The following is a 144,179-nucleotide window of genomic DNA, read 5'->3' as shown; positions in this document are numbered from 1 at the left end:
TTCTGCTCCTACCTACGAGGAGCGGAGCGGGTGCTGTTCGTGTGATCGGACGGACATTAGAATGCCACGTGTAGCATAGATGGTACGGGAGCTGATACGCTCCGGCTGCAGCGCACGACAGCGCAGGCCTGCCTGAATCGCGTGGAGAGAGAGAGAGAGAGAGAGAGAGGTGTCACGCGCTGAGCACGAGGCTGCCTAAAGGCTACAGAGCGGTGTTGATGTGGCGGCTGCACAGAGGGGGAGAGAGAGAGAGAGAGAGAGAGAGAGAGACTACGGATGAGAAGCCGGGTGTAGCAGATATAATGCCAAATTGCCAGGTGGGAGGGATATCCTGCTTCCCATGAATCATGCTGCGCTGATAGACAATATCGCATGCTAATGGACTCTCTTGATAACTTTGTTTTTTTTTTTTTTTCTCTTCAAAGAAAAAATCAAAAATCACAATTTTATTTATTTCTTGGTGACAACTATTAAATAACATAAAAACCATATCATCTTGGGCTCACATATAAATACACAGATGAGACCCACATGAGCATTCAACTATTGAGACGTAACATAAGAAAAGCTCATCTCACATAATAAACCCTTGAAATACTATCATTACATAACAATAAATTAAATGGATGATTTTTAACAAAATCATTATAATATTGTTTAGCACATTGGACCACATGGTGTGCCAATCCATTAAACTCTCTCGAGCAAGATAAAAAAATATATATTTTAGAAAAATTATTTTTCAAAGCAGCAATATTTTTAAAGAGGAGATATTTCCCAATCAAAACACAGATCAGGACAAATATCCATGACAATTTTTTCAACATTAGAAATCAGAAAAAATCTTTCCAACCATCTTGAAAAGCTTGGGCAAGGCTTTCTCTAATAGACAAGCCTCTACCTACAATGGGGGTGAGCAAAACGTCTTTCTACCCCAAGTCTTAATCGGAGAGAGGTTGATAGCCCTCATCATTGTGCTAGTTGACGCCATTCTTATATCTTTGCATTAGACTGTATCACACTATATCAAGTTTATTTGGCTAATTGACTGGACGACAAGTTGATCACCTTACTCTACAAATTCCTATTGACATCCAAATCTTGCGTCAAAGATGAAGGTGAGTCCAAAAAAAAAAAAATAAGGCATATAATTACTTAAAAATGTTCCATGGATTCCACCTTTTTATTAGCCTCAAGGTTTCACAGTCTAAGTCTGATGATAAGAAACTACTTATGATCTAATTACTTTGAGCAAGTTTGATGAACATGTTGTAAATGAATTCAAGTTTGGAGGATATGCTTAATGAATTAGAAATAGGCATAACTTGAAGAACATTCAAGACTATTTCATCTTGTATTGATTGTAATTTCTAAGGATATGTATGTAATCTCTAAATATCTCAAATGATCAGGACACAAAAGTAACTAAAATGCAAAAATGAGATGAAAGGATGTTGTTCTGGGCTTATTGCATTGGGTGGTCAATAGCCCCTAGGGCCTAGTCGATCGGCCTTGGCAGCATAAGCTAGGCGATCTACCACTCTTCTTGGGGTAGCAGACTGACCTAGATAGTAGCATGGGGGTGGTTAACTAGCCCAAGTGGGTGGCAAACATCATATCCTACCATGGTTTCAACGATTTACTCTAACGACTAGTGTTAGGTTGACTGACCTTTATAAGTAGTTAACCAACTTGATCTGTAATAGACCCCAACAGACATAAAATGACTTATTTTTCATGTATATTATATATATACTTACAAAAACTAAATGAACATTGACCAAACATTACATATTGATAGTTGAAAGTCTCAAAAGTGCTCGAAACTTAATTGTAACCTAAATTGCTCACTTCTAAAATCTCTCATACTTTGGTGTCACAAGTTCATTCATTCATTTAAAACTTTTCATTGGTGCTCACATTTGTAAATCTTTCCTATTGAGGAATTCTCTTCTTTCTCATTCAATTACGTGTATTTGGTGTCCTTGTCATCAAGCGGAGCAGGGGGATCATAAAAGATTTGATTTTAGTGGAAAGAAAGTGGACGTGGGCTTAAGCAAGTCAAAGCACTATAAAGAGTTTACATTTTCTTCTCCCTATCTCATTTACTATTTTATAATTGCATTAATTGTTTGTGTGCATTTATTTCTTGCAATTAAATATACTTTTTTAAGCTACTTAACTTACCACATCCCTTGGGCTGCCTTTAGGACAACAATTGATATCGGAACAAGGACTTTATTTTTGTGGACTTAACCATCTTAGAGTTCATCCATGACAACCATTAATGTTGGTGTTGAGGGGTTCTCCGCCATTAGACCACTATTTTACGATGGAATTGATTTTGGCTATTAGAAAAATAGAATAACCATTTCTCTAAACTCCCTTGATTTTGAAGTTTGGGATGTTATCCAGAAAGGATACATTCCAACAACCATTGTGGAGAATGGAGAAGCCAAACTGAAACCTATTAATATATAGGACGAAGATGAGAAGCACATACATCAAATAAATGTCAAAGTCATGAACATACATCATTGTGCACTTGACCGCGGTGAATTTAATCACACTATAGGATGCACCTCCACACACACAAAAATTTGGTACACACTCCATATGACACATGAGGGAACATCTAGAGTAAAATTATCTAAATTTAATACGCTTGTAACTAAATATGAAATGATTGAAATGAAATATGATGAGGATATCAATGATATGTTTACTTGGTTAATAGATATCATAAATGCCTCGAAATATCTTCGTAAGAATTACACTAGCTTTAAACTTGTGCAAATGATTCTTAGGTTGTTGCCAAAGGAATGGGTCACTAAGAAGATTGCCATCCAAAAATCAACAGATTTAGAAACACTTCCATTGGAAGAGTTGCTCAGGCCTCTCTTGGCATATGAGATGGAGACCAAGAGGGCAATGGAAGTAAAAGATCTGAGGAAGACACTTGCACTTTCCTCTACACAAAACAAGGAGGAGATGATATGATAATGATGAAGACCTTATCACTAGGAAGTTCAAGCGGTTCATCAAGAAGAAGAAGGATAAAAGGAATGGAGAAGTTAGCAAGAAGAATCAAATCATATGCTATAAGTGCAAGAAACCAAGACACATTCAACATGATTGTCATCTCTCACAAAGAAGAGGCTAAGGTTCAAGAAAAATGCCTTCAACACAATACGAGAGGATAGTTACTCCAATTCAAACTCCAACTCTAAAATACTGAACCTTTGAATTATGGCCATTGAGTGCAAAAAGGAGGTATTTTATCTTTCTATTGATTAACCTTCATATTATGAATTATTTGATGTTATAAAAAAAAAATGCATGATGATTTAGAAGCCCTCAACACCAAATATAAAGAGCTTAAGAGAAAACTCTTTCTTTTGTCCAATTTGAAGGAAATCCTTAGAAAATAAAATGAAGATTTGAAGGTTAAAATTTCATCTAGCTCTTCTACAAATGATTTGAAAAAAAAAATTAAAGTTTGAAAAAGAAGGTTGAAGACCTTACCCTAATCCTTGCAAAATTCACTTAAGGAAAGAAGAGCATAGATAAGGTTTTAGGTATTCAAAGATGTGTTTAATTTTGACAAAGCTAGGATTGGGTACAAAAATTTTACAAAAATTATTTTGCTTACTCAACCCAATAACAAGCCCTTTTATTTAATGTAGTTTCAAGAAAAACCCCAACTCAAATACAGGGCTGAGCCACAACCATACAACCTCTCCTTACGGAGTAAGGAATACCCCAACTCAATTACCAGACTTAGCCCAATTGGTCTCCCTTATAAGGCAGAGACACCCTAGTTCAATTTATCGGGTTGAACCAAACTAGTCTCCCTTATAGGGCAGAGACTCCCCAACTCAATTCACGGGATGAGTTGAACCGGTACATAAAAAAAATTTTGTACATATAAAATGCTTTTAAATACAAGCAGAAATGTACACAATGAAACTCAAATATGCACTCTAGTATGATATGAAATATGAGTTCAGTAGAGTAAGAGTGTTTTTCTCAAAAATAGTTTTTACAATCTTTGAATATGATAAAAACTCCAAAAAATTTAAACCCTATAAAATATTTCTCTAAAAATATTTCTCAATAAAAATTAGGAGAACTTAGGGTTTTACTTTCAAAGCCAATTTGCAAAGAATGATAATCTTTGAGTGAAAGATATATATATATATATATATATAAACAAGTGCTCAAAGATTCAAATAAGATTGATGATTTCTCCAAAAATATTTATCAAGAAAAATATGTGAAGAAACACTAAGTAACTCTCACAAAATGATTTCAAGAATAAAAGAAATAGTGAGAGTATGTAATTAATGAAAATAAATGCCCAAATATAAATGTTCTCTTAAAGAAAAAATTTTCAAGGAATGATTATAAGAGAGTAGGAGAGTATAAAATTTTACCCCAAAAAGATTTTTGAAATAAAGGTGTATATGGGGGAACTTTGATTAAAAAAAAATTTGAGAGAAAATTTTGGCTAATCAAAGTTGCTAATTTAAGTTTATGAAGGGGTACATATAGAGTTTCTGAAAATATGACTGTTTGGGGACACGGTTAGTATTTTAAAATTTTTTTAATTAAAATTTAACTATGTTTAAGCGTTGGAAATTACCGAGACCCGAGAGGTTCGGTTGACTAGTGCTAGCCATTTGGCTGACCTTACACAAAAAAAATTGAATTTCTTTAGGGGTTCGATCAGTCGTGGAAAGTACTGGTCGGTCGAGCCAAAGGTGATTTTCAAACCTTTGTAGGTTTGGTCAGCCAGGGCCAAAGTCGATCTGCTAGGCATCAAAGGCCGGTCGGTTGAGCCTGTTTTGAACCATAGCGACCGATTGGCTGAGCCTTTGACTTTGGTCAATTTTCGTAGGTTAGTTGGTTGGGAATTTTAGTTATAAAATAGGTTGGTCAGCCGTTCTTAAAAAAAATACAGTTTTGCCCTTAAGGTAAGGTCGGTCGACTGATCCATTTAAAATAGGAATGGGTTGGTCAACTGAAGTTAGTTAAAAATCAAAATTTTTGCCCTATTTTGAATTTAAAACATTTTAAAACCTTTTGTATGATTTTGGCATTTAAGAAAAAAAATTTTCTTTGAAAGGTTTGGTCCCTTAAGGTCAATCTATGGTTCGTCCTGAACATTAGGTCATGTCATATAGAGATATGCATTATTACCCACCAAGTAATAAAAACTAAAATGCATTACAAATGAAATAGTAAATGTCTTCTTCTTTGCTCATTTGACTTCATGGAATGAGCCTGATTGTGATCTTTACGTCCTTTATGGCTTCCATTTTTAGTCCCCTTATGTGTGTGTTGAATTATATACCTGTTCATAAGTTAAGTATACACATAAGATGTTTGTGCTTTGTCAGCATCAAAACAGGGATTAGACTCAAAAAGTCAACAATCTCCCCTTTTTTTGATGATGACAAACGCACCAAAGTAAAATGGGTTAAGCCTGAAAAGACTCCCCCTAACAATTTACATAATGTAAAAATAAATAGTACAATAGCATATTCACGGAAGAAGACATTAACAATTTAACATGGATTTAGTTTTAGCATTAAGGCACATTAAAGCTCAGATTTTTACCCCATTTAAAATCATTTGCCCTAAAAAAAAATTTCTCTATTTTTGGTCATAAAGTCATTTATCATTTTGCTCATAAAATTCTCTCCCTTTTGGCATCAGCAAAAATGCTAAGCTAAGTAAAAAAATAAAAATAAAAAAACCTTAGAATTGAGTGCATTTTTTTAGCTTAAAATAGAAACTCCCTTTTTTTGAAATAAATTTTATTTTACTCAAAAGATTCTCTCCCTTTTTGGCATTTATTCACACAAAACGATATAACTGGTTATTAAAAAAAATTGACATGAAAAAACAAGGTTAGACTAGAGATATCCTCAAACCATTGCAATTTACACATTTTATAAGACCTGCAAAAGATTGTAATTTAAAGCATGCGACATATGAAAAAGTAAGTTTGAGCATAAAATTTGTCTAACTAGTTCGCATGCATTTCATGTATAATCAATGAACTAGTTATGCAACACCCTTAAAAATTTTGAAATTTGACGATATAAAATTCTAACACAAATATAGCACAAGTCATGACAGCATTTAAGTTCTATATATTATATATAAGTTCATTTCTTGCTTTTAAAAATATATGTATATTTATCCACTTATGATTTTGATAAATACTGGGGGGCTAAGCTTGTTGAAAAAGAAACTTTAATTTGAAAATCAAGCAAGCAATATTTTTCTAGTTTAACATTCAAGCACAGAGCATTTCAATAAATACCCAGAAAAACCAACCATATAGATCCTAAAAATATGGCAATTTAAATCAAGATCATATGGCAAAACCTAAGACACTTGTGGCAAGCAACATATTTTCATTTATAATATTCAATAAAACATTACAATTAAGCACATGCCACAATGAATTCAAAAATCAAATCTAAGCTAGAAATATTGGTGAGCACAACAAGATAGAAAATTAATTTTAGATGCTCCCCCTATCAATTTGAATATGTGCTTAGATTCTATTAACTACTTATATCGATACTAATTGCGAAAATTTATTGAGCGTTTAACCAGTATAAGTACTATTTTTTTTCATTCTTTACAGATTTTACTAGATATATGCTAAGCAATTTTTGTTTCACTAGTAAAATCATTCCTAGAACACATGTACCATAGATATAATATTAAGTCATGTGTGATGTGTTCATGCGTACCAGGAACAATCCATATCAATGAAGATTCAATAAAGATAGGATATGATGTTTACGGTACTTGAAAAATTTAGGACTCAAAAAGTAGAAATAATGAAAATGTGAATCCATGGGTCGGGTGCTTTTAATCCATTTCCCAAGGATGGGGCTTAAGTTCCCCTGTATATTTGCATGCACACATACTTGAAATTTTTCTCAAGGATGATGTATATTTACACTTGCTCATCATATATTCATCCTTTCAAAGGATTTCAGCATGGAACAAATATTAGTCATTCATCACATAGCATGACATATTGCATTTCAATTTAAAAGCACGATAGCCAATCAAAGCTATACTCAAGAATTATGCAACAGGAGTTCAATTATAAGGATAACACAACTCAAAATACATAATGAGTGTGTGCATGACGAACACTCCCTCTAAGTCATGCAATTTCCCTAGTGTATGGATCATCATCAAGACATAGGATGTTTAATTAAATGGATGATGCTTTACCATTTGGGTCCGGAATGAAAGTACATAATCCAAAGATTTGGACCAAATGGTGTCCATGAACTAGTCCTTCCTAAGACAATAAAATGTGTACAAGTTTTCAATTTATATAGCATTTTGTATTTAACATGTACTAGCTTATTGAGTTGAATTTTGCATGCGTTTTCTATAAAGATATTCCTAAGGTTTAGATAGCATGCATTTTCAATCTAAGGATGAAGTTCATTTGTTAAAACATTTACCATTTACTCATCCTTTATTATGAATCTCAGCATACAGTAATTTGCTTATTGCATTTTGTTCAACACTCGATAGCCAGCAGGGCTATACTCAAATGATTATGCAATAGTTACACAGGACATACAAGCATGCATCATATCATAACCATTTAGGCACATGGTTTATTGATTTTGAAAATTTTGGGAAAAGTCTAACGAAATTTCGGCAGCATGTCGTCTATAAATTGAGCATTTCCCAAAAATTCATGCATCCAAAGCCTGATAGATTCAAGCAAACAATTCATAATAATCTGCATTACGCAGATACCATTCAGTTCAAGCATGCGAGAACTTATATCCACTACCAGTATGCAATTCACATCACTGCATCAGCCATGCATGTGACATTCAATTCAAGCATGCATTCCAGTAGATTCATCAATAATTCATGTAAAATATAAACTATCCATAAGAAGATATAATCATTAAGTAAGTAATGGATAGTGACATTCAACTCAATTAAATTATCCATAAAATAATTTAGCATTTTTCAATCAATGGATAGTAGCTATCAACTCAAATGCAGATTATTTCAAAGATGTAGTCCATCCATCTATATGATCAAACTTTAAACAAAGAATGGACGGCGGCATTTAGAGCAGATAACATAAAGGCATAAAATATAACCATAATAAAATGGTGTTTTGAAAATAAGCACATTTCCATAAAAGGTTTATCAGATGAATTTTAATTTTTGCCGCTCCCCCTTAATTTTGTAGCCTATGCATCATTGTCTTCTTCATCTTTTTATGCCATACAATTTAGCCAAATACTTTAGTTTTTTAATTTATTCAATCTTGGCTTTGAAATAAGCCTAATAAGCCTATTTTGCATATGAATGGCATGACTCAGATCTTCAAGCCTCTAGAATTTTAGTTTTCAATAAGACATATTTGGCTTTCTTAGATTGGATCTAAAAATTTATTCTGGGAGTAAAAAAAATGATTTAAAATTTTAAGCTCTGTTATGAGTTTAGGGTTATATGAGTCATAGTACTAAGATAAATTCCCTAAAGCTTAAACTAGTATAATGGACAAAATATGCTATGATGTAATTGGTGTATTCCCAAGAGGGGGGTGAATTGGAGATTTTTAAAATTATTCCTAGGTCAAGTGATCTATTACAACAGTATCTCACAGCCTAGGATCTGTCTAAACAGGTATTACTATATAAGATATATGAACAACAAAATGATTTGTACAGGTAATACAATTCTAGTATTTTCCAATCAAGCACAAATAAATATCTCAATCACAAATGCAGTAATCTCAACAAATAGATGTAAGCATACAAGAGCAGGAAAGAAAATAGAATAAAGTAAAAGTGACATGAGATATGTTATCGAGGTTCGGCAACAGTGCTTATGTCCCCGCCTCAAGCTCATTAGTGTTAGAATTGGTGTATTCCCAAGAGAGGGGTGAATTTGAATTTTAAAAATTTATCTCCTAGGTTAAATGAAATACCTGTATAATACAATCTAGGGTTTTTCTATGCAATTCCAATGCGCCAATAATGTAATGTGCGGAAATTTAAATCAAGCGCATCATTCACGCCATAACATACATGTGTGGTAAATATAAAATGCAGAAATATAAACAAGGCACACGATATATTATCGGGGTTTGGCCAACTGTGCCTACGTCCCCGTCTCTAGCTCGCAAGCTCGAGGATTCCACTAAAGGCTCACTTAACGGGTGGAGCGGCACCGATTACAATCAGGTCAATTAGCACAGGGCTGACCTCAACCTTTACAACCAGGTCAATTAGCGGGCCTGACCTCAACCTACACCTTAACAGGATGGTGCACCTAGCTTTCCTAACCGGGTCTAAGCCAATCCAGGACTATTTCAAAGGGCTAGTCTCCCTCTTCAGGCCCGTGCCTGGAAATACAACAGTATGTTCATAATCAATGAAATTGGTACAGTGATTATGCTTTCTTGTAAAACAGATGTGTACCCAGTTACGTGTAGTCACATACACCACCAAATGATATAATAAAGTAAACTCAATGTGGTTTAATATATTAACTCTCAAATATATTTGCAGTCGATGTAATCAGTACGTGAGAGTGCAATCACTATAATCTTTGTATCACAAGATGTATTCAATCCAAGTGCTCAAACAAAGATATTAGCCAAACAATATATATATATATATATATATATATATATATATATATATATATATATATATATTTCAATCAGAAGATTTTCTCAATCGTATGATGCTCAATTAATGTATATGTTTGGTTTGCAAAAAGAGTTTAATCTTTGTATTCATAAAATGATATATAAATCAATGAATATTGCAACAAAGATTTTACCACAGTGCATACACGCACACACAAACATGATCAGCAATCCCGGTGTTGTCACACCCATCGGCCCAAAGCCAGCCCGTGACATATGGCGTTGGCCCATAGCTAACCCGCAAACACGGCGCCATCGGCACATGGCTAGTCCTCGACTCCCATGGCATCATACGGGTGCTAAACTGGTGGATCCACACCCTTCAGGCTGATCTGTCGGAATAGGCTCATGCCCTCGGATATAGAGCTAGACACTCTGCCAATCTATGGCCAATGATTTCATATTCCCTCGGATAAAGAGTCGAACACTCTCAATACCTGGAACAATTCGGAACCGCGTTCCTACTAGCATTTCAACCAATCACACACACATGCATGCTCATATAACCAAACAAATGACACCCATTTGGTAATCTAAAATCATGGTTTTTCAAACACATACAGTTTAAAACAAGTCAAGGCCATCCCTATAACACATTATAAATCAACATATACATTCAGTTTTCAACAAAACCAGGGATGCAGCCCGTCGCCCCCTTTTTCCCAAAACTGTAATCATGAAAAACCCATAGTTTCCCTCATTAGATTCCCCCAAATGAGTAGTCAAAACACACACAGGATTGTGAACCAAAATTCTACGGAGTCTGATTTCAAAAATAACTGATATAAACACAATTCCCTTTACCTTTCCCCCAAATAGAAAATCCCGAGCTCTAAGGCCCTTAAACAGTGAACCGAGTTCCAAAACCTACAACCAACAGTACAAAATATACTCACAAGACTGTTCCCTACAAAACTACCATATTAGAATTGAAAACCGAGCCTTACTTCAATTTTACGCCAAAACTCAAAACCGGCCGAACCAAAAATCTGATCCGTATAACTTATAGAGAATCCTTAAACGATCTTCGTGCTAACTTCAGATTTACGATTCTCGTGACGAGCGACAAAGAAATCTAGAGAGAGGAAGTGCAGGGAGAATTTTAGAGAGATAGAGAGGTAGGATTTAGTTTTTTTAGTTGAGAAGTAAAGAGAATTGATATTTATAGCCCTTTAACTCGGGCGTCTTCATTGATGAGATGGTGTACTCGTCGATGAGGTCGTATAGACAACTCGTCAACGAGATGGTGGATTCGTCAACAAATCCTGATATCACTAGTTTCCCAAAGTCTCTTAGCTTCTCCTCGTCAACAAGCCTCTGAACTTCGTCGACAAATCCTAGCTTTGTTGACGAAATATGCTAAATTCTCACTTTGCCCCTCTCTTATTTATTTAAACCCATATATCACGATTCGGGTTCTTACAGTCTTCCCTCCTTACAAAAATTTTGTCCTCGAAATTTGCAATCTCTCATTCATGAACTCATTCATACAACTGAATACATACACGCAACTCTAAAAAGAAACTGGCGACTACTATAGCGAAGCCTTATCATACACATACACATACACATACATACCCTCACTTATGGTAGAGGAATACCGTGGTTACATATACACCCATCTCAGGAGTTCACAATATACACACTCCCGATGACTAACCACTTATCCCAACCCAAAGTAGGATAATGTACAAGTACTCAAAACAACTGTGGATACTTATAGCGTATTTCCGTTTCCAGTTCCCAAGAAGCGTCCTCAATCTCGTGGTTTCGCCACAATACCTTTACTAACGGTATTTCTTTAGTATGAAGCTTCTAAACTTTACCGTCTAGAACCTAAACAAGTATCTCCTCATACACTAAAGTATCCCTAATTTCCAACTCATCATAGCTGGTAACATGTGAAGGATCCAACACGTAGCTCCTCAACATGGATACGTGAAACACATCATGGACCCTCGAGAGTGCTGGGGGTAGTGCAATCCTGTAGGCTACTGAACCCACTCGCTCAAGAATATCGAATGGTCTAATATACCTCGGTCTCAGCTTGCCATTCTTTCCAAATCTCATCACCCCTTTCATCGGAGCGACACACAGAAATACCTTACCCCCCACCTTGAACTCTTACTCACGGCGGTGAACATTTTTGTAACTCTTCTGTCGACTCTGAGCTGATTTAATCCTCTCCTGAATCAAACCCACCTTCTCAGATGCCTGCTGCATAAGTTCAGGTCCTAACACCTGTCGTTCACCAACCTCAACCCAACACAAGGGAGATCGACACCTCCGACCATACAAAGCCTTGAACGGTGTCATCTTGATACTAGCTTAGAAACTGTTATTACAAGCGAACTCTACTAGTGGTATAAACTGTATCCAGCTACCACCAAAGTCCAACACACAAGCTCGCAACATATCTTCCAAGATCTGTATCGTCCTCTCTGATTATCCATCAGTCTGGGGGTGGAATGCTGTACTGAAAGTAAGCTTCGTCCTCAATGCCCCTTGCAAGCTCATCCAGAATTAAGAAGTAAACCTCAGATCTCGATCTGACATAATGAACACCAGTACTCTGTGCATTTTCACAATCTCATGCACGTACATTTCTACTAGCTTACTCAAAGGATAGTCAACCTTCATCGGTATGAAATGAGCAGATTTCGTCAATCTATCCATGATCACCCAAATAGCATTCTACCTGTGAAGTGCTAGTGGCAATCCTGTAACAAAGTCTATAGAAATGTTCTCCCATTTCCACACCGGAATAGGCAAAGGCTGCAACGTCCCTGCCGACCTCTAATGTTTAACTTTCACTTGTTGACACTTCAGACACTGCTCCACGAACTGAGCAATCTGTCTCTTTATACTAGACCACCAGAAGGTCTCGTGCAAGTCTCGATACATCGTTGTACTACCTGTATGTACCGTAAACAAAGAATGATGCGCCTCATCCAGAATCGTCCTTCTGATCTCATCATCGTTCGAAACACATAACCTGGTCCCAAACCTCAGTACACCTCCCTTAGAGATGTTAAACTTTGTAGCCAGTCCCTGTTGTACCTTTTCCATAACCTCCGCCAACTCTACATCACTAGCCTGCGCGATCTTAATACGCTCAAACAAAGTCGGTTGGACCACCAAACTAGCAAAGAAAGTCTGATGATCACCAGACACCAACTCTATACATGAGCTTTCCAAATCCCATCTCATGTGACATTGAGTTACAACCATAGATATAGCCGTAAGTCCTGACTTCCGACTCAATGCGTCAGCCACCGCATTAGCTTTCCCCGGGTGATAACTAATTGTGCAATTGTAGTCCTTAATCAACTCAAGCCACCATCTTTGCCTCATATTCAACTCCTTCTGTGTGAAAAAATACCTGAGGCTCATATGATCAGTGAAGATCTCACATTGCACACCATACAAATAGTGTCGCCAAACCTTCAGTGCATATACAACAACAGCCAACTCTAGATGATGCGTAGGGTAAGTCTTCTCATACTCTTTCAATAGCCAAGAAGCATAAACTACTACCTTACCCTGTTGCATAAGCACACATCCCAAACCTGTTAGAGGCGCGTCGCTATAAATCACAAATCCACCATCCCATGAAGGAATGGTCAAAATCGGACCAGTAACCAGCCGGTGCTTCAACTCTTGAAAGCACTGCTCGCAATCACTGGTTCACTCAAACTAGACTCCCTTCCTAGTCAATCAAGTTAGAGGTCCATACAGTTTAGAGAAACCTTCCACGAACCAACAATAGTAACCCGCCAGTCCTAGAAAACTCCGAATCTCCTATACATTCTTCAGCCTCACCCAGTCAACCATAGTTTCACATGGCCTAAGATCGCTACCTGACCTAACCAGAATTCACTCTTCTTCAGTTTAGCATACAACTTCTTCTCTCGAAAAATTTGTAATGCTAACCTCAGATGATTCTCATGCTCTTCCGAACTCCTCAAGTATACCACAATGTTGTCAATGACCACCACCACTAACCGGTCCAGGTACTCATGGAAAACCCTATTCATCAGATCCATGAACACTGTCGGAGCATTCATCAATTGAAATGGCATGACTAAGAACTCGTAGTGGTCATATCTGGTTCAGAAAGCCATCTTCGCAACATCCTTTGATCTAATCCTCACCTGATGATATCCTGACCGCAAGTCAATCTTCAAAAAGACCCACGTCCCTTACAACTGCTCAAAGAGATCATCGATACGAGGTAAAGGATAGTGATTCTTCACAGTTACCTTGTTAAACTCACGGTAATCAATGCACATCCGCATCGACCCATCCTTCTTCTTCAAAAACAATACTGGAGCTCCCCAGGGCAAAACACTAGGTTGAATAAATCCCCTGTCCAATAATTCCTGCAACTACTCCTTCAATTCTCGAAGTTCAGCTGGAGCCATCCGGTACGGAGCTTTAGAGATTGGTGCCTTACCAGGCAATAACTTTATCAAAAATTCTACCTCACGATCTGGAGGTAAACTTGGTAAATCATCTGGAAATACATCTGGGAACTTGCTGACTACTCGAATGTCCTTGAGCCTCAAATCATACCTCGATGGTTCCTGCACACAAGCTAGGTACCCCTCACACCCGTCCAAGAGTAAACTCCTCGCTTGTAGTGCCGATAGTATCTGTGGCGCTGGACGCACATATGATCCCACGAATTCATACTCCTACTCCCCAAGAGGTCTGAAAACTACTACCTTCCTACGACAATTGATCACAGCATAACTGGAAAACAACCAATCCATCCCCAATATAACATCAAACCCTGACATGTCATATACCACAAGATTCACCGGTAGCAGCTTCCCTTGAATTACCACTGGGCAGTCTACCAACATCTTCCTACAGAGAGATATACTCCCAAATGGCGTACTAACAGATAACACCTCGTTCACAACTTGGGTCTTAACCCCAAACCGTCCAACAAAATTCACAGATACAAAAGAATGGATTGGACTCGAATCAAATAAAACAGAAGTCTTTTTTGAAAGCAATAATAAGGTAGCTATCACTACGTTCCCTGCATGCTTAGCGTCCACTGGAGTAAGGGAATATACTCTGGTCGGAGCTATATTCATCTGAATGGTTCCCTAAGGTATCTGGTTGCTCCCTAGGTTCCCACCAAATGCAAGCACATCTCACTTCGGTGCACGACAATCATGAAACATGTGACCTGACTGGCCACATTTATAATAGTTACCCCCAAATGACCGGCACTCACCCTCTTGCCATCTGTGGCATTTGGTACAACAACCACTAGTCCGGCTCATTTGAGAATCCTGGCGCTCGGTATTTTGATGGTAGCCCGAGCCCTTGTTCCACTTTTTCCACGATCTCTGACAAGATCCTGTCTGAGAACTAGAAGGTACTTTCCTCTTCCTTCATTCCTGGTCCACCTCATCCTCTCGAATACTGGTATCGATCACCGTGGCTTTATCCACCAATACCGAGAACTCGTGGATCTGAAGCAAACCCACTAGCCTGTGGACATCCTTCCGTAGGCCCTTCTCAAACCTCCGAGTCTTCTCGTACTTGCTCGAGATAAAAAATGGCACAAATCGGGACAACTCTACGTATCGAGCTGCATACCCCTGCACCGTCAAACTCCCCTAAGTCAGAGTAAAAAACTTATCCGCCTTTGCATCACGTACAGAAGCCGAGAAGTATCTGTCAAAGAACACCTCCATAAAATGGCTCCATGACATCTCCTTAGGACCGGCTCTTTGCTTCTCCAGCAGACTCACTGTAGTCCACCATCGACCCACCTCCCCAAATAGCTAGAAGGTAGCATAGAAGACTCATTGCCTACCCGTGCAGTGCAGGACCTCCAAGATCTTCTCAGTCTTCTCCACCCAGTCCTCTACGATCGTTGGGTTAGGTCCTCCAGAGAACATCGAAGGATGCATGTGTGTGAACCTCTTAATAGTGCACCTCGCAGTAGCAGGAGAGTGCTCACGTCTCCTCACACTCCGCCCAATCTCCCATAACACCTGCCTTGTCAAACCTCGAGGCACAGAAGGGGACTCATCACTCGCAGTCTCCTTGGAGCCACTTCCCAGATCATTAGCCTTGGGCTCCATTCTACAGCACAATAGAAATCTCTCAATACTCCTTCAACGCATATAGTTAACACAATGATCTACTACTAATCATGTTAACTACTCCCTGCTAGGTCTAAGTTTGTCCTATCACACTGACACGAAAGTCATCAATGATCTGCCCTGCTTTTACTGGAATCGTCATCCTAGGAAAAACACAGAATACCATCGACAAATCTCGGTCTAGCAACCGAACAAGCGTTAACCAACTCTACCTATATCCAACATCCTATACTCTGGTATGTACTCATGGCTAAGCCTAACCAAGTCTACAAGACCTAACAACCTGGTTAGCTTTAATACCAAGCTGTCACGCCCTGAACCCGGAAATGGGACCCAGGGGTGAAAATGTAAACCAACCAATCCTTGTACCATACAAAACATCCAAGATACAGGACAAAGGATGAGGGTTCGACGCCATGGGGTTCCCAGGCACATCCAAACATAACATAACATACGCAGCGGAATAAGGTCTTACTATATACATACAGTACCATACCAAAGTCTATATAAGGACAGAATCAAGGTTCCATCAAATAATGTACAAAAAGGTGCCCAACATATCTCAAAATGGCAACCCACAAAATACAAGTCCTAGCACTTACCCAAATGCTACCCGCAGTACACCGGCTACTACGCTCCCTATAGCTAGACGCTAGTTCCAGTTACTCGAAGGACCTGTAAAAATGTACGTACTGTAGGTGTGAGACACCACTTAGTAAGGAACAACGTAAGTTATATCAGTGTGTGGCATTTGAGTGTTATCATGATGCAACATAGACGCAGTTAAATGCAATTCTAGTACTAATTTCACCACAGTGCATACACGCACACACAAACATGATCAGCAATCCCAGTGTCGTCACACCTATTGGCCCAAAGCCGGCCTGGGACATATGGCATTGGCCCATAGCCAATCCGCGAACACGGCGCCACCGGCACATGGCTAGTCCTCACCTCCCATGGCATCGTACCGGAGCTAAATTGGTGGATCCACACCCTTCGGCCTAATCTGCCGAAATAGGCTCACACCCTCGGATATAGAGCCGGACACTCTGCCAATCTATGGCCAATGATTTTATACGACCTCGGATATAAAGCCGGACACTCTCAGTACCTGGAATAATTTGGAACTGCGTTCCTACTAGCATTTCAATGAATCACACACACATGCATGCTCATATAACAAACAAACGAAACCCATTTGGTAATTTAAAATCAGGGTTTTTCAAACACATACAGTTTAAAACAAGTCAAGGCACGCCCATCCCTATAACACAGTATAAATCAACATATACATTCGGTTTTCAACAAAACTAGGGATGCAGCCCATCGCCCCTTTTCTACCGAGTACGATTTCAAAAATAATCGATATAAACACAATTCCCCTTACCTTTCCCCCAAATAGCAAATCTCGAACTCTAAGGCTCCTAAACAGCAAATCGAGTTCCAAAACCTACAACCAACAGTACAAAATATACTCACAAGACTGTTCCCTACAAACCTACAGGATTAGAATTGAAAACCGAGCCTTATCTCGATTTTACGCCAATACTCAAAACTGGCCGAACCAAAAATCTGATCCGTAGAACTTGTAGAGAATCCTTCCATAATCCTCGTGGTAACTTCAGATTTACGATTCTCGTGACAAGCGGCAAAGAAATCTAAAGAGAGGAAGTGTAGGGAGAGTTTTAGAGAGATAGAGAGATAGGATTTAGTTTTCTTAGTTGAGAAGTAAAGAGAATTGATATTTATAGCCCTTTGACTCGGGCGTCTTCGTCAACGAGATGGTGTACTCGATCATAAGGTCGTATAGACAACTCGTCGATGAGATGGTGGATTTGTCGACGAATCCTGATATCACTGGTTTCCCTAAATCTCTCAGCTTCTCCTCGTCGACGAGCCTCTAAACTTCATCGATAAATCCTGGCTTCATTGATGAAATATGCCAAATTCCCACTTTGCCCCTCTTTTATTTATTTAAGCCCATAGATTACAGCTCGGGTTTTTACCCAGATAGTCAAATCTGCCCCCTTAACCCTTATATGAAGGAGAGGCTGTCCACAACATAGGCATGATCAACTTCTGAATACCACATACTATCTGAGTAATGTGGTTGTACTCTGAACTAAATATGGCTACGGTACCGTGCTCTGCTGATTGAATCTGGTCCATCAAGGTTTGATACTATATAAGTAACTGATATTTTTATACTACTATTTTATCATAATTTTGAAATAACCATAATCCCATAAAACTTATCTAAAAATTTGAATATCTGACTGAATATTTAGTTTCTTTATAAGTGGATAGCTGTCTAAATATCTGAGTACCTGGGTGTTATGGTTCTGAAACCATGATGTTCTAAAATTGCTGAAAATATATGTTTTTGAGCATACTGTATACTGAAAATTCATCATGCTATAAACATGTAATTATCATGATATTTCTGCTATTATGTTGTATACACGGTATTTGTAAATTGCATAAATACTGCACTGTTCTGTTCCTAACTCATGCCACACAAACAAATAAATATTAAGATTTTTAGGTTCTGAAAACTATATTTATGGTCTATGTAATAATCTAGTAAAAACATATAAGTTATACTGAAATCATACTAAGATTTTCTAGCATAACATATTCCCCTTACTTGATTCTTGCTAAAGTCCCTTACTGTGACTGGTCCTACACTTGCAGGATTCCCCACTCAATACCCTGAAAACAACATCTCCCAGAATAAAATATCATCATTTCTTCGACTACTACATTTTCTACAACTTCTGTAAAGCCAAATATTAAATAAAAGACTTTACCCTGAATTTGGGTTGGAATCCAAGTTGACCCTGCCAACGATCCACTCCAGCAGATTTGGAGAGAATCTTCCTAAGAGTGAAGTGGCAGCTTCAGATCGTCTATTCGACGAAGAACGAAGCCGAATTTCTATAGACAAGGGGAGAGGGATGAAAACCTAGGGAGAGAAAAGGGTTTTGTGTGATTTTTCTAATGAAAATCAGTTTTAAAGAGTACTTATAGCCCCCGGTTCATCGATGAGACATGTCACCTCGTCGACGAGTCCTTGAAGAATTTCGTCGATGAACCTGAACTCCTTGTCAATGATTTTTAGACTGCCAAAAACCCCCTCTCGGTATCTTTTCATCGACGAGACGTGACCTCGTTGACGAGATCCTCATGTACCCTCATCAATGAATCCCCTGTATTCGTTGATGAGGCCCTGATTAATTTCTTGGGTTATTACATCATAAGCCCAAGTAAATAATGAATAGTTTATAATTCCGAAGATGGAAAAAAATGAAGAATATTCAGGGCATTTAGTTGATTGACAGGATATATATATATATATAAAAAATATTTTCAGGGTTATGGAATTTAAAATTCTAGAGGTGTAATTTAGAGCGTTAGTAGGCGAGCTTAATTACTAGATAAGAGAAATATGCTATGTTAGAAATTTTAGTATGGTTATCAATAGAAATTACATGTTTCATCAGATAATTATTATCCAGATCATAAAATATTTGTATAGCAGAAAACACAGATTTCAGAGCATGTGAATTTAATTATTTAAATTGTGTGGCATTAGCTTATAACAATTTAGCATAGTTTTTATGTAGCTACAAATACTATGTTTTACAGTATATTAGCAGAAAATATCTTGGAATATACATGTTCTATAGAATGATAAATTTTCAGTATACATACAGATAGAAATTTTATAGAATATTCAAAATACCATGATTTATATAATCACCAAGATACCATGATTTACAGTATATGTATAGAAACATATATTTTCAGCATTTTCAAAATACCATGATTTCAAAACCATAACACCCAGATACTCAGATATTTCAGCTAGATATTCAGATATACAGTTATTAAGTATTCAGTCAGGTATTCAGATTTTAGAACAGTTTTACAGTGTTATGATTTTTTCAAAATCATGGTAAAACAGTAATATAGAAATATCAGTTAAATATATATATATATATAGTATCAGATCTTGATTGACCAGATTCAGTCAGCAGAGTACGGTACCGTAACTATTTTCAATTCAGAGTGCAACCACATAACTCAGATAGTATGTAGATTTTCAACAGTCGATGATACCTATGTTGTGGACAAGCTCCCCATCAGCTAGGATTGAGGAGGCCTATCTAACTTTCAGAGTTCAGTTGACTTATTCTGGTCGGCCAGCCAATGATAGGTCCCGCATGCGGGCACAACCCTATCATGAGGGGTTAAATCATGACTTTCAGTTATTCATCCAGGGAATTTTCTCAGTTATTATATATATATATATATATATATATATCTAGATTTATAGAAACCGTAGACATGCCTATGAATACTAGAAGTATAATCAATAGAAAATTCAGAAAAATAGTTTATGTCAAGAAACATAGGTATGAGCTATACCGTACATTATTTATACATTTTTTATCAGATTCAGTTATTTATAGTATTTCTAAATCATATTTTACAAATATGTAAACTCACCTGGCACACACTAGCAATAGCATATTTCGTTTTATTGAGCATTGTCTTATCCTAATGATTCAACATTTTCAGGTGATCTAACTAGGCGAGCAGATCAGGCTCACAGATAGAGGAGCCTAGAGTACTGCCCTGTCTGTGGGGTGAGTGTATTTGGGAATCATTCTTTTTGAGTAGTCCCTAGGTTTAGGTGAGGGAATTTTGGGGAATGACTATGTATGTATATTTTGAGAAAAACTCTTGACACTTTAGTATTGTATATATTGATGTGGTTATATGTATTATGCTTTCCACTACATAGGTAGTTTATCGTGTCTCAGACTCCACAGTTCCTATGTCACGATCTGCTTTATTTCCACATTTTTTTATATAATATAATAAATTCAATATCACCAATCTCAGTAGATCATAATCCACCTAGGCCCATGGGTACTAGAGATACATTAGAAATACATCACGGAAGCCTATGCAACAAGAAACATAAATCACAAACATCTCATTATACCATACATCACAAAACCAGCGTTACTACAATCATTGTATAAATATGTACACAATACACAATCCAAAAGATATCAAGGCCATCCCACTAAATACATCCGATCCTATCAAAACACTTACCCTTTTGGAAGGGTGGACCAATCGTACTAGATCAGCGGGGCTTTACCCGCTCTCCTATCTGGGGCTCTTGAAAAGTTTATAAAATTTTGGGGTGAGACACCTCTCAGTAAGGGAAATAAACTAATACTAGTGTGTGGAAACATGAGTATTCCGTGTTATACATATATCGTATAGAAACTTATTTAACAATTGTTATGTCAAATCTAGAAAAACATATGTATCATCAAAACATGACAGAATATACTGCATTTTCATAAACATATATCATCTCATATAATAATAATACAAAAACATTCCTCGTAGGTTAGATGGCTGTTGTCATGTATTACCCCCACATGACTGGGTTGTGTGGCTTGAAGGCGGGACCTGACAATGGTTGGCCGACCACTGCCAAGTCAAAAGTACTGTCTGTAAGTCTGATGGGTCTGCTAGACCTGGTCCGTACACCAGGGGCGCTCACACACTTCTTAAAAACCACATCGACCATCCAATCTCACACCACTCCGTACAGTGGCGTTAACACAGATATCATGATCATGAAGACCATGGACACATAGCAACGATACCGTGCAAGTGCTAGCCTAGACTAAGCTAACCAGGTTTGGATATCATATAACATATATTGAAACTGTGATACATGGATATTTCATATCATTAATTATAAAATCAATCATATCATTTTGTATATGTACGTATATCATGAAAATCATCAACCCGTACGCCAGTATAACACATTTTACCATCGCTCGACCCGTACGCCGGCAAATCATAACACAACCCGTATGTTTGCAAATCACATCCATTGCTCGGCCCGTACACCGGCAAATCATATCATAGCACAACCGGTACGCTGGCAAATCACATCCATAGCTTGGCTTGTAAACCAAAAAAATATATCCATAGCTCAGCCCATACGCTAGCAAATCATACACATAGCACAGCCTGTACGCCAGCAAAACATATAAAAATTTTGGCCCGTATGCCGGTTTTCCATTATAAAAATCCGTATTATAATCAAATTTCCAGAAAATAGTATTTCATAACAATTCCTACTCATGCCACACTAAATAGGTTTTTCATATATTCAATTTATCATCATTTTCAACAGTGTTTTCTCAAATATAAATCATATATATGAATATATTTACTTTCCTAAAATCAAATGTTACATATGCATACATTTCTCAAAAAGAACTAACTTAGTTTATCCCCTTACCTGATTCTTGAAAAGCCCCTGAGAAAATATGTCTCGCACCCGCAGGGTTCCCAACTCAACACCCTGAAAACGAAGTCCCCAGAACTAAAGTTTAGTATTTCTACGCGTATAACACTTTCTACAATAGTATGATTCCTCCAAAAAACTTTCACCTGAGGAATATTTTTGTTACGTAGCTCCTGTACTTTCCTATCTAGAATCTGTATTGGTACCTCCTCATGCCCCAGTGAATCACTGAGCTCTAATTCATCCTAACTGATGATATGAGAAGGATCTGGGACGTATTTCCTCAACATAGCAACATGGAATATGTCGTGGATTCTCGATAACACAGGTGGTAAAGCTAGTCTGTAAGCTACCGGTCCCACTTTATCTAGAATCTCAAATGGACCGATAAACCTAGGACTAAGTTTACCCTTCTTTCCGAATCGCACAACCCCTTTCATAAGAGCTATCTTCAAAAACACATGATTACCCACTTCAAATTCCAGATTCCTATGGCAATTATCAGCATAACTTTTCTGTCAGCTCTGAGCTGCACTGATCCTATCTCTGATAAGCCAAACCTTATCAAGCGCTTGCTACACAAGCTCTGGCCCCACTACTCGCCGCTCACCCACTTTATCCCAAATTAAAGGAGAACGAAATCTCCTACCGTATAAAGCCTCAAACGGTGCCATGCCAATGCTGGAATGGTAATTGTTATTATACGCAAACTCTACTAGTGGCATGAACTGAGTCCAACTACCCCAAATATCCAACACACATGCACAGAGCATATCCTCTAATGTCTGTATCGTCCTCTCAGTCTGCCCATCTGACTGGGGATGGAATGCCATGCTAAATGACAATTGAGACCCTAGTGCTTCTTGTAGACTTTTCCAAAAACGTGACGTAAAACACGGGTCTAGATTTGACACAATCAATACTTGCACGCCATGAGCACGAACTATCTCTTGAATGTAGATCTACGCTAAACGGTTAAGGGAGTAGCTGATCTTGATAGGTAAAAAGTGAGCGGTCTTAGTCAAATGATCAACAATCACCCAGATGGCATGTTGGACATGTAATGCCGTCGGCAGTCCTGACACGAAGTCCATAGATATATGATCCCACTTCCATTTTGGGATAAATAACGGCTGCAATTGCCCTGCTAGCCTCTAGTGCTCAGCCTTTACCTGCTGGCACGTCAAACACTGGGCTATATACTCGGTGATCTCTCTCTTCATACCACTCTACCAGTACGAATCTCGCAGCTCTCGGTACATCTTCGTACTACCAGGATGAACTGTATACAAAGATCTATGAGCCTCCTCTAAAATAGTCTTTCTGATCTCTGCATCGACAGGAACACATAATCTGGTACGGAACCATAAAGCTCCATCATCTACAATACTGAATTCCTTCCCCTAACCACTCTGTACTCGGTCTATCACCTCTGCTAATTTTGGATCTTCCTTTTGAGTGACTTTAATTCTTTCTTGCAGAGTAGGCTGTACTACTAGGCTGACAATACACACTGGGGGATCACTCTCTACCAATTCTATGCCGAGTCTCTCCAGATCCATCATGATCGGATACTAGATCTCCATAGATGTCAACACTGGTTCCCTGGATTTCCAGCTCAATGCATCAGCTACCACGTTTGCTTTCCCTGGGTGATAACTGATGGTACAATCAAAATCCTTAATTAGCTCCAACCACCTTCTCTGCCTCATATTCAGTTCCTTCTGCGTGAAGAAATACTTTAAACTCTTGTGGTCGGAGAAAATATCACACTGCTCACCGTACAGGTTATGCCTCCAAATTTTCAATGCGTGTACCACTACAAAATTCAAGATCATGTGTAGGATAGTTCTTTTCATATTGTTTCAACTGCCTGGACGTATACGCCACTACCCTGCCATGCTGCATCAATACACAGCCAAGTCCCTTCAAGGACGCATCACTGTAAATGACATACCCCTCACCCCCTGATGGGATAACCAATACTAGTGTTGTGACTAATATTTGCTTTAGTTCTTGAAAACTCCGCTCACAGCTATCGTCCCACTCAAATCTGACATTCTTCCTTGTCACTCGTGTCAAAGTTCTTGACAAAGCTGAGAATCCCTCAACGAAACGGCGATAATAGCCAACTAGCCCTAAGAAACTCCTAATCTCCTGGACATTTCTCGGTCTAGCCCAATTCACTACCGCCTCAATCTTGCTAGGATCCACATAAATACCGCCTCCAGATACAACATGCCCTAAGAACACGACCTTCTCAAGCCAGAATTCACATTTACTGAACTTGGCGTACAACTTCTTTTCCCGAAAACCTGCCTTAAGTGCATCTCATCCTCCTCATAGCTCCTCGAATAAACCAGTACATCATCAATAAAAACAACAAAAAATTGGTCTAGGTATTGGTGGAAGACTCTGTTCATCAAGTCCATAAATACCGCAGGAGCATTCGTCAAACCAAACGGCATAACAAGAAACTCATAATGCCTATACCTGATCCTGAAGGCCGTCTTCGAGACGTCTTTTGCTTTCACTTTTACCTGATGGTAGCCAGATCTGAGGTCAATCTTCGAATACACTCGTGTACCCTAGAGCTGGTCAAACAAATCGTCGATACGAGGTAGAGGATACTTGTTCTTGATTGTCACTTTATTAATCTCCCTATAGTCTATACACATACTCATAGTCCCATTTTTCTTCTTCACAAATAAAATTGGAGCTCCCCACCGAGAAACACTGGGTCGTATAAAGCCCTTATCAAGCAGATGTTGCAACTGATTTTTCAATTATGCCAATTCTATTGGCGCCATCCAATAAGGTACTTTAGAAATCGGCGTTGTACCGGAAGGTAGATCAATAGGGAAATCTACCTCACGATCGGGTGGCAAGCCTGGTAACTCATCTGGGAAAACATCTGTAAACTCATTTACTATAGGCGTGTTAGCAAGTTTCAATTCATTCTCCGACATCCCCTTCACAATAGCCACAAACCCCTGACAACCACTCAGCAGTAGTCTTCTGGCCTGAATAGCTGAAACTAGATGAGGCGAGGATTGCACTCGCGACCCTACGAACTTGAATTCTGCTTCCCCCAGGGATCTGAATATCACTTCTTGTGCTCGGCAATCTATGCTAGCAAAATTAGCTGCTAGCCAATCCATGCCAAATATAACATCAAACCCGTGCATGTCTAGCACTATCAGATCAGTAGACAAAATCTTTCCTTGAATATCAACTGGACAACCCTAGAGTATTTTACTACATTTTACTATAGATCCAGTCGATGTAGACACTAACACTTCAGTATTCAACAATTGTGTTTCTGCCCCACAAAATTTAACGCACCCTAAAGACACGAACGAGTGTGTAGCTCCTAAATTAAACAATGCAATAACTTTAAAAGAAAGCATAATAACCATACTTGTCACCACGTCACATGCTATCTCAGCCTCACTCGGCGTCAAAGTAAACACCTTGGCTGGAGCCGTATTCCTCTATTGTCCCCTACGTAGCACTTAATAACCTCCCTGGTATGGTCTGGGAGCTGGAACTACATCTGGTGGGGTATAGCAGTCTCGCACCATATGCCCTGATCTACCGCAGCGACAGCACACCACACCACCAGCTCAACACTCTCCCCAGTTCTTCCTACCACAAGTCTGGCAGACTAGAGGACCCTACCCTTTCTACACCTCACGTCCTTCCGTATCCTGCCTCTGCCCTCTGCCATGTTTTTCTCTCCTCCACTGACCCAGTCTATGACCCTGCTGGTAACCAGTAGATGCAGATCTCTTCCTCTGTCCCTGCTCCTTTGTATCAAGATGCTAACCAATCTTTGCCAATGCCGCCCTATCGACCAACACAGCAAAGTCCTAGATTCGCAGCACCACCACCTGCTTGAATATACTCCACCTTAAGTCTCTCTCAAACTGCCTCGCCTTCTTCACTTTATCAAGAACAATATACGGGGCGAAACGAGAGAGCTCGATGAAACGTGCTACATACTGTTGACGGATAACTATCCCTGATTTAGACTCAGGAACTCTTCTACCTTAGCCTCCCTGATAGTAGCTAGAAAATACCTATAAAAGAACAATTATTTAAATCGGTCCTATGTTATGACTATCGGAGTCACCCTCTGCTGCTCCAATAGTCTCACCGCAGTCCACTACCTCTCGGCCTCTCCCATCAATCTATAGGTGGCAAAGAGGACTCTCTGTTCCTCAGTACACTGTAACACGGCCAAGACCTTCTCAGCGGCTGTAGGATCAACTCCACCTGAGAATGCTGGAGGATTCATCTTCGTAAACTTCTCTATGGTGCACTCATGGCCTGCAGTTGGACCACCCTACTCCCTTGAGCTCCTAGCGATCTCAGCCATAACTTGCTGAGCCACACTATGTCATATCACGTCAGAATCTGTCCCAGCTGCATCTGATGGTCTTGCTCCATCACTGCCACTCGCATGGGCACTATTTCCTCCCAGATCTATCCTGAAAACAAAAAACGCAACTCAAAAATCCTATCCTCACAATTTACCCACCTATCCTCACCACTTATCTCGACATTTCCAACTCAGTTTTAATCCCCAGTCCTACATTTTAGGAACACAACCTGACAATAGCTTACTATGGTTTTCCTAAAATCGTCACCCCAGGAAAAACATAGAAACTACCATGAGAGTTTTTATATATAATATAATAAAGTCAATATCACCAATGTCAGTAGATCATAATCCACCTGGACCCATGGGTACCGGGGATACATCAGAAATACATCACGGAAGCCTATGCAGCAGGAAACATAAATCACAAACACCTCATTATACCATACATCACAAAACCAGAGTTACTACAATCACTGTATAAATATGTACACAATACACAACCCCAAAGATATCTAGGCCATCCCACTAAATACATCCGACCCTATCAAAACACTTACCCTTCTAGAAGGGCGGACCAACCGTGCTAGATCAGCAGGGCTTTACCCGCTCTCTTATCTGGGGCTCCTGAAAAGTTGATAAAATTTTGGAGTGAGACACCTCTCAGTAAGGAAAATAAACTAATACTAGTGTGTGGCAACATGAGTATTCCATGTTATACATATATTGTATAGAAACATATTTAACAACTGTTATCAGGGGTGAGCATAATTCGGGGAAACCCAAATTAACCAAATTAACCGACCAATTTCGGTTGGTTCTGTTCGGTCAAGAAATAGGGTTGGTTCGGTTCGGTTATGATTTTACCAATTTTCGGTTAATCGGTTATCGGTTCGATTAATATGAATTATCAATTCGGTTAACCGAATTAACCGAATTGATAATTAATGATTCTAGTGATTCTACTCTTATAGTTTAATACCAAAATATCTTTTTTGTTAATAAAATTAATAGATGAGATGCTTAATTAAGCTCGAATTAGTAAAAAAGTTATAATTATATTGTGTTTTTAATAATTAATTTCAAATTATTTCGGTTAAATTCGATTAACCGAATTACTCGAAAAGGTAATTCGGTCAGGTTTGGTTTGGTGAGCTTCCTTTGTTTGGTCAGTTCGGTTAATAGAAATCATTAACCGAAAATTTTGGTTAATTTGGTTAATTAACCAAATTTGGCCGAACCGACCGTTTGCTCACCCCTAACTGTTATGTCAAATCTGGGAAAACATATGTATCATCAAAACATGGCAGAACATACTGCATTTTCATAAGCATATATCATCTCATATAATAATAATACAAAAAAATTCCTAGTAGGTTAGTTGGCTATCGTCATGTATTACTCTCACATGACTGGGTTGTGTGGCCCGAAGGCGGGACTTGACAATGGTTGGCCGACCACTGCCAAGTCAAAAGTACAATCTGTAATTCTAATGGGTCTGCCAGACCTGGTCCGTACACCAGGGGCGCTCACACACTTCTTAAAAACTACGTCGACCATCCAATCTCACACCACTCCGTACAGTAGCATTAACACATATATCATGATCATGAAGACCATGGACATATAGCAACGGTACCGTGCAAATACTAGCCTAGACCAAGCCAACCAAGTTCTGATATCATATAACATATATTGAAACTGTGATACATGGATATTTCATATCATTAATTATGAAATCAATTATATCATTTTGCATATGTATATCATGAAAATCATCGGCCCGTACGCCAGTATTACACATTTTACCATAGCTTGGCCCGTACGCCGGCAAATCATAGCACAACCCGTACGCTTGCAAATCACATCCATAGCTTGACCCGTACACCGGCAAATCATATCATGGCACAGCCCGTATGCTAGCAAATCACATCCATAACTCGGCCCGCACGCCGAAAAAATATATCCATAGCTCAGTTTGTACGCTAGCAAATCATACACATAGCACGACCCGTACGCGAGCAAAACATATAAAAATTTTCGCCCATACGCCGGTTTTCCATTATAAAAATTCGTATTATAATCACATTTTCAGAAAATAGTATTTCATAACAATTCCTACTCATGCCACACTAAACATGTTTTTCATATATTCAATTTACCATCATTTTCAATAGTGTTTTCTCAAATATAAGTCATATATATGAACATATTTACTTTCCTAAAATCAAATGTTACATATGCATACATTTCTCAAAAAGAACTAGCTTAGTTTATCCCCTTACCTGATTCTTGAAAAGCCCCTGAGAAAATCTGTCCCGCACCCACAGGGTTCCCAACTCAACAGTCTGCAAACGAAATTCCCTAAAACTAAAGTTTAGTATTTCTATTCGTATAACACTTTCTACAACTGTCAAAAATCCAAATATTGAGTAGAAAGTCTTATCCTAGATTTGGGATGGTTTCCACTTCAGCCTCACTAACGATCCGCTCCAACAGACTTGAAGAGAACTTTCCCAGGAGCATCATGGTGGCTTTAGATCATCGAACTGACAGAAATCTTGCCCAAAATTGAATAGAGAAGAAGGAGGAACCGAAGGGTAAGAGAGAGAGAAGATTTGCGTAGGCAATTTCAGCCAAAAATGAATTTTAGGCCTATTTAAACTGGGGCCTTCGTCGATGAACCACGTAAATTCATCAATGAGGTCATTCAAAAATTCGTCGATGAACTCTCCCCTTCATTGATGAAATTCAGAAACCCCAAAGTCATCCCCTCAGTATTTCCTTATCAATGAGCCACGTCACCTCATTGACGAGTCTTGTAGAAAGTTCATCAACGAACTCCAACCCTCGTTGACGAGCTCTTGTTATACCCTCATTGACAAGTCCTCTGTATTCATCGATGGGGAGCTGGAGCAAAAATCCTCGGGATTTATCCTTTCCAAAATGTAATGTCGTCGACTGCCTCCTTCTGTTTCCGGTTTCCATTTCCTTTTCTTTTATTATTTATATACCACTATTCTTTAGGTCGTTACATCCTATTTGGTCTGTGATGATGGTTTGGCTTTTATTAGAAGGTATCAAAGTAGTGAAATTTTACAGTATATTTTTTATAAAAAAAAAAATGGCATGAAAGATCAGGTCGTTACAGTTTGGTATCAGAGCCTAGGTTGCTAGGTTCTGTAGACTTTAGAGTGTAGCAGAAGCAATACCAGAGTATAGGAAAAGACTTGAGGTTTTGTTTTGTAGTCTGGGTACAAGATTTCCATGGTGGTTTCTGTGTCTTTCCTGGGATGACAATTTCAGGAAAGCCATAGTAAACTATTGTCGGGTCATGTGTCTAGGTTACAGGATTTTATTTTGAATTAAGATCAGGGAGGATAGTTAATAGTGATTATGAGATTTCAGTTGAATGAAATAAATTAGATCTGTATGGGAGATAGGGTCCTTAAATTGTGTTCTTTGTCTTTTTAGGATGGACCCAAGGAGCAGTGGTATGAATGTAGGGAGTGATAGAGCAGGACCTTCCAGTATAGGAGGTGGAGATACTAAGGCAGTATTGTGTAGCATCACCCAGAAGGTGATGACTTATATGGCCAGGAGCTTAGGGGAGCATAGCTACACGATTGATCAGTTTACACGGATGAAGCCCCCATTTTTTGCTAGGGGAGCTGACCAGATTGTGGTTGAAAATTGGGTCCAGGACATTGAGGAGATGTTGGCAGTACTTCCATGTACAGACAAACATAATGTAGTATTTGCGACGTTCAAACTAATAAGAGAGGCAAAACGCTGCTGGAGATCAGAGAGGTTGATTAATGAGCAAAGGTCAGATCCAGTGCCAATGACGTGGAGTTGATTCAAGGAACTGTTCTTTGAGCAATATGTCCCTGCCATCGTTCGGAGCGCAAAGGTGGAAAAGTTCATGCACTTAGGTCAGGGGTAGATGACAGTATCATAGTACGTAGCTTAATTTATTGAGTTGTCTCGGTTTGCCCCACATTTGGCACCAGACGAGGAGAAAAATGCAAGAAAGTTTGAAGAAGGCTCGAGGCAGAACTTGTTTGAGTAAGTTATCAGTTTTTGGACTTAGACATTCGCGGAGGTCATGGATATGGTTGCGGTTATTGAGAGTGGCATGTAGAGAGGCATTGCAGCTCAGAGTCAGAGAAAGAGGCCCATGCCTCAGGGTTTTCAGGCAAGTTCTAGTAGAGGTCCATGGAGAGAAGATCGTTATAGTGGTGGTCAGAGGCAATTGACGGGACCTCGTGAGAATCAGGGTGTGTAGACCTACCCTGTGTGTCAGACGTGAGGGAGGAGATATCTGGGAGAGTGTTGGGTAGGGAGAGACATCTGTTATCATTGTGGGAAACCCAGACACATGGCACGAGCATGCCCAGGACCACTGATCTAGGTCCCAGCTCCTAGACCTTATCGGGGAGGTCATCAGGCGCTTTGTAGGGGCCAACAGAGGAATGTGGCCCTAGAAAGGGTATGTACATTGATTCTAGGAGACACTAAGGCTGCTAGAGAAATCGTCATAGGTATCTTTACTTCTTTTCCATATCAAGCTGTTGTTTTATTTGACACAAGTGCCATCCATTCTTTTGTCTCATCGGGGTATGCTAAGTTAGTTGGGATTAAAGTACGGTTGTTAGATATTGAGTTGGGTGTAGTCATGCTAACTGGATCTACTTTGAGATGTAGGAAGGTACTTAGGAATTTTCCAGTGGCCATTTAAGGGAAAGTATTACTAGCTGATCTTGTGATATTATACATGTAGGGGTTTGATGTAATATTAGGTATGGATTGGTTGGTAGTTAGTTACGCCAGGATTGATGGCCATCAGAAAGAAGTAATTTTTAGACCTTCTGGTGAGCAAGAATATAGATTTTTTGGTTCACATGTGCGTTCCTTGCCACAATTAGTGTTAGCTATGCAGTCGATCAGACTGCTCTTGGACGGATGTAAGGGGTTTATAGCCTTTGTAAAGGAGGTGTTAGAAAATGAATTGAAACTTGACAGTACATAAGTGATAAGGGAATTTCTAGATGTTTTCCCAGAAGAGCTACGTAGGTTGCCTCCAGATCGCGAGGTAGATTTTGCTATAGATTTACCTTTAGGGACAGCGCCGATCTCTAGGGCTCCTTACCATATGGCTCTAGCTGAACTGGGAGAATTAAAGGACTAGTTATAGGACCTATTAAATAAAAGGTTTATCAGACCTAGCGTATCACCTTGGGGAGCACCAGTACTATTTGTAAAGAAGAAAGATGGGTCTATGAGGAAGTGCATAGATTACAAGGAGATAAACAAGGTAACCATTAAGAACAGATATCCTCTACCCCCTATAGATGATTTATTTGATCAACTTCAGGGTACGCGAGTCTATTCCAATATTGATCTTAAATCAGGTTCTCACTAGGTGAAAGTCAAGGTAGAGGACATATTAAAGATAGCATTTTGAACTAGGTACAAGCGCTACGAGTTTTTGGTGATGCCGTTTGGGTTGACTAATGCACCAATAGTATTTATGGATTTAATGAATAGGGTGTTTTATCAATATCTAGACCAGTTCATTGTGGTTTTAATTGATGATATATTGGTTTATTCGAGGAGTTTTAAGGAGCATGAGACACACTTACAACTAGCACTTCAGACGCTTAGGGAAAAGAAATTGTATGCCAAGTTTAGTAAATGCGAATTCTAGTTAGAGAAAGTTGCGTTTCTGGGGCATGTTATATCAGGGGATGGAATTTTAGTGGATCCCAGTAAGATAGAGGCAGTGGTAAATTGGGAAAGGCTGAGGAATATTCAATAGATTAGGAGTTTCTTGAGACTGGCGGGATATTACCGTCCGTTTGTAGAGGGTTTCTCAGGACTATTAAGGCCTTTGACGCTTTTGACCAGGAAGAATTCCAGATTTGCATGGGATGACGAATGTGAGTAGAGTTTCTAGGAATTAAAACAGCGGCTCGTCACTGCACCAATATTGATGATTCCATCTGAAGGTGATGGCTATGTAATTTACAATGACGCGTCTTCAAAAGGGCTTGGCTGTGTGTTGATGCAGCAAGGTAGGGTCATAGCTTATGCCTCTCAATAGTTGAAAGAGTATGAAAAGAACTACCCTACTCATGATTTGGAATTGGTTGTAGTGGTACACGCACTTAAGATTTAAAGGCATTACTTGTACTGTGAGAGATACGAGATTTTGATCATAAAAGTTTAAAGTACTTCTTCACACAAAAAGAGTTGAATATACGACAAAGGAGATGGTTAGAGCTCATCAAGGATTATGATTGCACCATCAGCTACCACTCAGGTAAAGAAAATGTGGTGGCTGATGCACTGAGCTGTAAGTCAGAGGGTACAACACAATTAGCAGCAGTAATTCAGCACCCAATTCAGATGGACTTGGAAAGGCTCGGCGTGGAGTTAGTGGAGGAAGGTCACCAGGCATTTATTGCCAACCTGGTTGTGCAGCCTACGCTATAGAAAAGATTAAAGCCTTTGAGGGAGAGGACCTAGAATTAGCAGAGGTAATAGCCAAAGTATAGGATGGTTAGAGAGAGGAGGTTAGCATTTCTGATGACGAGGCTTTGAAGTTTCGCACTAGGTTGTGTATGCCTGCAGATGATGATATCAAGAGAATGATTTTAGAGGAAGCTCATAGATCTCTATACACGGTTCATCTTAGCAGTACTAAAATGTATAGGGATCTGCGAGAGTATTTCTGGTGGAGTGGCATGAAGAGAGAGATTGCCGAATTTGTGCAGTAGTGCTTGACGTGCCAGTAGGTTGAGGTTGAGCACCAGAGGTCGGAAGGACAATTGCAGCCACTTTTCATATCAGAATCGAAGTGGGACCACATCTCTATGAATTTTGTGGCAGGTCTACCACCGGCGCCACATGGTCAGAATGCCATCTGGGTAGTTGTGATCGGCCTAAGAAAACAACCCACTTTCTACCATTTAAAGTTAGCTACCCTATGAACCCTTTGGCAGAGATATACATTCAACCCCATGGAGTGCCAGTATCTATAGTCTCATAATATGACCCACGCTTTACATCACGGTTTTGGAAGAGCTTGCAGGAGGCTTTGGGGTCTCAATTAGCATTCAGCACGACTTTTCATCCTCATAAAATGGTTAGATAGAAAGGAAAATCCAGGTACTTGAGGATATGCCACGAGCGTGTGTATTGGATTTTGGGGGTAGGTGGACCCAGTATTTGCCACCGGTTGAATTTACCTACAACAACAGCTATCAAGCCAACATCGACTTAGTACCTTATGAGGCACTATGTGGTAGGAGGTGTCGTTGTCCTTTATACTAGGATGAGTTAGGAGAGAGGCGAGTTTTGGGGGCAGAAATAGTGCAGCAGGCGTATAATAAAGTCTAGCTTATTCGAGATAGAATTAGTGCTGCTCAGAGTTGGCAAAAAAGCTACGCAGATATTTGCCACTAGGAATTGAAATTTAAAGTGGGTGACAATGTGTTTTTGAAAATAGCACCATTGAAGGGAGTTATGAGGTTTGGGAAGAAGGGTAACTTGAGCCCTAGGTTTATTGGCCCGTTTGAGATACTTGAGAAGATTGGGTCAGTTGCCTATCGGCTAGCTTTACCACGAGTTCTGTTTAGAAAACATGACATATTTCATGTTTCCATGTTAAGGAAATACATCTCAGATCCTTCCCATGTCATCAGTTATGCAGAATTGGAATTCCGTGATGCCCTAGCTTATAAGGAAACTCCAGTACAGATCTAAGACAGGAAGGAACATGAACTGTGCAGTAAGAAAATACCACTAGTCAAAGTCCTGTGGAGGAATCACGCGATGGAAGAATCTTCTTGGGAGCTTGAGGAGGAAATCAAACAGAAATACCCACACTTGTTTAGTGGGGTACAGTAGTGATTGTAAAGTTCAAATGATGATAGTTTTATTTTGTTCAGTATAGTGTAATGAATGTGTAATTGTAATGTAGAATATAGGATAGGTAGTGCTTTAATTTTGGGAGAATTTTCTTTTATGAGTATTTTTGTAATTTCCCAGAACTGCTTATGTAACCACGATATTTCTCCTCCATAAATGAGGGTTAGTAATAAAATAAGTAGCCATTTTTCTTTAATGAAAGTGTTCAATACATATAGTAGATTTCAAGAACGAAATTTTTATAAGGAGGGGAGAATGTAGAGAACCAAAGAAATGTAGTAATTAAATAACAAAGAAAGGAGAGAAAATAAATTTTGTAAAGGGATTTCAACAGGGTCTCGTTGATGAGTGTAGAAGTGTTCGTCCATGAGCAGGGCTTTTGGGATCGTCAATGGGAACGCATGTCTCGTCGACGAGAAATTACTGAGCGGGCCACTTTTAAAACCTAAAACTTGTCGACGAGGAGAAGGTGTTCGTAAATGAGATCCATTGATTGACTTGTCAACGAGGCGATGTGTCCCATCGACAAGGTGACGTGTCTTATCGTCGAGTCCACGTGGACAAACTTTCTATATAAACCCCAAAACGGATTTTCAGCAAAAAAAAAATCTCTCATTTTCTCTCTCTAGAAACGGGTTTCTCTCACTTCTCTCTAGGTTTTTGGCTCCGTCTCTCCCTGGTACGACGATCAAAACCTACCACAGTGATCCTAGGGTGATTCTCTATAACATTTCCGAAGCGAAATGTTGATTTGAGAAGTTTGGGAACCATCCCAAAACCAGGGTTAGTGGATTTTTTGAGTATTTCCAGTATTACCAAGTTCATTTGAGCCTAGATTTTGTATTATATGAGAATATACTGGAGTTTGGTGAAGTAAAATGAGGGTATTATATTTTCAGGAATAGGGTGTTTTAGGGAACCTGTAGAAGTGGGTTGAGGACCCCAGTAAATATCTTTTCAGAAGCCCGAGTAAATAATGAATAGTTTATAATTTCGAAGATGGAAAAAAAATGAAGAATAATCTGGGCATTTAGTTGATTGACATAATATATATAATATTTTCAGGGTTATGGAATTAAAAATGCCAGAGGTGTAATTTAGAGCGTTAGTAGGCAAGCTGAATTACTAGGTAAGGGAAATATGCTATGCTAGGAATTTTAGGTTATCAGCAAAAATTACATGTTTTACCAGATTATTATTATTCAGATCATAAAATATTTGTATAGTAGAAAACATAGATTTCAGAGCATATGAATTTAATTATTTAAATTGTGTGGCATGAGCTTATAACAGTTTAGCAAAGTTTTTATGTAGCTACAAATACTATGTTTTACAGTATATTAGCAGGAAATATCATGGAATATACATGTTCTATAGAATGATAAATTTTTAGTATACATACAGATATAAATTTTAAAGAATATTCAGAATACCATGATTTATATAATTACTAAGATACCATGATTTACATTATATGTATAGAAACATATATTTTCAACATTTTCAGAATACCATGATTTCAGAACCATAACACCCAAATACTCATATATTCAGCCAAATATTCAGATATATAGTTATTAAGTATTCAATCAGTTATTCCGATTTTCAGATCAGTTTTACAATGTAATGGTTTTTTTAAAAATCATGGTAAAACAGTAATATAGAAATATCAATTATATATATAGTATTAGACCCAGATGGACCATATTTAGTCAGTAAAGCACGGTATCGTAGCTATTTTCAGTTTTGAGTGCAACCATATAACTCAGATAGTATGAGAATTTTCAACAGTCAATCGTGCTTATGTTGTGGACAGACTCCAAATCAGTTAGCGTTGAGGAGGTCGATTTGACTTTCGGAGTTTAGTTTACTTATCTTGGTTGGCCAGCCAGTGATAGGTCCCGTTTGTGGGCCGCACAACCCTATCATGAGGGGTTAAATCATGACTTTCAGTTATCCATCCAGGAAAATTTCTCAATTATTATTATTATATATATATATATATATATTCAGATATATATTATGAATACTAGAAGTATTATGACTAGAAAATTCAGAAAAATAGTTTACGTTAAGTAACATAGGTATGAGCTATACTGTACATTATTTATACGTGTTTTCTCAAATTCAGTTATTTGTGGTATTTCTAAATCAGATTTTACAAATATATAAATTCACCTACCACACACTAGCAATAGCATATTTCGTCTTACTAAGCGTTGTCTCATCCTAGTAATTCAACATTTTTTAGGTGATCCAACGAGGCGAGCAGATCAGGCTCGCAGATAGAGGAGACTACAGTACTGACCTATCTATGGGGTGAGTGTTTTTGGGAATCATTCTTTTTGAGTAGTCCCTAGGTTCAAGTGAGGGCATTTTGGGGAATGACTATGTATGCATATTTTGAGAAAATTCTTATACTCTGGTATTGTATATATTGATGTGGTTATATGTATTATGCTTTTCGTTGCATAGGTAGTTTATTGTGTCTCAGACTCCACGGTTCTTATTTGGTCCGTGATGATGGTTTGGTTTTTATTAGAAGGTATCAGAGTAATTAAATTTTACAGTATATTTTATAAAAAAAATGGCATGAAAGATCAGGTCGTTACATAAACTGTTATTGAGATTTATATCTATACATTGTTTCAAAGATTAGCTTGTTGATACACTCTTGTGCGTGATTGACTATTGATATTAGATTGAGTGTGATTACACTTTGTTTCACTGAGCTTATAGTTCCCATCCATTTGAGGTGCATTGATTATTGCATGTGTGTATCGGTACAAAATCTACTTGTATTTAGAAGCATTAAATTTGTACACAAAGTTTCAATTGTCTGTTGTATTCCAGGCGTGGCTTTAGGAGGTTTGATCTAGTCCATAAGGTTCAGTAGGGCCTTCTCCACCCTGCAAGGAGAGTTTGTAAAGGTTAAGGTCAACCCTGTGAATTTGACCTGATTATAATCGGTGTCACTCCACCAGTTAAGTGAGCAATAGTGAAAATCCTTGGCCTTACGAGCTGAGGCGGGGACGTAAGTATAGTTGGCCGAACCCTGATAACATATCATGTGTGCACTTTACATTTCCATAATTTATTTACTGCACGTGTATGTTATTATAAATGTTGCGCATGATTTAATTTCCGTATCTTACATTTATCTGCGTATTTGGGTTTATGAGTATATAGACAGACCCTAGACTGAGTATTACTGCTACTGATTTGGACAGACTTAGGAATAAATTTTAAATACCCAATTCACCCCCCTTCTTGGGAATACACCAACAAAATGGGTTCGGTCGGCTGAGGAAAGTGTTGGTCCGCTGAGCCAAGGGCGATTTCCAAACCTTCGTAGGTTCGATCGGCCAAGGCTAAAGTCCGGTATGCCAGTTTTGGGGCTCGGTCAGCTAAGGGCTTTTTGTGCTTAGTTGGCCGGTGGGTCGAGCATAGAAGAATATGCCAAATAGGATAGGTTGGTTGGCTGGGCATTTTTGTTTATTTTTGGGACGGTCGGCCGAGCTTGATCAAAAATACACTATTGCCCTTAGGTCATGGTCGGTCGGCTGAGGTATTTAAAATGTGACTAAGTTAGCCAACTGAGGTCTTTACAACATCCAAGTTTGACCTTGTTTTTGTCCCTAAGTTCATTTTAAAACCTTGTATGATTTTGACATTTTTAGAAAAAGTTTTCCATGAATGTGATGGGTGCCTAAGGTCAGTCTATGGTCATTTAAGCTTAGCATTCATAACATGCAAGACATGCAGTTATTACAGACCAAAAACTAAATGCAATTATAATACAACTTATGTCTTCTTCTTCTTTTGCTCTTTAATTCTTCATGGAATGCGCCAGATGATGTAAACTTTAAGTTCTTTCTGGCTTTCATTTCTCTTTGTCTTATGTGTGTGCCAAAATAGTTCAAGCACTTAAAGACACACATAAGAACCTTGTGCTCATCAAAACAGGGATCGGATTCAAAAAGTCAACATGCTATATTTAAAATTTTTAAACTTTAAGCATATATATATTTTTAACAAATAAATATAAATTTGTCCAATAAACAAGGGATAGCCAATATATTCATATATTTACCAATCATAATGATATATATTAATCAAATAGATTGGATATAATCAATTAAGATTTTCATATTGGCTTGCTTTTCTAATAATATTAGAATAATAATAGTGTATACTAAAATTTAAGAATTTAAGCACAATACACTATTTAGACATTTAAAGCATCATACCCCTTTTTCATACTTAATCTTAACATCTTATGAGTATTAATGAAATTTATTTTAAAGCATCTCATAAGATAATATGTTATAACACATAAAAAAACTAAGGATTTAACACAATATATATCACAAGAATCATGGCATAAAATATTTAATAAAATAGAAGGAGGTAGAGATATACCAATACATTTTACTCCTTTTTAACAATTTAAACTCGGAATCCTTGGAGTGTTGTTCTCCTCTCTCTTAGATTCACATATTTCATATGGTTCCCAATTTTCCTTAGTACTATTATAAGATATAAACTTTGCAAAAATATTGGTAGCTAAGGTACAATATAACATGCATGACAAAAAACATATGCATTAACAAACATGTCATGCTCATTCAAATCATTTTTAGGTTTGGGTAAACAAGCATTTTAAAAACATTTTCAATGGGATATAAATTTTCTTTAACAATCATTTTCCAAATCCTCCAAACAATTGATTTTACAAAAAAAAAAAAAAAATTCAATTTCCAAACATTAAAATTTACACAGCAAAAGCAGTGAAGGATTTGCAAAGGATTGACCCTCAAAACAAGGATATACAAAAAATGAGTCATTACAATCTTTATGCAAATAACGGTTAAGCTTATTGGAACTAGACTCTGGTAATTGATAAGAATGGTGTGATCCCAATAGGGGGTGAATTGAGTTTTAAAACTTTTTCGCTAAATTAAATTTACGCCAATTCATTACATAACATATCTCATTTAAAATACACACGTGTATGCAAAAACAATTAAACAATGAATACGAACATACACGAGTGGAGCATATCTCATTTAACTTAAATATGTGCATGCAAATAATTATAATAATAAATATACAAGCATACACATACTGAATTTAAAGTGCAAAAATTAAATGAGAGAGAGAGAGAGAGAGATTTGTTATTAAGGTTTGGCCAATACTGCCTATGTCCCCCCTTGGGCAAACCCCCGAGGATTCTACTAACTAGCTCAATTAACTGAGCAGAGTACAAGCTGTTTACAACCTCTCCTTATGGGGTGAGGTAAACCCCAGCTTAATTACAAGGCTGAGCCACAACCATACAGCCTCTCCTTACAGGTCGAGGAATACCCCAACTCAATTACCAAGCCAAGCCCAACTGGTCTCCCTTACAGGGTGGAGACGTCCCAGTTTAATTTACTAGACTGAACCAAACCAGTCTCCTTTACCGGGCAGAGATTCGCTAGCTCAATTCAAGGGATGAGTCGAGCTAGTACATAAAGCAATTTTGTACTTATAAAATGTTTCTAAATACAACCAGTATGATATGAAATATGAGCTCAGTAGAGTAAGGGTATTTTTCTCAAAAATAGTTTTTGCAATCTTTAAATATGATATATATGATAAAAACTTCAAAGATTTAAACTGTATAAAATATTTCTTGATAAAAATTAGGAGAACCTAGGTTTTTACTTTCAAAGCCATTTTGGAAAGAATGATAATCTTTGAGTGAAATATATATAAGCTAACTTTCACAAAATGATTTTCAAGAATAAAAGAAAAAGTGAGAGTATGTGCTTATTAATGAAATTAAATGCCCAAATATAAATGCTCTCTTAAAGAAAATTTTTCAAGGAATGATTATAGGAGAGTAGGAGAGTATAAAATTTTACCCTTAAAAGATTTTTGAAATAAAGGTACATATGGGGGAACTTTGATTAAGAAAAAATTTAAGAGAAAAATTTGGCTAATTAAAGATGCTAATTTAAGCTTATGAAGGGGTATATAGAGAGTTTCTAAAAATATGACCGTTTGGGGATACAGTTGGAATTTTGAAATTTGTTTAATTAAAATTTAACCATTTTTAAACGCTGAAAATTATCGAGACCCGAGAGGTTCGATTGGCTGGTGCTAACGCCAGTCGGCTGGCCTCACATAAAAAATTTGAATTTCTATAGGGGTTTAGTCAGCCATGGAAAGTGCCGCTTGGCCGAGCTAAAGGCAATTTTTGAACTTGTGTAGGTTCGGTCAGCTAGAGCCAAAGTCTGTTTTCCAGGCATCAAAGGCCAATCGACTGAGTCTGTTTTGAACTATAGTGACCAATTGATTAAGCCTTTTACTTTGGTAAATTTTCTTAGGTCGGTCGGCTGAGCATTTTAGTTATAAAATAAGTCGGTCGGCTAGTCTTAGCAAAAATACAGTTTTGCCCTAAAGCAAGGTCGGTCGATTGAGGCATCTAAAATAGGAATGGGCCGGTCGACCGAAGTCAGTTAAAAACCAAAATTTTTGCCCTATTTTGACCTTAAAACATTTTAAAACTTTTTGTATGATTTTGGAATTTAAAAAAAAGATTTTTCTTTGAAAGGTTTGGTCCCCTAAGGTCAGTCTATGGTTTGTCTAGAGCATTAGGTCATGTCATGCAGAGATATGCATTATTACAGACCAAAATGTATTACAAATGAAATAGTAAATGTCTTCTTCTTTGCCCCTTTAACTTCATGGAATGCGCCTGATTGTGATCTTTACGTCCTTTATGACTTCCATTTTTTGTCCCCTTATGTGTGTGTTGAATTATATACCTATTCACAAATTATGTACACACATAATATGTTTGTGTTTTGTCAGCATCAAAACAGGGATCAAACTAAAAAAGTCAAGAAAACTATTTCTTAAGCATCGTAATTATTGGCTTAAGATGGTTGATGGTTCGAACTTAAATCAACGTATCAATGCCTTTAATAAAATCATAAGTGATTTAATTTGGGTTGATGTTAAGTTTGATGAAGACGATAAGATTTTGATGTTACTAAATTCTTTGCCAACACCTCATACTTATGAAAATTTAGTTACCACCCTTACATGGGGAAAAAAGACTCTTAATTTAGAAGAGGTAACAAGTGCCTTGTTGAATTTTCTTCAAAGGTTGAAAATATGTGATGAAGGAAAAAGACTTGTGGTGAAAGGTAACAATGAGCGTAGTGAAGGAAAGTTCAAAAGTGGATCAAGTCAAAAATCTCATTCTCAATCCAAGAAGAAAAAGTATATCTGATATTATAAATGCGGTAAAAAAGGGGCATGTTAAGGTGGAGTGTCCGGATTGGAAGAAAGGAAATGGTGGAAAGCATAAAGGAAATTCAAAATCAGCGAATGTGGTTCAAGAAGGAGATTTAGTTTGCAGTGATGGTGATGTTCTTTCGGTTTCGTCAGGGTCGGATCACCTTACAGACTCATGGATACTTGATTCAGCATGTTCTTACCATATGACTCCAAACAAGGAGTGGTTCAGCATCTATAGGTTGGTAAATCCAGGTTGAGTTCTTATGAGTAATGATGTTTCTTGTATGATCATTGGCATAGGAAATATTAAAATAAAAATGTTTGATGGTGCTGTGAGAACCTTGAGTAATGTAAGACACATATTGGAGTTAAGGAAGAGTTTGATTTCACTTGACATGTTGGATTTTAATGGTTTCAATTACAAGTTTGAAGGTGGGGTTTTGAAAATATGGAAAGGTAATCTAATGGTGATGAAAGGGCAAAAGCTACATGGGAATATTTACACACTGCAGGGAACTATTGTTGTAAGTTGAGTTGCAGCAATAAATACTGAATCTGATGAAATTGTCTTGTGGCATATGGGTCTCGAGCATATGAGAGAACATGGTATGAAGGAACTAAACAAGAGGAAACTCTTGAAAGGTCTGAAATCATGTCAACTGGATTTTTGCAATATTTGTGTTCTTGGAAAAAAAAAATAGGGAAAAATTCAAATCAGTTGTTCACAAGACAAAAGGTATTTTTAATTATGTGCATTCCGATGTTTGGGGTCCATTTAGAGTAACATCAAGAAGTTGACATGTTTACTATGTGAGTTTTGATGACGACTACTCACAGAAAGTTTGGTTATACTTCATGCGGGATAAGTCTAATACATTTGCCAGGTTCAAGTTGTGAAAAGTTGAAGTGGAAAACTAGACTTGGAGGAGGGAGAATCAAATGTCTAAGGTTAGACAATGGGACTGAGTACACTAATTCTAGGTTCATGGAGTTTTGTGAGAAGTAGGGCATTAAGAAACACTTTACTGTTCATTGAACACCTCAGCAAAATGGTGTGGCTGAAAGGATGAGCTGAACTCTAGTTGAAAGAGCTCAGTGTTTCAGGCTTAATGCAGGGCTACCGAATAACTTTTGGGTCAAGGCAATTAGTATGACTTGTTTTGTGATAAATCGATCACCAAGGGCTCTCTCGAGGGTAAAGTCGCAGAAGAGGTGTGGACGAGATGTAATGACCCAAAAAAATTAAATAATTAGGAAATACAATAAATGAAATGGATTAATGGGTAAAAAGGGAAAAGGAAGGATTTTAAGAAGGAAAAGTAGGCCTCGTCGACGAATGTCTTGTCCTTATCGATGAGAGTCCTTCTAAAGCTCGTCGACGAACTCCAGTTTCTCGTCGACGAAGGAATCCCGAGAGAGTATATTTTGGAACTCTGAATTTCGATGACAAAGGTATCTTCTCGTTGACGAAGTCTCTACAGTGCCTCGTCTACGAATCCACGTGTCTCGTCGACCAAGCCCTGTCTATAAATAGGATTTTTCTTCATTTTCAATGTAAAAATCGGGAATTCTCTTCTTCTCTCTCTAAAAATACGAACTCCCAGCCTTCTCTCTTCGATTTCAGACCACTTTTGACCTAGTTTGATGATTCGGAACCACCACGAGGTTCATAAGATTGTTCTCTGCAGGACTGTAGGAACTAATCGTTGGTTTGAGGGGTTTGGGAAACATCCCAAAATCAGGGTAAGTGAATTATTTTGGGATTTCCTTGATGAATAATGTTGTATGGAGCCTAGGAAATAGTAAATAAGTATTTTTCTTAAGATTTAAGTTAATTGGAATTTATTTTAATTAAGTTAGGATTTTTGATTCAGGGTCCAAGTGAATGCTGTGGGTATCGGTTCGGGGATCCTGCCAGCGTAGTTTGAAAGTCAGGTAAGGGGGAAATTTATGTATTAAATCAGGTTTTTCATGAATTAAAATGGATTATGTGTTACTTATTTATATACGTATTTATATGGAGTTAAAATGTCATCCATGTTAAAATATGTTTTCTGAGCTTAGGAATGGTATATAGCTATGTATATGTGAAAGTAAATGAAAGAACGTGAAAGATATTTTTTAAGGAATTATGTGAGAAATCAAATGTTTTTTCAGCATATAAATGTTAAATGTGGGTTGGCTTATTTTGTAAGGAATGTATATGAATTTTACTGTTAAATTGTGTGGCATGAGATTCTGTGCAAATATATGTTAAATGTATGAGATGCAGGCTAAGTAAGTAAAGTATTGAGAATAAAATATGATATGGACAATGTTTCTTATGTATGTTAAATACAACCATGTAAATGTAAAACAGCTGAAAGACAACCATGTTAGCAGATTCTAACGCATTTCTATGTGGACTAACTGTAGCAAATTCTAGCGCATTTCTATGTAGACTAACAAATGATGGCTAAAGACTGGCTGTAGTACGAAGGAATGAAATGAAATTTGAAACGTGAACGATACAAATGGGAAAGAGTCACTTAATGTGAAATGCAATGCAATGTTAAGCTATGAACATGAATGGATGTGTATGATTAAATAAAGACAGAAAGAATGATGTAGTATGATATTAGAAGTACTTATGTACGTAGAATGTGCTATGATTTGGGTGGGGTGTACTCTTCGCCAGAGGGCTCGCTGAGAAAGGCGAGTGCACTAGTAGCTTTAGATGTGGCAGTAGCTGCATAATGTATTAGGGCAAAAGGAACCTACTTGCATAAGCGGGTAGATTTTCCTATCCTTAGGGCCTTTTTCGGTAAGTTATCGTTGAACAGTGTGAGTACGAGATCAATTTAACACTTGAGGGCTTGCTGAGTAAGGTAAGTGCTCTGGTATGCTTCAGTAGTGACCTTCGGGGTTACCTAAGTATCAGAGTGGAGGGGTGCTACTTGTATGGGCAGGTAATCACCCCTATCCTTGGGTAATCTCATGGGTTAAATATTTTCATGTGATTGTTTAGGTTCAGAAAATGATTTCAATGTTATGAGATGATTTGCAAATGTAATTAAAAGAATATTTATTTACTTCATGTTGGCCACACACTATTTTAATATGTATACTTCTTCCCTTACTAATATGTGTCTCACCCAAATATGAATGTTTCTTTTTCACGATATCCTCGAGGTCGGGCTTAGGAGCTTGAGGGTTTATAGCTTTTTTAGGGTTGTAAAGAGAAAAAGGTATATTTTTTATATACTGAGAAGTTGTATAAAGTTTAAGTTTAAGTTTATGTTTTATGTCTTTATGTTTTAAGTCTGTTGAGAAATTGTGGTTATGAAAATATTGAAATGTTCTGGAGATATATGTATTTGTGAAAATGCAGGTGATGGTTGATTTTTATGGATTTATCAAATAGAAAATAGAAAACTCTGGTATTACAGTATTATAGTATTGTGGTATTATGTTGAATGGAGATTATGTTTATGTTTTCCGTTGTGTATATAATGGATTATGGATTATCAGGATTTTATTAGATATAACGCATCGGACTCAGGTTTAAGGGTTCGGGGTGTTACATGAGAAATGTAGTAGACTACTCCAAATTGAAGGTATTCGGATGTCCAACCTATGTTCACGTGTCTAGTGAGGAGAGATCAAAGCTTGACCCAAAATCTAGACATTGCATCCTTTTGGGATATCAAAAGGGTGTGAAGAGGTACAAGTTGTGGAATCTAAAGGCAAACAAGGTGGAGTTTTCAAATGGGAAGAGACCAATAGGTTGCAAATGTGTATATAGGAAGAAGGAAGCAATTTCAGAAGAGGAAGGAGAAAAATTCTAGGCACAGTTAGTGGCAAAAGGGTACTCATAGAAGAAGGGAATAGACTATGATGAGATTTTTTCACCTGTGGTCCGACACACTTCTATCAGGATAGTATTGGGGTTAGTAGCTCATTATGATCTTCATTTGGAACAAATGGATGTGAAAACAGTGTTTCTTCATGGTGACTTGGAGGAACAAATTTATATGGTATAGCTAAAGGGATTCAATGAACCAGGGAAAGAAAACTTAGTTTGCAAGCTAAAGAAATCTCTTTATGGGTTGATGAAGGTAACAAGTGTCTTGCTGAATTTTCATTAAAGGTTGAAAATATGTGATAAAGGAGAAGGGCTTGTGGTGAAAGGTAACAATGAGCATGGCAAAGGAAAGTTCAAAAGTGGATCAAGTCAAAAATCCCATTCTCAATCCAAGAAGAAAAAGTATATCCGATATTATAAATGCTGCAAAAAGGGGCATGTTAAAGTGGAGTGTCCGGATTGGAAGAAAGGAAATGATGAAAAGCATAAGTGGACTTCAAAATCAGCGAATGTGGTTCAAGGAGGAGATTCAGTTTGCAGTGATGGTGATGTTCTTTCGGTTTCGTCGGGGTTGGATCACCTTACGAACTCATGAATACTTGATTCAGCATGTTCTTACCATATGACTCCAAACAAGGAGTGGTTCAGCATCTATAGGTTGGTAAATCCAGGTTCAGTTCTTATGAGTAATGATGTTTCTTGTATGATCATTGGCATAGGAAATGTTAAAATAAAAATGTTTGATGGTGTTGTGAGAACCTTGAGTAATGTAAGACACATATCGGAGTTAAGGAAGAGTTTGATTTCACTTGACATGTTGGATTTTAATTGTTTCAATTACAAGTTTGAAGGTGGGGTTTTGAAAATATGGAAAGGTAATCTAACGGTGATGAAAGGGCAAAAGCTACATGGGAATATTTACACATTGCAGGGAACTACTATTGTAGGTTGAGCTGCAACCATAGATACTAAATCTGATGAAATTGTCTTGTGGCATATGCGTCTCGGGCATATAAGAGAACATGATATGAAGGAACTACACAAGAGGAAACTCTTAAAAGGTCTAAAATCATGTTAGCTGGATTTTTGCAAGATTTGTGTTCTTGGAAAACAAAACAGGGCAAAATTCAAATTAGCTGTTCACAAGACAAAAGGTATTCTTGATTATGTGCATTCCGATGTTTGGGGTTCAGTTAGAGTAGCTTCAAGAGGTGGACATGTTTACTATTTGAGTTTTGACAATGACTACTCATAGAAAGTTTGGTTATACTTCATGCGGCACAAGCTTAATACATTTGCCAGGTTCCTGTTGTGGCAAATTGAAGTAGAAAACCAGACCGGGAGGAGGGGAGAATCAAATGTCTAAGGTCAGATAATGGGACTGAGTACACTGATTCTAGGTTCATGGAGTTTTGTGAGAAGTAGGGCATTAAGAAACACTTTACCATTCATCGAACACCTCAACAAAATGGTGTGGCTAAAAGGATGAACTCAACTCTAACTGAAAGAGCTCAGTATTTCAAGCTTAATGCAGGGCTACCGAAGAACTTTTGGGCCGAGGTAGTTAGTATGACTTGTCTTCTGATAAATCGATCACCAAGGGCATCACTAGAGGGTAAAGTGGCAGAAGAGGTGTGGACGAGAAATGCATTAGACTACTCCAAATTGAAGGTATTCGGATGTCCAGCCTATGTTCACATGTCTAGTGAGGAGAGATCAAAACTTGACCAAAATCTAGAAATTGCATCCTTTTAGGATATCAAATGGGTGTGAAGAGGTACAAATTGTGGGATCTAAAGGCAAATAAGGTGGGGATCAGTAAAGATGTAGTCTTTGATGAGAAGGCTATGGTGAAGCGTACTCAAGATTGTGATGAATAGAAACAGGAGTCAAAAAACTAGGGTAGAGATAAACATGTTGTGCAGGTGGAGTTGGAAGCTTAGAGCAATGACAATGATCATGGTCCTTTGGTTGCATGGAGTTCTTGCTCGGGAAACCAGTAAGTTGACAATGTTCCTATACAGAGATCTAATCACCGTATCAAACCACCACCAATGTATGGATTTGAGGAGTTAGTGTCTTATGCTTTTCTTACCATTTGCAACGATCCAACTACATTTCAAGAGGTAGTGCACGACCATGAGAAAGGTAGATAGATGAGTGCAATGATTGAGGAGATGGAAACACTACATAAAAATAAAACTTGGGATTTGGTGGAGCTTCCAAATGGGAAAAGAGCAATAGGTTGCAAATGGGTATATAGGAAGAAGGAAGCAATTTCAGAAAAGGAAGGAGAAAAATTCAAGGCACGGTTAGTGGCAAAATGGTACTCATAGAAGAAGAGAATAGACTATGATGAGATTTTTTCACCTGTGGTCCAACACACTTCTATCAGGATAGTATTGGGGTTAGTAGCTCATTATGATCTTCATTTCGAACAAATGGATGTGGAGACAACATTTCTTCATGGTGACTTGGAGGAACAAATTTATATGGTACAACTAGAGGGATTCAATGAACCAAGGAAAGAAAACTTAGTTTGTAAGCTAAAGAAATCTTTTTACGTGTTGAAACAGTCTCCAAGACAATGGTATAAAAGATTTGATTCCTATATGATCAAGATTGGCTATAAAACATATGAGTATGACTGCTGCGTGTATGTGAACAAGCTTGATGAAGGTTCTATTATTTTCTTGTTGTTGTATGTTGATGACATGTTGATAGCTACAAAATATTTAACTAAGGTAAATCAATTAAAGGAATTACTGCATAAAGAGTTTGACATGAAAGATATTGGTTCAGCCAAGAAGATACTTGGGATGGAGATTTGCTAGGACGGAATTGTAGGGATGTTATAGTTATCTCAGGGCGGTTATGTGGAGAAGGTGTTGGAGAGGTTTAGCATGACTGATGCAAAATCGATGTGTACACCTCTAGCGAGTCATTTTAAGTTGTCTACTGTAGTTTGCCTAAGTACATATGATGATATCCGAGACATGTTAAAGGTCCCTAATGCTACTGTTGTGAGGAGTTTAATGTATGCTATGGTGCGTACAAGGCTAGACTTGGCACATGCTATGAGTGTAGTGAGTAAGTTTCTTTCTAATCTTGGTAGACAACATTGGGAAGCTGTCAAGTGGATCTTTAGATACTTACGGGGTACATCAGACTATGGCATCATGTTCAACAAGCAACAGGGTAGTCCTTCAATTGTGGGGTTTTTAGATGCTGATTATGTGGGGGATATGGATGATAGAAGATCTATAATGGGTTATGTTTCTACCCTTATAGGAGGACCTATATGTTGGAGATCCATGGTTCAATCTCTGGTGGCATTGTCCACAACTGAAGCTGAATATATGGAAGTTGTCGAAGTTGCAAAGGAAGCCTTATGACTTACCGGTTTGGTCAAAGAGCTGGGCTTATAGCAAGATGGGGTTGTGTTGCATTGTGACATTCAGAGTCCTATTTACTTAGCAAAGAATCAAGTGTACTATGCTAGAACCAAGAATATTAATGTGAGGTTCCACAAGATTTGGGAATTGATTACTTCGGGTGAACTTATAATGGAGAAAGTTCATACATCTGAAAACGCAATGGATATTTTGTCAAAACCGGTCACTAGTGAAAAGTTCAAGCATTGCTTGAACTTACTCCATGTCTCTAAGTGCTAGAAGGGAGACAAACCCAACCGAACTTTCTAAGTTCAAGGCGGACCAATCAGATTTGTTTTTCAGGTTCTCCTAAGGGGCGTATATTCGCCAAAGTGGAGATTTTTGTATTTGTGTGTAGCTTTTATACTTAGTGGGGCTCATAGACAAAAGATGAAAAACATATGTGCTGAAGTTTTGTGTAGTGTAGCAGTGACTCGTTGACAAGTGTGCCTCAGTCGTCGACAAGTAGATACCGAGAGCCCTAAAAATGCAGAAGTTTTGAGATACCAAGAGTAAGAAAATCAAAAATTTAAAGACTCATTGATGAGTGGGTCTCACTAGTCGACGAGTGGACCTCCTTTTCTCGTCGACGAGTTCCCTGCTCTTCGATGAGTGTGCTCTAGGCTACGAGAAAGAATTCAAATTTTGAATAGGAGTGCTGGGATGGTTGGGTATTTGGAGGGAAGCCTCTGAGGGGTTGATATATATGTTCTTTTGGGCATATTTTGAAAAAAAAGAAAAAAAGAAAAGAAATCATTGTATCAAGTGTATTGTGTTCTTTCATTTTCATTGTGAAATTCTTATGTTGATTCCTCCCATGGATGTAGGCTTTGCCGAACCACATATATTCTTGTGTTGTTTTCTTTATTTGCTTTCATATATATTGGTTGTGCATAAATGGTGTCTTGGTGCTTCATCTTTTTCTGCAAATTTACATATTTCGTTGTGCATCCTATACTCAATTTCCACAACAGTAAATGATGATTCTTGGTTATGGCATCATAGACTAGGTCATTGTAGCATACATACTTTATCTAAAATTTTGAGAAAGGAGTTAATCAACAAAGGTACTAAACTAAAATTTGAAAAAGATAAATTGTGTGAACCATATCAAAAGAGAAAATAAGTTGAAATAAGTTTTGAGCAAAATAATGTAGCGCATACTTTTAGACCTTTACAACTTTTGCATGTAGATTTGTTTGGACCCTCTAGAATTGTTAGTTTAGGTGGTAAATCATATACCTTTATGATTGTTGACGATTATTCTCATTTTACTTGGGTGTTTTTTCTTGCAAATAAGAATGATACTTTACTTGTCTTTAAGAAAGTTTGTAAATTAGTTCAAAATGAAAAGAAGGTTTTCAAATTACTATTATATGAAGTGATCATGGAAGTGAATTTGATAATGTTGAGTTTGAAGATTTTTTGTAATGAAAATGGGTACAAACATAATTTTTTGGCTCTTGGAACACCTTAACAAAATGGAGTAATTGAAATTAAAAATTGAACACTTTAAGAAATGGTTAGAACAATGCTAAATAAATATAATTTACCTGAATATTTTTGGGTTAAAGACATTGTTGACCTAGTTGGTCATATCCCATTTTGATAATGACAAATACACTTAGTACTGATGTTTGTACTAAGGCTTGCATGCATGTTCACTTTGCACATGGTATTGAAAAGAATGCGATATCATGATGGCGTATGGTGATATTACAAAAGACTGAAGAATGTTGTACCTTATTTGTAATTGCATTTTTTATATTCGTCATTCTGGGTTGTAATTATTTATTGACTATATGTAACACTATATAGCCTATAATAATCTGCATCATGCATGGTAGGAAAATATGCTCAAAATGACCTAAGATAGACCTTAGGTTCCCACGCTTAGTGCACAAAACCCCACTATACTTTACATGTTATCAAGAGTCAAATTAAAATCAAAGAATAGACCTTAGGTCAAAATCATAAGGCTTCGGGCAACCGAACCTGGCAAGTCAGATTGCCTCAGTCAATTGAATTGTGGACCGGTCTAAAAGTTGACCAGAATTCGGGTGACCGAACTCAAATTATTTGAGTGTCCACGATCGACCGAACTTGCACCTTGTACTTTTCAATCATCCCTGGGCGCTCGAACTTATAGTTCATTTTACCCTCGGGCGACCGAACTTGGCAATTCGGTAAGCTGACCTATGGTTCAAACGATCGAACCTCAGACAAAATGGAAATCACCTTTGGTCAGCAAATCGAACCTAATTTCAAGCACTCGAATTTCAAAAATCACTTTCCTCATTGTGTCTATTCGGGCGACCGAACTGTGGATCAGGTGCCCAAAACTCTCGGGCTGTTTTAATTTTTACCGCAGTTAAGAAAGGTTAAATAGGGTTAATTTTGTTAAACAGTTTTAAAACAATTTTAACGGTCAAAATTAAGCCCTTCTCTATGTATAGGGGCTAATTTTCTTGGATTAGTGATGGATTAGCAAAAATATATTAAGAAAAATCATCTGAAATATCCTAAACCCTATTTTGCTATACAAACCTCATACAGTCATATTCTACTACTCTCTTGAGAAATCAAATCTTTGTGTTTATTGATTGTTCCATTGTGCTAAAAACCCTCATTGGTATATTGCATTTGATTTTCGTTTTAGGGTTAAGTAAAGATTTTTCCCCTTGATTTTATTTAATAAATCTTTGGTTGGGAAAAATCTTAAAGCTAAGTGGGTCTTTGCATTATCATTGCAAAACTCATAAGGGCTTGTATTTTTGGTGTGCAAAAATATTTTTCAAGCTTATATTTTTCAAATATCTCTTGAGCTATTATTTTGTGAAAAATCTCGTTCGAGATATTTTGAATATACTTGTTGAAACTCTTTGAAACTTGTGGTGATTGATTTACATTGATTAGTTGTTTCAAAGTTTGCTTGGAAATACACTCTAGATCTTGGCTGTATATTTACATTAGATTGAGTGTTTAGCACACATTATTAAGCACTGAGCATATTTACTATTATCTGTACTTGCATTATTATCTAGACTATATTGTGGTATATATCTGCTTGTTGAGAAGCTTATTTTTGTGCACACAAAAATTACATTTGTTGCATTCTAGGCGTCGGCCTGAAGAGGGAGACCAACCCTGTTAAATAGTCTTAGATTGGCTTAGACCTGGTTAGGAAAGTTAGGTGCACCATCCATGTAAGGTATAGTTGTAGGTTGAGGTCAGCCCTGTTAATTAACCTGGTTGTATTAGGCGTTGCTCCACTCAGGAAGTGAGCTTATAGTGGAATCCTTGTGCTGGTGAGCCAAGGCAAGGACGTTGGCACTTTGGCCGAACCTTGATAACATATCGTGTGTGCAATTTACATTTCCATAATTTATTTACTGCACGTGTATGTTTTATTATGAATGATTGGAATTATAATTGCATAGACAGACCGATTGCGTAATACTGTTGTTAGACTGGTTGACCTAGGAAAGAATTTTTAAATATCTAATTCACCCCCTTTTGGGATTTCACCAAAGCTAACAATTGGTATCAGAGCCTTGTTACTTAGACTTAACAGTTAATTAGTAAAAAGATCATGATGGCTCATGTTGGTGCATCCCCTTCATGTGAGGGAATGTTAGTTGCCAACCCTCTAGTGTTTTGTGGTGAAAATTTTGTTGTATGGAAATTTAGAATGACTATATTTGTTAAAGCCTTGAATTGGAAGTTTTGGAAAGTCATTGCCTAGGGAGAGAGTATATCTATGAAAGTCATTGATTATGTTGATGTTCCTAAATCAGAATTTGAGCTAAATGATAATAATAGGAACTTAATGCAAGTAAATTTTGATGCCATGAACACCTTGTTGTATGCTTTAGATTCTAATATTCTCTGTGAGGTTATGTTATGTAACAGTGCTAAGGAGATATGGGATGAACTTGAAAGGAGATATGGAGCAACTACGTAGGAAAAGGCAATCACTCCTTATGACTCAAGCTCTACAGATCTTGAAGGAGGTAAACAGTGCTTCATAGCTCTAACTGACGATGAGGTAAACTCGTATCCTCCTACATTATTAGATAAACTTGGTAATGATTCATGTGTTGATTTGAATTATGCATCTGATATTGAATCATGTGATAGTTTTGATAATGAAAGCATGCCTACTTATGAAGAATTGCAAATTGAATATATTAGAATTCATAAGTCACTTGTTAAAGCTAATAAAAGATATACTACTTTAAAAAACAAGTATGAGGCGTGTGTGAAAGAATGTGAGTCTAAAGGTCTTGGTAAAAGGGAAAATGATTTTAAAATCAAATAGTTAATAAACAAGAATGAAAAATTAGAAAAAAAATTGAATGCAGTAAGATCTCAATCTTCAAATGACAATAATAAAGATCATCTTATTGCAGAACTTGAATGTAAAGCAAATAACATGACTAAAGAGTTTTTTAAATTACAAGATGTTTGCAAAGGTCTAAAGAACTTAAAAATGCAAGATCTAGAAAAGAAAGTAGAAGACCAAGCTAAGATCATCTATACCTTCACTAGAGGCAAGGACAACTTTAATAAGTTGTTAGGTTCACAGAAGATTACCTTAAACAAGGAAGGTATAGGATATAATGGTGTTAGAAATAGAAAGAATAAAAATCTATACATGGGGTACTTCATGAGAGAGTCGGCTCATTATGCCAGTACCTCCTCCAGTCCTTATACCCATACCTATTGTGCTTTATGTAAAAAGAAGGGACACACCAAGTTTGATTGTCCATGAAATTAGGAATAGCTTCCCAAGAGAAGGGGGGGGGGGGTGAATGGGAATCTTTTTAATTTTAATACTTTTTAATCTTGTTCTTTAGATACTAGATAGAGCACAACAAATAATATATAGACACACCTTAGAATACTTGTAATTTAACCAAACAAGATAAGCAATAAAGTTTAAACAATTTAATTACTTAATCAAGGATAATATATATATATATTGTTGATTTCCCTGTGAATATGTATCACCTGCTTTGAATTAACTTTCGGTATGTACCTTTCTTGATTAAGATTTCCGCAGATTAACCAACGTACTCCCTTTTGTGTTTCCGCAAACGGTTAATCAAAAACGTACTTTCTAAAATACCAAGAATCTTTATTTCTTTCTCTTTAAAACTTATTACCTGCACTTTGAAATCATACAACACAGAAAATAACGTATATAAAATAGAGAGAAAGACACAAGATTTTTACAAGGTTCGGCTTCAACGCAGCCTACGTCCTCGCCCTTGGCAAAATACCAAAGGTTTCCACTATCGTAGTTCTTTTACCGGGTGGAACAAAACCTATTTACAATCACTCCTTTGGTCAAGGCTAGAGCCTGCCTTCTCTAAACAATATATCCTTGTTTGGTTAACGCTCCAACAACCTGGAAACATTCAAAATCTACAAAAGAAATATCAAAACTAGATGTACAAGAGAAGCTCACTCAAAGAGCAGATTAGTACAGATAAGAACTATGTACTTCAAAAGATAAAATATCAACAATGAAATAAACTTTTGAAGCTTTTCAAAGAATTCACCAAAATCCTTTTCTCCAGATGAGAAATCAGTAATTCTTCAGGATTTGATGAACAAAATATCAGAACAACAATACGTTCAGCTTTGCAAGAGATTGAGTAAGATATATTAGAACAAGAGAGCTTTAAGAGAGTTTTCAATACTTGAATGAATTTCTTAATTCACAAGAACCATATATTTATAGGCTTTCAAGTGGGTTCCCTTGTTGTAAGAGTTTCCTTAAAAAATTTCCCAATTTGTTTAGAAAATTTGGGTTTCAAATGGCTATATTTTAAAAATAAGAAATTTAAAAATTTTGTCTGTTGAACAGTGTTTAGTTGACTGAAGTATCGTGGTCAGTCAACTGAAGTTCCTTAAACCCTTAAAAATTTGAACTAGATACTGGGTCAGTCAACTGAAGTCAGAGTTCAGATGACTGAAATCGCAGGTTCAGTTGACTAAGGTCACAGGTTCAGTTGACTAAAGTGTCTTATAGTTTCAAAAATTAAAACAGGATACAGGGTCAGTCATCTGAAGTCAGAGTTCAGATGACTGAAATCGCAGGTTCAGTTGACTGAGGTCACAGGTTCAGTCGACTGAAGTTGAGCCTATTCTGAAAATTCTTCAGTCAGCTGAACTTATTCTTCGGTTGACTAAAGTAATTCTTCAGATGTCTGAACTCAATGTTCAGTCAACTAAAGTCTTTACTTCAGTCAACTAAAGTCTCTACTTCAGTCTTCTTTACTTTCTTTAAAAAAAAAAAACTCTTTTGTTCTCTCATGAAATAAATATTTGATTTAAATAAGTCTTTAAACATTAATAATCTCCTAGAAAAAGCTTCAAAATATATTTCAAAGATATTTTGCCTTTTGAAATACTTACATATATGTTTCCTAGGCCTTCAAGCTTGAGTCCTCTCATCTCTTGAGATATCTTAAACAATTTTCTTGAGCTTCAACAATATCAGACCCTTCTTGAATCTTTGAGAAGATATCTTCATACTTGACTTACACTTATTCTTCTCATAAATCATACTTGATATAAATTTGAGCTTTGCTTTGAATTACACTTGATTCATATTTCCTAAAACATCAAAACTCAACTTTTTTTTAAGTTAAATCATCCTTTGTTTGTTATCACCAAAATCAATTGAAAGACCTTGCTAGGCCAACAGTCCATTCAAACGGAAAGGGGTCAAAATGAAACAGGTGTGGAGAGTGAAAGAAAAACCCAAATGTATCTCTCTTTGACCTAATCCATTTCTCTTTGTCCCTAAAAATGTTCCAAGTTTCCATAGATTAGAATAAGGGGACTCCAAAATCCTTAGATCATTTGTTTAAATTATAAGAGGTCATTTTATATTAGAAAAGGTCAAAAAAAGAAAAGTTTGACTAGGTTCGATCGGCTAAACTTTTTCAGCTAAGACCCTTCGGGCGACCGAACTTGAAGTTTGACCAACATGTTGGCCACATTCGGGTGGCTGAACGTTTCAATTCAAAACCTATTTGGGCAACCAAACATGATTCGGGTAACCGAACTAATATTCGGGCAATTGAATCCTAACTCAGCTAACCGAACCGAAATGAATTATTTTGGTTTAGGCTACCGAGCATTGGAACATGAGAAGACTATTGAAATTCAACCAATCGACCCTATGTTTTTTGTCAACCAAACAGAATCAGAGCCTGTGGGCATCTATTACGGTTTAGGCGACTGAAGGATTGTTTAGACGACCGAACCACGGTCTATATATACTCGTATGAACAGTCTCATTTTTTTATCTGTTCTTGAGAGCTCCTCTGGAATTTCTCTCTTCCAGCCTTCCCATTTTCATTCCTAGCCAAGTCTTTCTTTAAAAAACCCTCTCCTAATCATGTCCAGAGATTAAAGATGTGCAGAGTCAGGCATAACTCCTGAGCAATGGTTCTATATGCCTGAAAGACGAATCAAGTACGAGAAGGTCTTCCGGCTCTAAGAGCCCATAATAGGTAAGGTTCTGGACATTCAGTTTATGCAGACCTACTTCAATAATGTGCTAGAAATGTTTAGATAACAGTGATAGTATGAGTTTATTAGCTTCCAGCTCAGGGGGATCTACTCCATCCTTGTTAGGCTATTCTACGCCAATATTGGGCAGGACAATGTTACTCCCAGGTGTTTGAGACGGACATTCGGTTCGATGATGCATATCTGGCTCAGACGTTCAACATCCAAAGAGGTGACTTCGATTGTCCTGACTCCACCTCGACCTAGATCAATGAGTAGGATTTCATAGTGAGTATCTTTGTGAATTTGGTTATGTCTCATCCTGTTGTTGATCTCAGTCATACACCCAGCTATAGGTCTTTGACTCTAGAGGCGAAAATGGTATACGACCTGATATCTTATAATATTTTGCCAAAGTTCGGGTCAAGGGATCATGTCTCGTATCTTGACTGTTTTGTAATGTGGTGTTTCTTCACAAGGAAGAAGCAAGACCTCCCTAGGCTGATCCTAAGATGGATGTTCGTGAAGACAGTAGGGAAGAGGATTATACTTTCATATGGGGGCATCCTATCTAGGATGTTTGTCAAAGAGAGAGTCACGAGGACTGCATATGTAGTACTAAAGAAGATCAAGAGCACGACCATCTTCTCCTCCACTACTCTGAAGTTGATGGGGGTTGGAAATGGTGTGATCCCAGAGAGGGGGTGAATTGGGTTTTAAAAACTTTTTGGCTAATTTAAACAATTCGCCGATTCATTACAGTATCATATCCCATTCAACATGTATACATGTATGTAAAGCAAGTTTAACAATAAAAGCAAATATACACATGTGTAGTATCTTATTTAAATTAAATGTGTGCATGAGACTAATTTTGACATTAAATAAACATTCATACATATGCTAAAATTAAAGTGCATGAATTTAAATAAAATAGAAAGAGCGACACCATGTTTGTTATCTAGATTCAGCCAAATTAGCCTACATCCCCACCTTGGGCTTACCCCCAAGGATTCCACTATACTTGCTCACTTAATTGAGCGGAGCAAAAGCCTTTTACATCCTCTCCTTACGAGGCGAGGAAAACCCCAGCTCAATTACTAGGCTGAGCCAAACTAGTCTCACTTGCAGGGCTGAGACTCCCCAGTTCAATTGCGGGCTGAACCGAACCGGTCTCACTTGCGGGACTGAGACTCCCCAGCTCAATTAACAGGCTGAGTCAAACCGTTACATGAAAATCATTTTGTACATAAAATATGCTTCTAAACTAAGTAGGGATGTACAACATTAAAATCTAATATGCATTCTCATATGATTTTGAAATGAAGCTCATGTAGAGTATGGGTTTTCTCTCAAAATATTTTTCAAGTAAAACTTGAGAGTTTGGAAAAAGATTTTATTTTCTAAAATGATTGACCTTTATAAAATAAAAGGAGAAGCCTTTCAAGCAAGTATATATTAATTTTATATATGCTCAAGGCTCCCTCTTGTATAACCCAAAGAAATTCTCCAACAAATGTATTTCAAGATAAGAGTAGAAGAATATTAGGGTTTTCTTCAAAATGATTGACCTTAGTAAAATTAATCCCAAGAAGGCATTCAAGCAAAATATTTGAGTGAGAATATTAGCCCAAGCCTTCAAGACATTTTTCACAATAGATTTCACCAAAAAATATTTTTTCCAATTAAAAGAATATGGGAGAAATTTAATCTTTGAAAAACATGAAAAATAGAAAGGCCTTCAAGCAATATACATATGAAAAATGTTATATGCTCAAGCCTCTTCAAATATAACCCAAAAAATATTTTTCTCAAAAATGGTTTTCAAAAGAAGAGAATGGGAGACATTTTAATCTTTGAAAATATATCACAAATGAAAGAAGAAGGCCATCAAGCAATATATATGTATATGATATATGCTCAAGCCTCTCCACATAAAACCCCCAAGAATATTTTCTCCCAAAATGATTTTCAAATAAAAGAAGAGTATGAGAAAAATGAGAATTTAAAGAACAAATGGGGTATAGAAGTGTGGGAGAATCAAAGAATGATAAACTAATTTAACAAAGGGATTCTCCAACAATTTTCAAGTGTTTTGGAGTTGTATTTATAGGCAAAAACCCCTTATGACCATTATATAGCTGTTGGGACCTTAAAATATTTTTTTTATTTTGAAAACTAGCCATTTTTAAACCGTTGGGACACTTTCCCGAGAAGGTCGATCGACCAGGGTCAAGGTACAATCGACCGAGGCTTGAAATCAACAAGTTTCGGTCAACCGTAGTGAAGGTTCGGTCGATCGGCCTCTACTTTTCTGTGCAGACACTGTTTAGTATTTCAGCCATAACTTTTCCTATACAACTCCAAATTGGATGTTCTTGATACCAATAGAAAGGTAAGAGAACATTTCACAACTTTCATGTTTACAATATATTAAGATAATGGTGTTTGTTTTGAGAAAAATGTCTATCAATGAGATGGAAGAAACATGAAGGGAGTTTTTCTCTTACGGACACTTTTCAGTGTTTTTGCCATAACTTTTTATGTGTAACTCCAATTTGGACGTTCTTGGTATCAAACTCAAGCTATGGTAAAATTTCACAATTTTAATGTTGAACATGGTTTGATATGAGATTTAATTGAGTGATAAAATTGCTCATTTCTAACATTCGGTCGACTAGCCAGTTGACCGACACTTTTGAAAAATTTAGTTTTTCCCTTCTTTTAACTTTAAAACCATTTAAAAACTTTTGTATAAGTTAGGCATTTTATAAAAAGAGTTTTCCATGTTATTTGGAGGTCCTGTGGTCAATCTAAGGTCAGGTAGAGTTTCAATTTTAAATCATGTACGATGCATGCACATTCAACCCTAATTACTATTACAACCCAGAAAATAAATAAGTCTTCGTGTCTTCTGCTCCTCAATGCTCAATGGAATATGCGGATTGGTGTTCTTCTTAGTGCTCTTTATGACTTCCATTTTGCATTCATCACTTGTGCTTATAGAAATATAAACCTGTTCACACTCAGTTACACAAGTGGGATACTGTTGTTTGTCATTATCAAAACAGGGATTGGACTCAAAAAGTCAACAAGCTCCCCCTTTTTGATGATGACACATGAGCAAAATTAGGATTGCTTGATAAGGCCCCCCCTTACAATATGCACAAATTCAAAATGATATTCAAAAAGGCTCAATCATAAACATGAAGACTTCACAAATTTTCAAGTTTATAGTTAAGCTCAGTGGTTCAATGTGCAGTTTATGTTTGAAGCTATTTTAACAAAATATTCAAATTTGTGCATTTGTCATTTCTCATTTTGAATAACAAAAGGCAGAGAGATAAAAGGGGTTTATAATTTTGCTAAAAAAAAATCTCCCCCTTTTGTCATCAACAAAAGGGCTAAACTGAGTAGAAAATAATTTTATCATTTAAAATATACCCAGCAAAGAGAACTCCCCATTTTTGAAGAAAAGAAAAGCTCTCCCCTTATGTGATATAACAGTTGGGCATAAAAATTTTATAACTGTTTTAAAGATATATGACAATTAAACACAGAACAATTTTTATAACTGGTCATTAAGAAATTAAAAAGCATATGAAAAACAAGATCAGACCAGGATTATCCACAAACCATGACAAATTAAACATATCATAAGACTCGTGAAAGATTTGAGTTCAACACGCACGACATATGATAGAAAATGTACGTTTGACCATAAGAGTGGTCTAACGAGTTCAAATGCAATTTATATATGATCCATGAACCAGTTATATAGCACCCTTTTAAAAAATATTTCATGACCCAAAATTTCAAGACAATACAAGCACAGTCATGAAGACATTTCAGCATACAAGCAAGACATAAAATATATTTTATATAAGTTCAATTCTTGCTTTTATAAATGTGTATATATATATATATATATATATAAATATATGTATAAAAATATATTCCCTTAAAATTTTTAATAAATGCAGGGGGCTTATGCTTGCTAAAAAGGAAGCTTCAATTAAAAGCTCAAGCAAGCATCATTTTCCGGGTTAAGCATTTATGCACGAAACAAAGTATGACCAGAAAAATGCAACCATATAGATCCAAGGATGTTAAATAAATTTAAGAATGGGGATCATATGGAAAAACCTAAATCACTGTGGCAAACAAAATATTTTCATTTATTATATTCAAGGAAGACATTAAAATTAATCACAAGCCACAATGAATTTAAAAGCCAAATCTAAGCAGGAAATGTTGTGAGCACAACAAGATAGAAAAAATAATTTCTAGGTGCTCCCCCTATCAATTTGAATGCGTGCTTAGATTCTTATAACTACTTATACTGATATAATTTGTGAAAGTTCAAGCAGTATAAGTATTAATTTCATATTTTACTGGATATGTATTAGACGAATAAATTTCACCAGTAAAATGTCCCTAAACACACATGCGCTAAATATCAAGTACTAAGTCATGCATGGTGTTCATGTGTACCTGGGACAATTCATATCAAAGATATTCAGTAGAGACAAGATATGATGTTCAAGGTGCCTAGAAAAACTTTGGACTCAAAAAGTAGAAACAATGAGAAATAATGAGAGTCCATGGGTCAATTGATTCTTATCCTTTTTCAAGGATGGGGCTTAACCTCCCCGGTATAGTCTCAAGGATACAAAAGTGCATTAACGTTCAAGGATGAATTTCATTTAAGCACACTCAACACATGTTCATCCTTCTAAATATTACTTAGCATGCAGGAGATTAGAGGCATTAATTTCATTTTCCTTAAAAGTGAGGCTTAAACTCCCCCATATATATTTGCATGCATACATACTTGCATTAAGTTCAGGATGATAGTCATTTAAGAACATTCCTAAAAAAATTCATCCTTTCAAAAGATTTTCAGCATGCAGCAAATATAGACATTTTGCACATACTAGCATGACATATTGCATTTCAATTTAAATACACAATAGTCAATCAAGGCTATACTCAAGGGTAATGCAATAGGGGTTCAATATGGATGAAACAACTCAAAATTCACAATGAGTGTGTGTGAAATGAAAGACTCCCCCTAAGTCATGCAAATTCCTTAGTCAATGAACCATCATCAAAACATGGAACGTTCAATTTAAAACGGGATGATGCTCTACCATTTGGTTCTGGAGTGAAAGTACATAATCCAAAGAATTTGACCAAATGGTGTCCATGAACTAAGTTCATCCTAAAACACAACCTAAATGTGTACATGTCTTCAAAATACATAGCAGTTTGGATTTCACATGTACTATCCCATGTAATTATTGTGCATCCTATGAAGGGAAACGTGATGCTTATACTAATCAAAAATTGATTTCACTAGGTATACCAGATAGTATAAGCGGTCATTTCAATGCAGCTATACTGGTTATCTATTAAGATATTTTGTCATATGTTCAGTATAGTCTTCCTTATAAACCATAGATGCATCAGAAAATATATATAGAGGCATGTAATAATGTTCATGACCTAAAAACATTTCGTATCAAATCATCAGACTTTAAGCACTGCATATAATGTTTAGGGTATTCTTAAGAGCCTCAATATTCAATAAATGAAGATGATGCATATGAATCATTTTTGTGCTTCCTATAGGGATGGAGCTGGGCTCTCCTAGTTATTCGATCATTATGCAAGGATGAATTTTAATTTTCTATTTGGTTTCACTCATCCTTTCAAAAATGTTTTAACATTAATTTTATCATAATCATCTTTAGCACAAGGTTTTTGTTTGGGAAAAATCCTATCGAAATTTCGGCAGCATGCCATCTGTAAATCGAACATTTTCCAATTTTACCATGTACCTAAAACCAGATAGATTCACGCAATCAACAAATAATAGTCTAGTTTAAGCATGCGAGAACCTATTTCAACTACCAGCATGCAATTCTCATCAACTGCATCCACCATGCAGGAGGCATTCTAGACTAAGCATGCAATCAGGTAGTTCAATCAATATATCAAAAAAGAATATAAACTATCTATACGAAAATATGATTATTAGGCAAGTGATGGATAGTGGCATTCAGTACAAATAAGTGGAGGATTTGCAGAGCGCTGACCCTCAAAATTGAGATACACCAAAAAGTTGAGCCATTGAGATCTTTATGCATAAGCGATTAAGCCTTTTGCAACGAGGCTCTGATACCAATTGTTAGCTTTGGTGCAATCCCAAGAGGGGGGTGAATTGGGTATTTAAAATTTATCGCCTAGGTTAAACCAGATAAATAGTATTACTTAACCTAGGGTCTGTCTATACAAATGTAAACCTAATCATTCACAATATAACATACACGTGCAGTAAGTAAATTGCGGAAATGTAAATGGACACACACAATATGTTTCTAAGGCTATAATTTTTTCCTTATTATAATAATTATTATATACATATGTGGTTATAAAATTGGATAACTGGTTCGGTAATTTCATATGAAAATGCATGCGAACTTATTAGACTATTTTTAAAAACCTCCCTTTGGTATCATATGTCGTGTGCCTTTAACTCAAATCTTTCACAGGTTTTATGATACGTGTCAATTGAAATGGTTCGTGCATATCTAGTCTAATTTTTTTTTTCATGAAATTTAAAACATTTAAATGACTAGTTGTATTATTTGTGTGCTTAATGGTTGGGGTTATCTTTGTCATTCTGTTTGTATTATATGACTATTATATTTCTTGAATGACTGAAAGTTATACCTCTATTTTGTGTGTTTAAAATACTGTACTGGTTGAGTTGCCTGATGAATATGTGCTATATGCTATTGATTAAAACTCAACACAGGTCACTTAGGTACAAAGTTATGATTGGGAATGGTCTATTTTCAAACGGCATGCTGTTGAATTTTCAAAAATTCCTCCCAATATCCCTTTTCTATCTAAATGAGATCCTTTGCCTTCTAGTTTTATTACTTAACCCTTTTTGCTGTTGCCAAAAGGGGGAGAAAAGGCAAAAGTGGGTAAAAAAATGCTTAATCATGCTTAATCTTTAATTACCCATTACTTTAATTATCTTTATGCATAAAGTCAGGGGGAGCCTTCCTTGGCTGTACCCACTTTTGCATAAAGTATTTGTCATCATCAAAAAGGGGGAGAATGTTGACCTGATTGGTCACGCCCTGTTTTGATTATGACAAATACTCTTAGTACTAATGGTTGTACTGAGAACTACATGCAGGTTCACCTTGTACGCGCTTCAGGACTAGAAGACTTATTATGATGGGGTGTAGTGTTCGTGCCGATGAATGAAGAATCTTGTTCTGCATTTGTATTTATTATTCAGTTTCTTCATTCTGGGATGTAATTTATGGACTGTACACCCATATGGCTTGTAATAATTTTCATCATGCATGATAGGTAGGTATGCTCAAATTAACCTTAGTTGGACTTTACGTACTTACACGGACCATAGAAAGACCTTAGGGAACACTCTTCGGTCGACCAACACTGGACTTTTTTGGTGTCTTCAAATTAGACCCCAAGTGACCCTAAGACACACACATTTACACATACTTGTTAGACACTTGAATAGGGCTTGTATGCTTCGAAACGGGACCAAAATGCACACTTGGTGCACTTTCAGTCGACCAGCACAGTCAGTTCATTTTGGCCTGGTCGACCGAAACCTCCCTGGGTCAAAAGTTTGACCATCTAGTCGACTGAATCAGGTAATTCAAAAAGCCCCGGTCGAGCGAAACCTCCCTAGGTCAAAAATTTGACCATCTAGTCGACTGACTCTTTTCGTATTCCAACTACCTGGTCGACCAGAGGGTCCTCGGGAGAAATCACAGCGGTCTGGTCGACCGAACCAGCCAGTTCAAAATGGCCTGGTCAACTGAACATCAAAAAATTAAGAAATCACCCTCTCCTGGTTGACTGAGCCCTCAGTTCAAAAGTCCCCTGGTCGACTGAACCATATGTGACTTGGTCGACCGAAACCTTTCTAGTCGATCGGACCTCTCGGGTTGCCCTGATTTTTACGGCAGTTAAACATTTTTTAAATAGAATTAAAATAATTGAAATGTCATTAATCTTTTCTAATTATACCCATTGTGTCCCCAATGGTCAAAAAATCCTCTTTGCCTATAAATACTTGTTCATTTGCCATAATTAGCTGTGATTAGCAAACTTGATTAGGGCAAAAACTCTCTCAACTCTCAAAACCCTATATTAGCTAAATACTTCTTGTAAACACTCACATACTCCTCATTCTTGATTTCTACAAGCATTGTGAGTATTTTGTAAGGCTATTGTGCTTGATCTTTGTAGCTAAACCTCTCAGTTACATTATTGTTTGATTGATTTTTTGTGAGAATTTAGCATCAAGGTTTTTCCACCAATTTCATTTGATAAATTTAGTGTGGAAAAACTTTGAGGGTTGTGGTTCTTGCATTATTATTGCAAGATACCTAAACCTAGATTTTGTGTGCAAAAATCTTTTTCAATAGCTAGTACTTCAAACAACTCTAGTGTGCTTTGAATATTAGAATATTGTATTGAGTTTGTTTGTTTGAACTTGCTTAGCATATTTTGAAACCCTAATCTGACATGGTATTATTCACATAGTGTGTTCAAATATTGCTTGGGTATACACTCTAGATCTAAACTGAAAGCTTATACGTGACCAAGTATTTAGCACACATTAGAGCACTGAGCATATCTACATATCATTCGTGCTTGCATTATTGATTGAGTTGTATTGTGCACACATCTGCTTTTCTAGAAGCATATTTCCATAAACAAATTTTATACATATCTATTGTATTTCCAAGCACGGGCCTGAAGAGAGAGACTAGCCTTGTAATAGTCCCGGATTGGCTTAGATCCGGTTAGAAAAGCTAGGTGCGTCGTCCTATTAAGGCGTGTCGGTTGAGGTCAGCCCTGTGAATTGACGTGGTTGTATGAGGTGCCGCTCCACTCGTTTAAGTGAGCATTATAGTGGTAATCCTTGTGCTGGTGTGGCCAAGGCGGGGACGTAAGCACTATTGGCCAAACCTCGATAACATATTGTGCGTGTCCATTTACATTTTCTCAATTTACTTACTGCACGTGTATGTTATATTGTGAATGATTAGGTTTACATTTGCATAAATAGACCCTAGGTTAAGTAATACTGTTTATCTGGTTTAACCTAGGTGATAAATTTTAAATACCCAATTCACCCCCCCCCCTCTTGGGATTGCACCGAAGCTAACAATGGGGTACAAGCTCACTGGCAACATGTGGTTGCCTACCATACCTTAGAGAGGTCCAGAGCCTCAGGAGGTTCCGTAAAAGCAGCCCCACATTCCGTCGAATGCCGAGATCATGGCTGCCATTACTAGTCTCACTGCATCTAATGAGGAGCTTAAGACCTCCATCTAGGGTGAGATCAAGGAGCAGGCCTCCTTCTCCCAGGCCAGGCATGATGCGTTCTACACCGAGTTCACCGAGTTCCAGTCTGATGTGAGGATGAACTTCCACATACTCAGTGAGCGCCTAAGGGACATGAATGATGAGGACATTAGCGAGGATCAGATGGAGGTGAGCGGTGATGATGATAATGAGCATGATGATGGGGAGACATAGATGTGGGCCTTTGAGATCAGATCCCCTTTTATTTTATTTTATCTATCCTATCCTTTACATACATACATTTACATTTGGGGTCTGTAATAACTTAACAACCTTTTATTTTTCTTTTCGGCTATACACTCTCACCACACACACAGACAGATACTATTATGTGGTGATTGTCTTTTGCTTATACTTATATATATATATATATATATATATATATATATATATATATATATCGGATGGTTTGATGGCTTGCATGTACTTTTATATATGTACATATGTTTTCCTAATTGATGCCTTCTGCATGGCGGATGCAGTTGATGTGTATTGCTTGCTCGTAGAATTGTTAGGTTCTCGCATGCTCAAAACTGAATGATATACTATCTGTATGAATCCTTTTATGCAGGTTCATATGGGAAATGTCTTGTTTACATATGGCATGCTGCCGGATTTTTGTTTGACATTTTCCCAAAAATATTCAAACGTTTTCTAAAATGGATGTGCATGCTAAATCTGCTTTTGGATTTTAAAATTCTTGTACTTAGCTCAATTCAATTTGAATCATCTAAAGCTTGTGCATATATTTAAATACTTTGTAATTGACAGGTGATTTTTGGAAAAGTTGTATTTTTAAATGAAGTGCTGCAATTTTTTTTTCAAATTCACTACACACACACATCCTACAGAACATTTTCAAAGTAGGTTGTGATTTTAAAACTGCTCAATTCTATTCTAGATTTCTTCAATCACTTTGCTAGATTTAAATTCAACATCCTTTGGCAAATTGTATCCCCAAAACAATAATTGGTATCAAATTTATAAAGGGGGATTTCTTTTGAAGTCAAAATTACAAGAAATGAACTTAAATGAAAATCTTTTGTCATGATATGTGCTCATAAATGTTTAAAACACTTGTGTCTTTTACTCAAGTTATAAAATTAAAGACAATGCACAATCTAAGGGTGAGCCACTTCACTTGGAAATATATGGCTCCGAAATATAAAATTTCACATCAACAATTGTTATAATATATATCTTGTGGGAATACATGAATCTCTAACAATTGGTATTAGCAAGTGGTAGCAACAATTGGTATCCTTCGGTCATCTTGAGATGCATACTATCTTTTTGTCTTGATGATTTGAGTGGTTAAATATTGAACTGTTTCAGTTGTTGGAATTTTTGAACATTAATTTATTGAACTCAAACAGGTCACTTAGGTAAAGATTTAGTTTGGGAAATGCTCAATTTTCAAAAAATTCCCAAATTATTTCTTGTATCTAAATGACTATTACTTATTGTTTGCCCAAATTACTTATAATTTTTATTCTTAGCCCTTTTTGTTGTTGCCAAAAGGGGGAGAAGAGGCAAAATTGGGGACATTAGGTAGGAAAAATTGGGTACATAAGGTACATTAGTTAATTTAATTAGTTAAATTTATTTGAGCTTTAATTCTCTTTATGCATACAGTCAAGGGGAGCCTTTTTTGGTTATATCCACTATTACATAAAGTATTTGTCATCATCAAAAAGAGGGAAATTGTTGACCTAGTTTGTCATATCCCATTTTGATAATGACAAATACACTTAGTACTGATGTTTGCACTAAGGCTTGCATACAGGTTCACTCTACGAATGGAATTGAAAAGAATGCTATATCATGATGGCGTATGGTGATATTACAGAAGACTGAAGAATATTGTACCTTATTTGTAATTGCATTTTTTTATATTCTTCATTTTGGGTTGTCATTAATTATAGACTATAACACTATATGGCCTGTAATAATCTGCATCATGCGTGGTAGGAAAAAATGCTCAAAACGACCTTAGATAGACCTTAGGATCCCACACTTAGTGCACAAAGCCCCACTATACTTTACATGTTATCAAGATTCAAATTAAAATCAAAGAATAGACCTTAGGTCAAAATCATAAGGCTTCGGTCGACTGAACCTGGCAAGTCAAATTGCCTCGGTCAACTGAACCGTGGACTAGTCAAAAAGTTGACCAGAATTCGGGCGACCCAACTCAAATTATTTGAGTGTCCACGGTTGATCGAACTTGTACCTTGTACTTTTCAATCATCTTCGGGTGCTGGAACTTACATTTCATTTTACCCTCGAGCGACCGAACTTGGCAATTCAGTAAGCTGAACTATGGTTCAAACGAACCTAATTTCAGGCACTCGAACTTCAAAAATCAATTTTTTCATTGTATCTGTTCGGGCAACCGACATGTGGATCAAGCGCCCGAAACTCTCGGGTTGTTTTAATTTTTACCACGGATAAGAAAGGTTAAACGAGGTTAATTTTTTTAAACAGTTTTAAAACAATTTTTATAATTACCCTTATGCCCTCAATGGTCAAAATTAAGCCCTTCTCTATATATAGGGGTCAATTTGCTTGGATTAGTGATGGATTAGTAAGTCGAGATTAAGAAAAATCCTCTAAAAAATCCATTAGTGATGGATTAGTAAAAAGAGATTAAGTAAAATCCTCTGAAAAATCCTAAGCCCTATTTTGCTATACAAACCTCATATACTCATATCCAACTACTCTCTTGAGAAATCAAATCTTTGTGAGAGTTTATTGATTGTTCCATTATGCTAAAAACCCTCATTGGTATATTGCATTTGAATTTTGTTTGAGGGTTAAGCAAAGATTTTCCCCCTTGATTTTATTTAATAAATCTTTGGTTGGGAAAAATCTTAGAGCTAAGTGGGTCTTTGCATTATCATTGCAAGACTCATAAGGGCTTATATTTTTTGTGTGCAACAATATTTTTCAAGCTTATATTTTTCATATATCTCTTGAGCTATTATTTTATGAAAAATCTTGTTTGAAATATTTTGAATATACTTGTTGAAACACTTTGAAACTTGTGGTGATTGATTTACATTGATTAGTTGTTTCAAAGTTGGCTTGGAAATACACTCTAGATCTTGACTGTTTATTTACATTGGATTGAGTGTTTAGCACACATTATTAAGCACTGAGCATATTTACTATCATTTGTACTTGTATTATTATGTGGACTGCATTGTGGTACATATCTGCTTGTTGAGAAGCTTATTTTTGTGTACGCAAAAATTACACTTGTTGTATTCGAGGCGTGGGCCTGAAGAGGGAGACTAGCCTTGTTGAATGGTACCGAATTGGCTTAGACCTAGTTAGGAAAGCTAAGTGCACCATCCTGGTAAGATGTAGTTGTAGGTTGAGGTTAGCCCCATTAATTGACCTGGTTGTATTAGGTAATGCTCCACCCATGAAGTGAGCTTGTAGTGGAATCCTTGTGCTAGTGAGCCAAGGCGGGGATGTCGGCACTTTGGACGAACCTCGATAACATATTGTGTGTACAATTTACATTTTCACAATTTATTTACCGCACGTATATGTTTTATTGTGAATGATTGGATTTATAATTGCATAGATAGACCCTAAGTTGCACAATATTGTTGTTAGACTGGTTGACCTTGGAAAGAATTTTTAAATATCCTATTCACCCCCCTCTTGGGATTGCACCAAAGCTAACAGACATTAATACATCTTTTCACATTTAAACAAAGCGCTAATTAGACCAATCATCAAGAAAACACCTTATGAACTATGGTATGAAATGAAACCCACCACAAAATAATTTAAAGTCTTTGGATGCAAATGTTTTATCTTAACTACATAAGATAATCTTGGTAAATATGATTGAAATCGGATGAAGGAATCTTCCTAGGCTATTCATTAACTATTAAAACATATAAAGTGTTTAGCAAAATAACTTTAACAGTTGAAGAATCAATACATGTTGACTTTGATGGAAACTTGTCTATATTTTTTGCTAATTTGATGATGAATATGAAATCAAAAGGGAATAAGTAAACTCTAATGAACCTCTAAAGAAAAGTAATGAACCATCTAATGAAGCTTTAAATCAAATCAATTTGCCTAAAGCTTAGAAAAATATGACTCAATCACTCTAAGGGTCAAATAATTGGAGATCCATTGTCGATAATAATTTTTTATCCTCCAATGCAAAGACCCGTTTGAGTACACAAAAAGATAAAGCCAAGAACATAAAGAGGTTGAAAAACACTCAAGCAGTCGACCAATCACTTTGGTCAGTCAATGGGCCTTCCTTTCAAATTTAATATTTGGTTCCACCTATAAGTGGCTGACTGGCCTCTGTAAGCAATCGATCGGTCCCACTAAAATTCAAATTCTTTGGTTGTTTTTCTCTGATTGGCTAAATATTTTAAGCTTGCCACATTCCCCTTTAATGCCACTTGCCAACTTCCAACAATAACAATTGGTAGTTGGTAGTTATTTTTGAATGTGAATTTTTAAAATTCAAATTCAAAGTGGTTTCTCTCCATTCCATGGGAGATCTAGAAAAATACCTCTTATGGGAGACTTTTGGGCATGTCCTAGTGAGGGCAAGATTGAGTTTGTCTAAGGAAAAGGGATATCTAAAAGGAGTTCTACTTTGGAAAAGAAAAGAAGGAAATCTCTTTCCTTCATTTTGTGAAAAAATCCTTTGGGGGATGTGATTTCAAAAGAGAGTGGTCCTTACTTTATATATAAATTCATTTTTCTTCATAAGGTCAATGCATGACCACTCTCTCATTTCCTTTTCATAAAGTTTGTATGCATAGTGCTTAAATGCATTTTCATTGCTTTTTTATGTGATCTACCATGATTTCGATGTATTTCTATGTTGTTATTCATGCTATAGCAATGTTAAGATGGTTATATTACAACTTCATGAGAAGAACATGTAGAAAATGTCATAAAATGACATTTCTAGAAAAATTTGCATTTCAAGAAAATGATCAGCCCATGCAGGCGGTCGATTAATATTTGTCTCTTTGAAAAAGTAGCTATTGGCTACTAGACGGTTGACTAGCCCTATGAAAGTAGTCAATCTCTAAATCCCAAAAGGTGCTTTTTTTACACTTCTTCTATATCTTCTTTTGGGATTTTACATGTTTGAGTATGTACACTCATCAGAGTTTAGCTAGTTGAGTCTAATACAGACACTATGAGGGTTTTGTGGGGTTTTCCATTAAAAAAAAAAAACTAAGTTTTCCCATGATTCAAACAAATTCCTCTATATTATCAAAAAGCTTTCAAGTTTTTTTTTTTTTAAAAAAAAAAATTCCAAAATGCTTGAATTCATACACCCATGATGTGGATTTTTTTTTTTTAATGTTTTTCAAGTGTTATCAAAGATTTCAAGGTGGGTTTGTGGTTCTCCCACGAAAAAAAAAAAAACCTGCAAAACTTCTAAGTTTTTACAATCAAAATCATTTTTCAAAGAAATCATCCATGACTTGAGAGTGAAGAAATGGTTTTTCTAAAATGTAATACTTGTTTTAAATCTATGTTTCAGACGATTAATTGAGAAATCAGTTTTCTAATCAAATAATTGAAGATTTCTTAATGAAGATTTCAAGTGATTCAAGAAGTTTTAAAGTGTTTCAAGTGATCTTTCAAGATATTCACTTGAAATGCTTTCAAAAACTTGTTTTGAAAATGTTTTTTGGAACTACAAGTGATTTGATTTATTCATTGGAAGATATGTAGGCAGTTTACCTTGATAGATTCAACTACAACCCCCATAACACTCCTATTTTTTTTTAATGTATTTTTATTTTCATTTGATTATTTTTGTGCCTTAGTTTGAGGCAATGAGTGGGCAAAAAGTAATGGGATTCCCACGAGGCCCTCTGCATAAGTTCCATGAAAGCACTTTTAAATGGGAAAGGGATGAAAGAAGTTTGAGGTCTTTGCAAAATTGAAATTCATATGTAGCACAGGGCCAATCGATCAATTGCTCTCTGCAAACGATTGACTGTCTAGTGTTGCAAGTACAAAATCATGTTATATTTTGGCCTTGTTCTCAAAATTTTTTCATTTTTAAAAGTGAATAAACACATACATAGGGCAATTGCAGTAACCATTCCTGAAATGGGTGCTTTAGGGTGCTAAGACTTGTAAATCTCAAATGGAAAAGATTTGAAAGCCTGCCTTCCCTATTTACAAACAATACTCCTAAACTGGACTTTGGTAAAAAAGGTTTTTCCTTTACTTGAACCTTTTCTAAAAAATTAAATAAAATAAGTAAATAAGATAAACAAGGAAGATTAAATTACTTGCCACATTTTGTATACTAGTCGCTAAATGTTGGCAATCTAAAATGGGTCATCCAAACCCAATGTCGAACACTTTGGCAACTCCACTACGGAGACTTGAGAGTTGAACCACCTACTACATATGTTTTTGTTGACTTTTTGAGTCCGTTCCCTATTTTGATTATGACAAACCACAACATCTCATTTGTGTGCTAAGTGTGTGTACAAACTTATCTTTCAAAAAGCACAGATGATGATGTAATATGGAAGCCTTGAAAGCACTAATATGATCATACTCCAAGGTGTATTCCATGAACTACTAAAGAGAAAAGCATGAAGACTTTACGTTTTTAAGTTGTAATAGTAATTTGCTTTTATTTGTGCATGCAGGATCATATGGTTTAAATTCAAAACTCTCTCTGTCTCTCATATGACCTTAGATTCACCTTAGAAAGTCTATATTTCATGGAAAATCATTTTACAAATGTGCAAAAATTATTTCAAGTGTAAAAATTAATTTTTGGAATGAAGAACTCTCAAAAAAGATTTTCAAAATCCCTTTCATGTTTCTACCGTCTCATTAATGAGCGATTTTCTCAATTAGTCAGTTCTCATCTTAAAAAATGATCAACATGAAAATTGTGGTATTTTATCTTAGCATTATTTTGATACTAATAAAATCTCATTTGGGTTTTTCTATAAAAAGTAATGCTAAAAAAACCGAAAGGTGTCCGTAGCAGAAAATTCCATTCATGTTTCTTCTGTCTCACTGATGAGCATTTTTCTCAATCAATCACTTCTTATTTTAAATAATGTTCAACATGAAAGTTGTGGGATGTTTTCTTAGTTTTCTGTTGATACTAATAACCTCAAATTTTAAGTTTTATAGAAAAATTTATATCCAAAACACTGAAGGGTGTCCACGCAAAAATGCCCAAACAGCCGAAAAACGGCTAGTTTTCAAAATAAATTGTATTTTAATACCCCAACGGCCATAAAATGGTTATATCTCTAATTTTCCTATAAATACAAAGTCTATACATTTGGAGAAGATGAGAAAGACACTTGGGAAGCCTTATTATTTCATTCTTATTCAATTTTTATACTCCATTTTTTAAGATCAAATTCTATTTTCTCCTACTCTTTCATTTTGAAAATTCTTTTTGGGAGAAATCTTGGGGTTATACAAGCAAGCTTTGAACATATATCAAATTCATATATCTTCCTTGAAGAACTTTTTGTTCTTGAGAAAAGGTAAAATCTTGAAGAAATTATTTTCATATTTCTCCTACTCTTCTTGAAAATATTTTTGGGTAAATCTTTTTAAAAGGGTTTCTTGCAAGGCTTGAGAATATATTCAATTTCATATATTTTTCTTGAAAGCTTCTTGCATTTATTTTATCAAAGGTCATTCTTGAGGAGAACCGTTTTCATTTTTGAAAATCATTTTGAGAGCTAAACCCTAGCTTCTCCTATATTTATTTTGAATATTCATTTTGGAGAAAATCTTTGGGTTATTCAAGAGAGCCTTAAGCACATATTCATTATATATATAATTTCTTGAGAGGCTTCTCGTATTTGATATCTCAAATATTATTTGAGAGAAATCATTTCCACACTCTCACTTTACTTAGAAAAATATTTTAGAGAGAAACACCAAACTTTATTAAGCTTTAAATTGCAAATCATTTGAGAGTGCATTTAGTTTGTTTTCAATTGTACAAATCAGCTTATTTAAGAAGCATTTTATTGTACGAAATTTATTTTTCAAAACAAGCCCTTAGCGGTTCGGGTTGTGAACCGTGCTAAGTGAGGCCTCGTACATCACTTAGAGAGGTGGCTCTGCCTAGAAGGAGTGGTATATGGTGTGATCCGTACTGAGTGAGAGTACATCACTCAGAGAGGGGGGCTCTACCCTATTAAAGGAGTGGTTTATGGTTTGGATTGTGAACTGTACCAAGCGTGGGGTATCGCTTGGAGAGGAGGGCTCCATCCTATTTGAAGGAGTATGTAATGGTTTGCTCCGCTAGATTAAAGGAGCGGTTTAGTGGAAATCCTTGAGGGGTTTGCTCAAGGCAAGGACGTAGGAGGGTATAGCCGAACCTTTTAAAAATCTCGGTGTTGTCTTTCTCTCTCCCTACACTATTTATTTTTCCGCACAAGTATGTTTATTTATTTATTGTTCTAATGGGTTTACATACATGATTTAAATTGTGTTTTGGATATTGTTGGTGAATCAATTTAAATTAATTTTCCAAAGTTTTTAAATACCCAACTAACTCCCCTTCTTGGGAATACACCATTCCTTACAAGTGGTATCAGAGTCTCCTTACAAAAAGCTTAAACGTTTTTATTAAAGATCTTATGGCTCAAGTTGGTGTATCTCCGTTTTGTGAGGGTCGATATTTCTCAACGCCTCCAATGTTTTATGGTGTAGATTTTACTATTTAGAAATTGAAAATGAGTGTTTTTGTAAAATCAATTGATTGGAGGATTTGGAAAGTGATTGCTAAAGGGAATTCCGTGCCTATGAAAATTGTTGATAATATAGAAATTCCCAAACTTGAAAATGAGCTTAATGAGCATGATTTTAGATTAATGCAAACTAATTCCAATGCTATGAAAATTTTATTCAATGTTTTAGATTCTAATGTCTTTCATGATTTCATGGCATGTAAAAATGCAAAGGAAATTTAGGAGAAACTTGATAAGAAATATGGAGAGACCAAGGAAGAGAAGGACACCGCCACTTTATGGGTGAAATTGTTTTATCCCCCTCTACCTCATTTATTAATTCAATTGATGATTCTTGTGTTAAAAGTAGTGATAAATCATCTGATGAATCTTGTGTTGATAGCATGTTATCTTATGAGGAACTTGAAGATGATTTATTTAGTGCTCCTAAGATTCTAGTTAGAATGTCAAAAAGAAAAATATTTGTGAAAAATGAAAATAGAGATTTGGCAAAACAATTAGAAAATCTAAAAAAATCTCATACTACTTTTGAAAAGGATTTGGAAATCACTTGCTTAGAAAGAAAAATTGAAGAATATTATGAAATGATTTTCAAATCCACAAATAAAAAAGATAACCCGATTAAATCCTTAGGAGTTAAAAGAAATAGATTTTTCAAAAAGGATTCAGGCTTATCATTTAAATCCCATTGTCACAAAAAGTTTTATGCCTCATCAAGTAGAAATAGGAGATATAAGCAAAATTCTTCATATGCATATAGTACATGCTTATATTGTGAAAGAAAAGGGCACATTCAATTCACTTGTCCATTTAGAGGTGCCAGAGGCAAGGATAGGAAGTTGACATGGGTATTCAAGAAAGCAAACCCCTTTAGACCAAAGGAAGAATGGGCTCCAATGGGAATCACATAATTGTTTAAGAACAATTCTTTCTTAGATTTTAGGACTTATTATAAAAAAGGGGGTTGTGTGACCAAAGGCTTGGGAAGTGATTAGTGTTTAAAGTGTTAAATCCTAGTATACATTGTTGTTATACTAAGAACATTAGAGAGTCAAACCAATATGAGAACTCAAGGGAAAATATCCAATCCTTTCACTTAACACGTACATATCATAATGATTGGTTAATATATGAATATATTGGCTATAGCTTGCTTAAATAAATCCACTTCCAAATGGACAAATATGGCCTTATTTGTTAACTAATTCTTAATGCTATATATGCTTAAATGTTGTAACGCCCTGACCCGCCACGTGGGGCACGAGGTGCTACTTTAGTGACTTCTGTGTTCCTGATACCATATTCATTATATAAAAGCATCAGAAATACTTGATACATCCTCCAAATACATTACTAGAGTTTTAAACTGCTAACATACATAGAAATCTCCCAATATCCATATTACATCCCAAACAAAAGAAAGAAAGCTAACTTAATCCATGCAACCATATTACATATCCAGGGCTCCAAAAAAAACTTTAAATACATCAGAGTTCTTATAGACATTCACACAAAAAGAACTAGCTATCACCCCGCCCTAGAGCTAGCTAAGCTCAATCTCGAGATGGTCTTGAAAAAAATTATTTGTATATTGGGGTGAGACACTTCTCAATAAGACGGGTTAAATTAATATCAGTGTGTGGCTAGCATGAATTTTAGTAAATATATATATATATATATATATATATATATTACCCAAATTATTATATCTGATAAACATAGCATTTGTATATCATACTCACACCTACATAGTTAAAAGTACACTTCCATGATATCACCTGTAAATTAGTTTAATAAATATCACCATTCACATAAATTAACATATATATATATATATATATACGTAAAAGTACTCCTTGGGTCCAACGACATGTTTAACCCCCATGACGGGTTGTGCAGCCTGGAGGCTAGAATTAGCCTAGGTGATCAGCCCAAAACTAACTCAAAGTAACCATCTGCAACCCCATTGCAAGTCCGATTGCCTTATATAACTCCACCCTTACGTAGGTCAATCGTCTATTGAGACCACCCTACACTTCCATGACAGTGTGGGTTTACATGGTCAAATATTCCCCTAGTTACGGTACCGTGCTCACAATACAACAGGCCCTCAGGTTTTTAAAACAATATCCTGCAATTTTAATTAATAAAATAGTAGTATAAATATATGTTTCGAAATCCAATACAAATCCGTCGTATCAATCCCGGCTCTTAACCGCCAATAAAGAACCTGACTCTTAGTCGTCCGATAAAAACCCGACTTTTAGCCGTCATATAAAAACCTAGTATTTTACACAAGCAATTCCAGTATGTTTCACAAACAGTTTGAGTATTTCACAACCATTTCCGTATCCAGTTACTACCATAAACCATACCAATTATACACCTACCACACAATTTCCATATTTGAACATAGCTCAATAAACAATTAAGAAACACATTATTTTAAATCCATATGATAAAACAAGCTTTCCACCATTCGTATTATTCAAAATACTATACCATATATCCTATATTTGCAAAAATCCATTTTGAAAGATCGGTTTTCAAAATAATCCTGGAAATCAAGTATACATATATAAATATATATATATATATATATATATATATATTTAGCAGTTTAACCAGTTCAACTTTAATAAAAACCTGACTTAATTTAATCCCCTTATCTGTTTACTGAGATATTTCTTGAGAAGACCCTAAAACCAGACCCACGGTGCTATGGAGCTCAAAAACCCTAAAACCACATTTTCCCAGTTCCATCAGCTCAACCCCAAAATTATAATTTCCTTAATATTCCTAGGCTCACAAAATTTCCAATAACTATTTTAACATTTCCTAAGCCTATAAACTCCAAATAAATAATTAAATTTCCAAAAATAGAAAATTTTCTTAATTCCCTAAGACTTACCATAACTTTGGCGTGGTTCTTAGGAAACCCAAATTAAAAATCCACTCCAATTAAAATGACGACAATCGGGGTTAGGACCCCGTGGTGGTGTCTAGTCGTCGATTTGGCTAAAGATATAAGGAAAAATTAAGGAAAGGAAATTGGGGTTTACCTTACCCCATGAGTGGTGCCTATGTCACTCCTACGACAAATCCACTCTGGTAGGAATGTCAGTGGCGGAGAATGGAACCCAAGGGTATTTTCCATTCTTCGATCGGCGCATGATTGGCTGACGAAATCAAGGAGAGAAAGAGAAGGTGGAGGAGAGAGAAGGAGCAAGAGAGAGAGAGCACAGAGAGAGCTTCTACAATTTGAAATCTCAAGTTTCCAGAATTCTCAGGAAACTTACACTTTACACACACACACACACACACACACACACACATATATATATATATATATTGTTTACTTATATTATAATATAATATATTATATTAATACATTAATATATTATAGTATATAATTTAATTAATAATAATAATTAATTTTTATTTTTATTTTATTATTTTATTTTATTTTTTATTTTTTACACTTCCATGCATATTAATTTTATGAGGCGTTACAAATGTGATTATCTTAAATATAGCATATTTTGTCCATTGCACAAGCTTGAGCTTTAGGGAATTAACCATGTACTATTTATCATTTAACCCTAAACTCATTTTGGAAATTTAATGATCAATCATTGCTAGCTTTCCACATTCTTTTTGGAATAAACATCTTTAGTGGAAAGCTTGGCTAATACTATCAAAGATGGGTTCTCTAAGACAAATTCTCATGAAAATCCAAGAACCCTCACTCAACCATGAACTTCAAAGTGTATGTACCGTGTAATTTGGTTTGAACATTCACATCATACAATTGAGTCAAAAAGTAGAAAAATTTAGTCTCAATACTCTTTTGAATCCATTATTGAATTATTCTTTAAGAGTATTTATGCATACTCCCCTCATAAGCTCTTAAATATAAATCAAATCAATTAGAGATTTTGAATGGTGTTGAATGGCTAAGATAGTTGCACTAGGTTTCAATCTAAAAGTAGGTACAAATGTCTAAGAAACCTATGCACAAGCAATTAAAATGGAAAGTCATTCGATCATGTGTCCCTCACATGCTACAAAGAAGTAAAATAGGTTTCATTCACTAAATTAATATTGATTGTAACTTTTTGGTTCTTTAAGCCTATTCATTCAAAGTTAAATTTAAACTTTTAAAAAATTGAGGGCATAAGATGATAATAAGTTGACTACACAACTAAGGGGGAGCAGCAGCAATTTTAAAATTCACCTGATAAACACTATATGACATTATGCTTATTTTAAAAAAATCTTTATGGTTGTATGCCTTCGTGAGAACTACACCTACTATCCACATCATGCTACATAGTTAAAAACGTTTGATGGATAGTTAATTGCCATTACGACATGAACTATTATTGAGATATACTGAATTGCATGCTGTAGAGAAAATTAGGATACCTACATGCTAGGATTGAACGTCATCTATATGGCTGATGCAGATTTGTGAAATGCATGCTATAGAGACAACTAGGGTTTGATGATTGCTTTTGTAAAGTGCAAAATGGAAAACAATCTCTTTACAAACGGCATGTTGCCCAATTTTCGTTAAAATTGAATTTTCCTAAATACTCTAAATTGTATACATATTCTATGATTTTAGGAAAATCTAGTTCATAGACATCATTTGGTCTAAACCATATTTCCTGAACTTCATTTAGGACCCAAATGGTTAATCAAGATACTTTTAAATTCAATATCACATGCCTTGATTAAAGTCCATGACATTGGGGAAGCTTTCATTTTCATACTAAACCCCAACTACATAGTTATTGCATAATTATTTGAGTATAGCCTTGATTGGCTATCATAGGAAAAATGAAATACAATATGCAGGTAATTGTGTGCTAAATGCCTATGAGTATATATGCTGCATGCTAAATTTTTTTTTTTTTTGAAAGGATGAGTGAATGATAAATGAATTTTGAACTTCATCCTTAAATAGAAAATGCATTTGTGTATGCATGCAAATAATCAGGAGAGCATGAGCACATTTAGAGGAGCAGAGCTCTATCTTAGGAGAAATCATTTTTATATTAGCTCTCATATGGACTCATATGCATCATTGGTTTTTTTTTGAGTCCCAAGGCTCTTCTAAAATCCATGAACATCATATCCTGCATTTATAAGATCATAAATTGATAGGGATTGTTCTTAGGTTTTACAAACACTACACACACCATACATTACATATTTTAATTTTCTAAAGCGTGTGTATTCCATGGAAATGATTTTGCTTGTTGGACAAAATGCCTTAATTAATATCCAGTAAAATTTTTTTTAAAGACTCAATCTAGTTGCTTATACTGTCAAACACTTAATGAATGTTTCACATTTGGTATCAGTATAAGTAGCTCATTATCTAAGCTCGTATTCAAATCAAAAGGGGGAGCTTTCAAAATTCTATCTTTGGGCGCTCACCCATCCTTTGGCTAAGAATTGCATTTAGAAACTTACTATAGCATTTATGTATGTTTATGTTTAGGAAAAAAATTTATTGCTCTTTTGGTGTAGCCTAAAATCTTGCTCACAAATATACGCTAAACATTATGTCAGGTTTGCTGGCAGTTAGATATAATAAGTTACCAATCATTCCACGATAAAGCTTGACATCTACTGGAATACCTCGTTCATAATTTTTCTAATTTCAAAGTAGCGCTCATAGGTTTTCCTAGTATTTTTCCATCCTCCATATTAAACTTTTTTAGCAAATCTCTAATGTACTTTGGTTGATTTATAAAGATTCCATGTTTTGCTTGTTTGATTTGTAGTCCTAAGAAGAAATTTAGTTCACCCATCATGCTCATCTCAAATTCATTTTGCATAGTGTTTGCAAACTCATTACACAAGTCTTTATTTGTAGCTCCAAATATGATATCATCTATGTGTACTTGAACTAGGAGCATGTCATCTTTCTTAGACTTTATAAAGAGTGTTGTCCATCCTTCCTCTGATAAATCCATTGTCCAATAGAAAGCCACTTAGTCTCTCATACCAAGCTCTAGGAGCTTGCTTTAAACCGTACAAGTCTTTTTTTAGTCTATAAACATGATCTGGATTCTTATGGTTTTCAAAACCTGAGGTTTGTTCTACATATACCTCTTTACTTATGTAGCCATTTAAAAACGCACTTTTGACATCCATTTAATATAGCTTGAAATCCTTAAAAGCAGCATAGGCTAAAAGCATTCGAATGGCTTCCATTCTAACTACAAGTACAAAGGTTTCTTCAAAATCTATTCCTTCTTCTTGATTATATCCCTAAGCTACTAGTCTTCCTTTTTTTCTAACAGCTATCTTGTGTTCATCTTTCTTGTTCTTATATATCCATTTAGTTCCTATAATTGTCCTATCCTCGAGTCTAGGAACTAATGTCCATACTTCGTTTCTCTCAAACCGGTTTAACTCTTCTTACATGGACAACACCCATGATTCATCCTCAATTGCTTCACTCACATTCCTAGGTTCTTGACATAGAAAGGCAAAATGACTAATCATATTCCTAAGTGAGGATCATGTGGCTACTCCACGTAATGGTTCACCTATTATTTGATCAATGGGATGATTCATTATGTACTTCTATTCTCTAGGTGGTTCATTATCCTCATTTTCAATTTGATTAGTTTTAACGGATGGTTCCTTAAATTCATTTTTCTTTCCAGAATCATCTTTAATGGATAGTTTTTCAAATTCTTTATTTATCTCAATTTCATCTTCATCAATCCTCTTAGAAAAGGGATTTGACTCATCGAACACTACATGAATAGATTCTATAATGATTAATGTTCATTTGTTGTATACTCTATAGGCTTTACTATCTAAGACATACCTTAGGAAGATACCTTCATCTGATTTCATATCAAACTTCCCTAAATGTTTATTATCTCTACGCACAAAATATTTACAGCCAAAGACATGAAAATATGATATGTTTGGTGTATGGCCATTCCATAATTCGTACAAAGTCTTATTTAAAGATGGTCTAATCAAAACTTTATTTAAAACATAGCAGGCGGTATTTACTGCCTCAACCCAGAAGTACTTAGGTAGTTTTTGTCTGTTAAGCATAGTTCTAGTCATTTCTTGTATAGACCTATTCTTCCTTTCAACTACACAATTTTTCTGTGGTGTTCCAGAAGCTGAAAAAACTCTTCAAATGACTGAGCTTAACTTTGGTCTTCTGAAGTTAAATCTTTAGACGAATGAAGGTGGGGTTTGGTCTTCTGAATTGTTCATTTTCTAGATTTTTCCTTTTTAGTTTCAAAAATCTGTTTTGCTCTCTTTCTTTGCTCTTTTGTAAAATATTTTTCGAGGTTTTAAAAATATCTCAAAGTCCATAAATATCCCCTAATGATGTTCATGAGATGCATGAGTCCTAAGGTCAGTCTAAGGTATATTTTGAGTTTCAAATTAAATCATATGAAATATGTAAATACATTCAATTCTAAGTACCCATTCCCATGATGTTCTGTGACTTGTTGCTTGCATCTTCATTTTTCAACACTTTTAGTTCCATGAATTTTACCAAGATGTATATTTTTTAGTCCTCATGGCTTCCATGACTTGCTATCCTTCCGTGCATGCTAAATATTGTTCCTGTTCACAATCTCAATGCACAGATCAAATACCAAGTGATTTGTCATTATCAAAACAGGATTGGACTCATAGAGTCAACAATCTCCCCCTTTTTGATGATGACAAATACATGAGCAAAAATATATAATGGGTATGCCTAACAAGGCTCCCCCTTAAATAGAGCACAAACAAATATGCAGCAATATGAAATATGCTCATATACAAAATTAGCTTTGCCATGCATTTTTGCTATAAACTGATATTCTTCTCCCCTTTTTCTATAAACTAATATTCTTCTCCCCCTTTTGACATCAACAAAAAGGTGTATAATAATAATACATGAGTAGACATAACCTTATGTTCTTCTCCCCTTTTAAATCTCAAAGTTTTAAACTTGTTCAACCATCAGATTTTAAAAATTGTATTGTGACATGTGTCTCCCTATGTGACTTCAATTTACTTCTCCCCCTTGCTAATGTAGAAAGTTGTGTTGTTGAATGTAAATTGCAATGTGAACATACACATTGTGACAAATTTCAAAGCTTATGTGATGATTAACATGTATAAGTCAATAAACGTTTATCATGATGTGAACAATTGTGATACCAAATGAGAACAAATGAGTTGAATATGAAATTTTTTAGCCAATTGTGAATATTAATTGACGTTGCTGCCCCTGAATTATGTCATCTAATATAATTCTAGGCAACCTATCGACTATGCATCAGGCCTAATTCACGCCTAATTTGGATAAACCAATCTTCCATAAGTGGTTTTGTGAATATGTCTGCCCATTGTTCATCTGTGCATACAAACTCAAGTGTCACATCTCCGTTTTGCACATGATCACAAAGAAAGTGATATCTTATTTCTATATGTTTAGTTTGTGAATGTAATATAGGATTCTTTGAGATATTTATTGCACTCGTATTGTTGCATCTTATAGGAATTGTGTCATAACTTAATCCAAAATCCGTTAGTTGTTGCTTCATATATAAAGTTTGAGCACAACAACTTCCTACTAATACGTATTCTACCTCGGCTGTGGAAAGAGCTACTGAATTTTTCTTCTTGGAAAACCAAGAAACTAACGAATCTCCTAAGAAATGATGCATACCACTCATGTCCTTCCTATGCACTTTGCTACCAGAAAAATCGGCATTTGAATAGCTGATAATCTCAATAGATGTATACTTAGGCCATAACCCAAGTTCCACGGTTCCTATCAGGTATCTAAGTATTCGTTCGACAGCTAACATATGTGACTCTTTTGGTGCAACCTAAAATCTTGCGCACAAATATATGCTAAACATTATATCATGTCTACTGGTAGTCAAATATAATAAGCTACCAATCATTCCACGATAGAGCTTGACATCTAGTGGAATACCTTGTTCATGTTTGTCTAATTTCAAAGTAGCGCTCATAGGTGTTCCAAGTATTTTTCCATCCTCCATATTAAACTTTTTTAGAAAATCTCTAATGTACTTTGATTGTTTTATAACGATTCCATATTTTTCTTGTTTGATCTAAAGTCCTACGAAGAAATTTAGTTCACCCATAATGCTCATCTCAAATTCATTTTGCATAATGTTTGCAAACTCATTACACAAGTCTTTATTTGTAACTCCAAATATGATATCATCTACATATACTTGAACTAGGAGCATGTCATCTTTCTTAGACTTTATAAAGAGTGTTGTGTCTATCCTTCTTCTGATAAATCCATTGTCCAATAGAAAGCCGCTTAGTCTCTCACACCAAGTTTTAGGAGCCTGCTTTAAACCGTACAAGGCTTTTGTTAGTCTATAAACGTGATTTGGATTTTTATGGTTTTCAAAGCCTGGGGGTTGTTCTACATATATCTCTTCACTTATGTAGCCATTTAAAAATGCACTTTTGACATCCATTTGATTTAGCTTGAAATCCTTAGAAGAAGCATAGGCTAAAAGAATTCAAATGGCTTCCTTTCTAGCTACAGGTGCAAAGGTTTCTTCAAAATCTATTCCTTCTTCCTAATTATATCTCTGAGCTACTAGTCTTACCTTATTTCTAACAACTATCCCAAGTTCATCTTTCTTGTTCTTATATATCTATTTAGTTCCAATAATTGTCTTATCCTCATGTCTAGGAACTAATGTCCATACTTCATTTCTCTCAAATCGGTTTAACTCTTCTTGCATGGACAACACGCACGATTCATCCTCAATTGCTTCACTTACATTCCTAGGCTCTTCTTGAGATAGAAAGGCAAAATGACTAATCATATTCCTAAGTGAGGATCGTGTGGCTACTCCATATAATGGTCCACCTATTATTTGATCAATGGGATGATTTTTATGTACTTTCATTCTCTAGGTGGTTCATTATCCTCATTTTCAATTTGATTAGTTTCAACGGATGGTTCCTTAAATTCTTTTTTCTTTCATGAATAATCTTTAATGGATATTTTTTCAAATTCCTTATTTATCTCAATTTCATCTTCATCAATCCTCTTAGAAAAGGGATTTGACTCATCGAACACTACATGAATAGAATTTATAACGATTAATGTTTGTTTGTTGTATACTCTATAGCCTTTACTATCTAAGGCATACCCTAGGAAGATACCTTCATCTGATTTCACATCAAAATTTCCTAAATGTTCATTATCTCTATGCACAAAACATTTACAGCCAAAGATATGAAAATATGATATGTTTGGTGTATGGCCATTCCATAATTCGTACGGAGTCTTATTTAATGATGGTCTAATCAAAACTTTATTTAGAACATAGCAGGCGGTATTTACTGCCTCAACCCAGAAGTACTTAGGTAGTTTATATTCATTGAGCATAGTTCTAGTAATTTCTTGTGTACACCTATTCTTCCTTTCAACTACACCATTTTGCTGTGGTGTTCTAGGAGCTGAAAAAACTCTTCAGACGACTAAGCTTAACTTCGGTCTTCTAAAGTTAAATCTTTAGACGACTGAAGGTAGAGTTTGGTCTTCTGAATTATTCATTTTCTGGATTTTTCCTCTTTAGTTTCAAAAATCTGCTTTGCTCTCTTTCTTTGCTCTTTTATAAAATATTTTCTGAGGTTTTAAAAATATCTCTAAGTCCATAAATATCCCCTAATGATGTTCATGAGATGCATGAGTCCTAAAGTCAGTTTAGGGTATATTTTGAGCTTCAAATTAAATCATATGAAATATGTAAATACATTCAATTATAAGTACCCATTCCTATGACATTATGTGACTTGTCGCGTGCATCTTCATTCTTCAACTCTTTTTGTTCCATAGATTTTGCCAAGATGTATATTCTTTAGTCCTCATGGCTTCCATGACTTGCTATCCTTTCGTGCATGCTAAATATTGTTCTTGCTCACAATCTCAATGCACAGATCAAATACCAAATGATTTGTCATTATCAAAATAGGATTGGACTCGTAAAGTCAACAATCTCCCCCTTTTTGATGATGACAAATACATGAGCAAAAATATATAATGGGTATGCCTAGCAAGGCTCCCCCTCAAATAGAACACAAGAAAATATGTAGCAAAATGAAATATGCTCATATACAAAATTAGCTTTGCCATACATTTTTGCTATAAACTGATATTCTTCTCCCCTTTTGCTATAAACTAATATTCTTCTCCCCCTTTTGACATCAACAAAAAGGTATATAATAATAATACATGAGTAGACATAACCTTATGTTCTTCTCCCCTTTTAAATCTCAAAGTTTTAAACTTGTTCAACCATCAGATTTTAAAAATTGTATTGTGACATGTGTCTCCCTGTGCGACTTCAATTTACTTCTCCCCCTTGCTAATGTAGAAAGCTATGTTGTTAAATGTAAATTGCAATGTGAACATACACAGTGTGACAAATTTCAAAGCTTATGTGATGATTAACATGTGTAAGTCAATAAACGTTTATCATGATGTGAACAAATGTGATACCAAATGAGAACAAATGAGCTGAATATGAAATTTTTTAACCAATTGTGAATATTAATTGACGTTGCTCCCCCTGAATTATGTCATCTAATATAATTCTAGGCAACCTCTCAACTATGCATCAGGCCTAATTCACGCCTAATTTGGATAAACCTATCTTCCGTAAGTGGTTTCATGAATATGTTTGCCCATTGTTCATCTGTGCATACAAACTCAAGTGTCACATCTCCTTTTTGCACATGATCATGAAGAAAGTGATATCTTATTTCTATATGTTTAGTTTGTGAATGTAATATAGGATTCCTTGAGATGTTTATTGCACTTGTATTGTCGCATCTTATAGGAATTATGTCATAACTTAATCAAAAATCTGTTAGTTGTCGCTTCATGTATAGAGTTTGAGCACAACTTCCTACTGCAACGTATTCTACCTCAGCAGTGGAAAGAGCTACTGAATTCTGCTTCTTGGAAAACCAAGAGACTAACGAATGTCCTAACAAATGACACGTACCACTTGTGCCCTTCCTATCCACTTTGCTACAAGAAAAATTAGCATCTGAATAGCTGATAATCTCAAAAGATGTATACTTAGGATACCAGAACCCAAGTTCCACGATTCCTATCAGGTATCTAAGTATTCGTTTGACAGCTAACAGATGTGACTCTTTTGGTGCAACCTGAAATTTTACGCACAAACATACGCTAAACATTATATCAGGTTTGCTGGCAGTCAGATATAATAGGCTACAGATCATTCCACGATAAAGCTTGATATCTACTGGAATACCTTGTTCATCTTTGTTTAATTTCAAAGTAGCGCTCATAGGTGTTCCTAGTATTTTTCCATCTTCCACATTAAACTTTTTTAGTAGATATCTAATGTACTTTGATTGATTAATAAAGATTCCATGTTTTGCTTGTTTGATCTGAAGTCCTAGGAAGAAATTTAGTTCACCCATCATGCTCATCTCAAATTCATTTTGCATAGTGTTTGCAAACTCATTACACAAGTCTTTATTTGTAACTCCAAATATGATATCATCTACGTATACTTGAACTAGGAGCATGTCATCTTTCTTAGACTTTATAAAGAGTGTTGTGTCTATCCTTCCTCTGATAAATCCATTGTCCAATAGAAAGGCGCTTAGTCTCTCATACCAAGCTTTAGGAGCCTGCTTTAAACCATACAAGACTTTTGTTAGTCTATAAACGTGATCTAGACTCTTATGGTTTTCAAAGCCTGGGGTTTGTTCTACATATACCTCTTCACTTATGTAGCCATTTAAAACACACTTTTGACATCAATTGGATATAGCTTGAAATCCTTAAAAGCAGCATAGGCTAAAAGCATTCAAATGGCTTCCATTCTAGTTGTAGGAGCAAAGGTTTGTTCAAAATCTATTCCTTCTTCCTGATTATATCCCTAAGCTACTAGTCTTCCCTTTTTTCTAACAACTATCCCATGTTCATCTTTCTTGTTCTTATATATCCATTTAGTTCCAATAATTGTCTTATCCCCAGGTCTAGGAACTAATGTTCATACTTTGTTTCTCTCAAACTGGTTTAACTCTTCTTGCATGGACAACAACCACAATTCATCCTCAATTGCTTCACTCACATTCCTAGGTTCTTGTTGAGATAGAAAGGCAAAATGACTAATCATATTCCTAAGTGAGGATCGTGTGGCTACTCCACGTAATGGTTCACCTATTATTTGATCAATGGGATGATTCTTTATGTACTTCCATTCTTTAGGTGGTTTATTATCCTCATTTTCAATTTGATTAGTTTCAGCAGATGGTTCCTTAAATTCATTTTTCTTTCTTGAATCATATTTAATGGATAGTTTTTCAAATTCCTTATTTATCTCAATTTCATCTTCATCGGTTCTCTCAGAAAAGGGATTTGACTCATCGAACACTACATGAATAGATTCTATAACAGTTAATGTTTGTTTGTTGTATACTCTGTAGGCTTTACTATCTAAGGCATACCCTAGGAAGATACCTTCATCTGATTTTACATCAAACTTTCCTAAATGTTCATTGTCTCTAAGAACAAAACATTTACAGCCAAAGACATGAAAATATAATATGTTTGGTCTATGTTCGTTTCATAATTCATACGAAGTCTTATTTAGAAATGGTCTAATAAAAACTCTATTTAGAACATAGCATGCGGTATTTACTGCCTCAACCCAAAAGTACTTAGGTAGTTTATGTTCGTTAAGCTTAGTTTTGGCCATTTCTTGTATAGACCTATTCTTCCTTTCAACTACACCATTTTTTTGTGGTATCTAGGAGCCGAAAAATTAAGAGCAATTGCTAATGAATTACAGTAGTCTTCCATGCTTTGATTTTAAATTCTCTACCCCTATCACTTCGGATTTTAGTACCCTTTTTCATTTTGAATTTTCTTACACAGATTTATGAATTGTTCACACGCTTCATCTTTGTGACCTAAAAATTTGACCCATCTATATCTTGAATAATCGTCAACTATAATGAACGCATATGATTTTCCTATGAAACTCTGAATTGGGTTTGGACTAAATAAATCTAAGTGTAGCATTTGAAGTCGCCTAGTAGTAGAGATTTATTTCTTCTTATTAAAGCTCGTTCTTACTTGTTTTCATAGTTGGCATGCATCACAGATTTTATCTTTCACAAATTTAGTCTTAGGCAATCCCTTAACTAATTCTTTTTTAACAAGTTTAGATATTAAGTCCATGTTTTCGTGTCCTAGTCTCCTATGCCAAATCCAAGTAATCTCATTTATAGCAGAAAAAACAAGTAACATGTTGAGAAACAAGGTTATCAAGGCTAGAGTGATGTTTACATTTTCATGACGATCAGCAGTAAACAATATTTGTTTTCAGATTTGTTCTCTAGAGTGCATTTTTCATATTCAAATGAAACTTTATAACGTTTATCACATAGTTGACTTACACTCAATAGGTTATGTTTTAGTCCATCAACTAATAACACATTATCAATGACCAGTGAAGGTTCCTTACCTACTTTACCAACTCTATTGATTTTACCTTTAGAGTTATCCCCAAATGTAATGAATCCTTCATCTTTGGATATGATAGATGCAAATTTAGTTTTATCTCCTATCATGTGTCGCGAGTATCCGCAATCCAAATACCACTTAACCTTCGAGGAGCACAATCTCAAGCACATCTGTAGGACATAATCAGATAACCAATTTTGGTACCCAGATTTTCTTGGGTCCATGGGGGTTAGTACTAGATTCTCCTTTAACTTTCCAAACTTTCTTAAGTTTGACATCTTTATTTTTTAAAGGAAAGTCAAATTTTATGTGACCTGACCTCTTACATTTAAAACATGAAATATTTCTATGATAGTCTTTAGTTGGAACATATGATTTTGACTCTCTTACAAAATATCCCATGTAGAGATATTTCTGTTTTAGATTTGCCTTCCCATTAAAACCAACACCTTCCTTCTCTAGGGAATTTCTTTGAGCTTGTAGGAGTTTTTCTAAATTATTTTGACCTTCAAAAAATTTACAAATAATCTTAGTTTTCTCTTTCAAATTATTTTCTAACTCTTCAATTTTCAAATCCTTGTCTTTCATGAGAGATGCATGAGATTCATTTTGATGTTCAACTAACTTTGAAAATTCTTTCAATTTCAATTTTAAAAAGTAATTTTTCTTATTCATTTTCTCAAGAATTTTAAGGGTGTACAAATATTTCTGATGCAATTCAATATACAAAAGCCTGCTATTTTCATTTTCAAAATCACTAGAATAGTACGATGAAGTAGAACAAAATGATTGTACCTCGTGGTCTTCGTGTGCCATCAGACATAAATTTGTCATCTCGTCATCAATGGATTTAGATTCCGAGCTAGTACTGTGTGTGTACCAGCCCACTTTTAGAGCCTTCTTCTTCTTCTTCGTTTTAGACCCTTTCTTCAGCTGGGGACAATTCAGTTTGATGTGTCTAAATTCTCTACAGTTATAACACATAGGAGGATCATCTTTTTGTTTCGTTCTGTTTGACTCTCCTTTTTCTGCTTTTGAGCCCTCTAATTTTCTATTGTATTTCTTGTTTTTTCTCATGAACTCTCCAAATTTCTTCGTGATGAGTGCCATTGTTCGTTTGATTCTGAATCACTTCCCTCAGTGGAGCAGTGAGATAATGCCTTAAGTGTTGTAGTTTTCTTTGCCTTAATTTGCTCATTCTTCCTCTCATTTATTGCAAGCTCATAGGTGATGAGTGATCCATTTAGTTTGTCAACCGACATCTCCTTGAGATTTCTCCCTTCTGCTATTGCAGTAGCTTTAGCTTGGCAAATTGGAGGTAGTCCCTTGAGTATTTTCCTGATCAACTCATAAGTAGGGTAAGATTTACCAAGAGCATTTAAAGAATTCGTGATGTGTGTGAATCTAGTGTACATTGATTGAATAGATTCATCAACAATTATTTTAAATGCTTCATACTCACTGGTGAGCATGTCTATCCTACTATCTTTTACTTCCTTAGTACCTTCATATGTAACTTCTAATTTTTTTCCAAATCTCTTTAGCAGAGTTACATGCCATTACCCCATTAAACTCATTTACATCTAGTGTACAAAATAATAGATTCATTGCAGTAGCATTTATCTGCACTGATTTCTAGTCCTCTTCAGTATACTCATCTTCAGTTTTGGGGACATTAATCTTATCAACTAATTTCATAGGGACATGGTTTCCTTTGGAAACAATTTTCCACACTTTCCAATCTACATTTAACAGATATATACTCATCCTTCTTTTCTAGTAACTGTAATTTACACCGCAGAAAATAGGTATCCTAGAGGATTAGTGTCCCTCACCGAATGGAGTTACACTGATGTGTGTCATGTGATCTTTTTACAAATGTACAAATAGGTCTATGTAAACCCTCTCTGATACTAAATGTTAATTTAGGTGTAATCCCAAGAGGGGGGTGTTAAAATCTTTCAGATTATTTACCAATTAATCCTTATTTCTATATTTAAAAAATTAATTGCAGGGGTTTGAGGCTGATTTAAATTATTATATCAATGAATTCTTTTTACCCAATTAAGCGTGTGTGGGGTTATTGTTGACCTTACAAGGCTTGACATCCTATTTTGATGCAAACAAACAAGTAAAACCTAACATGCTTTGTTTAGTGATGTCTTTTCAAGACTCAATGATGAATGCAAGGTTAAAGAATTCATGAAATCTTATACTTCAAAGAAGGATGATTAAATCAAGCTTAAGGCATGGATTAAAACTTGAAGATCGTGAGAGCATTGATACTAAAGAAAAAGCTTCAAGAATGAAAGCTCAAGTGATCAACATGGAAAGCTCAAAGATCAATGAAGCTCAAAATTTAAAGTAATATTAAAAGATCAAGAGAGATAAATCTTGAAAGCACACATCAAATTTCGGATCATTAAAGCTCAGCAATAAAAGAGAACTCAAAGCAAAGAAGAGTCAAATGAGTCTTTATAACAAGCTTTGTAAGTACTTCAAGTATGATTCAAATATGAATTTTCATTTTGAAGCTCATTAGGCAAACGAGACTTAGAGACCTTAGTTTTAAGTCTTGGAAAATATTTTTCAAACAAAAACAAATTGATATTCCAAGATTATATAAGCAAAGAAGAGAGAGAACAAAATACTTTCAAACAAGAAAAAATTGCTTGACAGGCGTCTAACTGTATGTGGACTATCAACTGCCATATTAAAGGGTTTTAAATAAACAAATAGAAACATGACTGTCAACTGTTTAGAACTTGATAGGTGACTATCAGTGCAACTTGAGATGACTGACTATGTTTTGACAATCATCTGTCACCCTTTTGGTCATATTTAAAAACCCAATTGTTCAGTGACAGGCGTCTGACTCCTCTGTTGATAGGCGACTGCCATCTTATTGCTTGTGCATTTTATACATGTAATACACTGACAAGCAACTGCCAGAGACCTCACAATCAACTGTCATGCGGCAAAATTCAAAATACATAATGAACATATTTTGAAATATTTAATTACTTGAGGCTCAAACTTATTTAAATCTTGGACCCTACTCCAAGTAAACTTGGGGAACAAGTTAGATACTTTTCTACATCTATAAATACACCAAAGTTTAATTGATTTAAAAATCAAAAATTTAATCCAGCATTAAAAATCTCTCTCAATTGCTCTCAAATTCTCAAGGCTCTCTCTTGCTCTCAACTTGTACGAAGCTTACTAAGTTCTTGCTTATTCTACTCATTGATATTGTGCTACAACTACTAATTCTTTCATCCATTAAAAGAATCATACGATGAAATACTTCTAGAGCCTCAATCTGAATTTCATATTGTGAATTACATTGAAGTATATAGTTTTGAACTATACTAATCAGCTCTTTTAGGAGGAATTCTTTGTACGTCTATTTGATTTGTATCTTGCAGATATTGACGGTTCAAGGTTATTAGGATCGTTGGCTAAGGGTGGGGATATTTCTTAGAGAGGCGAGCTCTAGCCTAATTGAAGGAGTGATCAAATGAGGGTACATCGTTTGGAGAGGTGGGCTCTAACCTACTGAAGGAGTGTGTAATCGGTGTTGTTCCACCTGGTAAAGGAACTGATTTTAGTAAATCCTTTGGTGGTTTGCCAAAGGCAAGGACGTTGGCTGGGTATAAGTTGAACCTCATAAAAATCCCGATCTCACTTTCTCTTTCCCTTACTCTTTATTTTCAGCACATATAAATTGCATGGATGATTTAATTTCTTAATCACATGTACTACATATATTTGGAAATTAAGTAAACTTAAAGTCTAATTTTGATTTGGGTTGCGGAAACCAAAAGGGAGTACATTGGTTAAACCATACTTTGCGAAAACCATAAATTGGGAGTACGTTACTTGGTAAACACCCAAAGATAAATTTACTAAGAGTTTATTTAAATTCTGAATTTTGGGAAGAGTGTGAATGTTTTGTTAAAATCACTTTGAGAAATCTAATTCATTATCAAAAGGATTGCAATTAACTAGAGGGCTTGAATTAAATCTTTATATTTTCAGGGCTACAAATAAATAAGAGATGAAATCTTGTTTCTTATATATCTTGGTTTGAATATTGTGTTGGTTGATTGATTGGTTACTTGATTGTTTAAATAGTTGTGTTGTTGATTGAATAAAAGAAACTAAGTTCTTGTATGATTGAAAAATTAAACAAACAGGTCAAGAATTGGTTAAAAGAAATAAAATATGTTAAGAAGTCTTAAAAGGAATTAAGAGAAAATTTTTTTAAATCCAATTCACACCCCCCCCCCCCTCTTGGGATTACATCCTAGTTTTCAGTTATTCAACATACACATATGCAAGAAAGATAATGAAATGCATTGCGGAAAGTAAAAGGAGTAAAGGAAGAGAGAAGGCAAACACAATTTTTACGAGGTTCAACCAACCCGGCCTATGTCCTCTCCTTGAGCAACCCACTCAAGGATTCCACTAAATCCCTGCTCCTTTAATCGGGATGGAGCTTTCCTTACATCCGCTGCTTACATGAGGCACAGCTTCCTCCTCACCCGGTTCACAACCCAAACCGTGATAACAATATATAATATCAAATCTGCAAAACAACTCAAGATTCGCTTCTAATAAAGCTAGTGAGTATAATTGAGTATAATTGAAACCTAACACTATTCATATGATGAAACTTGAAGCTCAGTATGTATGTAACGATACAATCGTTATATGAATGATATGGTTCAACCAATTTCCCATTTATCAAATCTCCCAAGTAATGATATAAGTAACAGTTTTGGAAAAATTATGGTTCTTGTTCAACTTGCTAAATGCATGACTATCAACTGTGAACTTATCAAAAGATTTGTCTTGAATATTATAACAATCAAAATCAATACATTTTCTTCCAAATATTCTACCACAATATGATCTTTGTAATATGCAAATATATATATATGATTTCCAAAGATCAAAACCTAATATAATATTTTTCAGAAAATATTCCTCAATAATAAATATAGTTATGAACACTAAGGATATTCAATCAAGTAGTTTTGTAATATCGAAAATATCAAGCCTTTAAATGAAAACTCACTTGAATAAAAACTATTTAACCAATGGCTAAAGTTTTTCTCAAGTAGTGATCTTATAAAAAATGATTTAATATATGCACACTCAAGATCAACCTCTCAACAAATATTCAATAATGGATTTTGAGATGAAAAGCTCTTTGAAAAATAAATATTAACAAGCAAATCAGTTTATTTGAAAAACTCTATGAGAATAAATACAGACGAGCAAATCGATTTTCCAAACCTCAATACCAAAATGAAAGCACAATGATTGCTAGATTGCCTTTTGAAAATCGAGATAGCCTTAGCTCAGATTCGACATATAAACTTTGAAATCACAAGAAAAACTTTCAGCAGTGTGTTCAAAGTTGTGCTAATCTTACAATATGCTCAATCGTATGGCAAAGATTCATTCTCTTCTCACTTCTTAGGGGCACAAGGGTTTAGATGTTGATTATATAGGTAACCTTGCCCATAGAATAAATCTTAACCATTGGATAAAAAATAACTAGATTTTTCTCTTATTAAAAAATTAAAATTTCTAACTTTCTCATAGGTTCAAATGACTGAGGGTTAAGGCTCAGACGACTGAAGTTCCTTAGAGCTTCAAAAAAATAAACCTGGACACAAGGTCAGGCGACTGAAGTTGGGATTCACCCGTCTGAAGTGTCAGGTTCAGACGACTGAAGTCCGAGTTCAGTCTTCTAATGTGCTTCTGCTAGGTTCTGTGTTTCACCATTAATTCTTCAGACGACTGAACTTAATCTTCGTTCTTCTGAAGAAATTCTTTAGACAACTGAACTTAACTTCGGTCTTTTGAAGTTAAATCTTCAGACGACTGAACATGGAACTCGGTCTTCTAAACTATTCATTTTCTGGATTTTTCCTTTTTAGTTTCAAAAATCTTCTTTACTCTTTTATAAAATATTTTTTGGGGTTTTAAAAATATCTCTAAGTCCATAAATATCCTCTAATGATGTTCATGAGATGCATGAGTCCTAAGGTCAGTCTAGGGTATATTTTGAGCTTCTAATTAAATCATATGACATATGTAAATACATTCAGTTCTAAGTACCCAGTCCTATGACGTTCTGTGACTTATCGCTTGCATCTTCATTCTTCAACTCTTTTAGTTCCATGGATTTTGTCAAGATGTATATTCTTTAGTCTTCATGACTTCCATGACTTACTATCCTTTTGTGCATGCTAAATATTGTTCCTGTTCACAATCTTAATACAAAGATCAAATACCAAGTGATTTGTCATTATCATAATAGGATTGGACTCATAGAGTCAACACTTGGGAAGCCTTGTTGAAAATTCTTTCATTCTAATTCCATTTTTATACTCCATTTTTTAAGATCAAATTATATTTTCTCCTACTCTTTCATTTTGAAAATTCTTTTTGGGAGAAATCTTGGGGTTATACAAGAAATCTTTGAGCATATATCAAATTCTTATATCTTCCTTGAAGAGCTTTTTGTTCTTGAGATTTCAAAGGTAAAATCTTGAAGAAATTATTTTCATATTTCTTCTACTCTTCTTCTTGAAAATATTTTTGGGGAAATCTTTTTTAAAGGGTTTCTTGCCAGGCTTGAGAATATATTCAATTTCATATATTTTTCTTGAAAGCTTCTTGCATTTGTTTTATCAAAGGTCATTCTTGAGGAGAATCATTTTCATTTGCGAAAATCATTTTGAGAGCTAAACCCTATATTCTCCTATATTTATTTTGAATATTCTTTTTGGAAAAAATCTTTGGGTTATTCAAGAGAGCCTTAAGCATATATTCATTATATATATAATTGCTTGAGAGGCTTCTCATATTTGATATCTCAAAGATTATTTAAGAGAAATCATTTCCACACTCTCTTATTTTACTTGGAAAAGTATTTTAAAGAGAAACACCAAACTCTATTGAGCTTCAAATTGCAAATCATTTGAGGGTGCATTTAGTTTGTTTTCAATTGTATAAATCAGCTTATTTAAGAAGCATTTCATTGTACAAAAATTGTTTTTCAAAACAAGCCCTTGGCGGTTCAAATTGTGAACCATGCTAAGTGAGGGTACATCACTTAGAGAGGTGGCTCCGCCTAGAAGGAGTGGTATACGGTGTGATCCGTACCGAATGAGGGTATATTACTCAGAGAAGGGGGCTCTTCCTTATTAAAGGTGTGGTTTACAATTTGGATTGTGAACTGTACCAAGCGTGGGGTATCGCTTAGAGAGGAGGGCTTCATTCTATTTGTAGGCGTGTGTAACGATGTGCTCCACCCAGTTAAGGGAGAGGTTTAGTGGAAATTCTTGAGTGGTTTTCTCAAGGTGAGGACGTAGACGGGTATAGGCGAACCTTGTAAAAATCTTGATGTTGTGTTTCTCTCTCCCTACACTGTTTATTTTTTCGCACGTGTATGTTTATTTATTTATTGTTAGAATGGGTTTACATACATAATTTAAATTGTGTTTGGGACATTGTTGGTGAATCAATTTAAATTAATTTTCCAAAGTTTTTAAATACCCAATTTACCCCCCCCCCCTCTTGGGAATACACCATTCCTCAAAGTTTTTGTGTGGTTTTCAAGTGTGAGTGCTTGCATGTGCTTGTTCCTTTCCTTGCTATTTATATATGAGTTATGCTTGCAATATTGTTCTATTTGTGTTGTATGTTATGTATATGTTATATGTCCTTTACATGTCCTTACATCTTTGCATCTTTCATAAGTGCTCTATTCACACATCGTCACTACACCACTGAGTCCTACACATGGACTCTCTACTGTACGCGATGTGGGGAAAAAAAGAAGTATTTAGGACCTTTATAGGGCATTTCCCGTATAGGCCTTATGAAAACTCCTTCACTCAGTTTCTTCTTTTTGAATACACTCCAAAATCCTTTAGAATTGTGCCATGTAGACTAACCATATACTAGATAACTTTATAATTTGTGATAGGATAGAGACTTTGACTCAGTGGTTGGTATTGAATAAGAATGTTAGGACACAAGAACCAACATGATCCTTAAGAGCATGCTAACATGTCATACCATTTGTATGTTCCCTTACTTATCACAAAATTGAATTGCATAGATATACAACATGTTGGTAAGACTAATCAATATAATAGAAAAGGCTTACCATTTAGAAAAAATAACATATCATTGAAAAGGATGCCATTGCATATGACTTTCAAAGTACACTTCTAGATAAGATAAATTTATGGGCGAAGAAACATGATGTGGCTAGGATATTGAGTTGTTGGATTTGTCTATTAAAGGAAGACCAAAGAAGGTTTACTTTGTCATATGACCATATCATGGTCTTCTTCATGGAAGAGTATAAAGAGTAATTTCAAATTCCTAAGATTACATATGAAAAAGTCTTTATATGTGACTTGAACGCTAATCTGTTTTGTTCTTTGATATGAGCCATAAGAGGTAAAAATCTAAGCATTAGATGGTAAGACATAAAAGAAGGGTAAAACTGAAGATTGACACTAGAATGACATAGATAAGCTCTTCCGGGATCACTTAGATGACCTAGATTCAAAGTTTAGACTTCAAGTACTAGCCTTGGTAGTTTATGGGCTAGTTCTCTTACCTTTGGCTACACACACTATAGATCATGGAGCTGCCATGGTGTTTGTAAAGATTAAGCATAAGGGGTAAACATTGATTCCCACCATCATTGTCAAAACTCTATCATCACTTAACTTTTGCTATGGTTACGTCCATAAGTTGCTTGGTCCATCTTTACACTACAAAAAAACTAGTTTTTAGTGAAGAAAGTATTAGTGACGGTTCCAATTTTATCACTAAAAGTAACTTATTAGTGACAATTTTTAAAAACCATCACTACTAGTATAAGTGTTGGTGACAGTTTTAAAAACCTTCACTAATAAGGAACTTTTAGTGATGAAATTTAAACCGTCACTAACACTTGCGTCACTATAAACCAATTCTCCCACTCAAACCATAGCGGGAAACCACTTTTCGCACGGAAACTATCATGGAAAAATATTAGCGACGTTTCTTGGGGTATTAGTGACAAATTCAAGGCATCACTAAAAGGCACATATTAGTGACGGTTAGTTCACCGTCACTAATAGTATTTTATTAGTCACGGTTCCATGAGCCGTTATTAATAGTGCATGTTGATTGAGAAAAAGTCAACAATACTAGTGATGGTTCCAAATTTTTGTTACTAATAATGTATTATTAGCAATGGTTTTCCTCAACCGTCACATATAGTATTGTATTAATAATAGTTTATAAAACCGTAACGGTTTTCCTCAACCGTCACATATAGTATTGTATTAATAATAGTTTATAAAACCGTCACTGATAATGTATTTGTTTACTAGGAAAAGTCAACGATATTAGTGACGGCTTATGTAAACCATCACTAATAGTCCGTTATTAGCGACAAATTTCTTAAACCATCACTAATAGAATTTTTTATTTAAAAAATATAAAAACAATTTATTTAACTATATTAGTGTCGGTTTAGAAACACTATCACTAATAGTCTTTATTAGTGACGGTTTATGCACACCATCACTAATAAGCTGGTATTAGTAACGGTTTATGGAACTATGACTAATAATGTATTTGTTGACTGAGAAAAGTCAACTATATTGGTGGCGGTTTATTAAAACCGTTAGTAATAGCCTATTATTAGCGATGTTATTATTAAAATGTCACTAATAGTTTTTTGCATGCAAAAAATATAAAGACAATTTATTTGACTATATTAGTGACGGTTTAGAATAACCATGACTAATAGTCGATTATTAGTGACGATTTACGAAAATCGTCACTAATTGTGTATTATTAGCGACGAATTTATTAAACCATCACTAATAGTCTTGTATTAGTCCCTCCACTAATAATGCTTTTGTTGATCAAGAAAACAAGTAGATTAGCTTATAGACAATCCAAACCTAAAAGTTAGGCCTTCCCACAGAGACAGAGATGGCTAAGGAATCACCTTGATTGTCTTGCCAGACAAACATGCATGCAAGCCCCATTAGTGTTCTGGGTCACCTAAGTGGCCAAGATGCACAACAAATGAGAATCTAGATGAGTTAAAAATAAAATACAACGAGAAGAGCATGTCCTAGGTTTAATGGGACCAGAGCCCTTACACATGCTATACATACATATATATATATATATATATATATATATATATATATATATATGTATAGCTTTTTCCCCCAAGGAAGTCCTACTTTCATCATTTGTGGAAGATTTTTCCAATTTCTTTGAGACAGACTTTGTAGTATTGTGCAAATTAGGCTTCATGGAAGCATTACTCATTTTTAGCTTCTTCAATGAATCAGGTCGTGAAGATCTTTTCTCACTTTTCCTAATATAGAAGGAACTTATTTCAAATTTGAAGGAAATATTTATATGTCTGGCCATGGACTGGGATTGTTCTTTACATGTGGACGAAAAAAATGGAAGAGTTGTCATTGATAGTGAATATTTGTTGAAAAGATTCTCTAAATTTAAACCTTTTCAAGTTCATACCTTTTGGAATGACCATGTACAAACCAACCATGGTAGGTATAGTGAAGTTCTATAATGATTGGACTGATTTTTTAAATGCAATAGAGTTTGAGAGATCTTTTGAAGTTGTTCATCATGTACAATAAAAGGAATATGATGGTGCACAAAAGAGAAATAGCGCGCTTTGTTCAAATGCCTATGCATATATGGGTGGGTTCCTCATAAAGATGATTACAATTCAGCAAGGCCAGTAAGCTAAGAGGCTATCTTCGAAGTAGTGGAGGGATAAAAAGAGTTGCGGATATTGTCCAATAAGAAAAACTTGACTTCACAAATGAGAATTTGGATGAGTTGAAGATCGATAAAATACAACGACAAGAGCATGTCCTTGGTTTCCTACACGCAGAGCCCTTACACATCATATTATATAGCTTTTCCCCCAAGGAAGTCCCACTTTCATCATCTGCGGAAGATTTTTCTAGATTCTATAAGACATACTTCGTAGTATTAATGTGCAAAGGCTTCATGGAAGCATTACTCATTTTTAGCTTCTTGAATGAATCAGGTCCTGAAGATCTTTTCTCACTTTTCCCAATATATAGAAGCAACCTCTTTCAAATCGATCTAAAGGAATGATCAATATGTTTGGCCATGGATATTGGGATTGTTCTTAACATAGTGGACGAAAAAAATGGAAGAGTTGTCATTGATAGTGAATATTGGTTGAACAGAATCTCTAAATTTAAACCTTTTCAAGTCCATACCTTTTGAAATGACCGCATACAGACAAGGGAAGGTGTAATGAAGTTATGCAATGATTAGAATGATTTAGACCAAGGAAGGCGTGATGAAGTTATGCAATAATTGGACTGATTTTTTAAATGCAATAGAGTTTGAGAGATCTTTTGAAGTTATTCATCACGTACAGTAAAAAGGAATGGGATGCACAAAAGAGACATAACATGCTTTCTTTAAATTTCTATGCATGGGTGGGTTACTCGTGAAGATGATTACAATTCAGCAGGGTCAGCTAGTAAGCTAAGAGGCAATATTCTTAGCAGTGGACTAATAAGAACAGTTGCTGATATTGTCCAGTAAGCAACTCGACACCATAAATGAGAATCTGGATGAGTTGAAGATCGATAAAATACAACAATAAGAGCATGTCCTAGGTTTAATGGGACCAAAGCCCTTACACATCATATTATACAGCTTTAACCCCAAGCAAGTCCTACTTTCATCATCTGCATAAGATTTTTCTATTTCTTTGAGACAAACTTTGTAGTATTGTGTAAAGGCTTCACGGAAGCATTACTCATTTCTAGTTTCTTCAATGAATTAAGTCTTGAATATCTTTTCTCACTTTTCCTAATAAAAGCATCCTCTTTAAAATCTGAAAGAAAGATCTATATGTCTAGCCATGGAGTGGGATTGTTTTTAACATATAGTGGAAGAAAAAAATAGAAGAACTATCATTGATAGTGAATATTGGTTGAAAATATTATCTAAATTTAAACCTTTTCAAGTCCATACCTTTTAAAATGACCATGTGTATAGACCTAGGAAGGTGTGGTCTATATATTGTACATGTATATATTAGATTATAAGTATATAATATTATAATATAATGGGGGGAGGATTGAGGGGGATAAGATGAGCAAGTTGCACATGGGGACACTGCAAATGGGAACAGCAAATTGTAGTTTCTGCTTACAAAATATAGAAGAAAGTACGTGCAATTATCCATACGTGGAAGTCTATCGTGCTACCACCTATACGCGTATGTACCTAACATTAATTTATTATATTTGCCCTTTAAGTGTCTCATTTTACACCATATTATTTTCTTTATCTTGAGTAGCCATTAGAACAACACAATGAGATATAACAATTTCCTCTTCTTCTTTTTTTTGGTGAACTGAGGAAAGATCAAAAGAAAATTTTATATTTTACACTACATTATTTATGACTTGTCCACTTTTAATAATGATTGATATAAAAATTTAGATGTCAAAATTTTCTCATCATCTTTTAATATTACAATTCACGATCTTCAAGTATACGAACTTGATTAATAAAATTATAAAAATGAAATAATTTTTTTTTTGTATTCAATGATTAATAAAAGCCAAAACCGTAAAATACATAATAAATCAATAAGTATAATTTAAGTTATGAAGTTGACTAATTTTTAAATTTTTAAATTTTATTCTTACTAAAATAATTTTTTATTTTTAATATATAATGACTAATAAAGAAACAAAACACAATTAAAAAAATATTTTCCTTGTTATTTTTTTTTCTTTTTTTCCTCGAACAAAAAATTTAATCTAAATTAAGGCTAATATTATTTTTATTTAAAAAATATTAAAACTATTTATTTACCTATTAGTGAAAATTTTAAAATCGTCACTAATACACTAACTCTACGAAACCCTAAAAACCCAAGCGTGTTAATTTTTTCCCCAATCTCCCTCATTTATTTCCCTCCTCCCTCGTTTCCTCCACCCTGGACTTTCTTTCCCTGCGCGTGTCCTCTCTGGCCGGCCCCCCTGTCGTCATTGCTCACGTGAGCTCCTCCTGCTATCGTTGCCACCGCCGCTTGCCTGAGCTGCTCCTACCACTGCTATAGCCGAAGCTCCTCCCAGGTTCTTCTTCTTCTTCTTCTTCTTCTTCTTCTTCCACAAATCGTGAGGGTTCAACATGTGTGCATGTGTGCGTGCGTGCGTGTGTCTGTGGGTGTGTGACTATGTGTGGGTGTGAGTGTGTGTGTGTGTGTGTGTGTGTGTGTGCGTGTGTGCGTGTGTGTCTGACTGTGTATGGGTGTGTGTGTGTGTGTGTGTGCCTATATGTGTGCGTGTGTGTGTGACTATGTGTGGGTGTGAGTGAGTGTGTGTGTGTGTGTGTGTGTGTGTGTGCCTATATGTGTGCGTGTGTGTCTGACTGTGTGTGGGTGTTGGGGGTGTGTGTGTGTGTGTGTGTGTGTGTGTGTGTGTGTGTGTGTGTGTGCCTATATGTGTGCGTTTGGGTCTGACTGTGTGTGGGCGTTGGGTGTGAGTGTGTGTGTGTGTGTGTGTGCCTATATGTTTGTGTATGTGATTGTGTGTGTGTGTATTGAATACATCATGGACTTGTGCTCAATTAGAGGTTCAAGGTTGAATTGAGTTCAAAATGTAGCATATGGATTTAATTAATAATTGATTTGGTGGGTTTAAGGTTCAATTAAGCTCAATCTAAGTAATTGAGGTTCAATTTGTGAAATTGAAATTCAATTTGACCTTAATTTAAAAATGAGAGGTCAATTGTGATTTAGTTTTGAAGGTTCAGGTTGGTTTTAATTTGACAATTAGAGCTCAATTAATCCTTACTTATTGAATTTGGATTTTATTTTATTTTTTTGGATCAATTTTGAAAGTTCTTGATTTTGAGTTTGAATATTATATGAACTCATTGAATTTTTGTGTTTGCATGATTTTTTTTATTGAAATTGATGAGTTCGTGTATGTTTTTCAAATGAAAGACCAGTGAAGATTGAAGTTTTAATTTACAATTTTTTTAATAATATACTTTTCTAGGATTTGTTTGTTTATATTTACTTTCAGTTTATTTTGTGATGTGAATGAATGTAGGTCTTAAGTTATAGTAGGAAAGTTAGTATTTTGATGGTGAAGATGTAATACATACCCATTTGAATACGGAAAGACCTTAAATAGGGAAAAAGAGTAACTAAGAAGATATGGAAAAAGGACAATAAAGGGAAAGAAAAAAAAAACTTTTTTGGTATTTTTAGAAATTTCAAATTTGTACAAAAATTGGCTTTACAAAATTTTGAGTTTTGGAAATCTTTTTTCCTCAATAATCCATTTCGATCAAGGATTTTACTTGAGAAAAGAAAAGGAAAATAAAAAATAAATTCATTTTCCATTATATTTTTATAACTCAATTAAAGTTTGTTTGAAGCTTATTGATGCAAAAAATTGAATATGTCCTCCTCATTGAAGCGACTAGATATATTTTGTAAGAACCTGAACCATGGTATGTGGATTTGATATTTGAAAGAAGGGTAAAGTGTGTTAGAATTGGTGTATTCCCAAGAGGGGGGGTGAATTGGAATTTAAAACTTTTTCACCTAGGTTAATTTATCCAACAACGGTGAATACATAACCTAGGGTTAGTCTATGCAATTTCCAAATGCTTAGATAAGTATAATGTGGAAATTAAGTCATACACATCATTCACCCATAACATACATGTGCGGTAAATGTAAACTGCATGAATATAAAAAAACACACGATATGTTATCGAGGTTCAGCCAACTGTACCTACGTCCCCGCCTCTAACTCCCAAGCTGGAGGATTCCACTAATAGCTCACTTAAGGGTGGAGCGGCACCATTTACAACCAGGTCAAATTAACACAGGGCTGACCTCAACCTACACGCCTTAACAGGACGACGCACCTAGCTTTCCTAACCGGGTCTAAGCCAATCCGGGACTATTCTAGGGCTAGTCTCCCTCTTTAGGCCTGTGCCTGGAATACAACAGGTTTGCTTAATAAAACAAACGGTACAGTGATTTTGCTTTCAAGTAAAGCAGATTTGTACCCAGTTACGTTCAATCACATGCACCACAATATGAAATAATATGCAAGCTCAATGTGGTCTAGATGGTTCAACTCTCAAAGTATTTTCTATCAGTGTAATGCGTACGTGAAAGTGTCAAACAAACAATCTTTGTATCACAAGAAATGTTCAATAAATAAGCTTACACAAAGATGTCTAGTCTCAAGCATTTCAATCAGCATAATAGTTCAAGCATGTGAGTATCAAATGAAGTACAAGCTCGGTTCGCAAAGGATGCATAATCTTTGTATTCAGCAAGTAATATATGAGTGAAAGAATATTACAACAAAGATCACTATCACACAAACAAATATCTCTTCGAATATTTTACGGGATAAAAGCGCAATAGATATTTGAAAGTGTTTGAAAGGTTTTTGCAACCAAAAACAAATACGATCTTCTTAAGATATTGCAATAAAAGTGCAAGCTCAGAAGATCAAACAAGGTCTTCTTAGGATAGGCTTATTAGCAAAAACCCCTAAGAATCCTTAGGTTTATCTCTCTATGAAAATAAATCGATCAAATATGAATGGGAGAGCAAACCTATTAAAGCAAAACACTCAATCAACTTACAAGTGATGTAGGCAACAATGGAAGGCAAGTATGAGTGATTTTAGTAAGAAAATGAGTAGTATAGGGTTTTTATTTTTCAGAGAATTCTTCATTAATCAAAGTGGCTAATCGCATTTTAATCTTTGCAAATGATCACATATATATAGCCATGGAATGAAATATGACCGTTGAGGACCTATTGGGTATTGTTAGAAAAGATTAATGACATTTAAATCAATTTAACCCGCAGTAAAAATAATGGCAACCCGAGAGGTCCAGTCGACCAAAAATGTTTCGGTCGACCAAGTCTCAAATGGTTTGGTCGACCAGGGGAATATTGAACTGAGGTATTGGTCGACCAGGCGAGCGCAATTTGCCAATTTTCTGAGTTTCGATCGACCAGGGCATTTTGAACTGCCTGGTTCGGTCGACCAGACCGCTGGGACTTCTCCCGAGGACCCTTCGATCAACCAGTTAGTTGGAGACAAATGTTCTCGGTCAACCAGATGGTCAACTGTTGACCCATGAGGGTTTCGGTTGACCAGGGCCTTTTGAACTACCAGTTTCGGTCGACCGAGTGGTCAATATTTGACCCAAGGGAGTTTCGGTCGACCAGGGCCTTTTGAACTACCTTTGCTGGTCGACCTGGTGGTCAAACTTTGACCCAAGGGAGTTTCGGTTGACCAGGACCAAATGAACTGGCTTGGCTGGTCGACCAAAAGTGCATTGTGTGTGCATTTCATTCCCGTATTAAAGCAAACAACCCCTATTCAAGTGCCTAACAAATATATGTGAAAGTGTGAGTGTCCTAGGGGCACTTGGGGTCCAATTTTGAAGACACCAAAAAAGTCCGGTGTCGGTCAACCGAAGGAAAAACCCTAAGGTCTTTCTATGGTCATTTTCTCATTCATGATTTATTTGAGCTTACGTAGTAAATCATACATGTGATGTGCGTGAGCTTATTACAAACCAAATACCTACTTACTATTACAAACCAATATAAATATATTTACAATGCTGAATTATAAATTGGTCTTCAAGCTTTTCTTGTTTTGTGCACATCTTGATCTTATCACCCTTAGTTCCTATACAAAACCTCAAACGCTCATTAGATACAATGAGTGTTTGTCATAATCAAAACCGGGCGTGACCAATAAGGTCAACAAAGTGGTAATTTGGGCAAGCTTCGTCGACGAAGCCAGAGTTTGTCGACGAAGTCCCTTCTGTTCTTGACGATGAAATTTACAGGCTCGTCGACAAGGAGAAGCCGAGAGATTTCTGGAAACCAGAGATCTCAGGCTCGTCGATGAGGCCACCACTTTGTTGACGAAGGCAATGGCAGACTCATCGACGAGGATGCCAATTTGTCGATGAGGCTTGCCGAGTCAAGGGCTATAAATATCAGTTTTCATTGCTTCTAAGCTAAGTAATCTCAAAATATCCTCTCCCTCTCTCTCTAGAACTTGAATAACTCTCTCTCTCTAGTTTTCTTCATCATTTGTCGCTTGATTCGTACATCCAACGTTACTGCGAGGATTAGGGAAGGATTCTCTACGTTTCTCACGGATTGGAATCTCGTTTTAAGCGTTTTTGGGTTTCGGGCTAAAATCGAGGTAAAGCTCGGTTTTTTTTTCTAATTCAGAATATGTGTAGTAGTACGAATTGTAAGCATGTATTCAACTGTGGTTTGTAGGTTTTGAAGTCTCGGTTTGTAGTTTTGGGGACCGTAGAGTTCGTAGTTAGATTTTGGGTTAAGGTAAGGGGATTCAGTTTATATCAGTTTATTTTTGAAATCAGGATCGGTAAGCTTGTAGGCTACGATCGTATATATGCTTTGGTAACTTATTTAGGGAAATCTATCAAGTAAAATGCAGGATTTTTGGGTTACAATTTTTGGTAAAATTTGGGGATTTCGAGTATCATCTCTACTTTGTTTGGAAAACCGTTCGTTTTATTTAAACTGTATTATTGAGATGACGGTTATCCATATTTGCATAAATTGTATACTTCAAATGGAAAACTATATGATTCGCCACAAACCAAATAAGTATGGCATGTATGGTTGTATGTAATTGTCCCAGTTATTTGTAAAACAGCTATGTGGCGGCTAAATACCGTACGCTGATATATATAGGAGTGTGAGCTCCAAAATGATTCCAGGTTTTGTGAAATCGACTAGTGGCGGCTAATTACCATACGCCGAAACAGCTATGTGGCAGCTAATTACCATACGCTGCGCCATGTACCGGTGTGAAAATCTTTGGGCGAGAATGTCCAACTCTATATCTGAGGGTGTGAAATATCACTACGTATCCTAGCTAGTCACCGAGGGGTGTGAGCTACACTGTATGGCAATGTAATTACCGTGAAGTTTCGGGTTTCATGGAATAGTTGCCTGTTGGCAATGTAATCGTTGTGGAACTTCGGCCTCATGGAGTAGCTGCGTATTAGTGTGGGCTACATCGTTTTGGCAATGTAATCGCTTGAAGCTTCGGGTTTCATAGCATAGTTGCGTATTATTGTGACGACACTGACCATATGTTTTGGGTATCGTATGTACTGGAATGCATTTATGAAAATACCGGAATTGTATGGAACAGTATGGAATTGTATGAAAATATTTTCGAACTGTATCGTATTGTATTGTGTTATGTTTTGCGTAAAATAACACTAGAATGCCACACACGAATATAACCTGCTTTCTTCCTTACAAAGAGGTGTCTCACCCTAAATGTACGTACAATGTTTTCAGGTCCATCAAGTAGTTGTGTTTAGCATCCTAGCAATCGGAAGCGAGGGTGTCTTTAGCTGCTATTAGTACCTGATTAGGTACCAGATTTTGTAGCCGAGTTGTCGTGATGGTTTTTGTAGACACCCAGAGTATGTACTGTATTTATAGGATTGTATACCTTAGTATTCTATGGGTTTGTGTATCCTAATTTTGTACAGACTCTGGTATGGTATGTTATATAGATAGGTGAAGCATTTTTCGCTGCGTAACTGATGAGTATAGATGGATATGTGTATATGTATAGGGCAATCGTGTACCTTATAGCGTCGGACCCTCTTATTATATTGTATCATGTATGTTTGAATTGATACAGAGATAGATTAGGTTACTATATTCACACCTGGGACCCATCTGCAGGTTCGGGGCGTGACATTTTAAATTTTTATTTGTGCATTTATGTTCTATACTTTTTTGAGACAACACTGATGGATGGTTAATTTACTCAATGATTATAGCATTAACTATTTTTTGAACGTACTGCTTTAAATGATACGCTTGTTGATTAACTGTTATATATAAATGAGCATCTGCATGCTTGACGCGGACATTTTTTTTTTCTAAATATACAACTGAGAATTTGCATGCTTGACGCAGAAATTGAGGATTGCATCCTGGATAGATGATTAGGATATTGCTTACTAGTTGAGTTGAAAACATCTACATGCTTGATGCAGAACTTTTGAAATGCATGTTGTTTAGTTGAGTAGGATGTTGCATTCCGATTAATTGAACAAATTGAGAACTGCATGCTGATTAGTTGACACTAGGTTGTTGAGTAATGATTAAGCATTATTTGTTGAAGCTTAGACCCATTCAAGAATGGTTGCTATACATTCATGTCTCGTTGTACATGTGAGATAAATCAAATAATAAAATTCAATTGATTAATAGTCATACTATGTAGACTAATAATCAATTGAACATGTTAATTATTTGTATCATTTACAATTAGTGATGTTTAGGCATATAAGGATAGTTTGTGTTCCAAATAAATTAGGTGTCTTCTAGAACACCTCATTACACAAAACATCAAATTAAAAAGATGTGAATATGAAAAGGATTAATAAAAGTACCTCAAGAGCAAACCCATAAATTATTATTAGGAAACGTAATTAAGATGTACAACCTTTGGTGGAGTTAGTTATATGAATCATTTTCTGTCAATTCACAAGATCAAGAACCTTTCCCTCATTTAGCTCAAGAACTATTGGATCCTTTTTCTTTACCTCATTCCAATTTTTTTTAGGTCTACTTCTACCCTTCAACCCTTAAACCGTCTGTAATACTCTAACTTCATAAAACCTTAGAATCTGCGTTGATTTCTATTTTTTTTTCCCCTAATCTCCTGCCTCCCACCCTCCTTGAACCTCCTCCCTCCTTTCTTTTCATGTGCACATGGATGGGTTGCTCATAAAGATGATTACATTTAAATGGGGGCATTAGGAGACCATCTTCACAGTAGTGGACAGATAAAAACAATTCCTAATATTATCTAGGAAGTAAAACTGGATATATGTATCAGGTGATGTTGTTGCTAACCTCACCAGTGTGCTTGACACTACAAACGAGAATTTGGAAGAGTTGATGGTGGAATTGGTGTATTCCCAAGAGGGGGTGAATTGGAATTTTAAAAATTTATCTCCTATGTTAAATGAAATACCCGTACAATACAACCTAGGGTCTTTCTATACAATTCCAACGTGCCAATAATATAATGTGCGGAAATCTAAATCAAGCACATCATTCACATCATAACATACATGTGTGGTAAATATAAAGTGCAGAAATATAAACAAGGCACACGATATGTTATCGGGGTTCGGCCAACTATGCCTACGTCCTCACCTCTAGCTCGCAAGCCCGAGGATTCCACTAAAGGCTCACTTAACGGGTGGAGCAGCACTGATTACAACCGAGTCAATTAGCACAAGGCTAACCTCAAATTTTACAACCAGGTCAATTAGCGGGGCTGACCTCAACCTACACGCCTTAAAAGGATGGTGCACCTGGTTTTCCTAACCTGGTCTAAGCTAGTCTAGGACTATTTCACAGGGCTAGTCTCCCTCTTCAGGCTCATGCCTAGAAATACAACAGTATGTTCACAATCAATGAAATTAGTACAGTGATTATGTTTTCAAGTAAAGAATATATGTACCCAGATACACTCAATCACATACACCACAAAATGACTTAATATGTAAGCTCAATGTGGTTTAATATATGTCAACTCTCAAATACGTATTTTCTATCGATGTAATCAGTTTGTGAGAGTGCAAACCAGTGTGATCCTTGTATCACAAGATGTATTCAATCTAAATGCTTAAACAAAGATATCAACCAATCCTCAGATATTTCAACCAACAGATTTTCTCAATCGTATAAAGCTCAAGCGGCATGTAGATTTGGTTTGCAAAAAGAACTTTAATCTTTGTATTAAGCAAAAGATATAACTCAATGAATATTGCCACAAATATTTTTAACATATAAACAAATATCTTTTCAAATATTTTTCAAGATAACACACAATAGATATTTGAAAATGATTTTGGAAGTATTTTGCAACCAAAGTAATATACGAGCTTCTCAAGATATTGCAATGAATATACAATCTCAGAAGATCAAATGAAAGTCTTCTCAGGAGAGACTTATTAACAAAGTCCCCTAAGAATACTTAGGTTTGACTCTCTAGAAAAATTATATCAAATAATCACAAACCAAATGAGAGCAAACCTTCAGAACAAACAATCACTTAAAACAAACTTACGAAGCATCTTGGCAATAGTAGAAGGTAAGTATAAGTGAAAGGAGCTTGGAAACGAGAATTATGGGTTTTGGGAATTTTAGAGAATTTTTCCTAATTAAGATTGTTAATCCCATGCTAATTATTCCAAATAAGGGGGTATTTATAGACTTCCCCTGAAATATAACCGTTAAGGACATGGTTGGAATAACTAGAAAAGATTTAATGATATTTAATTTATTTTACCCTGTTTTAGTGAGTTAACCACAGTAAAAAAAAATAGGTCCAACCCGAGAGCACCGATCAACTAAAACAAGTTCGGTCAACCCAAGTTCTTGGGGTTCAGTCGACCGGGCAAAAAATGAACTGCCCGTTCGGTCGACCAAACATGTATGTCCAAGGGAGATTTTCAATATATGTGAGGTTCGGTCGACCAGGTTCAATTTGAACTAGACTGGTCGGTCGACCAAACCATTGGGTTTCCAGACGTGGGAACTCGGTCAACCAAGTTGGGGCAATACAAAAATCACTCGGTCGACCAGGAGGTCAATAAAGTTGACTTCATGGAGGTTCGGTCGATTAGGGTCAATTGAACTATAGAAGTTCGATCAACTAGGTTGTGGTCAACCGGTTGATCCGAACCTGGTTCGATCGACCAGGCTGAAAATATACTTAAAAGGTCGGTCGACCAAAGGTGCACATTTTGTGCATCTTGGTCCCATTTTATTCAACAAGCACCCTATTTCAAATTTGAAGAGTTGTGAGGATGTTAAAAAATGTGTTAACATGCCATCAAGTAAAATAATTGTATCATGAGTGAACTGCAAAGAGACAATACCACCTTCTCTCTACTCACCTTGATCCCCCTCACAACTCCCTATCAGCAGCCCTTTCTATCATTTCGCTCAAAACATCCTCCATAAGAAACAAATAAAAATGGGGAAAGAGAATCTCCTTGCTTAAACCCCCTGGAAGATCTGTAACCACTATTGTACCCATTAATAATCACAAAAAATAAGCATTAGCCATTAGATAAACAGGCCCCTATCCAATTCCTCCACGTAACACCTGACCCCTTCCTCAAAGGCACTCTATCCAAGAACTCCTAACTAGCTTAATCACATGCCTTCTCAAAATCAAAAAATCTAATTTGAACACAATGCCCTTTTTCTTTGTACGACGAACATCCTACCACTTCAATGTCTACTAAAAATAGCATACACAATCTACCTCTCTCCCACAAAAAACACTTTGTGCAAAAGAAATAGTATTACTAAGGAGGAGGTTAGACTTCACGTTCAGAGTCCAGTACTCCAAACTTCAAATCGTGCTGATCGAACTCTGGTACATGTCCTAAATATTAATAGTTTGGATCTAGAAGTGTTTGAAAAATGAGGAGGTAAGATGCAAAAAACCAGGAGCAACTATGGGGGAGATTGATGATATCTTGTGTCTGAGTTTTGGCAAATTTGACTGTGGTGGGAGGTTGTTGTTGGATGAGATTCTCCTATTAAGAAGGAGGTTGGGTGCATCAATGTGGAAAGGAAAGAAAAGGAGGTTAAGAAATGGGGAGATATATTGGATCAGAAAGTGATGATTTGAGTTTTGACTAAGGTGGAGGTTTATTGTTGGATGAGATTTGGAAACAATATAGGAATAATTGGGAGTTGTATCATAAATCTTGAAAGTAATATGAACTTTGCAATTTTATAACTTTCTCTTGGCTTGATTTACTTAATGAATTTAAGTTAGTATTTTGAATGACTAAAAAAATAGGTTAAAAAGTATATTTATTTTTTACATTGCATTTATAATTATGTAGTTTTTTCCTTATTTTTAAAGTACATGTAATTTATTTATGTATTTTTATCTAAAAATTAAAATTCTCAAATGGTTTATACCTTAATGCCATAAGGATTATGCCTTGCCTACTTATCATAGGCTCCTTATGCAAAATTAATTATTATCATTTCATGTGTGCATCGAAGCTTAGACCCGTTTAAGAATGGTTAGCTTAGACCCGTTCAAGAATGGTTACTATACATTCATGCCTCATCGTACATGTGGGACAAATCAATTGTTAAAATTCAATTGATTATTAGTCATATTATGTAGACTAATAATCAATTGAACATATTGATTATTTGTTTCATTTACAATTAGTGATGTTTGTATTTCAACCATTTTTGAATTGTCCAATGTGGACAGTTTAGGAAGTTGTATTTACATTCTTGTCATCGTTCAAGCTTTCATCATTGTCATTATATATTTCAGTCGCGTCTGTACTTGTGTTCTCTGGGTGCATAGTGGGGTGTGGTGACAATTTATTAGTGATGGAAAACTAGCAGGTGATGTGTACTTCCCCCATCTCGTGTACTTGGAGAGTCATGGGGAGATGCTGCTGAAATTTATAATGACTATGACGAAGGAATTTGAGCGATTGATCACAATGGAATTGCAACATTCCTAAATGGGATAGGATCCGTACCCTTTATACGAAAGGTGGTTGATTATAGGATTCACAATGCATGCGTCGTAAACATTCTGACAATGTAATCAACACCATTTACTTGAACATGTTATAAGGAATTAATGAACATAGAAAAGAGTTGGATGAACCTTCGGGGTATGTGAAAGGGTACATGATTTCATAGAGTTCGCACGTCCTCGTGCTAATAGTGCTAGTAGAATAAGGTGTCCTTGCAAAAAAATTCCAAAACATAACATTCAAACACATTGATCTGGTCCATTCACATTTATTAGAATTTGGAATGGAGAAAAGGTACACAAGATGGGTGTTCCACGGTGAAGATTACGCAGTTCAGAGCGATGATGATGATGATGATGAAGATAAGGGGGGAAATATAGTAGGTGGTGATACACGTTCGGAAGGGTTAATCGAAATGTTAGGTGACTTACAAAGGGGGTTTGCAGTGGACATGGAAGACGTCATTGTGTCGCATACTGGTGATGAATCTACTTCAGTAGGTACAATACCTTGCAATCCTAGTACGTTAAATCGATTTGGAAAACCATTTGATAATCTCGTGAGGGATGCACGGGTGCCCCTATATACAAACTGTACAAAGTTCTCAAAATTAGAGTTCCTAATAAAGTTGCTTCATAGAGCGCATTCAACATGCATTTAAGCCTCATTAAGACAGCACTTCCTGATGGTGAAACATTTCTAAAGTCCTTTTATGAAGCAAAGACATACATGCGTGAATTGGGTCTTGGTTACAGTACAATACATGCGTGTAGGTATGATTGTGCACTCTTTTATGGTGAACATGAAAATGCGAATGAGTGTCCAGAATGTGGTGAACCGAGGTATTCAACTAATCAAAATAAGGGAAAAAAGATCCCCCAAAAAGTTTTGTGATATTGTCTATTAATATCACGATTGCAACAATTGTACATGTGTAGAAAGACTGCTGCAGATATGAGATGACATAAAGAGAAACATCTTCAAGAGGAAAACACCCTTAGCCATACAGTGGACTCGGAAGCTTGGGCAGGGGTGGATAAAATGCATCCATGGTTTGCTAGTGATCCTCGCAACATCAGACTTGGCCTTGCTTTAGATGGGTTCAATCCTTTCGGTAACATGAACAACCCGTATAGCATGTGGCCAGTTATGATGATGCCATACAATATGCCGCCATGGTGATGTATGAAAGAACCCTTCATTTATATGTCTCTGCTTATTCCTGAACTGAGGGCACCTAGTAATGATATTGATGTTTACTTGAGGCCATTAATTGATGAGTTGAAAGAACTATGGGAAAAAAAAGTTGAGACATTTGATGTGGAAACTGGGACAACATTTCGAATGCATGCTGTACTTTTGTGGATAATTAATGATTTCCCCGCCTACGACAATCTGTCGGGCTGGAGCATAAAAGGTTACTTAGCATGCCCAGTGTGTAATAAGGATGCTAGGTCCTTATCCTTTAAGCATGGATGCAAGTTATGTTTTATGTGTCATCGTCGTTTTTTACGACCTGGACATCCTTGGAGGACTCGTGGTGTCAGAAGCTTTAATGGAAAACTTGAACGAAGGTTGCAACCAAACCGACTAAGTGGGGAAGAGATATTAAACCAGTTCAGGTTGATCAAAGATATGAATTTGGGAAATCACCTAACAGTAGAAAAAGGAAACGTGCTGAGTGGGAGTTAAATTGGACAAAGAGAAGCATCTTCTTCGAGTTGTCATACTAGAAAGATATTCCACTACGCCACAACCTGGATGTCATGCACATCGAGAAGAACATTTTTGAGAATGTCATTTGTACATTGCTGGATATAAATGGGAAGACAAAGGACAATGCAAATGCTCATCAAGATATGGAAGATATGGGAATACGGCCTGAGTAGCATCTGATTCATGATGGGGACAAACTTCTCATGCCATCAGCCTGCTACACATTTTCAAAAGATGAGAAGAATAATTTCTTCGAATGGTTGAAATCAGTGAAGTTCCCTTATGGATATGCATCAAACATATCTTGATGCATAAGCACGAAGGAAGGGAAGATGTTAGGAATGAAAAGTCATGACTATCACATCCTTTTGCAATGAGTTCTTCCTGTTTTCCTTCGTGGACACTTGACCGAAGATGTTTGCTCGATGTTGATTGAATTGGGGATCTTCTTTCAATAGTTGTGCTCCAAGAAATTGAGCGTAAACGTACTTGAACGGTTAGTAGAGGACATTGTGATCATACTATGCAAGCTGGAGAAAATATTTCCGCCAGCATTCTTCGATATGATAGTCCACCTAGCCATCCATTTACCAATAGAGGCTATAATTGGAGGACCGGTCCAATATCGTTGGATGTATCCTATTGAGAGGTAAATTATAAAGTCCTACAATGTTCTCGTGATTTCCTTGCTTTTTTTTTTTTTTTTGTGTGTACAAGTCACTAATGCTGTGTAAAATGCACAGGTTTTTATCCACTTGGAAGGGGTATGTGCTCAATAAGGCACAACCGAAAGGGTCAATCATTGAGGCATACATTGACAGTGAATGTTTTGCATTTTGCTCAATGTATCTACATGATATTGAAACAAGGTTCACTCATTAGGAGCGAAATGCATACGTTTATGCTATTAATGCCGAAGATGAAGAACCGAGGAGCTCTATATTTCGAGGAAATGTTCGGCCGTTCAGTGTATGAGTTTACAATTCCATTAATATAGACGACCTTCAAAAGGCACATTTTTATGTCCTCAACAATTGTGATGAAATTATTCCATACATCGAGTACGTGGTTCAAAACTCCTTACTTTGCATTGTATTTACATATGCATATAAACTTAGTTGACATTAACATGTACTATTGTTGCATATAGCGAACATAAAGCCGAACTTTTGGCTCAAAATGAAAGGAATGTTGACAAAAGACACAAGAAGGAATTTGTCAATTGGTTTGGGTCCCATGTAAGTAACAACTACTGCCCGAGTTCGCTACAATGTACATTTTCAATATTGACTGTTTACTCATCTAAAGTCCTTTGTAATTAATAGATGAAAGTCATGTATTATAATAACGAACCAACAACAAGTAAAGATTTGTACGCATTGGCATGTGGCCCCGATCAACGAGTTAACCGCTACAGTGGTTGCATTGTCAATGACTTACAATCTCATACAAAGTCCCTCGAACTGCATAGAAGAACCCAAAATTGTGGAGTTACGGTGTTAGGCACAGAAGGAGATGAGGAAATTGACTATTTTGGTGTGTTGGATGACATTACAGAGTTTCACTATGGAGCTAACAGACTTGTCCACATCTTCAAGTGTACTTGTTGGGACATTAGCAATAAAAAAGAGTGGGATAAATATGGATGCCTACTTTACTAGTGTCAATTTCAGTAAAACATGGTATCAAAATGACCCTTTTGTGCTTACAACGTAGGCAGAACAAGTGTTATACCTTAAGGACACAAAATTAAAGGGTGAATGGCATGTGGCCCAAAAACTTCCTCCTCGAAGTTTGTATCATATTATAGAAGTTGCAGATGGGGAGAAGAGTATCAGCGATGATGCTTTCCAAGAAGATCAGCCATCTCTTAGTGTAGCAACGCAATCTGCTATCAATGTTGCCAAGGAAGGAGCCAATCCTATACCATTAGATAGGGTTGGTGCCACGGTAGAAAACGTAGGAACTGCTGACATTAGAATTGAACTCTCTGTACACGTTGACTTCATCAACAGTGATGAAATTGATAGGGAAGATGAAACTATGGTTGAGTACTGCAATAAAGAGGAAGACACTCTAGAAAGTGAGGATGATACTGATATTGAGGACGTATAAGGGGTAAGCATGTTATGTTGTCACCGTGTATTTGACATGTGAAAATAATTGAAAATATATTTACTATGCATCCATCCAATATCCAATCTTCTTATATTTACTTGTGAATTATTTTGCAAACATGGTACCAAGAGGTCGTCGTCGCTTACTTCAATCTAGGCTATCGACGACATCATCTCGCAAGGATGATGGGTCATCCTCAAGAGCGACTAAGCACGTTGGTGCTGATGCAGCACCATCTGAGCCCTCGGGACCCCAGCCCGATATGGATCCATCAGTTGGGGATCAAGCCCAGGGTGAGTTGCCGACCATAATGAGCAGCGTTGGTAAGGTTACAAGTAGTTGATTTAGAATAATATATTTACTGTCATTTCACGTGTATGATTATCTTATTGTTCTTTAACTCTTCCTTCAGCATCGACCTCTATGACACAGACGAGTTCAAGTCGTGGTGCAGCGAAGAATGTTGCGCTAAAGAAGCACCTGGAGAGGACTGGGTGGCGGATTTGTATCGACATTCCTCCAGGCTTTACGGTCCTGCTTGACGATTGGTGCACAGCCTAGTCACGGAAGCTTGGCATTATATGTTGCCAATATGCTCCAGTCACTTGCTTCACCTGGCCAAAGGTGACGGAGACTCAGCGCTTGGTTCTATATGAGCGCATCTTGGTAAGTAACCCTAAAACGTTTCTTTCACTTTTAATATATTACCCAAAAGATTCTCTAACATTTAATATATATTTCATATGCAGGAAGAGTTTGATATGGACATTTTCACTGCGGATCACGTCAAAAAGGCGGTGAACACGCAGTTGTGCTCTCGGTTTAAGACCTATCACAACAAAATGCCGACCATTTTAGGGAGATGGGAGATGAAGCAAAAGCGCACCCATACGATAAGATCTCCCTAGAGGATTGGCGGGTGGTGTGTCGCCATTTTCGTGACCCCAACTATCAGGTGATGTGTTTCTATTAATTACAATAACTACTTTTTCATATTTATGTGAATAATAAAAAGTCATTACATCTATTTTGTAGGCTATCTATGAAAAGAATGTTGGGAATCACAGCAAACTAGATACGATGCATTGCGGTGGCTCGAAATTATTCATCAATCATCGAAAGGTAATTGCTACGAAACTATCTGACCATTACCTGACAAGTGTTATTTATATTGACACCGCTGAATTAATATTAAAGAAATTTTATATGATAATGTAGCGTGATCCCATCACTGGTGACCTGGAGTCGAGGCCGGATCTTTATCAGAGAACACATTAAAGGCCATCGGGGGAGTGGTGCCAGGGTGCGCAGAGGAAACATGTAAGTCAAATAGATTATTTAGTTCATTATCTTATTCAAAACGTCAGTTGTATTCTTATTTCTTCATTTTCATCATTTTCATGACTAAAAATAGGAAAAGATGCTTGAGCTAAGGTATGCACCCGTTGCAGAGGGCAGTCAGCCAATGACGGATGACGAGATCTACACTCAGGTGCTTGGGCAACGAACAGGTGGCTGGTTGAATGGTCTTGGGAGTGGATACGTCGCCCCAACATCATCATCTTCTTTCAGTGCGGCGTCTCGTGCTAAGATTGACCGAGAGCGTTGAGCCGCCGAGGCTCGAGCGGAGGAGATGGTTATCCGGATGCCAATGGTGGAAGCGGAGAACCAACAATTGAAAGAAAAGATGTTGAACTGGGAAACGGAGATGCAAGCCATGAAGAATTGGAAAGTGCGGATCGAGCAAATGATGTGCCAATCCCGTCCAGATGATGTGGGTGACTCCTCTCATTTAAAGGTATGTAAACGGTAGTTTATCATCCCTCTTTATGGTTGTCTGAAACTCTTTGGATACTCAACTAATTTACCGGAATAATGAATCTGTCATCTTCCTTTCACCACTTAAATATCAAGATATTATCTCAAATAATAAGTTAAAACTCTCAAAATTTGAACCATGATAATTTAATCAAGAGAGACCGAAATAAATGAATTCTTTTAACATATAATAATTGCTAGGAATTAGTATTGGACCCAATCTTCATAAAGCCAGGAGCCCCCATTCAAAGCCACTTCGGTATCAATTTATTCAACAATACATGGATTTAGTTCGCTTATCTGCTTTTACAGAGTCCTGCATTTAAGCTAGATCAAACTTCTCTCCTGTGTATCACCAACACTAGGAGCAACTTCTTCCTCTCTAGTCTAGGTGAAGAAGACCATAACAAAAAGGACAATAAACAAAACTACCAGGAACAATATCATCATCATCTGACCCTTGGCACTAGCCTTCTTCAAGACCATGGCTACCTTTTTCTGCAAGAGCCCAAAGGGAAAAGACATCCTCCTATTGCTAGCTAATAACTCCATTTAACACACCAAAAAAACTCACTACTTTGTTTTTTCTACTAGAGTTAAGACTTCAAAAATATCTGTCTCACCTGAACAAAAATATCTTGACTTCTTCTTCCACATGAAATGTTCAGTTATAACAACTTATTTTTCCACTCAACTTATTTGGCATCAATGCATATAGAAACTGTGATGCCTCCGAATGAAGCAGAATATACCTTTCTTTCATCTTTATATGTAATCACTGTGAAGGTGCCGTGTTTTATAAATGGTGAGAATACACATCGTGTTGATATTACTTTCTATTATTAATTAATAGATAGTGATAATTTTGGTAATCACTTGAAGTTCATTCTACTTTCTGCTATAATAGAAAATACTCAAAATTGATTTGGGTCTAGAGAGTAATGCATTTTCTTATGTCATGGCGTCAAACACCCCTATAGATGTTGGCCTTACGAAGGGGTGTTTTTTGGTTTGTACTGTTGATGTTGCCTTCTGGTTGCAACTATTCGTGATGCATGATTATTGTTGTGTGGCTGTCATTAACAATTATAATATTGGTTGCATTTAAAGGTTTTATTCATTTACTAGCATTTAAAGTTTTATAGGTATTGGTTCCTACTTGAAAAAAAATTACAATTTTAAGCTTTTGGAAATTAATTTTTGGGATTTAAAATGCATTTGACAACCCCTGCAAAAGCTGAATTATTATTGCCAAGAATTAAAAAGGTCAAGAAGAGTATTTATTATTTGTCTAAGGGTATGTTTGTTTTGTATGATTAATTTATATGATTGATCGGATAGACTATAATTGGACTGAATGGATTTTAAACTTGTGATAGTTATTTTATCATGTATATATTGGAGGAACATGATAAGCACATTAGCCTAGCTAATAAATTTGGAGTTATTTTTCTTAGATTACTGTTATTTTGTAATTCCCTAGTACAAAAAAAAAACAAAAAATAAAACCAAACAAAAACAAAAACTTAAGAGTCACATCCCTTAGATTTGTTGCCCTCAATGTGTGTCAAGCTCCCTTAGCCAAATCTAGCCACTTAAGAATTCTAAAGAAAATGCATCCTAAAGCATTAAACCATCAATATCAAACTTGAAAAAAAATGCTATATTAAATGCACCTTACAATCATCCAATCATGACAATTATTTGGGCTCAAGTTCAACAAGAGTACTATGTTGGATTCATAAAATGTTAATGGGTGGTCATAAACCACCATGTGTCATTTTGCGGTGGTCAAATTAGGACCACCAGTTAGGTCGCTAACATGGTGGTTTGAGACCACCCAATATTTTCCTATGAATGGTTATATTTGACAATAGTGGCAAGTGCCTTGAGCACCCATTATAGTGCTTTCACTGCTTTGCTGGGAAATGTTTGCCAACATGTATACCACTATACCTAGACCCTACAAAACACTTCACATAAAGCTCACTTTTTAGAAAAAAGTGAGAATTGGGTCTATACCACTTTTTCTTCACATCACTGCCAAACCCACTTTGATTTTTTTACAACTGATTTTTTTCTTGTATGTTACTCAAACTGTATTTTCAATTTTCTAAAGATTTGAACTCTACAACAATGTGATTTCTTTTCTTTTTATTATTTTTTCCCCTTTTACTCCTGCATGTTATCTGTATTGCGTGATTATCATTTGTTCCATATTCCCTAAAAGATCCTATGATTTAGAATATGCTTATTATTCTATTGTAACATCTAATTTAGATGCACTTGAGTTTAATTCCAACCCATGTCTATATTATGAAAATCTAGAACATGGGTATCTGACCATATTTAGCTGAGAATGAGCAGACCTTAGAGTAAATGGTTTAAGAAAATTTGCAGCTAAAGATAAGGTGATTTCTTGCCTCACTTTATAGTTAATTATCTCCTGCCTTAATTTTCCTGTCTAATACTCTAGTAACTTCCCTTAGTTTGTTGTTTAAGATAGTAAAACAGATTTACTATGAAAAGGGATAACTACAAAGAAAGGTAGATATGGCATCCTCCCTCAAAGGGAAAGAAAACTACAGAAGTACTGCCTTCAAGTCTCTTTGAGTATCAGAGATCCAAAACCCAATCCTGAGGGAATGAACCCAAAAAGAAGCAAAAAAATAGCTTACCCCCAACGGAGAATTAAAAAATTTCTCCAATCTTTGAAAATTCTTGCCTGCATTTCGAGCCAAAGAATAGCAAGATAGCAAATCTTGCACAGTTCAAAAAAATATTTCCTCTTTTACACTTCCTAAAACACCCAAAATTCACCAATTCAAAATCACACATATTAGGAGAAGCTACCTAAACCTCACCATCACAAGGGAAAAATATTTTTATGAATTATTGACCTGTTCCAATTCTTTTTTTCCTTTCTATTCTATTATTTCAAAGGCCAAGGTACCGCCCCCCCCCCCCCCCCCCAAAAAAAATTACGGCTTTTATTTGGTTGTTGGTGCTTAGTAAAATCAATACCAATAACTTGTGGCAGATCAGGCGACCTTTGAAGACTCTTTCTCCAGATGTTTGTGTGCTCTGCCATACAAATTCTGAGATAGCCTCTCATCTTTTTTTGCATTTTGATTTTGCTTTGAGGATTTGGAACAAGTTATTTGGTGTTTTGGGAGAAAGTTGGGGTTTGTCCTGTATCAGTGAAGGAATTTTTGGCTATTTCATTTGTGGGCTTTGAAGGAGGAAGGATAGGTATGCATTATGGAATTGTTGGGGTTATGGTTGGAGCGCAATGCACAAATCTTTGTAGGGTAGAAGTTTAGTTAGCTTCTAGTTTGGGAAAAGATTCATTATATGGCCTCTTCGTGGTGTGTTAGGTTTAGGATTTTCAGGGGAGTAAGCTTCCTGGAGTTCACCGAGATTGGAAAAATCTGTTAGCATGATTTTTCTTTTTCTTTCTTTGCTCTTTAACTTTTTCCTTCTGGCTTGTTCCAAATTTTTGGGAGATGTTTAATTCTCCTTTTTATATATGCTTCTCCTGTTATTGAAGTCTCTTCTTTTTCTATCACCAATAAAAAATGAGAAATTCTCACATATTTAGAGATTGTGCTTCCACACTTGATTTGATAAAGGACAGAGCTATTTTTTTGGCTTTGTTGGCCTTACAAAGTTTAAAATCTTATTATCTTGTTTTGATGTTAACAAACAAGTGAAATTGAACATATTTGTGTGAGTAATGTTATTTCAGGGCTCATATATGAGAAAGTAAGGTCACAGTGCTCACAAGGATCAAATGAAGTTTAAATGAGTCAAAACATGGATTTAAAGGTGATATATTAAACCTTGAAGAATATGAGGTCATGCATGATTTTTTGAAAGCCAAGGAATGTTTAAAGTCAAATGAGCCAAAGAAAAGCAAAGTGAGAGAGCTCAAAGAATATTAAAGCTTGAAGACCAAGAAAGGGCCAAAGCTAGCTCAAGCAAATATCCAAAGAACTTCAAAAGCAAAGAATGAGAATGATCTCAAGCATGGCATATAAAGTCTTAGGAAACATATTGTAAGTATTTCAAAGCTAAATATCGTTTGAAATATGTTTTGAAGCTTCTCCAACAGATTATGAGGACCTAAAGACCTATTTAGGATTATTGAAACAAGTTTTGTAAAAATCAAAATAAGAGAGCAAATCATTTTTAATGGAAAATATTTTTAAAACAGCTTTTTGTCTGTTCAGATGACTGAACTCACTGTTCAGATGTATGAAGAATTACTTCAAACGTCTGAAGAATAAGCTCAAATGTCTGAAGATTTTTTGGGACAAAATTGAAACAGGCAGTAGTTGTTCAGACATCTAAACACGACACTTCAGACATCTGAACTCGACACTTTAGTCGTCTGAACCCTACTTCGGTCATCTGACCCTATGTCCAGTTTATTTTTCAAAGAGTCTCAGGAACTTCAGATGACTGAAGAGTCGAGTTCAGTCATCTGAACACTGTTCAACGGGCAGATTTCTTAAAATTTAATATTTTAAAAAAAAATAGTTGTTTGAGCTCCAAATTTTCTAACAACTTGGGAAACTCTCTAAGGAAACTTTTACAACAAGGAAACTTTTTTGAAAGCCTCTAAATACATGGTTTTTGTAAATCAAAATACACCAAGAATTGAAAATCTCTCATAAGCTCTCTTGCTCTCAAAGTCTCACCTTGATCAATCTCTTGCAAGCTGAAAGTGTTGTGATTCTGATATTCTTGTTCATCAATCCCTAAAGTTAGATTAGTGATTTCTCATCTGGAGAAAAGGAATTTGGTGAAACCCTTGTTAAGTTTCAAAAGTATATTTCTTTCTTGATATTTATCTTTTGAAGTACATAGTTTCAATTTGTACTAACCTGCTCTTTGTGTGAGCAAATCTTGTACACCAGCTTCTTGTTATTTTTCTTGTAGATTGACGATTCCAAGGATTATTTGGATCGTTGGCTAAGCAAGGGGATATTGCTTAAAGAGGCTGGCTCTAGCCTAGTTAAGGAGTGATCGGACAAGGGGATATCATTTGGAGAAGGCGGGCTCTAGCCTTAACAAAGGAGTATTGTAAAGGTTTGTTCCACCCATCAATGGAACAGGTTTAGTGAATCCTTTGGTGGTTTTGCCAAAGGCGAGGACGTAGGCTAGGTATATGCCGAACCTCGTAAAAATCTCCGTCACACTCTTTCTTTCCCTATTCTTTATTTTCAATACATATTTAAATTGCGTGGATGGTTTAAATTTGAAAGTCATATAAACTACGTATATTTGGAAATCATGTAAACCTTAAAGTTTGATTTTGATTTGGATTGCGAAAACCAAAAAGGAGTACATTGGTTGAACCATTCTTTGCGAAAACCATACGGGAGTATGTTACTTGGCTAAACATCCCAAAGATAAATAAACTTAAGAATTTATTTGAATTTTTAAGTTTGGAAAGAGTAATTGGATTTTATATTGAACATCATATTGAAGAAGAAATTTCATAAATACGGGGCTTTGTTCAAAACTCACATTCACCACAAGACTGAAAATATCAAAAGCTGAAAGTTACATATATTATATTGATTGTGATTGGATGGTATAAAGATTTGTTTTATATTCCCAGAGTACTAAATTTTGAATGATTTCATCAATCTAATAGTGTTGCAGTGAACTTATATTTGGCAATCAAATTGGTTGGTGGTTTGAGCATTATGGTTGATTGGCTTGACTAGTTTAATTATTTGTGTGATTGAAGATTGAATGTTTTATTAGTTGTCTTGTTGATTGTTTAAAAAAGAAACCAAGTTCTTGTTTGATTGACAAAATAAATAAACAAGTTAAAGAATTGGTTAAATATTAAAAAAAGTTAAGGACTTTAAAAGGAATTAAGAAGAAGTTTTAAAAGCCAATTCACCCCCCCCCCCACCCTTCTTGGGAAGCTATTCCTAATTTCAATTGGTATTATAGAGGGGTTATAACAAATCCTAACAAGTAGTTGTAAAAGGATCTTAATGGCTAACTTAGGCGTAGCTCCCTTTGGAGAGGGACAATCTTCGACTAGGCCTCTTATCTTTTGTGGTTTGAACTACACGTTTTAGAAAAAGAGAATGCAAATCTATATCCAAATGATGAATTGGAAAGTATGGGAAGTTTTTATAGATGGAGATCAAATTCCCACTAAGATAGTTGATGGAAAACAAATCCCAAAAGAGAAGAAATATATGACCGATCAAGATTATAAAATACTCTAAACAAATTCCAGTGCTATAAATGTTTTATATTGTGCCTTGGATGCTAATGAATTTAATCGAGTAATGGCTTGTAAATCAGCTAGGGAAATATGGGATAAGCTAGAAGTTACTTATGAAGGAACAACGGATGTTAGGGATAATAGGGTTGATATGCTCACAAGCAAGTATGAAGCCTTTAAGATGAACCCGAATGAATCAATTACAAATATGTTTACTAGGTTCACTCACATAATCAATTCCCTAAATGCACTAGGAAAAACCCACACTACTTATGAGATGATAAGAAAAATTTTAAGAGGCCTTCCCTTCATGTGGGAACCAAAGGCTACTGCTATCATAGAAGGTAGAAATTTGAAAAACACATCCTTAGATGAGCTTATAGGTTCTCTCCTCACATGCGAAACGACAATGAATGAAAAGAGCGGGAAAACCAAAGCCCAAGAAACAATAGCCTTCAAAGCCTCAAAAGAAAACTCTAGTAGTGAAGAGATGGATGAAGATGAAGCAGCCTTTATATCTAAAAAACTAGTGAAAATCCTTAGAAGGAGAAACAAATTCAAAAGAAGAAACCAAGACTCCAAGTCAGATGAAAAAGATATTGGTACCAAGAAATCTAAAGATAAAACCGCTATTTGTTATAATTGCAATAAAATTGGACATATAAAACCAGAATGTCCACTATTAAAGAAAGAGTCTAAAAAGAAAAACAAGAAGGCCATGAAAGCCACTACTTGGGATAGTACAAGTAGTTCGGAGAATGAAATAAGTGACCAAGAGGTTGCTTACATGTGCTTTATGGCATGGGATAACGAAGAAAGCTCCTCAACTAAATCTTCAAATAATTCTTGTAGTGATGAATCAAGTGATGAAAGTATGTCATCTAATGATGAACTTCAAAATGATCTATTCAAAGTACATAAGATGCTAATGAAAGCAAATAAACAAAACACCTCATTGAAGAATAAGAATGAAAGTTTAATGAAAGAATTAGAATTCTTAAAAAATGCTAAAAGAGATAAAGACTCAAAACTCAAGCAATTAGAACATAAGTATGAATCAGCAATGAAAGAAATAGAATCCAAAAATCTTACTAAAAAAGAAAATAACTTGAAAATCAAGAAACTAGAAAGCAAGAATGAACAAATGATAGAAGACCTTTGATCCCTATCCTCTACGGTATATGAGAAAGATATGTATATTTTTGGATTAGAGGAAAGAATAAGAAAATTATCTCTAGAGCTAGAGAAATCATTAAAGAAGGTTGATAAGAAGAAAGACATAGAGTAAAATGATCTCAAGAATCAAATCAAAGATAAGGATAAAATTATTTACAACTTTACAAAAGGAAAGGAAAACCTTGATAAGATGATTGACTCACAAAGAATGTCATTAACCAAAGAAGGCGTTGGTTCAATGGAGTTGAAAATAAAAATAAAACGAGTTTGTACATGGGATATTTCTTAAAAGGATCCAAAAACTATGCAAACATGTCTTCTAATGCCTACACAAACACCATATGCTATCAATGCAAAAAAAAAGGGCATGTAAAGTTTGAATGTTCGTTTAAGAGGAAAGGTGTTAAAACCAAACAAGTATGGAAGATAAAAGAAACCTACCTTGAAAAATCCTCCGGACCTAAGAAAATATGGGTACCAAAAATGAAATAATGACTTCACACATATATAAAATAGAAAATGGCATTGTTGGCCAAAATCATAGGATGACTTTTTACAAGGCTTAACTTAAGAAAATATAAAGAAAATATCAACTCTGAGATTATTATATAAGCGCCTTGATGTTACATGCTACATGCTTACTTGCCTACATGTGATGTGTTGATATGCTATATGCTACATGTGTATTAATTAACTTGACTTGATTTATATTGAAAAGTATGGTTCACTATGTTGAAAATTGAGAATGAGATTATTGAACTTAAGCATAAATTTTTTATATAAGGATAATTCTTGAACATGCATGATTTTAAATGAATCACATGGATAAACATACTGCTCTTTATCTATGAGTTATGAAAGATATAATAGTTATATTGGTATCCATGAACTATACATTATGTGATATTCAGCTTTGGTATCTATAAAGTATTTTTGGTATCACGTATTAAAATTTTCAATAGATATCAAATCTAAAAGCTCACTTGGTATCACAAAGTCAAATTATTTATGAGCATGATTATGTCTATGAGCATGATGTGACATTGATGATCTTAGCATAATATTGATATTTGATACATGATATGATTCAATATTTTACATGGGATGATAAAAGCAAAATTAAAAACAAAACTGAATGTATTGAATTCAAGGGGAGTGTCATGAATCATTAATCAATTAATATCATGAATTAAATTTTAAATTGGTAAAATAAAAAAACCATCAAATTAATTTCAGTTGGTATCTTTAATAAATGTTGTGAGCTACACACTACCCATGCTATATTGAAAAACAATAACTTGAGTGTGTACATATGTTTGGAATACATGGTTATTGATATGCTTAAAATGATTTGTATTTGAATTTAAATCATTTCTTTCTTTTTGATTGATGTCAAAAGGGGAAGAAGTTGTGAAGCAAAAATTGAGCATAATTGAGCATGAACATTATATCCATTCAAAAGAAGTATTTAAGTATTTAATATTGATTGAAAATCTTGTAAAACCAAAAGAAAGTGATGAGCATGATTGATGAAATTAATATTGATTTTATTAAGATGAAACTTATTGAAAGGGGGAGCATTTTTAAGGCTTACTCAAATTTTTGCTCCTTGTTTGTCATCATCAAAAAGGGGGAGATTGTTGTCCTTACAAGACTTAAAATCTTATTATCTTGTTTTGATGCTAACAAACAAGTGGACTTTAACATATTTGTGTGAGTAATGTTATTTCAGGGCTCACATATGAGAAAGTAAGGTCAAAGTTCTCACAAGGATCAAATGAAGTTTAAATGAGTCAAAGCATGGATTTAAAGATGATATATTAAACCTTGAAGAATATGAGGTCATGCATGATTTGTTGAAAGCTAAGGAATGTTTAAATTCAAAAGAGCCAAAGCAAAGCAACATGAGAGAGCTCAAAGAATATTAAAGCTTGAAGACTAAGAAAGGGCCAAAGCTAGCTCAAGCAAATATCCAAAGAACTTCAAAAGCAAAGAATGAAAATGATCTCAAGCATGGCATATAAAGTCTTAGGAAACATATTGTAAGTATTTCAAAGCTAAATATCGTTTGAAATATGTTTGAAGCTTCTCCAAGAGATTATAAGGACCTAAAGACCTATTTAGGATTATTGAAACAAGTTTTGTAAAAATCAGAATAAGAGAACAAATCATTTTTAAAGGAAAATATTTTTCAAATAGCTTTTTGTCTGTTCAGATGACTGAACTCACTGTTCAGATGTCTGAAGAATTACTTCAAACGTCTGAAGAATAAGCTCAAATGTCTGAAGATTTTTTGGGACAAAATTGAAACAGGCAGTAGTTGTTCAGACATCTAAACACGACACTTCAGACATCTGATCTCGACACTTTAGTCATCCGAACCCTACTTTGGTCATCTGACCCTATGTCCAGTTTATTTTTCAAAGAGTCTTAGGAACTTCAGATGACTGAAGAGTCGAGTTCAGTCATCTGAACACTGTTCAACGGGCAGATTTTTTAAAATTTAATTTTTTTAAAAAAATAGTTGTTTGAGCTCCAAATTTTCTAACAACTTGGGAAACTCTCTAAGGAAATTTTTACAACAAGGAAACTTGTTTGAAAGCCTATAAATACATGGTTTTTGTAAATCAAAATATACCAAGCATTGAAAATCTCTCATAAGCTCTCTTGCTCTAAAAGTCTCACCTTGATCAATCTCTTACAAGCTAAAAGTGTTGTGATTCTGATATTCTTGTTCATCAATTCCTGAAGTTAGATTACTGATTTCTCATCTGGAAAAAAGGAATTTGGTGAAATCCTTGTTAAGCTTCAAAAGTGTATTTCTTTCTTAATATTTATCTTTTGAAGTACATAGTTTCAATTTGTACTAACCTGCTCTTTGTGTGAGCATATCTTATACACCAGCTTTTTGTTATTTTTCTTGTAGATTGATGATTCCAAGAATTGTTTGGATCGTTGGCTAAGCAAGGGGATATTGCTTAAAGAGGCGGGCTCTAGCCTAGTTAAGGAATGATCGGACGAGGGGATATCGTTTGGAGAAGGCGGGCTCTAGCCTTAACAAAGAAGTGTTGTAAAGGTTTGTTCCACCCATCAACGGAACAGGTTTAGTGAATCCTTTGGTGGTTTTGCCAAAGGCGAGGACGTAGGCTGGGTATAAGTTGAACCTCGTAAAAATCTCCGTCTCACTCTCTCTTTCCTTATTCTTTATTTTCAATACATATTTAAATTGCGTGGATAGTTTAAATTTGAAAATCATATAAACTAAGTATATTTGGAAATCAAGTAAACCTTAAAGTTTGATTTTGATTTGGGTTGCAGAAATCGAAAAGGAGTACGTTGGTTGAACCATTCTTTGCGGAAACCATATGGGAGTACGTTACTTGGCTAAGCATCCCAAAGATAAATTAACTTAAGAGTTTATTTGAATTTTGAAGATTGGAAAAAGTAATTGGATTTTATATTGAACATCATATTGAAGAAGAAATTTCATATATACAGGGCTTTGTTTAAAAATCACATTCACCACAAGGCTGAAAACATCAAAAGCTGAAAGTTACATATATTATATTGATTGTGATTGGATGGTATAAAGATTTGTTTTATATTCCCAGAGTACTAAATTTTGAATGATTTCATCAATCTAATAGTGTTGCAGTGAACAAATTTGGCAATCAAATTGGTTGGTGGTTTGAGCATTGTGGTTGATTGGCTTGACTAGTTTAATTATTTGTGTGATTGAAGATTGAATATTTTATTAGTTGTCTTGTTGATTGTTTAAAAGAAATCAAGTTCTTGTTTGATTGAAAAAATAAATAAATAAGTTAAAGAATTGGTTAAATATTAAAAGAAGTTAAGGACTTTAAAAAGAATTAAGAAGAAAGTTTTAAAAGCCAATTCACCCCCCCCCCCTTCTTGGGAAGCTATTCCTAATTTCAGGTTTCTCTATGGGTTTTCTCTGCAGGTGTTTTGGTAGCATGGCTTGTTCAAATATTCAGTGCGATTGGTTGGCTTTATTAGCCTTTTATTTTGTCTTGTTTTCCCTGTTTTGTTTTCCTTTTGGATTAGCCTTCTTTTTTATGAGGAGTTCGTTGCCCATGTACACTCTTCTCTCTTAATAAGTTAACTTTTATATAAAAGAAAACTTCTGTCCCTTAATTTTTTCTCCTTTTAAAATACCTAGAGTCTAATGAATTAGATAAGCTACTAGCAAGGGGCCACTAATTCTTTTCATCCCTAGACTTAGATGTCTTTTGTTGCGTTTCAAGTAGTTCTAAGGTTTGCACAATCTTTGTTCCTGAAAACAAAGTAGTTATGTTAGAAGATTTTGATGACTAGGACATGTAAAAAATACTTATTATTAGAAGAATTTGATGGCTTACATAAAGGTTACGACTTCCAAATCAATGGGGAACATTCAACTATATGGACATTGAAACTAGGAGATGCTCGGAGGAGATTTTTTGATATTGTTTAGGACAGACTTTAAGATATTAGAGAATTATGATTACATTACTTATATAATATATTGATACTGACTTAGAGCTTGGAAAGGTCCTCGACTTGAGATTCAAAAAAGGTCCTTGGAGTCCATTAAGGGATCCTTATTATTATTATTATTATTATTATTATTATTATTATTATTATTATTATTATTATTATTATTATTATTATTAAAGTCATGTATCCACTAGCTCCCTATTGTATTCTTTTTGTGCCATAGTATTACTCCATGAGTTGCCACATTTAACATATTGGTTAATTGTAATGGCAGAATATGAGAAGGGATTGCCTAAGGAAAATAATTATTTAATTCATTTATTGTTGGTTGTGGATACATGACTTTAATGCCATATTTTTGAGACCTCAACTTGCATACAAATGCACTACCTTTATCTAAGAGTATGTCACATTTTTAATGCATTACCAAAATTGAAGAATTATTGGGGTTGATAGAAAGATTTGAATTATTTTTGTAAGACTCATTGGACTTGTCATTTAATAATTATGTTTGTGGACAGAGTGTCCACAATGTTGTTTGATAATGAAAATTGTAATATAGCAAAGAATAAGAATTATTTTATTTTATTTTTTTAATAAATGAACATAAAATAACATGCCTATACTGCAAAAATTATTCTCCTTTTACAGTCTGTTTGGAATTGAAAAATATTGGGGAAAGGAACGTGAAATGGGAAGGATTATGCTTTTCATGTTTAGTTATCAAGGAAAGTGAAAAATAAAATTAAAAAAAATATAGCAAATTAGAACAAAATTTAAATTTAACGCATCCTTAACATGTGTTTTTCTTAATTTTTAATCATAATATCCCAAATTTTCATTTTTAATAATATTTGATATAGAGAGAAAATATAGTAAAAAATGAAATTTCTTCTTATTTTCCTTTCCTTTTCTTTTCCCAAATTAATCCTTAGTGATTTATGTCTAGGAAAATACTTCTTTAGAGAATAATTTGAAGGGAAAAGAAGACATACCTATTAGAATGATGAGGTATAAAATGCTAATGAGGCCTACACAAAGAAAATAGCAGAAAAATTAGGTACATGAGGTCAAATAGTTCACTTGAAGAAACTTGACAGATTGACTAAAGTTCAACAAGTGAAATAGATTCATTTGGAAGAATGACCAACTACAAAAAGCCAATATAGGTCCATTTTGTAGGGTTTAAAAATAGATTAGCTAAAGCCCAATAGACAAAATAGGCCCACTTGACAGAATGACCAAGTACAAAAAATCAATATAGGTTTGTTTTGTAGAAAGATTGAGTTTAAAAAGCCTATAGACCAATTTGGGAAAATGATCCAAGAATCAATAAACAAAATTAATCTCAAAACTTAATCTCACTTAAGAGCTTTTAATCAAAAAGAAAAGAGGAACTACACAAAATGTCTAAAGGAAAATGCCTCAAAAGGACATAAAAACTCTTGTGGTAAATAAAATACCGAAGAGGCGTAAGAGCAATATCTTGCTGCATAAATATTGCTATGTGTTAGGGTGTGACAATGTAATGGGGAAAATGGGGGAGTGAGATACTCTGCTATAATTGTATTCTTCAGGGATTTAGAATGAATATATGAATATCTGTGTTATCGCTTGTATGGTGATTCTCTTGTAGATGAATAATACAAGTAGTTCTTTTCATTGTGGTGTTCTGTTGCCTTGGATTATGATGTCTCTGATTGTTATAGTCTTATTCGGTGTATAAGAATATATTGCTCATGTGAAATCCTATTGTTCCTTGTTTTCCTTGAGTATTGAGACTCACCTGGTGCTCGTGCTTGCAGGCTTGAACGTGTGAGAGTTGGTTGACTTGTCGAGGGAGAGCTCTCAACGAGTGCCACACGGCCCTTACTTGAGTCCCATTTTGGGGGTCCGTGACAGTTGGTATCAGAGCACAATGTGTGCGAGCACCATGCGTGGGATTATGAGAAATAAGTCAAGAAGAGTGAAGTGCATTGAGGCGCTTGAGACAAAACTTGCAACCCTAGAGACAACGTGCAGTGACCTCCAAGGGTTGGTGGCAACGTTGATAAAAGAGAAAGGCGTGTCGACAGAGCTTGAGGCCACCGAAGAAAACCCTAGAGAAAATCTCTATGGGGTATCAAAAGTCGTAGAGAGACTTGAGGAACTTGAAAAATTCATTCCAAGTGTGAAATCCCTGGAGAAACGGCCAAGAGAGCTTGAGGCCTTCCAGAAGAGTATCGAACAGTTGGAAGCCTTTGAGAGCAGGCTACAACATATTGAGGGCATATTGCCATCTCTTTCGTCCCAACAGGGAGAGCCAATAGAGCTTGAGGCCTCCTTACGGGAGCTAACAGATAATCTTGATTTCCTTACAGAAGATGTTAAAGTATCCATTACTGCTTTGAAGGAAGATTTGAAGGAGTTGGGCAATGTCCAAAGTGCGGTGGTCCAAGTCCAGAGGGATTTACAAGAGATCACTGCGAAAGTGAATGCAGTGGCACAGTTAGCCCGATGGCCAGTTGCATATCCAAATGAGAGTTCTCGATGGAAGGTACTGGAACCTAAAATTTTTGGGGGTACACGAGATGCAAAGGAGCTGGACAATTTCTTCTTTGATATGGAACACTACTTCACGTGCTCCCGAGTGGATTTAGAAGTGGACCGGGTCAATATGGCAACGGTATACCTAGTTAGGGATGCAAAATTGTGGTGGAGAACTAAATGGAATGATATTTAGCACAATAGATGTGTCATTAACACATGGGAGGGGTTGAAACAGGCGTTGAAGGCCCAATTCTATCCAGAAAATGTGGAGTATATAGCAAAGTGCAAAGTAATGGAATTGCAACAGACGGGCTCATTAAGGAGTTATGTAAGGGAATACCAAGCCTTGATGTTGGACATTGTAGACATGACTGAATCGGATAAACTGATTCATTTTCTTCAGGGTTTGAAGACATGGCCAAGAAATGAAATACGTCGGCAAAGTGTTGTGATCTCTCTTCTGCCCTCGCTGCTGCTGAACGGTTGGATGATTTTTCAGATAATTTTGGGAAGCGAAATTTCCCTACATCCACCAATAATGATTCCCGTCCCAACAAAGTGTATAAGCCCACAAATGGGGGAAGGGATAAGGAGACAAATAGTTCTTGGAAAGATAAAAGAGCGCCCATGAATAGGGAGTGGAGGGGCGGACGAACGGGGGGTGGAGAGCGTCAACCGATCTCTTGTTTTCTTTGCATGGGACCACATCGAGTTGTGGAGTGCCCTGATCGTAAGGCTTTGAATGCTATGAAGGCCCTTCGAGGGGAAACCGAAACCTCAACAGCAATTCCAAAAGAACACACGAATATGGTGGGAGCCTTGAGATTTTTGGGGGCATTAGAGCTTCAAGTAATTAACAACAAGTCTTAGGAGAAGGGACTAATGTATGTGGATCTACTTTTGAATGGAAAGAAAATCAGGGCCATGATTGATACAGGGGCCACCCATAATTTCATTGCTGATTCTGAAGCTCAACGGTTAGAATTGCAAGTAGATAAAGATGTGGGTAAGATAAAAGCAGTGAATTCTCCAGCATTAACCACGGTGGGGGTGGTACCTAAAGTGGCATGCCAAATGGGATCATGATCTGGAACAGTTGATTTCACTGTGGCACCCCTTGACGACTTTGATGTGGTATTGGGGATGGATTTTCTTAAAGTGACACGCTCAATGTCGATCCCAGCTGCGGATTGTCTTATGATAATGGGAAGTGCACCTTGTGCGGTCCCCGCAGTATACAACAATTTCGATGAGAGGAAGTTGCTCCAATTCAAAAAGGGAGTAAAAAGGGAAGAATCTTCTTTCGTGGTTCTACCAATAGTCTTAGAAAATGCAGAAATAGGGAAATATCCACTTGAGATTAAGGAAGTTTTAGAAGAGTTCAAGGAGGTGATCCCGGAATAGCTACCGAGGGTTTTACCACCTCGACGACAGATTGACCACGAAATTGAACTTTTGCCAGGAGTAAAGCCGCCAGCACGTGCCCCTTATCGAATGGCGCCGCCTGAGTTAGCTGAACTTAGAAGGCAACTGAATGATCTTATTGCAGCAGGGTTCATCCGGCCTTCAAAAGCACCTTTTGGGGCCCCAGTGTTATTTCAGAAGAAATAAGATGGTAGTTTGCGCTTGTGTATAGATTATCAGGCTCTTAATAAGGTGACCGTGAGCAACAAGTATCCTATTCCACTGATTGCTGATATTTTTGACCAGTTAAGTACAGCTAGATATTTCACGAAACTGGACTTGAGGTCGGGATATCATCAAGTGCGCATTGTTGAGGGAGATGAACCGAAGACCACTTGTGTCACACGGTATGGAGCATTTGAATTCCTTGTCATGCCTTTTGGGCTAACAAATGCACCTGCCACCTTTTGTTCTCTAATGAATCAGGTTTTTCGGGACTACCTTGATCAGTTTGTTGTTGTTTACCTTGATGACATACTGGTTTTCAGCGCATCCTTAGAAGAACATAAAGATCATCTTCGAAAGGTTTTTCAGAAACTCAAAGAAAATCATTTATATGTAAAAGGGGAGAAGTGTGCTTTCGCTCAAAAGCGTATTAAATTCTTGGGGCATATCATTTAGGAGGGCCAGATTCAGAAGGATTCAGCTAAAGTAAAAACTATCAAGGAGTGGCGAGCTCCTACATCCGTTAGAGAACTGCGATCTTTCTTGGGTCTAGCCAACTACTACCAAAAGTTTATAGAGGGGTACTCTAGAAGAGTTGTATTGTTAACGAATTTACTGAGGAAGGGGGTACCATGGGGGTGGTCAGAAGAGTGTCAATCAGCATTTGTTGAATTAAAAGAAAAGATTGTAGGAGATCCTGTGCTAATCTTTCCTGATGTGACAAAACCATTTGAAGTGCAAGTAGATGCCTCAGACTTTGCATTAGGGGGAGTTCTCTTGCAGGAAGGGCATCCAGTTGCTTTTGAAAGTAGAAAATTGTCGGGTGCCGAACGGAACTATACAGCACAAGAAAAGGAGCTTCTCGCAGTGGTACACTGTCTTCGGGTGTGGAGGCACTATCTCTTGGGGTCCAAATTTGTGGTAAAAACCGATAATGTAGCAGTTACTCATTTTTTGTCACAACCTGGACTAACGTCAAAACAAGCCCGTTGGCAGGAGAAGCTAGCTGAATTTGATTTTGCTTTTGAATATAAAGTGGGGAAGACGAATGAAGTGGCCGAAGCTTTAAGTAGAAAAATTGAATTGGCAGCATTGAAAATCATCAGTCATCTATCAACTAGTAGGGTGGCGCTACCTTTGAAGAATCTTATCAAGGAACATTTAAGTACAGACCAGCAGGTGCAGTCACTAAGCAAACTAATTAACGAAGGGAAGACACGACAATTCTGGGTAGAAGATGGACTGATAATGACTAAAGGCAGGAGAGTCTATGTGCCTAAACCTGGAAACTTGAGGAAAACCTTACTGAAAGAGTGTCATGATACGTTGTGGGCTGGTCATCCGGGATGGCGAAGAACTCATGCTTTGATTACACAGGGGTACTATTGGCCGAATATGCAAGATGATGTGATGAGTTATACTAAAACATGCGTGATCTGTCAACAAGACAAGGTAGAAAGAAAGAAGACCTCAGGTTTATTGGAGCCATTGCTAGTTCCTGCTAGGCCATGGGAGAGTGTCTCTTTGGATTTCATTTCCTCGTAGCCAAAAGTAGAGGAGTTTGACACAATTTTGGTGGTGACTGACCGGTTCTCAAAGTATGCAACTTTCGTACCGGTCTCGAAGCCGTGTTCAGCAGAGAAGACAGCTCAGTTATTCTTCAAGCATGTGGTGAAGTATTGGGGTGTTCTAGAAAGCTTAATTAGTGATAGGGATGTTAGATTCACGGGGGGATTTTGGGGTGAACTCTTTCGCTTGATGGGTTCAAACCTTAATCTTTCCACGAGCTATCACCCACAGACAGATGGTCAAACTGAACGTTTTAATGGGATACTGGAAGAATACTTGCGACATTTTGTTCACTCCAATCAGAAGAATTGGGTTACTTTACTGGACACGGCGCAATTCTGTTTTAACTCTATGAAATCTTCTGCAACTAATAAAAGCCCTTTTGAGATTGTGACAGGTCAACAACCGACTCTTCCACACACTCTGGATGGTCCATACAAAGGAAATTGCCCAAAAGCCTACCAATTCACGAAAAATTGGTTGCAAAACATCGAAGTCACCCGAGCTCAGTTAGAAAAAGCATCCAAGCGCATGAAGAAATGGGCTGACAAAGGGAGACGACCACAACAATTTGAAGCTGGAGATCTGGTTCTTGTAAAAGTGCCACCGGAGACATTTCGCTTTCTTCGTGACAAGGATAAAAGGCTGTTACGTCGTTACGAAGGTCCAATCAGAGTAATCGAAAAGGTGGGACATGCATCTTATCGGCTTGAGCAACCCGAGTGGATGAAAAGCCACAGACGTCCAGTCCATCTCGTGTTTCATGTAAGCAATTTAAAGCCATTCCACACAGATGAAGTAGATCCGCACCGACAAAAATTAAGGAGATCAACAATTTCCAGAAGGCTTCCTGTCACCAAAGAAGTCCAGGAGATCATTGCAGACAGAGTCGTCAATCTAGAAGGTCGTCAACAACAACAATTTCTGGTTCAGTGGTTAGGACTGGGGGAAGAAGAGAATAGTTGGGAAACAGCAGACAACCTTCAACATGCCATACAGAAGATTGAAGATTTCATAAATTCGTAGTCAACGACATCTACATCGACATCAGAAGAGTGAGAAGACCATCTACAACACATCGACGAGGACGTCGATAAATTGAGTGGGGGAGGATGTTAGGGTGTGATAATGTAATGGGGAAAATGGGGGAGTGAGATACTCTGCTATAATTGTATTCTTCAGGGATTTAGAATGAATATATGAATATCTGTGTTATCGCTTGTATGGTGATTCTCTTGTAGATGAATAATACAAGTAGTTCTTTTCATTGTGGTGTTTTGTTGCCTTGGATTATGATGTCTCTGATGTTATAGTCTTATTCGGTGTATAAGAATATATTGCTCATGTGAAATCCTATTGTTCCTTGTTTTCCTTGAGTATTGAGACTCACCTGGTGCTCGTGCTTGCAGGCTTGAACGTGTGAGAGTTGGCTGACTTGTCGAGGGAGAGCTCTCAACGAGTGCCACACGGCCCTTACTTGAGTCCCATTTTGGGGGTCCGTGACACTATGCATAAATATTGCTAGGCTCCTTGTCTTTTAGCTTGCATTTTTAATTTTTCTACACTTGCTTCCTTAAATTTCCAAGAGGGTCGTAACCTTTCTCCTTAACCGCGTCTTTGACACAACAGCATCTTTTGTTGTTCAGATTTACCCCGCAATCAGGACATATACCTTTGCACGATGGATCACACAGGGCATTCATGGTGTTCTCCACATGAATCTTGTCTCTGCTGTTCTTTGAGATGTCAATCCCTTTCTCCTCAGGAGGAAAATATAGGCGATCGTCAAAATCAATTGCGGCGTCATCATCCTTGTCTTCCTCCTCAACCCTCCTAGTATAAGTCTTGTTTCTTCCTTCGCCAAATACTCCCATATTAATAAACTCTGGTTCTTCCACAGGTTCTTTAGTTAGTAGAAGTGAGAAGCTAGAAAACACGCATTCAGCAGCTGGTTCACAACACCTTGGATGTCAAATGAAAACTGGGTGAGATTACACAAGGCGAACAAAATTTAAAAGCAGCCTAACAAACCACACAAATGTGTTCAGCAATCTTCAATCTTCAATTCAATTGTGCATGACAGTTTTAATTTTCCATTTTCAGGTTTTCAGAGTATCAAATATGCTTCCTATACAAATGCTGGAAAATTGGAAAACATTGCAGCTTTTTTTGTAATTCTTTGGGAAACTAGAAATGGAAAAATTCAAAACTATTTTCCCAGCTCCTATTTGCATGCAAAAGTTCACATATTTTGGAGAAAGAGCCTGAGAATACTCGGTCACCTCCTCCTTCCACACACACCCTTCTGCAGGGGCAGCAGAACCCAAAAAGAGATCGGCATTGAGGTCAGCCATCATTTTCTGAAATTTTGGGAAAACAAGTATCTATATGTGACAAACCAGACTCATTTCATTTATTTCTTCTCTTCTTTTCTAGACTGGTAATATCAGCTTAAATTACGTGATAATAAAGTATACCAATTTCCAATTTATCATAAAGAGCCTCAACATGCATAGGTTTTCATCGGTAGTCCAATCAATTTTCAAGATCAGGAAATAATTATACGTGAGAAACTAGATGCATCCAATCCCTTCTCCATCTGCTAGACTGGGAAACTTTCAGTTCAAATGCAATAACATTATTCCCTTTTACAAAGATCTGCTGGTCGGAAGATCACCTAGTCTCTTTCTATGTATAACAACTACTCGAAAAGCTGAAAGTACCAAGTGTTCTTAATTTACTCATCTGATGCATGTCCATCGGTTTGGCTACAGGGGGGAAAAAGGGTGAATGATTATGCTATATTTATCTTCAGAAAGTTTGACCATAAATTGGGCTATTGGTTGAGATTAATGGCAGCACCATTACAGGAGCATAAAATGACGTAAAGATGGCTTGATTTAACACATGTTGCAAGACACTTTTGACCAACCTCAGTGACATTTGGTTGAAGTCTAATTATCCTTTCTTAAGGATCATGGACTGTGATAGCTGGCTAATTGGCATTTTCTTGCAATTAGGCTTAGCTGTGTAAATTGGCATACATATGCGACCTTCTATAGTTCTGAGCATGCATTGACATGTCTTAATCTAAATGGCATACGTATGATGCAAAAATATTGTGAATTGCATGCTTTTATAACTTGCAGGTTTGGGAAATGTTCTATTTATAAACGGCATGCTGCCGAAAATTTGTTGAAAATTTTAACGAAAGAAAAGAAAAATTCAAAAGAGACCAATTTTGGACTATGTGATATAATTTTTCTTTGATTTCTTGCTTGCTTGGTGGTTATGCTATTTTTGGTTGGAGTCTATTATTTATATTTGAAGGTTTAAGTTTAATTTATGTGCAACCAAAAATTATTTGTTAATTTCCAAAAAAGGAGATTAAAAGTAATATAGGATCCATCAGAATGTATGGAACACTAGAGGAAGTGGCATTGTTTCTCATGCAAGTCTGTAAAAATTTGTTTCCCAATTTGCTTGTTTGTTCCTTCCTCCCACTCATTTTAGAGTAGCTAATGGTAATAGGGTTTGATTTTGGGAGGATGCTTGGCCTAGTTACAGTCGTTAGAGTAGATGATGCTTCATCTTCTTAAGATTTCCACTCTTCACAATGCACGTATCATCTCTTTCTTTTCTTTGGAGAGGAGCTCTCTTTCTTGGGATTTTTATTTTATAGTGAATTTCATACCAATTGTGTCTACTCTATGAAATATGTTGTTTATGGGATAATCCACTATATTCTGATATATGTGTTTTATGGGATGCATAAACACGTTACATTATTTAATACTTATTATATGAAGTTCCTGTGCACTCGCAAAATTCATTACTAGTTGGATTATTGTGAACTGTTTATTGTAAATACCTAGGTTTAGAGCATATCTCTATGAAAAATGTCATATTTATAGGAGAAATGCTACCAAAATTTTTCAAAAAGCATATACTAATTTTTTTTAACTTTCTTAATTTGTAAGGTTTGCAACTGTGACAACGTCAGGACGATGTCATGCACTACGGATGCAGCTTTTCACTTTTTTTGTTATCTGAACAGATGAAATGTATTTGAATTTGAATTTGAATTTGTATAATGTATTTGTATTTAAATTTGAATTTGTATAATATATTTGTATTTAAATTTGAATTAGAATTTTGAATAATTTATGAATTTTATTACAATTATGGTTTAATGTTATGTATAAGAAAATGTAATTTAATTACAGATTTTTACAGGAATTAATAATTGGAAAAAAAAAATTAACTTCACTACTAATTGTCCAATTTAAGTGTTAGTGATGGTTTCAAAATCGTCACTAATAACCTTTTTTAAAAAATTTTAGTGAAGGTTCTCAAACCGTTACTAATACTATGGCTTTAGTGACGGTTCTAAAACCTTCACTAATAATAGAGCAATAGTGACGGTTTTAAAATTATCACTAATAATAGAGAAATAGTGACGGTTTTAAAATCGTCACTAATAATAGAGCATTAGTGACGGTTTTACAATCGTCACTAATAATAGAGTAATAGTGACAGTTTTAAAACCGTCACTAATAATAGAGCATTAGTGACGGTTCTAAAACTGTCACTAATAATTGAGCATTAGTGACTGTTTTAAAATCGTCACTAATAATAGAGCAATAGTGACGATTTTAAAACCGACACTAATACTATGGCTTTAGTGACGATTTTTGATCGATCCGATGTAGAATCTATAGTGACAGACTTAGATTTTTAGTGACGGTTTTAATTCGTCACTAATACTCTATTATTAGTGACGATTTGAAAAATTCGTCACTGATAAGTATTAGTAACGGCAGGTATAGCGACTAATTGAAAATTGTCACTAATAACCTTATTTTTTGTAGTGCCTAATTATTCGATAATTATGCAAGGACGAATTTTAATTTTCTATTTGGTTTCACTCATCCTTTCAAAAATTTTTTAACATTAATTTTATCATAATCATCTTTAGCACAAAGTCTTATTTTGGGAAAATTCCTGTCAAAATTTCGGCAGCATGCTGTCTGTAAATCAGACATTTTCCCATAAAACTTGTACCTGATAGGTTCAATCAAGCAATTCATATTTCAGTTCAAGGCACACGAAAACCTATATCCACTACCAGCATGCAATTCTTATCAACTACATCCGCCATGCAGAAGGCATTCTAAACTAAGCATGCAATCAGGTAGCAATCAACAAAAGATAAACTATCCATTAGAAGATATACTCATTTAACGCATAATGAATAGTAGGAATTCAGCGCTTTCATATGAAGGCATATGGGCATAAAAGATAAAAATCATGAGAGCATTTAATGTATAAATATATTCATGAAGAAAAATGCTCCCCCTGAGTTATGCACTTATTCAATTTATGCCTTTTCATTTTCTAATTACTTAGCCAAGTGTTTTAGATTTTTCGTGATTTAATCTTGGCTAAACATGCTTAGGCTTAGAGGATCAAAGATTCACATGCAACACTTCTTCAAGGTCATAAGCCAATGTATGCCTCTTTACTTATGAATTTCAATATATGATAGAGGCCCAAGTTCAAATGGCTTTTCTTTCTTAACATTCATGCATAGGTTTCTTAGTTATTGCATTTATATATATATATATATATATATATATATGTTAAAACCTATGGCCATCATATTAGCCATTTAACTTATTTCTAAGGATATGAAGCTCTAAAGGATATGACTTAACGTTTTAAGAGCTATGTGTGTGAAGTAGATTAAGTACTCTTAAAGATTATAATTTCTGTTAAGTTCAAAGAGTATTATTCAATATAAGTGGACATGATTCAAGCTATTTTCATGGAAGGGGGTATGTCCAACTGCTTAGGCAAAGAGCATTTATAAGTATTTGAATTTTCTTGAACAATGCTCTTCGGAGAATGGAAAGTATCCTATAAATATAATTACAATCTAAAGCAAGGATACAAGTAGATACGTGAAACCTTACCGAATATGATCATGGTTTGGTAAGGATTTCCCATGGATGAGATAAACTAAAATTAGAGAATTTTTATATTTTTGGTTCAAAGGGAATATTTTGATTTAATCAATAAAATTTGAATACCTTAGTGGTTGTCTCTAATCTTGATTCTAGCAAAATGTCTTATGAAAAGCACATTTAATATATATTAATCATTTATGATCAATAGTGCTTTAAGCCTAGAGTGATGACTGCATTTTGATTTAGGACTTTATGTTCATGGAATGTCATTAGGGAAGAATGATATCTAACAAGATGAATTCCCTAAGACCAAACTTGTGCAATGGAAAAAAAAACGCTTAACTTAGGATATCTATATTTAGGCATGGATTAAGCATTAAGAATTTTATACCAAGTAAGGATGCTTTAGTCCATTTGGAAGTGGATTTATTTAATTTTTAAATTGGCTAGCTAATCTTATTATTCTTAGTATGGCAAAAGTGTATAGTGAATACATATACTAAGAATTTTCATTTTAAGCACCAACCACTTCCCGAGCCAATAGTCATCACTACCCCCTAAACCTAATCCTAAGATCTAAGGAAGAATTAACTAATTTGATAATTTAAATCCATTTTTCCTTAGGTCCTACGAGGTTTGCTTTCATGATCACCCATATCATTTCTTTGCTTCAGCCTCTAGCACTTCTAGATGGATAAGTGTATATGATGTGCCCTGTTCTTTCACCGTATAAGCATACTTTATGTGCATGTGAAAAATTTTGCTTATTTACACCAGATGAGGCATGCAAACAAATATGGGTTTTAAAAGATGAACCCTTTTTGAAAGAAATAATATTTTTTACTCCAAAAGGTTTTACATGATTATTCTTTTCATTTTTAACTTTGGGTGTAAGCTTAGAATAATCATCTATGTCTTCTTCTAAGCAGATAATTTTTAGTACTTTCTTAACCTGTCTCTTTTCTAATGTGGCATGCTAGTCTTTTAGATTTTTTAATTGTGCTGCCAACTTTTTACTTTTGTTTTTCAGAAAGGTTTTCTGCTTAGACATCCTAACTGTAACATTATGAGCATTAAGGATTTTCCTTTTCTGTTTCTTATAAGATGTCATGCTTCCAAAATTTGATGCACATGATTCAACATAAGATTTAATACAATCATTTTCATATATATCATTGCATGCATCATCAACAGATTTATCACAAAATACAACATATGATTTATTTCATAATATATTGCAACATTCAATATAAGAATCATCACATGCATCATTAATAGAATTATTATGATATTCAACAGATGATATATCATAAGTTTCAGTATAAGAATCATCACATACTTCGTTACATGAATCAGTAAATGAGGTAGGATAAGATTTATATACCTTATCATCTACTAATGCAACCTGCTCATGATTAGCCACTACCTGATCATCATTTGGAGTGGCAATTTCTTTTTCCTAGGTCTCTCCATATCTCTTTTCCAGCTCAACCTAGATCTCCTATGCATTACTACATACCATGATCTCATGAAGAATATCAGTAGCTAAAGCACAGTACAATAAATCCATAGCATATGAATTTGCATGCATTAAGGTAATATCATTTTCTACAGGCACACAAATTCTATTTATAATCACCTGTCAGGCCCTCCAGTTCATAGACTTTATGAAAACATTCATTCTAATTTTCCAAGCAGTGTAATCAACACCAAAAAATAACGAAGGACAAAAAGGTGATTGTC

The sequence above is a fragment of the Malania oleifera genome, chromosome 7, assembly GCF_029873635.1.
Source record: "Malania oleifera isolate guangnan ecotype guangnan chromosome 7, ASM2987363v1, whole genome shotgun sequence".
Lineage (NCBI taxonomy): Eukaryota > Viridiplantae > Streptophyta > Magnoliopsida > Santalales > Ximeniaceae > Malania > Malania oleifera.
The sequence above is the reverse complement of the archived record's forward strand: the minus strand, read 5'-3'. Positions refer to the sequence as shown.